General features: G+C 44.2%; 3 protein-coding genes across 7 annotated transcripts; 1 reads left to right on the forward strand and 2 right to left on the reverse strand.

Moving 5' to 3' along the window:
• Positions 1–9,396: 9,396 nt before the first annotated feature.
• Positions 9,397–36,525, reverse strand: LRRC74A (leucine rich repeat containing 74A). 3 transcript variants are annotated; one of them, XR_014156877.1, is made up of 16 exons: positions 36,228–36,525; positions 34,135–34,257; positions 32,850–33,025; positions 31,809–31,916; positions 29,389–29,485; positions 28,188–28,237; positions 26,927–27,008; positions 23,865–23,950; positions 21,707–21,901; positions 20,392–20,487; positions 18,450–18,593; positions 15,923–16,030; positions 14,690–14,775; positions 12,913–12,990; positions 10,864–10,938; positions 9,397–9,602 (listed from the first exon to the last, which is right to left on the reverse strand). XR_014156877.1 is itself a non-coding variant. In XM_081863098.1 (15 exons), the coding sequence occupies exons 1-14, from the start codon at positions 36,262–36,264 to the stop codon at positions 12,930–12,932; spliced, it is 1,449 nt and encodes a 482-aa protein (XP_081719224.1). In that variant the 5' UTR covers positions 36,265–36,525; the 3' UTR covers positions 9,397–9,602; positions 12,913–12,929. The 3 variants fall into 3 exon arrangements, 2 of the variants coding, with proteins under 2 accessions (XP_081719224.1, XP_081719223.1); XM_081863098.1 differs by lacking the exon at positions 10,864–10,938; XM_081863097.1 differs by lacking the exons at positions 9,397–9,602; positions 10,864–10,938 and having other exon boundaries at positions 12,771–12,990.
• A 45-nt stretch (positions 36,526–36,570) lies between these two features.
• ANGEL1 (angel homolog 1) lies at positions 36,571–55,505 on the forward strand. Of its 2 annotated transcripts, none has more exons than XM_081861334.1 (10): positions 36,571–36,689; positions 43,035–43,628; positions 44,812–45,038; positions 45,528–45,597; positions 46,624–47,057; positions 48,606–48,732; positions 49,119–49,229; positions 51,088–51,157; positions 52,835–52,998; positions 54,138–55,505. In XM_081861334.1, the coding sequence occupies exons 1-10, from the start codon at positions 36,674–36,676 to the stop codon at positions 54,296–54,298; spliced, it is 1,974 nt and encodes a 657-aa protein (XP_081717460.1). In that variant the 5' UTR covers positions 36,571–36,673; the 3' UTR covers positions 54,299–55,505. The 2 variants fall into 2 exon arrangements, with proteins under 2 accessions (XP_081717460.1, XP_081717461.1); XM_081861335.1 differs by lacking the exon at positions 36,571–36,689 and adding an exon at positions 39,819–40,117.
• A 4,890-nt stretch (positions 55,506–60,395) lies between these two features.
• On the reverse strand, positions 60,396–76,347 carry VASH1 (vasohibin 1). Of its 2 annotated transcripts, none has more exons than XM_081864331.1 (8): positions 76,286–76,347; positions 75,648–76,011; positions 69,522–69,610; positions 68,661–68,717; positions 67,762–67,836; positions 66,813–67,194; positions 64,650–64,762; positions 60,396–63,192 (listed from the first exon to the last, which is right to left on the reverse strand). In XM_081864331.1, exons 1-8 carry the CDS (start codon positions 76,330–76,332, stop codon positions 63,120–63,122), a joined length of 1,200 nt encoding a protein of 399 aa, XP_081720457.1. In that variant the 5' UTR covers positions 76,333–76,347; the 3' UTR covers positions 60,396–63,119. The 2 variants fall into 2 exon arrangements, with proteins under 2 accessions (XP_081720457.1, XP_081720456.1); XM_081864330.1 differs by having other exon boundaries at positions 75,648–76,014.
• Positions 76,348–119,936: the final 43,589 nt, after the last annotated feature.

Below are 119,936 nucleotides of genomic sequence, written 5' to 3' on the forward strand. Positions count from 1 at the left end.
TCTTGATGTCTTCTGCTTCTGTTAGGTCCTTACCACTTTTGTCCTTTATTATGGTAATCTTTGTACAAAATGTTCCTTTCATATCTCCAATTTTCTTGAACAGATCTCTGGTTCTTCCCATTCTGTTGTTTTCCTCTATTTCTTTGCATTGCTCGTTTAAGAAGGCCTTCTTGTCTCTCCTTGCTATTTTTTGGAAATCTGCATTCAATTTCCTGTATCTTTCACTATCTCCCTCGCATTTTGCTTGCCTTCTCTCCCCTCCTATTTGTAAGGCCTCGTTGGACAGCCACTTTGCTTTCTTGCATTTCCTTTTCATTGGGATGGTTTTCGTTGCTGCCTCCTGTATAATGTTGCGAGCCTCCACCCATAGTTCTTCAGGCACTCTGTCCAGCAAATCTAAATCCTTAAACCTGTTCCTCACTTCCACTGTGCCCAGTGGTTTTTCCTACTTTCTTCAGTTTAAGCTTGAATTTTGCTATAAGAAGCTGATGATCTGAGCCACAGTCAGCTCCAGGTCTTGTTTTTGCTGACTGTATAGAGCTTCTCCATCTTTGGCTGCAGAGAATATAATCAATCTGATTACGATGCTGCCCATCTGGTGATGTTCACGTGTAGAGTCGTCTCTTGTGTTGTTGGAAAAGCGTGTTTGTGATGACCAGCTTGTTCTCTTGACAGAACTCTATTAGCCTTTGCCCTGCTTCGTTTTGAACTCCAAGGCAAAACTTGCCAGTTGTTCCTTTTATCTCTTGATTCCCTACTTTAGCATTCCAATCCCCTATAATGAGAAGAACATCCTTCTTTGGTGTCACTTCTATAAGGTCTTGTAAGTCTTCATAGAATTTGTCAATTTCAGTTTCTTCAGCACCAGTAGTTGGTGCATAAACTTGGATTACTGTGATGTTAAAAGGTCTGCCTTGGATTCGTATCGAGATCATTCTATCATTTTTGAGATTGCATCCCAGTACAGCTTTCGCCACTCTTTTGTTGACTATGAGGGCCACTCCATTTCTTTTACGGGTTTCTTGCCCACAGTAGTAGATATGATGGTCATCCGAACTGAATTCGCCCATTCCCGTCCATTTTAGTTCACTGATGCCCAGGATGTCAATATTTATTCTTGCCATCTCATTTTTGACCACATCCAACTTACCCAGGTTCATGGTTCTTACATTCCAGGTTCCTATGCAATATTTTTTTTTACAGCATTGGACTTGCCTTTCGCTTCTTTACAGCATTGGACTTTCCTTTCCGCATGCATACCCAATTGCAAACACATATGCCAGCATGCGAGCACAAAACAGGCAAGACTTTTCGCGATTCCTAGAAGCCAGAAATTGCCTTAAGCATGGGAAACGTTTACTTCTTGTTCTTTCCGTGTAAATTTCCAATCTTGTCTTGGAATTTGCCTACCTTCTGGACTTAAAGTAGCAAAATGCATTGTCCTTCTTTATGGATTTTCATAGCACAATTGGATGGAAGATACGGCACTTGATAGAACAAGCCAGGAAAGCTCTCTGGCTTCTGGGTGGGTGGGATGTGGGGCAACGAAGATGTAAAGGAAGGCTAAGTAAAACCTGTGGCTGCTGTTATAAAAACAGGAAGGTGTTGGCCTGTTTGTGAGCAGCCAGATATATGGAAGAAGGGAAAGGACGCAGGGTTGTTCTTGGCCCTGGGCTCCTCCAGACGCCTTCATAACTGTGCATTCCTGATGCTTTCCTGAGGGGGAACGTTCAAAGCAAATAGATTCTGAATTGTATCATTCTACTGTTGAAAGTCTGATGTACGTTTCTCAATGGAGTAGGCCAGATATCAGTTATTCTGTTGGGATATTGAGTAGGCTTGAAAGTAATCCTACTGAAGTGGCTTGGAAAGGGTTAAAACATATTTTCGGATATCTACAAGGGACATGTGATTATTGTCTCAAGTTGTCCTCCTCAGGACCAGAAGAACTAAAGTGTTTTGTAGACAGCAATTGGGTAAATTTACCCCACAGGTGAATCTAGAGCTAAGTTGAACATATTTTGTGGGGCTAAGACATTTTAATGCACCCAAGTATTTCAATATTGTTATCTATCTTTCACTCATTCCATGGATGGTTTTGAGCTGCTTGGTGTTTTTAAGGAATCCCTGGTGATAAATTTATGGTGGGAAATGTGTACTTGCAGGAATTTTTGAGTGTGTTCAATTTTATTTATTGTTGTATATTTTTAATATTTATTTCTTTACTATGTAAGTTGTGTTTAGGCCTTTGGGCATAATACGACACATAAATAAAGTTATAACGACAACAACCAGCAAGGAAATTTAAGGATGGTGGAATAATGTGCTAAGGCCTACAAATTAAAACAGCTGGAAGCTTGTTTCCATGGATTCACTCAGCAGGCAATTGCTGGTAACATCATGGGTGAGCTTCTCCTTAGAAAGGTAAGGTGACATGGAGAGACTAGACTTCCTTTAATTTTGGAACTTCGCTGACACCTAGTGGCCAAGTGGTTGCATAAGCAAAATCAAGGTTGCTCATCTATAGCACATATCTGTTGCTTTGAGAAGTTTTTTCTTTTGCCCTGTCGCTTTACCCAGGAACAAACATCAACCAGGTTAACTGTGGAATGACGTTTATTCCAATTAGCAGTAAACCGCAGGTTTTCCTGGGGAACGTGGCGGGACAAAAGAAAAACCTCTTGGGCTCGTGCCTGGAAATCATGGGACAAACAGAATACAGTGGTACCTTGGGTTAAGTACTTAATTCGTTCTGGAGGTCCGTTCTTAACCTGAAACTGTTCTTAACCTGAAGCACCACTTTAGCTAATGGGGCCTCCTGCTGCCGCCGCGCCGCCAGACCACAATTTCTGTTCTTATCCTGAAGCAAAGTTCTTAACCTGAGGTACTATTTCTGGGTTAGCGGAGTCTGTAACCTGAAGCGTATGTAACCTGAAGTGTATGTAACCCAAGGTACCATTGTAAACTGCAAGGATGTATGGATGAGTCCTAGTCTGTTCATTTCTACCACCAGTGTTTTGTTTTTTTCTAAAAATGTTTAGGGGTACTCTCATTTCAACTCAAGAAAACCACCATTTTATAGTTCCAATTGGGAAAAATAAATACAGTAAATGGACCAAAGCAGAAAGATTCACAAAATGTTTAGGGGTATGCATACCCCTGCATACCCCCAGAAAAAGAAAGCACTGTCTACCACATCTGTTGCGTTTAGGGAGCTTCCTCTACTTCTCATACAGTCCACTTCGAAGCCCACATCAGTGGGACATGAGGGCATTAGCTTTCTCCCACTGTCATTCCTAGTTACTGATTTTCAGAGGCCTGCTGCCTCCGATTCTGGCACACAGCCACCATGACCAGTAGCCATTGATAGCCCCGCCCTCCTTGAGTACATCTCGTCTCCTTCGAAAGCCATCTAAGTTAGGTCAGGGGCATCACTGAGCCTTGAGGTGGTCTTTTCATGCTCTGTGTGAAGAGATGCTTGCTTTATCTGCCCTAATCTCCTACTCTTCAGCTTCACTGTATACCCCACGTTGAAGTATTATGAGAGGGAGGAAAACTTTCTACCCACACCCTCCTTTCTCTCTAAACTAAACAGCTCCAATTGTTGCAAGCTTTCCTCATTGCTGTTTGGAAGAAATAAACCACAAGTGCTAGTTTGCCCATCACGGCAAGTCAAGGCTCACAGTTTTTTGTTCCAGCCTCTATTATTATAATTATAATTATTATTAATTATTATAATTATTATAATTTATACCCTGCCCATCTGGCTGGGTTTCCCCAGCCACTCTGGGTGGCTTCCAGCAGAATATAAAAACATAGTCAAACATTAAAAACTTCCTGATACAGGGCTGCCTTCAGATGTCTTCTAAAAATTGTGTGGTTCTTCATCTCCTTGACATCTGATGGTACGGCATTCCACTGAGAGGGCATGACCGAAAAAGAAGGCCCGGTAACTTCACTTTTCGTAGTGAGGGAACTGCCAGAAGACCCTCAGAAGTAGACCTCAGTGTCCAGGCTGAATGATGGGGGTGGAGATACTTCTTCAGGTATACAGGGCTGAGGCCGTTCAGGGCTTTAAAAGTCAGTACCAACACTTTGAATTGGGCTCAGAAACATACTGGGAACCAGTGAAGATTCTTTAGAACCGGTGTTATATGGTCCCGGCGGCCACTCCCAGTCACCGGTCTAGCTGCTGCATTCTGGATTAGGTGTAGTTTCCAGGTCACCTTCAAAGGTAGCCCCACATAGAGCACATTGCAGTAGCCCAAGCGGGAGATAACCAGAGCATGCACCACTCTGGTGAGACAGACTGCAGGCAGGTAGGGTCTCAGCCTGCGTACCAGATGGAGCTGGTAGACAGGAAGGGCAAAACAAAAAGGGAATCATTTGGCAGTGCGCTCTGTATTGCTGCTACTTCATGTTTGGTGAATGAAGCTGATGTGGAAACTTTATCAGTTTTACAAATTCTCTTTATTTTGAGGGCAAACCTTCATGGGAAAACAAAGCTCGTTTCAACATGACAGCTGCAGAATTTTTGGTTTCACTGCTTTGCTACAGGAAGTCTCTCCTTTTCAGTGGAATAGCACAGATGGGTCCCTGACACAAAGTACAACTTAAGTTATTTTATGTATTTGGTTGTGCGGCTCTGATAGCTGTTTCCAGTACATGAGCTTATGTCTTGCACTTGTTTTACGCAGAAATTTTATAGCCTCACTAAAGCAAGATCTCGTAACAAACTGAGGAATGAAGTTCTGTGGCATCAATATTTCATGATAAAGGACTAATCCACTCCAACTTTTAACATTTCCACAGACTTGCTTGGGATTTACTTCCAAGAAATTGTATGCAAGATTGCAGGGTGAAGAACTGAATCCTGACAATCAAGAGATCCAATCATTTCCATCCTGTTGTCAGAATCTTCTCTCATCTTCCCATTTGGGCCCATTGCTGATCATTCTTGACTGCCCGCAACTGGCATTTTTTCTGTTGCTACAAATTTTTAGATTCTGGATGCCACTAGTAAGGCAACTGTCATAAAATATTCCCAATTATTTTCCATTGCTTCCTGAGACATGCCATATAAGCTCAAGAAGCTGCCATATACTGAGTTAAGGCACCCTCCATTTAGCCCCATAGCTGTCAACTTTTCCCTTTTCTTGCGCGGAATCCTATTTGGAATAAGGGAATTTCCCTTAAAAAATGGGAAACGTTGACAGCTATGTTTAGCCCCATACATTCTACATTCGCTAGCAGTCGATTGTCAAGGTCTCCAGTAGAGATCTTTCCCAGTCCTGCTCTCTGATAACTTATTACTCCAGGATTAAACTTGGGCCCATCTTCACACAACACCTGTGCTCTATCACTGAGCTGTGGTCTCCACTCTCTAGCTAAAGGACCCATTTTTTTCAAGCAACCTATCAGGCAGCTCTCCATTAAAAGGCATCCCCATTTCACAATATGACAGACCCTTAAACTGGGGACACACCTGGGTAGGGATGGGCAAATCTGTCAGTTTTTATTTCTCTCAGTTTCTAAGATTTCCAGTCTTAAGTTTGATTATCCACATTTTCACATCAGTTTGTGACCTTTTTTTGAAGTTCTCATGAATATTCAGTAACATTTTAGTGCAGATTTCTCCTAATATCTGCACTTTTGTATGCAATTCTGCCTAGCCCAATGCATTTTTATGTATATTATTTTCACCAACATGTGCATTTTAATGCACATTTTACCCGAGTATATGCATTTTTGCATACATTATTTGGCTAGAGGACTGCATTGCAAAGTTTGAAGTTAGAATTTCGAAGGATGGCTGGATGGCTTCAATTTGCGTATTGTTTCAGAAACTGCAAATTAGGTAGGTTTGCCTTTACACACAAATGGAATCAAAACTCTCTCCCATCCCTAGACCAGGACATTACTGACAAGCTTAGCCACATCCTACACATGATGTATAGAGAAACTTCTTTATAATTTATAAATAGGTATTAAAGCAAGGGGTTTTAACTTCCTCCGGCAGTCTTATTTTCTGTACAAAATGGTCCTGACCTGACACATAGCAATGGCTGCCTCAGCCAATCCTCCTTCAGAGATGCATCCAGATACTTCCGTGGGCTGGATAATTTTCATAACGCTGATGTGGATACGCATCCAGCTCTGCTTCTTCAGCAGCCATGCGTGTGGAAGGCTGCTTCCAAGCACAGATCTCTCTTGCCCAACTCACCAAAGTATCTGATCCCAATGAATTCTCCTTGCCTTCTAGTGAACCTGAGTGATAAGTTTGTGTCTCATTACTCCTCATGCGTTCACAGTGATTTCATCCCATCTTGCTGTGAGACCTGAGAATTTTGGAAGCTGGTTAACTTTCTTAATCATGGAGAAGAAACTTTTCTTTAGTATGTTTAGCGTTGTCGTATTATGATTCCAGTGTATTCTGAGGTAGTAAAATGTCCCCCCCCCCCAAAGCCATGTGCACTGAAGGAAGTTTTTACACTGCACTGTGTTGTAGGGTATGGAAATCAAACCAGACTGATTTGCCCTGTGCTAAATCTCCTTTGGAGATTTCCTGCTCAACGACTGAGGGGACTAGAGTAACTCCCTGCAGACTTAATTATCTGTTCTTCTTTGCAATTTTCAATCTGAGTCTTTGTTGCATCTTGGCAACAGTGTTATGCTCTTGGGCCCATTGGTAGTGGTGTCTGTGGGGAATATGTTTGTTCCCCACAGGCATGACTCTGTAGGACTTAGCCATGGCGCTCGGTTGGATACTGGAATCCACTTCTAGTTCTGAGGTGGCCATGTTGTAATGGGAACGAACGGGGGCTTCCGAGCAACTTAGGTTGGGCACAGAGTAGAATTTCACTTCCAGGTTGGAGGCTGGCATACCCCTTGAGGCAGAATGTGGTTCGCTCTGGGAGAGCGGGTTGCTGGAAGAGGGCGCTTGGCCAGCAGAATGTTGGCTGCTGGTGGACACTCCTGTCGCCGCCGCTGGGTAATACCATGAGCTCAGAGGGGTGGCTGAGGAACGGGTGGGCGGAGGACTATCAGGCTCCGGCTGCGCCACTGACTTCTGGCTGGGAGAGATCACCATCGAGCTGTGCGGTGTGGCCACTTCCACGGCACTCCTGAACGTCTGCAGCACACGCTCATTCTTGTGCTTCTCCTTCTTCTTCTGCGACTCCTCCAGCCTGAGCTGACGCCGCTGGTCACGCACCATCTGATTCCGCGTGTCCACCAGGCCTCTGTGAAGCAACAGGGAGGATAGGTAGGAGAGGATTTTTTTAAAAAGCAGGAATGAGGGAGCTGAAGGTACAATGATTTCCATACACTGCAGGGATGGACAGAAGATAAGCCTCTGGGTAATATGCAGTGCATCGGCAAAGATTTCTGACTCCTCCCATTTGTTTATCAATGGCAACAACAAAGCAACACACACCAATTACACTGCTGAAAGGGAAAAAAGCTGTAAAGCAGGGAAGAGGAATTTTTACTGATCCGAGGGCCAGCCTGAGTTGGATACACACCACAATCACAGCTCAAGGATCTATTCCACCCAGGCAAAAGTACCGGAGGATGTGGGTCAGGGCCCCAGTAAGGGGTGTTGCAAGGGCCAGAGAGGGATGTCTGGAGAGCTGCTTGAGGTTCCCCATTTCTGATACAGAGGGTGGAATAACCAGAGGTATTTTGTGTGTGTGGAAGGAATGTACAATCAGTTCAGTTTTGGTACTTGGACCAAATTCCTGGGCTCAGAATTGTTTTATTCTAATTGTCTGTCTTTCATCGTGGCTCCAGTTGGTGGACCTCAACCTTCCAGTAAAAAATAAAACAGATCCTGCAAGTCTTCCTGTTTCTGTTATACAGAGGAGCCTTGTGTGAGTAAGCTGCAAGGCTGGGTGGATGCAGGGGCAAAGGATGCTTCCAGGTGAGAAGTCCATTCACTGGTGCTCTCAGCAATGTAGCAGAACGACCACCTTGAAGTCCCTGCCTTAGTACGCAGCACATAGCATTGCTTTGCCCTGTTGCATGGGTTTCTTCTCTTTTATTACTTCCTTGAGGGTGCTTTGATCATCACTGTGCTTCAAGTGCTTCTCTTCTGAGTTACCAAACCTGTCTAGTATTTATACTAGGATACTATTTTGCAGTTGGAGGGTTAGTCTGGATGAGCTCACTCCCAGTCCTGTCTATAACTGCAAAACTAAGGTTTGCTCAGGAGAGTGGTGATAGAACCAGCAGGACCGCTGGAGATCATCCTGATGGCACAGGCAAAGGAGTCAACCATACAACTGTTGCGAAGAAGATTTCTATCGATAGATGGGGCCTTCTGGAAGCAGAGAGTCATCTGGTAATCAGGTGTTCACATCCCACCTCCCTGGGAAAAGTGGTATCATTGGTGTGTAAGACTGCAATAGACTGGCAGTCCTGGAAATGAGTGTGAAACAGACACATCATTCTTCCAGGGGACATGTTTATTCAGCATTCTTCTTGATTTGCTTATGTAGCAGCTGGATGATGTGCACTCTTTACTGAACATTTGTTATGATTTGTTTATGGGGTGGTTACATAACAAGGAACATTTATTCTGATTTGCTTGTGGTGTGTCTACACACCCTCCATAGAAATGGGAAGGCCTGGAAAAAAAGAGGATTTTTTTTGGGGGGGGGGACCAGGTATTTCCCCCCATTTTTTCACAATGCTATTTTTTCCAGAAAAATTGAAAAAAACAACCCAGTTTGATATAGTTTTAATATTCCACACACACACACCCCATTTTCCTGGGGAAAAATCAGCTTTGGAAAAACCTGGTTTTTTCCCAATTTTTCCGGGTTTTTCCCCAGGCCTTCCCATCTCTAGCCCTCCCATCAATCATTTGTTCATCTGACACTTTTCAATGCATTTCCCTGTCTCTTTCCAAACTGCAAAAAGTCTGTGCATTGTTTTTAAAGTGGATTTGTTGCACTCAGGCAACAGGGAATTTTGATGCACTTTAACGGTGCAAACCTAAAATACTAGTATGTACTTGAATCTGGAGGGCACAAACAGAGACCTGACTTTCTGTCCTAGCTGGTGGACACCCCTGCTGCTGCTGCTGCTGCTGCGTAAGAACTCTAACTTGGTTGCCTAAGCTTGCATTCCCCTCTTCCCTCCCCATTTATTTTTCTTTAAGTGTGTCATCTCTTTCAGATTGTAAGCCTGAGGGCAGGGTAGGGACTGTCTCCCTACTGAGCTTCTAAGCAGCTCTGAGACCCCTTTTGGCCAAAGTGAAAGCTTTTAGAGAATGCTTTTACATGTGCAAACAAACAGGATGCCAGGCACTGTACAGAACAGAGGAATAATGCAGTCTGCTGCACATAACATTTCGTATTAGGATTTTAAAAGAAGTTCGGTTTCCCAGGAGAGTTAGCCAATGCATCAATTTTATTCCATTCATGCCCTTCTTTCTCTCCATCTACAGAGGCTGCATAAAGCCTTTAAAGAAAGAACAGCCCTTTGATTGGATCGTCATCCTTGAACCCGGGAAACCAAGAGCCAATTCAGATGTTTGAAATAAGTACAATATACAGTCCTCCTGGGCTCGCTTTGTTCTCTGCGATAAAGAAGCCAACCTGCAAACGGAACAGCAACTTCTTTTATAACTATGGAAACTTATTATCTAGTCCTGACAAAGCATTTTTCATCCTCTAGCTAAGTCGGAGTTTTAGCTAAGTCAGCATGCTATTTTGGTGTGTATTTTCTTATATGCCTGAGCTTATTTTGCATTTGCTTCCCCCCAACCCACCAAATAAAGATATTTTCAATGATTTAAGACTCTTCATTTGCCTTAGCTTACTCAAAGACTGTGAACTATCAGTGTGCCACATTTCTTATTATCAAACTTGTATAATATCATATTCCTGAAGAGGGGCAATGGTGAGATTCAAAGTACCCTGTATTAAGAAACAAATGGTTTCACAAATTTCATAGAATCACAGAATCATATATCTGTTACAGACCTGCCTTTTACTGGATTAACTACTGCTATGGAACTTAGTCATTCTGTCAAGAATTACCATATTTTCCCATGTATAAGACGACCCCTATTTTGGGGGACTCCAAATTAAGAAAATGGGGGGAGATTGCCCAGAGTTGTTCAGCTTTTTGTGTGGGTGGGTGGGTGCTTGCCAAAAACCGCTTGCCCAGTTGCCACAGTGGCAGCCAATCATCAACAGGCTTTGTCACAGCCACCAATCACCCACCCACTTGCCACAGCAACAGCCAATCGACATCAGCCCTTGCAACAGCCACCAATCACCCGCTAAATCGCTGCTGACAATCTCCTGCTCACGGCTGCAACCAATCGCCCGGCCCCCCTTCTGTACTATAAGTGTATAAGATGACCCCCAATTTCTAACATTATTTTATAACAAAAAAATTGTCTTATACACGGAAAACTATGGTAAATCTCATCTAAAGGCTGGATCTGCACAAGAAGCATCTTGGGCTCCTCTAAAACAGCCTCACATGAACTCAGGTTAAAGGACCCCTGACCATTGGGTCCAGTTGTGACCGACTCTGGGGTTGCGGCGCTCATCTCACTTTATTGGCCGAGGGAGCCGGCATACAGCTTCCGGGTCATGTGGCCAGCATGACTAAGCCACTTCTGGCGAATCAGAGCAGCACACGTTTACCTTCCCACCAGAGCGGTACCTATTTATCTACTTGCACTTTGACGTGCTTTTGAACTGCTAGGTTTGCAGGAGCAGGGACCGAGCAATAGGAGCTCACCCCGTCGTAGGGATTCGAACCGCCGACCTTCTTATCAGCAAGCCCTAGGCTCTGTGGTTTAACCCACAGCGCCACCCGCATCCCTGAACTCAGTTTACTCACCTTTAAACTTTTGACATGGTGACCCAGCCGCTCAATGGTTCTCTGTATCTCTAGCTAAGGGCTCATCCAGATGACCTGTTTATGCAGCATTTCAACCTGATTTGCTTACACAAAGCTTACAAGGTGGTTAGACTATGTTTGGTCTTTACTGCACATTTCCTCTGCTTTGTTTACAGGGTGGTTATATGACAATGAGCATTCATTCTGCATTCATCCTAATACTGTTGTGGAGTGTTTGTACATCTTGTAATGAACCATTCATTCATTTCAGAGTTTTCCATGTATTTCTCTGTTTCTTTCAAAACTACAAAAAGTCGGTGGTGTGGGTTTTTTTTTTTAAAGAGGGGGATTTGTTGCACATTAACAGAGCACTTTAATCCGCTTTATTTGTGCAAACTTAACATTATGATAATTCCTCCTGCAAAATACTGAGAAGGGAGGCACTGCAGATCACACAGCCCATTGTTGCTACTTTGCAAAACAACAGTGCCTTGCAATTTGCAATACAGCTAATCTCATTTGTCACGCAGTGAAGCAAGAGAAGGATCTCAGCTCTTGAAGAAGAGCAAAATTCCTTAGGAAGCCTCAGCTGTTTTGAGAAATTTGTCCAGATCCCACAGGCATGCCTCAAAATGTGCTGACTGGAGTAATCTGAAGCACAAAAGACAACCTCCAAATCTTTCTTAGGGCTTATCCCCACTTCTGCCTGTCCTGTGTCTAGAAAGCATGGTTCTGAGCATGGGTTTTGCCTTTGCCTCACCACTTCCCACCAGAAACTCCCTCTTTAGTGCTAAATCGGAACAAATGGGCAATCTGCAAAAAACCCGGTTGCCATTTGTTCCGATTCAGCACTAAAGTGTGGGTTTTTCCAGGGGAAAGCGGTGGGACAAACAGCCCATAGTCATGTAGGAGTAGAAATTTATGCAGGTAAAGCAAATATTGTACCTGCTAAAATTCACTCTTCTGAAAGAAACAGGAACTCAGTGTGCAAGGAAGGCAGACTGATTGGAACTTTTACACTTACTCTTCATCCTTAAATCACAGCAATTTGAAGTATCTTAATGTTTTCGCTTTTAGTCTACAATTATGCATACTATCTTAATGAATACAAATATTTAGGAGCATAAGTACATCAGTGCCTGCCTTATGCCAAGTCAGACTATTTGTCTACCAAGCCCAGCATTGCCCATTCTCAGGCCTCAGCTGTATTGTAAAGTGCAGTATACAAATGTGACACTAGATGGTGATGGTGAGCTATGGCAAATTCAATATATTTTTCAAAAAAAAATTAAAAAACATTTCACAGCGGGTTTTTAATGGGTTTGGATTCCATTTGACTGTCAATATGGATTTACTTCCACATCAGAGCTGTATGGCAGAAAAGTGCATGGCTGCTGAAGGGTTGAAATACAAACAAATTACACAATGGGAGAAGTGTGTGTGTTATTCATCACTTGCCAGACTAATTTTTAAAAGAGCTTGCTTCAGAAACAGCAAAAATGTGTCTTTGTTTCAAGCAGAGATGGGGAACCAGCGCACTCCCGATGGACTACAACTCCCACCATCTCTGACCATTGACAATGCTGGCTGGGGCGGATGGGAACTGGAGTCTGTCAACACCTGGAGGCTCTTCATCTCCTGATCTAGAAAGCACTAAAACTGCTTCTGCCACACTATAAATATAAAGCATATTAGATGATGATGTCTGAAACGAAAAGGATTTCGCAAAATGGCATGCATGAGCCTAGGTGGGAGAATCATGACAGGAATGTCTAACTGGTGACCATGACACACACAGTTCCACATGGGAATGTAAAGATAATAATAATCATAAATGCACTGCTTCGGGGGGTTGTACTGTGTTTCCCCTAGAATATTTTAGATTCTGTATTTCTTTCTTTTGGAAATCAGTTGATATTTCAGTATATTTTACAATCTAAAGTCAAGATTTTTGATTATTTCCCCACTTCCAGTACATCTCCCTCAGCCCACAGGACATGTTTCTTAGCTTCCTGACACAACTTATCCTTCCATCCTTCACTGGCTGACCTCACTCTTGGACCTGATTAGCCTTCTTCCTCTTCCACCACCTCAGGCTTCTTTTCTGGCTCCTCAACTTTATAATTACTAATTTGAAAGGCGAAGGAAAAAAACAGTGAGGATTTGTTTTTTGAAAAAAGAAAGTTTACTGAGAGTTCTATCCAGTGTTGCACAAGCAGAATGTTGCACAATGGATCTTTCCTTTCCCTTCCACTCTCTCCACCCCCACCCCATGCTGCTCCCTTTACCCCCTGAAAGGCATCTCAGGAGGCTGGGGGGGGGGGCTACCAAACATGGTGAGCTATGTCATATAGGGCTGCAGTGGGAGGGAGAAATTGCCCAAAATTGGAAAACAGAGCCCTGTACAAGCTATCTTTTGCTCACGCAATATGGGATGCATACCTGATTTTTTCTCCCTCATCCCCCAACAGACCTTTGAAAAGAACTTAGCGCTGGGCACAGAACAAACAAAGCAAGAGTATTTTTGCATGTGCTGCTTTCAAACCCACAGTCAGATCTATCCACCGCATCACATGTAGAAATCGGCTTCGGACACATAATTACCCCCTGTGTGGCTGTGTGCCGAAGGCTCAGGCCTGCACATGATACTGAAGGCACATAACCAGCCTGCCAGAGGCTGGAAGCAATATGCACTGGCCATTACGTTGTGAGCTGTCCAAACAATAAACCCGATAGCAGGGTTCTCCAGCTGTTTTTGGACTACAACTCCTATCATCCCTAGCTAGCAGGACCAGTGTTCAGGAATGATGGGAACTGTAGTCCAAAAACAGCTAGAGGCCCAAGTTTGGGAAACATTAGCATATAGCATTATCACTAAAACAGTTCTATTATCACTTTAGAAATGAATCTACATTCAGGCTCTTAGGAAGTGTTGAGGCCAAAGGCCTGTTTTTAATTCTGACATTTAAAATTGTTGTAACCCATCCTGGGACATGCTACTGAAGAGAAGGTAATAATTTTAACACCACCACCAACAACAACAACGAAGAGACTGAATTTACAAAGGAAAGAACAACGAAGAAGCATACAAGATTGCCCACCCCTTAAAGGTAAAGGTAAAGAGAGCCCTGACTGTAGGTCCAGTCGTGACTGACTCTGGGGTTGCGGCGCTCATCTCGCTTTATTGGCTGAGGGAGCCGGCGTTTGTCCTTAGACAGCTTCCAGGTCATGTGGCCAGCATGACTAAGCCGCTTCTGGCGGACCAGAGCAGCGCACGGAAACGCTGTTTACCTTCCCGCTGGAGCGGTACCTATTTATCTACTTGCACTTTGACATGCTTTCGAAATGCTAGGTTGGCAGGAGCAGGGACCGAGCAACGGTAGCTCACCCCGTCCCGGGGATTCGAACCACCAACCTTCTGATCGGCAAGTCCTAGGCTCTGTGGTTTAACCCACAGCGCCACCCGCATCCCACCCCTTAGAGGCCATCAAAGTCCAAGCCTTAGCACCTTCAGACCTTCTCAGTGGCTGCTCCCAGACTTTGGAATTCCCTCCCTAGAGAAGCTAGACTGGCTCCCTCCTTGTTGTCCTTCCTTGCTGTCCAGACAGAGCCTGCTGACACCTCCTAACTCAAAAGAACGCCATGGAGGTCAGTGTATGCACCCTTTTCCAAGCAGATTTGTAAAAGGTGAACAATTTTGGAAGTCATGCCATAGGAAAATGCAGACCTGTGGCCTGGTTGAGAGATCTATTTGATCTCTTGACGGAAAACCAGAAATTGAGAAGAGAATACAGTAACAGGCCAAATCTGGCTACCGTTTACTCACCTGTAGTCCACGTACCCCGTCCTGCTTTGGTCTAGCTTACGCACCAGCTCCACAACCTGTACCCGGTCCAAGGGGATCTTTTTTTGCTTGTGATACAAGAAGAATAACATTATTGAAATGGAGTACAGTTACATATTCCAGAGATGGGGAACCTGTGACCCTTCAGATGTGGATGGACTACAACTGCCGTCATGCCTGGCCACTGGCTTTGCCAGAGCTGGAGTCGAGTAACATCTGGAGGGACAGAAGTTCCGCCCTCCTGATATATTCCTTCCTCTGTTGGGTGGCTGTAAGGTAATAGTGCCCACCTCCCTCTCTTCCCTATCTTATCTGCTGAGAAAGGGACCCTGCAAGAGACAGAGCCTGCTAACTCCTCCTAACTCAACATCTCTAAACACATCCTGTTTATAATAATACACCTCAAACTGCCAGAAACATAGGTGCTAACTCCCTGGGCCCTGGATGCCCAAGCACCCACAAAATTTCCCATGAAGGGGCTGGGAACCCACAAATTTCGGTGCCATGGCCATGCACACTGCATGGCACCCACGGCCCCGGGAGCCAAGCTGGCACTCCTGGCCTGAAACACAAGGTGGAAAACCCAACTCTCATGACCCTCGCTCACCACTTCCAATATTTATGTCCATTACCAATTCTGAATTTTAATTTCAGCACCCATCCCTGCCCATTGCCAATCTCATATCTAGACTTTGGCCAATAATGTTTCAGCGCATCCACACTGATTTGTTTGAGTTATGTGTTCAGATGGCTCAATCTCTGCAACTCGTCTCGTTCTCTAAACAGCCACGACCCCTGCCAACAAATGTCACAGCTTTTCCTGACTGTTTGATGAGCCAGTTGTCTCTCTTCCCATCTGCTTCTCTGTACCAGCAATACTTACAGGGATGAAAATGAAATATTGTAACAATAAACCACAGGGTTTGTGGTAGGGACTTGGAGTAGCTAGAGATGTACCAATGTGAGAAAATGAGTCTTGTTTTCATCTGTCTACACTAAACGTTTAAATTGCTTCCATACTTGCTTGACTGTTTCACTTTCCAACAATGGAAAACATGGGAACTGCAGTTCCGGGAAAGGGCTGAAGTCCTCCCAGCCAATATTGCAGACACCCCAGTGAACTTGCAAGACCCAGGGGTCTTTGAGAGAATCCGTGATAATTTAAACCAATCAAATCTCTTTAAAATTCTAGTATAGTCAGCCTCTGGGACATACCAGCATCATGGTTCTTCGAAACTCCGCCACAGGAATCTTCATGTTGCCATATTTGTCCATATTCCTAAAGAAGTCCCAGAGCCTCAACTTGTGTTCATCTAAATAGTTCTAGGAATAGAAAATAGAAGAAACCTATGTGAGACCACAAGTCTGATCCCTCTCCCCTGGATAGCATTTACTGTTTTTCTTATATATTCAGATTATATCTACACCTTGGACTTCTGATGCAGAGGCTACATTTTCTGTTGCTCAAAACCACTAGATAGAACCACTCTTGAAGCGATTCTGCTTATTCTTTTGCTTCCTTCCTGTTTATCTTTAAGCATTTACAATACAAATATGTTATTGGGTGCTCTTTATTAACTGAAAATATCATCCATTTACTTAAACCTGCCCATTGCAGGAATATTCAAGGCATTAAACGGTATTTCGGATGGTACGGATGGGCCCTAAGATTAGTACATGATTCTTAGTTGTGCCACTCACTTAATGGAATACCCTCCCCAGAGATGCTCATCAGGCCAGCTCTATTTTCTCTTTTAAGCAGTTAAGAACAGTGTTGATTTTTATAAATATGTCAGTGCTGAGGAAGAAGTTAAGATTATTTTTGCGCTGTTTTATTCTCTTGGATTATTTTATCACCATGGGATTTATTATTGAAATGTTTGCTATCGACTCAAAAGGCCTGGTAATAAATTGCAAAATCAAAAGATACTGGAAGAGGTCTCTCACAACTTGATACACTGCCACATGCAATTTAGCCTGCAGCCCAATACACATTTACTTGGGAGCAAGCACTATCGAAGACAATGCAACTAAGCTGTGAGTAATCTAGTCAAATTTTAGGGTGTTTATATTTCAGAATTGTGGAAAGAAGATTTGGGCTGACTCCAGGCCTGGGTCTTCATATTGCTAGGAGGAGACTCTTATATTGGCTCCTGTGAACCTCTGTCTCAGCACAGCAGTTTATGCCCTCAAAATGTAGGGGAGTGATAGCCAATGTGGTACCCTCCCAAAGCTGATGGACTCCCATCAGGCTCAGCCAGTGTGGTCCAATGATCAGAGATGATGGGAGTTGTAGTCCCTAACACCTGGAGTATGCCACCCTTATGGATTACGGTAGATCAGGTTGGAGAGTAATTGCTTTCCCTCCAGAAGTACTGTAATGTTATTTTCCCATTCAATAGCACCATCTACTGAGTCTTGTAGAGAATGCATGCTTTTGAAAACAGGAGTCGACTAGGAAGCTGGTTTATGTGTAGCATGGCCAGATTATTATTAAAGGTCTCTTGTACCTTTAATAATAGTATTTTTATTATTTGCACTCCACCCATCTGACTGGGTTGCTGCAGCCACTCTGGGCAGTGAAGGGTTATGTCGAAAAGGCATTTTGGTTTTAAACTCTTCTAAAACAAGGCTAAGGGACGCGGGTGGCGCTGTGAGTTAAACCACAAAGCCTAGGACTTGCTGATCAGAAGGTCGGCGGTTCGAATCCCCGGGACGGGGTGAGCTCCCGTTGCTCGGTCCCTGCTCCTGCCAACCTAGCAGTTCGAAAGCATGTCAAAGTGCAAGTAGATAAATAGGTACAGCTCCAGCGGGAAGGTAAACGGCTTTTCCGTGCGCTGCTCTGGTTTGCCAGAAGTGGCTTAGTCATGCTGGCCACATGACCCGGAAGCTGTATGCCAGCTCCCTCGGCCAATAAAGCGAGATGAGCGCTGCAACCCCAGAGTCAGCCACGACTGGACCTAATGGTCAGGGGTCCCTTTACCTTTACCTTTAAACCAAGGCTAGTGTAAGTGTGCTGTTTTCTGACGTTTAACAATATTTTAGTGCTAATTCTCTTTTTTGAGACAATAAGCCGAATCCCTTTTGATGTATCTCTGTTGTCTGTTAATTTTTGGGGTGCCCAACTCTTGAGTACATCCAGGTTCTAACATCAAAAATTCCCTAGAACTGAGAATCAGGTTACATGTCAGAACTGCAAGCTTGCATGCAAACTACACACTTCATAACGTTGCTCCAGAGGAGAGATGAGGGAAGCAAGCTCGGGGTGACAGCAGCCGTGGCTTGCACCCGTGCCAAAAACAAATGAAAACCCCCGTACATTTCCTTTAAAATGTAAAAATTCCCCATGGGTGGGCATGTTGGCCCCCCAAAAGAGAACATGTCCGGGATTTACCAGGCGTATGGCAACCCTAAGTAACCTCATTTTGATGAGCAGCAAAAGCATGGCTTTTAAGGGGTGTGCTCTCTCCGGTAATGCAGTGTTCCTGTAGTACAAGTGCAGCCTTGAGATAAGACGTGCAGACTGTAAATAACCAGTGGTGGAGGCACTGTTTGAAAAGCCTGACTGTGCAGCAAGGCCACTAAGAAAGGAATGGGAAACCTGTGGCCTGTCGGTTACTGAACTCCATTTGATGGGAGCCTAATCATTGTTGGAATGCCATGGGTTCTCCACTGCTACCCAAAGAGAAGTAAACTCTCTCTCTCTCTTTGACATGACAAAAATGCAAGAAGAGGACCTCACCTGAATCAGCTTCATTGCATCTGGCCGTGGTGGAATCTTATGGGCAACGTGGCCTCCAACCCCTCCATAGACAACATCTAGTTCAGGCCGTATGTCACAGACTACATCCAGCAACCTGATGAAGCCTTCATTCACCAGCACATTCTAAAGCAGAGCAGATTGGATTTAGGACAGACAGGCTAGATCCCATTTCCATATACAGTGGAACATTGGAAGCCAAACGTCTCAGAAGCCAAATGTTTCGGCTCCCAAACTCCAACGAACCGAAAGTGAATGGTTCCATTTTTAAACGTGCCTCAGAAGCTGAATGGCTTCTCTTTTTTCTTTTTTCTCAATGGGGCTTGCTGACTGCCCCATTGAGCCTCAGTTTTTGAATGTTTCAGAAGCCAAATAGGCTTCTGGAATGCATTACGTTCGACAACTGAGGTTCCACTGTGATCGGTTACAATGGGATGACAACCCTGGAGCCTGTCTGGTTGGTTTCAATGTCCAGGGGATAGGCTGAGAGTACCTTGTGCAATCCATCTCAATCAAAATTTGGGGCCCAGGCAATCCAAAAATTGAATTCTATGAATAGAACAAATGCTCTCATTTTGCATAATTGATTCTGCTCCCTTCTAACTTTTTGTTTACTTTGCTATTTACACACACACACACACACACACACACACACACACACACACACACTGCTATTTAACCAAAAAGGGGCTCCAGTGTGATTTGCCAATCACTAAAAACAGCCCCTGTCCTCAGGTTTATAATCTAAAAAGATGCAGCACAAATGGAAAATGGATTGAACCCAGGACAACACCATGTGGCTTCTCATTTGTCACTTTTCCAGGATGACAAAGAACCTTAGTGAGCACTCTTTGGGTTTGGTCAGCCAACCAGTTACAAATCCATCTAACAGTTATCTCATCCATCCAATATTGTACCAACTTTCCCAGAAGAATATCATGGGGGACTTGGTTAAAAGCCTTACTGAAATCAAGATACACTATGTCCACAGCATTCCCTTGATCCATCAAGTTGGTAACTCTATCAAAAAGGAAATGAGATTTGTCTTTCATGACTTGTTTTTGAGAAAGCCATGCTGGGTGTTAGTAATCACTGCATCCTTTTCTAAGTGCTCACAAACTGACTGTTTAATTATCTGTTCCAAGACCTTTCCTGGTATTGATGTCAAGCTCACTTGTTGGTAGTCACCTGGGACTTCTTTCCCCTCCTTTGTGAAGATGGGGACAACATTTACCTGCCCTCAGTCTGCAGTGACCTCACCTGTTCTCCAAGAATTCTTAAAGATTATACACAGAGGCTCTGAGATTACATCCACAAGCTCCTTTGGTACTTTTGGGTGCAGCTCACCAGGTCCTGGAGATCTGAATTCTTTTAAAGTAGCTAGGTGTTCCCTTACTACCTCTTTTCCTATCTTGGGCTGCTTCTGCCTCCTTGCATTGTTTATTCTGTTATCACCAGATTGGGCACTTTCCTCTTGGGTGAACATAGAGGCAAAGTAGGTGGTGAGGAGTTCCGCCTTCTCTCTGTCACCTCCTAGCATTTCTCCATCTTCTCCATGCAGAGGGCCTACTACTTGCTTGCTCTTCCTCTTGCTTCAAACATAGCTGAAGAAACCTTTAAAAATTATTTTTAACCTCTCTTGCAAGCCTGAGTTCATTCTGAGCTTTGGCCCACCTGACCGTTTCCCTGCAACTGTCGGCTACTCGTGTATACTCCTCCTCCATGATTTCCCCTTTCTTCCATTTTTTAATAGATGCCCTTCTTAAATCTCAGCTCATCTGTAAGCTCCTTATGCAGCCACACCAGTTTCTTCAGTTGCCTCACACTTTTCTTTCTTGCTGGAATTGTCTGCATTTGTGCCTAGGCAGCATTTCAACATTATGAATTATGAGGCCTACTGAACTCTCCCTTAGCATCCTCTTACCGAAATATTGATTTCTTCCATTTTGGTGCTTGTGTTCTTTCTGACACATGAGATGAGAGCAATGGCGCCTTCTACTGTAATGGGATTGTGGGACATCTATAAGGAAAAGAAATCAGAGATGATCTGAAGACAGGAAATATTTCACTTGCTTGAAAGGAATGGACTACTGATGGAACTGAGTTGAAAGGTCTGGGATTGTTCCAGTTCTGACATGGATATTGTGTGGCAATACATAAACGCTTTACCTCAGTTCTTGATCTGAGAAATGGGAATTATAGTGACAGGACTAAGAGCAGTGGAACGCACTGCTTATCTATGCTATCTATGGTATGCTGACTGGGAGGTGGGAGCAGCAGGGACACACCGGGCTGCCTGAAAATTTTAACAAATCAGTATGTACTGTATTTATATTTATTGATGTTTTGTTGATGTTTTTGTTGATTTTATTCTTATATTTTGCACTTTGCTATATATTTTTATGAAAGTGCATTCATAAATAAATAAATTGTCCCGATTATATCTACTACATCATAACAGTAAATATAAACAGATATTTAAAGTGAACAATAATAATTTAGTCAGGGCAAATCCTAATCACTACCATTATAACATGTGGGGGGGGGGTGTACAGCTTGGTTCTTCAGCCACACTTTCTGTGGAGGAAGAGAGAATTCAAAAACAACAGAAGACATTTGGTAGTGTCTCAGATAGGTTGTGAACTCCCTTTGGCATATACATCATATGTTTGTCTCTACATTTCTCACTTAATCAAAAATCAGTCACTTAATGTAAGTTATAACCTAAGTTTTATGTGGCATCTTGCCCTTCTTAATGGTGTGTGATTTATTAATCATGATATTTCTTCTTTTCCCCCCACTTTTTCCACTGAGTTTCTCATTTTTAATTTCATGTCAGCCTGATTAGAGAACTGTAGATGTAGACATAGCCTTTCAGCTAACAAATAACAACAACAAAAACCTTTCGGTTTAACACGTTCCTCCACTTTGGAATGCCCTTCCTTCAGCTATACCTGAAGCATCATCAATTATTTGCTCCCAACATCTTGTAAAGACGTATCTTTCTTTGCTGGCTTTCTCTGATCAATAGGCTGGACTTTGTACCATTTGACTTCTGCTTTTATGATACTGTTCCCATTTCTTTAAATTCACTTGTAGGGTTGTTGAACACTTAGACTTTTTAAAAAAAAATTAAGTGGTTTAGGAATACTTTTGAATAAACAATTTACAAAAACAAAACCTCATTCATATACCATATGCTGCCAAGCTCCAAACCCGCTCAGAAAATAAAATCCTACCTTCAGGATTCTAAGGGTACCATTAACTTCTAACCCCTTGCACAACTTTAACGTCCCTTCGTTGTTGATATGGTTGCTGCTGATGTCCAACTCATTTAGCACATTGTTGACCTTGAGGGCTTCCCCAAGGGCCAGAGCACCCTCATTCCCAAAACCATTCCATGAAAGGTTCAGTACCTTCAATGCTCCATTGGCCTCCAGAAAGAGAGAGAGAGGGGAGAAATTAACATTTATTTGTGGTTTCATGTTCTTTTTAACCCTGTAAATCACCCTGGAACCAGTTCTGGAGACATAATAGAAATAATAAAAATAGAACTCTTCGGGAGGAGCACAGAGACAAGAAACGCCAAAGGAGAACAAACGGACACCTTCATCTGCCCAGCTGCAACAAACCATGTCTCTCCCATATCACTACCTACAGCCACAGCAGGCGCTGTAACTCCCAAAGGTTTGACTTTACACTCCCCCCCCCCCCCCACAAGGCACACTCCTCCATTGTCTCCTGAGACAGATGGGTACCAACTGAGGGGCTTACTTCCAAGAAGACATGCTGAGGATGGCACTGTAAAGCTCTCTGATGATTAAAGTCCAGTTTATTACAATGTGAATGGCTCTTCCAAAATTCCTTTAGGATCAGCTGCAAGTCACAAAATCCTGTCTGCTCCTTCAGTGCCAGTTTTCACATAATGGTTCTAACTTATACCCATAATAGCACCACCAAACAATAAAGTAGCCCGATTTCCTCTTGGTGCCTGTCCAAACACCAGTGATTTTATTATTATTTTTAATCCTTTTAGCGGAGCCAGGCAATTGTGCCAGCTTATAACCACCAGCCAAAATTTTCCTCACAGGGCTAGTTTATATTCCAAGCTCATAGGTTGTGGTTTCAGTTATGCTTTTAAAAAAGTCACTGCTATACATTGCTTTGAAATCTTCTAAAATATAAACTGGTGGGGTATAAAAGTGTTTGAAAATAATAAATAATAGTCCCCAATTTGGACTTTGGAATGTGGATTGACTTAGAGGGGCCTCACCTGGAGTTTGCAGCAAGGTAGGTACGGCATACCCACAGAGTGACCCAGAAAAAAAAGGGGGTCCTGTTTTTTCAAGCAAGACCACAATGGCCCTTTTGGGTGCCACGATATCACACACTACCTTGTCCCCCCCCCAAAGCTTTTTTGGGGCGAGATAGTGGCACAGGTCACGTAACTTGCCCAGGAGCGTGTCCTGAATGTTGCTCATCCCGGTTTTTTATCTGAAAAAGTTGGATGGTGTGGGTGTGGTACTGCTTTACCAGGTGCTTCCCCCCCCCCCAAAAAATGTTTAAGGGTACCTCATTTTGGCTCAAGTGAATCACTATTTTATAGTTCAAACCGGGGAAAATAAATACAGTACAAAAGTACAAAGAACATGCATTGTCTCATATTACACAGCTGACAGCTCAGTTATTTTCCGACTCGTATTGAAATACAGCCCCTCAGTGAGGCCAATCTTTCATCAGTAAAACACACATCCACATTCCACACTGCTTCACACATTAAACGCTCACTTCCGTCTGAGACTCAGGAAACACTGTGACAGGAAATGAGGCTGCCATAGGAGGTGGTAACAACGAAACTGACGAATCAACGTGCTATTCAACGGAACTGACGATTCACCGTGCTAGAGAAGAAACTAAAAAAATTTAAATTTTGAGTTTCTTCTCCCGTTAGATTCACAAAATGTTTAGGGGTATGTGTACCCCTGCGTACCCCCAGGAAAAATGCACATGTGCCAATTCCCAATGCATGCCCATTTTGCTGCCACACTGAGCATAAGACAAGCCTGCTGGATGAGGCCAATAGTGCATCTACTCCAGCATCCTATTCTCACAGCGGTTAAGCAGATGCCCATGGAAACCAGAAAGAGGGGCCTGAGCGCAACAGCACTCTCCCCGCCACCCCAACCATCTATGAGATGGGGCAGTAAAAGGTACTTTGAGCAGCAAGGGCACCCTGTTTGCTGCTCCCAGTCACCACAGGCCTTTTTCCACCATTGCCTCTTCATCCCCACACTCCGGTCCTGTTCAGGCATTATTCCTGAATTGGTCTCCAGCCTCGCCTTGCTCCCGGGACCCTCTCCCCAGGATCCGCGAGGGCGAGGCCCAACAAAGTCTTACCCTGAGGCCTGCACACAGGGCTACAGCCCCCTTCATGCGCAGGTGATTCCAACTCAGGTTCAGAACCTCCAGCGATTCATTGTTGGCTGAGGAGAAAGAAAAAAAGAAAAGAACTTGCTGAGGATGAAAAGGATTGGGGTGGGTGAAAATAAATGGCTCTTTGGAGGCGGGTCTGTGATGATCCCAGACTCGCATTGACATAATTAGGACGGCCCAGGGATTTTTGTATGTTTCAGGGGTGGTGGGGATCATATTTGGGGGCAGGCTGGTTCTTGCCATTAAATATGAAGTGGCTGAGGCTTTTTCTTTGCTTTTCACCAGAAAGCCTTCCTGCCCCTTCCAACTTCTGCCTTCCCCACTCCCTGGAAATGCCTCAGCAGCAATGATACAGTCATGGCAAACAGTTGTCAACAGTGACGGTTCTTTCCCAGGGATGTGGCCAGACTTCTAAGGGGCAACCAAGTTGCCTTCTGAAGCCAGTACAGTCATACCTCGGGTAGCTTTGGGTTAAGCATTTTCAGGTTGCGCTCCGCGGTGACCCGGAAGTAACGGAGCACGTTACTTCCAGGCTTCGCTGCTCACGCAAGCGCAGATGCTCAAAATGACGTCATGCACATGCGTGGAAGCGGTGAATCACGACCCGCGCATGCACGGGTTGAATTCACTTCAGGATGCAAACGGGGCTCCGGAACGGATCCCGTTCGCATCCAGAGGTACCACTGTATGTGTGTGTGTATATATATATATATATATATATATATATATATATATATATATACACTGTGTGTACACACACACACACGCACACACACACACACACAGGTACACTGAAACATAATCAGTCAAGAGTTTCTAAGGTGATTCTAATTCTGGGACCCAATTGTGCCTCTGCAGAGCTGTGGTGGAAAGAGATCTGAGAAAACAGTTGGATTCCTATACATTCCCAGAAGCTTTCCCTCTTGGTTCATGGAAGTCGCCCATTTGGTGTCCCTCAGATGTCGCTGGATTACAACTCCCACCGTAGTGGCTGGGGCTGCTGGGAGTTGGAATTCAGCAACATGTGGAGGGCACCACATCACAGCTGCTGGGATGGCGCATCCTTTTTTTAGAAGCAAGCCTTTGTTTCCAAGCCAGATTCTGACGGAGGCATAAGCATATCAAGCTATCTATCCACCACCCCCTTTGGTTCTCATCATAATGATGGATTTATCTGCCTCTTGCAGACACCCGCTGACCTTCATGCTGGATTAATAACATTAACAATGCTGAATTGGTTCTGTGAAAATGCTATTTCTGCTAAGGGGGTAAGCTCCAGGCTAATTTCAAGGAAACTTATCTGGTTAGAAATCACATATCTGATATCCATTTTAACACCAAAAAATAATAATGTGTTGTTTGTGTGTAATAGAAATGCTCTAAAAGTTTGGGGTGTTATTCCCAGAAAGAGAAGCTTATTTGTCCAATAAGCGATAAATCAAAATTATGTTGTACAGTGGTACCTCGGGTTAAGAACTTAATTCGTTCTGGAGGTCCGATCTTAACCTGAAACTGATCTTAACCTGAGGTACCACTTTAGCTAATGGGGCCTCCTGCTGCCGCCACACAATTTCTGTTCTCATCCTGAAGTAAAGTTCTTAACCCGAGGTACTATTTCTGGGTTAGCGGAGTCTGTAACCTGAAGCGTCTGTAACCTGAGGTACCACTGTATATCTGATAGAAAGAAGACAAAAGTTGACAAGGCCACCCTTGGAAACTACTGCTTGAATTGTTCATGGTAAGGCCAGCCTTCTTTTCCTTCCACAATAGGGAATGGCAAAGCTACCCACTATTCCAGAAGTAAACTGAATGCCTCAGAGGCACTGACTTGGCCCCCAGGTTATGATGTGACGTTGGGTTGGCAGGTCAGCAGCTCTTCCGAGGCCTCAGAGATTACACCCGAGACCTTGCAAGACCTCCAAAAGGAACTTCCGGTTTCCACCAGAAGGTCTCATGAGGTCTCAGGTAACCGGAAGTCACGTCAGAGCTCACATTGTGGGAGCTAGACTTGGCGCCTATGGAATGCCTCCTGGCCACAACATGGTCTCAAATCCATGAAATGATGAGGCTGCTTATTTATTTTGCATTTCTGTCTCCAGAGCAGGAGTTAGCAGACTTCAGGTTTGTCAGACACACACTCCAATTTTTTTGAAAATTAGAACTCAAAGATTTATCAACCAGAGCCAGTTAACAAATGATGCAGAATGCCTCTGAGCACATTATGAGCTGAGAAATTTGTTTTCAGTACAAGAACTGAAGTGAGCTTGCAGTCTTTACACAAAAAACTCCTTCTGATTAGCTTTCTTTGTTTTGGCAGTCCGCCATACATCTAAAGCACTGAAAGCACATGGCTTCCCACAAGGAATCCCGGGAACTGTAATTTGTAATTTGTTATGGGTGTTGGGAACTAGTTTTGCAAGGGTGAAACTAGGATTACACAGTCAAGAGATATTATAAATTGTCAGGATCATACTGTATTTGGAAGGCAAAGTACCAACATTAAAATACATGCATGGTATATTAGCTTTCCCAAAGTCTTCTTTAATTCTTACATTTTGAACAAATGGTTATGATAAATTTACCAATGCACCGCTTCAGAAGGAGCCATTGCACAATAGGCTTTTTGCAGAATAAATGATGAATGGGTTAGTGGATCTGCTGCCTGCTAAGAATGCTTAATGTGCTAGTTTCCACCTGTGCTATATTTATATATTTGCAAATAAGCCAACTGTTACAAAAGCAGCAGAAGACTCCAGTGATCTCTCCATACCCTCCAACATTTCTCCAATGAAAATAGGGACATCCTAAGGAAAGGCAGGACATTCCTGGATCAAATCAGAAACCGGGACGGCTTCTGTAAATCAGGGACGTCCCTGGAAAATAGGGACACTTGGAGGGTCTGTCTCTCCTCCAAAAGGAAACGAAACAGGTAGTGTTGCCCCTTGGAACTTCTTCCTGCTTGTGGAAGCAGGGAGCACGTAACTCTTTGGTCCCACTGGTAGCCATGTAGAAATAATGAAGGTTACCCAGCATCTGTCCCAGCTGCTCTCCTCCCTTGTCAGCAAACTCATTGTGGCTGAGGTCCAGCTCTATCACTCTGTAATTGACCTGTGGAGAGAAATGGTCACAGACCTACGAGGTCAGTTGCAGCCTTCAGACCAAGCACTGGACTTAGACATCCCGTTTTCCTAATTTGTAGTATCTAATGATCATTGCTTCCTGTGCACATAAACACCCATTTGTGGTGTGCATCAACCTAGTCCAGCAAAATACTGACAATGATGACAAAAGAACCTAAGTAAGAGCCCGATGGATCATGCCACTGTCCCATATAGTTCAGCATCCTGTTCTCAGATGCTTGTGGGAAAGTCACAAGAAGGATTTGAGCGCAAGAACAATCTCCTCCGGTGCTTTCAAGCAACTGGTATTCTGAAGCATCACTGCAAGTATTTTTATAAGCTGGCATACTCTCAGTGTCTGGTTCAATGCACACCTTACCCCAAAGTTCTGCCTCTGATTAAGATTTCAACATTTCAAAATTTCAATACAGTGACCCATAAAGAAACCCAACCCAAAAAACCCAGAAAGTTCAGCAGCAATAATATTTCACCCAAGAGGAAGTCAACAAGCACAAAGGAATTCATTCCCTGTAGTGGAGCATTGGGGGCGGGGAGGATGAAACAAATCGTGCTCAACACAGTGTGCTGCTATTTCTTCCTTTTTACTCACAGTACTGAGTACATTTACTTGAGAAGAACATTGTCAGTATAGCATGAAAGAAAATATCCCCCCTCCTCTTTTCTTCTGGTCTCTTATTCTCTGATTCTCTGATACTCCCTCCCCAGTCCTCCAGTGCATGGAATATGATGGTACCTCTTACCACAGCACCTTCTGGGAAACCCACATTTCCTCTTAGGGCTAAATTAAACATGAGAAGCAGTTCCATTAGGCTCCCTTATGACAATTTTAAAAAGAAAGAAAAGCAGGTGACCACTAGGTGGGCGGAGTGAGAGGCTCTTCCCTTCCTGCCATTCGCCTGTTCGTACTTTCTACAGACAGCAGTTTTTCCTATCTGCAGGGGGAAAGATGTAGGGACTAAACCCCCCCCCCCACTGCATGAATAAACAAAGTTTGGCGAGAACGATTTTGAGCAGACAAGGCATGAAGTAGCTTCTCTTCCCGCTGCCAGAGATCATTGCCATCCCTCACTTTGAAGGGTGCACCATAACCTTTCATTTACGGCCTTTTGCACAGACTCCCAGTTTCCCCAGCTCACAAGTTACTCACCATTAATGATTCCGAAAAATATGGTGCTGTCTCTTCCCTAAAGTTGTTTCCTGAAGAGGAAAAGAGGATGCTAAGAGAGGGCTGTTTCACACGAGTCAAGTACCTGCATTGACCTCACTTCCATGTAGGAAAATCACACAGACAACACATGCAAAGTACATATATCTTTTGTGCATGACTGAAACAGCTGCATTTGGAGCTGGAGTCCTCCTGTTAAATGTACCATGGGCAGTGCCTTTTTCTTTTCTTTTCTAAAAAATGTTGAGGGCTATGCTTACCCCTGTGTACCCCCAGAAAAAAAGCACTGGCCATAGCTTTATGTGAACTTGTTGCTCAGTACAATGCATGCACAGTTTTCCTTTGTAGAGATTGACTTGTGTGATGTGTTCCCCAGACATGGATTGTGTATTACAAACGTCACACGTCAAAACAATGCAGAACAAAGCAGAGGTTTAAGATTGTTTCTCTCATTTCCTCCCCTCCTTTCTCCATCCCTATTCATGGCTCTTTCCAAAGGGCTTACAGACTTCCTACTTTGGAATGACTCAGATGTAATGCATGGTGTTCACATTCACACACACATAATAGAATCAGAACATTAGAAGGTGGAGACAAAAGGGAACTTCTACTGGTATTAACGGCAAAGACCAAAATTCTTCCTCATACACAATTTCAAATATGTGCAGGTCGGGACTACAGTCTAATTGAAATGGGGTAAAAGTGGACTAACAGCTAAATACTGCTGAAATGTGGACAGGCCCTTAGAAAACGGTATGGTTGGTTGGCATCATGAATAGGAAGCACTCCACACTGCAACATTTTGTTGCAGGTCCCACTTGACCCTCACTCATTTATAACAAAAACATGAAAATCTGCAGATTCATTTATTCTTCTAGCCCCAGTATAGCCTGATCTGACTGGAAGTAGCCAGGAATTCAGGCACAGGTCTTCCCAGCCTTGTTGTCTAATATCCCTCCCCAGCTTGGTGCCCTCCAAATGGTTTTGGACTTCAACATTCATCAGCCCCAGCCAGCATGGTCAGTGGTCAATGGTCAGGGAGGGATGAAAGGAGCTTCAGTCCAGAACATCTGAAAGACTCCAGGTTGAGGAAGGCTACTTTCATGTGTTCCTGTGTGCAGTATTCAGAAATATCAGTGTTGCTGCATCATTCCACTTGTGCCTATAGAGGTAGAAACTGTACCTGAAAGCTGAACAGCCCGGATATTCGAAATATTATTGTAGAACATCCTGCAGATAGCTTCAGCTCCTTCTGTGTTGAGATGATTATTGGAAATATTCTGAAATGCATGGGGGGGGGGAGGGATAAGGTGAGGGAAGAGGACGAACATCTTAAAAGGATGAAGCTGTTCTGAATAAAGAGGTGTTTGAGGAATGTGACCAGCCTCCCCCCAACATGGTACTATCCAGATGTCATTGCACTACATCTCTGATAACCCCTTACCACTGGCCACACTGGCTGATTGGCATTGCCATCCAAAACATCTGGAGGGCACCAAATTGAGGAAAGTGGAGTCGAATCTTTGCAAAGATACAAAATGAACTGGTACACACCGCTCAGATTCATGTGAGGATCACAGGCACCAACTCTATGGGGCTGAGGACAGCTTAGCCCCCCCCCCCATATGTGGGGGTAGAGCTGAGCCCCCCCCCTAATCTTGAGGGGCTAGACCATGTCGGGTCTACCCACGGTGGTGGAGGGCCCCGTCAAGCCTACCTGCAGTGACGGAGGGCCTCCATGGGCCTCCCTGCGGTGGCAGCGGGCCTCTCCAGACCTCATGGCCTCCTTCCGATGTGCTTTACATCACAGATGTGTGTCGCTTGTGTGATGACACATGCACACGATGAAGGCCCCCTCCCCCAATGTGGTACAGAACTTGGCACCTCTGGTGAGGATCAAAACTTAGCTGATGTTTCTGTTCTCCAAATGCTGTGATGCACTTCTCCACAGTTTGAACATCTCAAAATATGCATTTAAATGTATTATTAAATAAAATACACAGAGAAAATATAAATATGTATGTCAAACAGTAATTGCACCTAAAATACATATATAATGTGCATATTTTTCATCTGAAGCAGGAGAGAGCAGCATTGAAATAGTAAGATGCATGGAGGGAGATCTTAACCTTTACCCTGAGTCACTGGCCCAGGTGAAAGTCCATCCCCACCTGCTATTTGCAGAAGGAGGGGAGTTTTCATTGTTTATAATGCAAGCTTCTCTCCTGGTACAAGCAGCAGTGAGTACTGTATTTGTTGGGGGCAGCACTTTTGGCGAGACCTTGGCAGAAGGGAAAGGTTTATACTCTCCACACTCTGCAGTTCCCTACTATACTACACCCTCCTTCTAGATCCTATTTGCATTTGAAACAACCTGCATGTTGACTGCATTAATTTATTTAAAGTCATGTGTATTTGGGACCTGACTTCTTGTATTCACAAACAGGATGGCAAGAAAATGTGACATTTTCTCCTCTCCTTACAATTTCAATGCACATCTATGGATAAGCCTCCTTTCAGATTTGTGTGAATATGGGCCCAGAGTATGATGTTATTCTAGGGGCTAATGCAGAATTCAAATGATGAACTTACACATGGAACTCAAGAGATTGTGTGAAGATGCTACTTACGGGCAATACTGATATGGGCAATGATACGTATATTTTAGAAAGCTAAATTTAGCTTTCAAAATAATTTGATGTGGGGCTTAGCTCTGCTGCACATGGCATTTCTGCAGAGGGCCCTGGGATGGTCTCCAGGCTCTCATCACCAGATAGGAAGGTATATCAACAATCTCTTGCTTGGGGACTCCCAAAATCCTGAAGCTGATCTTGTTGGGAAACTGTGTATGTGCAGCTACTCACACAGAGTCAATTAAGGTTTGGCAGACAGCCAGAAGGCAATCTGAAGGAGTAAGTCTGCCTGGTGATAACAGAGACATGGAGACCTCCCCCTGATTGGTCAGGCTCTCTCAAGGGAGTGATAATTAATGGCCTACTAACTGGAATGTGTTAGTTCAGTAGTTCAGAGGTTCAGAGGTTCAGAGTTCTGTGTGTCAGTGTAGGAGTTGTGAGTCGTGTATGAGAGAGCTAGCAAAAGATCTGTGTTCTGTTCCTGTAAATAGTCCACTGTATATAATAAACACCTAACTACAAGTTCCTGGTTCCTGCTTCGTCTATTCTGTCTGCAGCCAAGTTGCCAATTGCTTCCGTGGATTCTGTGTTTACTCTGCTAGGTCTGGCTAAGGTCCTGCAACTAGTCAGAAAGTTGTGAAACACCAAATAGGTTTTGCCAATAGCTCAATCCACTACTATGATTCTGGTGGTTTTCTAGGGTTCCAGACCTAAGTCCTTCCTAGCCCTTGTAAACGAGAACATATAACTGAAGGGTTGTGGGCTGAACATGGGACTTCATGCATTGAAAACATGTAAGTGATTATTGTGAAATGAGAAGGCCAGTGAACAGTTTCCAGAGATAAACAAGCAAAAGGTTGTAAAACACTTTGCACATCAATAATAGCAATAACAATCAATACCAAAAAAAGAATGAACTCGTCAAGTAAGTGAACTCCCTTCACCCTCCATACAGGGAAAGATTGGGTACCATCTCCTGGATGTAGCAGTTCTCCCGCAGCATCTGCACCAGGTATGTGGCTCCTTCGCCCAGAATCCAGTTATCTTCTAGCTCTAAGTGGGTGATGGTTGTGTTGGACTAAAGAATGCAAAGAGGGATAGAGAACTACTGTACAGGAAATCAGCAGAACTGACTGACAGAAAAGGCCTTTTTAAAAGTTCTCTGTTTGCCCAAAATATTAGTTTTCGCAGCTCGACATCACAAAACCACAAAGAACTGTAAGCCCGGACAGTTAACATTGGAGCGAAAGTTAATTCGATGAATGCAGCTAATGGGCTTTTTAAAAAAAGTTTAAGCAGCAGCTAAGCAGAGGAGCAGATTAGGACACCATTGGGATCTTTACTCCTAGATGAAAAACAACTTTGGGATAATTTACAAAGAGGAGACAGATGAATTATATTGGGATAGTTGTGTTTGTTTGTGTGTGTGTATGTGCGCGGAGGGGGATAGTTTCCTGTTTAACCCCGGCTCCCTCGGCCAATAAAGCGAGATGAGCGTTGCAACCCCAGAGTCAGTCACAACTGGACCTAATGGTCAGGGGTCCCTTTACCTTTTTTAATTCTCTGATCAAAATCACACACACACACACCCTGAAGGCAGTATTTACCATGGGAGGAAGACAGGCTGTTTGTTGTTTTTTTGTTTACATCTTGGTTGTAAATAGAACCTCTTCGGTTTACAAAATTAATAATACAGGTACCAACCTTTCCCCTAGCAGGGCTAGTAAGAGCTGGGAAATGTGATTCTGATGGGGAAAACAGTGTGGGACCACATTGCAGAGTGTAAACAAAGGACATCAATACAATTGCAATTCTGGTTAAAGCTCCAAATGTGAAGGGGAAATATGGGGACAGGGAAGTTGCCATTTACGCAGTACGGTTAACAGATCTAGTGATAAGACAGTGTCCTCTTTCTTCCTACATTTAAGAATAATCTTCTTTCTCCCCAAACTGGGAAAAAGCCTATCAACTTGATGTGAAATAGTGTGGACTATTATTCTGAAGTACTTACAACCAGAGCAATGGCAATGGCTTTCGTTCCCTTGGGTCCAAGCCCATGATGGTTAAGGTTCATGATGGGCTCTTCCATGTTACGAATGAAGTACGAGACAGGAACCACTCCTACCAGCTTGCAAGCCTCTATGTAGAGTTCTGCACCCTTTATGGTTGCAAATGATCGGTCAACATCTGGAAAAGCAAACCAGTCTGATTGGCATAGCATTTCCCCTGTGATCACTACAAAGAAAACAGCCGTGTCCTGACCTAGACTTCAGTAGCACAGTCGCTAAGGAAAGGTTTGAATTGATGGCCCCTAAAATATTAGGCAACTGAACACCTCTGAAGTTCTCCCTTATGCCTTGCAAATGTGCAAAACTCACGCTGATTCCAGGAAAGAATCATAAGATCACAAATATCTCTATCCTTCCAGTTATGCTAAGCCTGCACTACAATATGCACTGCATCTATAGTCAAATCAGTCCTATTTATGTTCAATATCAACCAGGTAAACCGATACAACAAAGAAAATCCATTTGCAGGGTTGATGTAGGTGCACATTCTTGTACATGGCTGGTCCACATTTTATTTGATGGCTTCCTGATACAGATGTCTCTGTACATTCACTGGCTGGGCTACTAGTCACGTACAAGTAAGTGCAAATAGAACTAGATTGTGGTTCCTGTGTAACATTTTGAGACTAAGAACATAAGAAGAGCCTACTGGAGCAGGTCAATGGCCCATCTAGTCCAGCATCCTGTTCTCACAGTGGCCAACCAGCTGTCTATGGGAAACCAGCAAGCAGGATCTGAGCAGAAAAACATTCCCCATTCCCCCTTAGGCTTGCAGCAAATGGAATTCAGAAGCATTACTGCTTTTGACTGTGGAGCAAGAGCTTAGCCATTGTGGCTAGCAACTCGCGTTAGCCTTCAGTTAAATAAGATTGACAAGGCCTACTATTATCAAATAACTTCGACACTGATATCTGTGGCTGATCCATGTTTTGTTTTACCTTGATGAACCAGAATGAAGGTTATAGAGGCATTCCTCAGTTTAGCAACAGAACCCATACTTTTAAACGGACAACTACTGACATGGGTGTAGCCAAGATTTATGTTGGGGGGCAGAACCTCAGTTAGTTTATTTTTATCGATTTGCTTGATTTGGGTGGGGCAACTCCCCCTCCCCCAGCTATGGCCATGACTACGGAGTGTCCTTGACAAAGACACTACTATCTTACAAGGTTATTATGAGGCTGAGGGGGAAGGTTTGGCTGGAAGACAAGATACTAAACAGTCCACCTTCTATCTCAAGGTCTGTGTCAGAATTTTCATCCCTTGACTTCTCTTCTGTTTTGTCAGTGGTGTCAGTAACAGACAGGATCTCTGCAGACGTGCTGCCTTCCGACATCTCGCCATACTCATCTGGAATGAGATTAATTGCACACATTCTGCAATAGGAATACAAGCCCCTTGCTATGCCTATTACACTACACAAGAAGCCCTCGTTGCCCATCAGTGAAACCATTCATGAACCCAAGCGCCTTAAAGAGCTTTCTCTCTCCTTCCCCATCCATGGATCTTTGCCCTTCTCTCCAGTGTGCATGACACTCACCCAAAAGCTGTCAGAGGTTGATGGTTGCTTTCTGCTGTGAGATCCAGAAAAGTCCACCACTAGCTGTCTTGTGATGTTCGCCTTGCAGTGGGTGTGTTGTTGCTCATTTCAAATGAGGTTCTCCTCCTTTCTTGGTGTTTGTCATTTCTCACACCTACAATCACTTACTGTGACTGGGCTCCCCACATTTTGTTGACCCCACCACCTAAAATGATGACAACTGCTTTCATCTCTTGCTTGTGTTGCTAACTTGGAAGACACGCAGGCTGTGTTTTGTATCAGGCAGAGAAGGCTTTGGAGGGGGGGGGATTGTGCTGTTCTCTAATAAGATGAAATGGTTTGAATGCCACTGTGCACAGGTACTGGAAGCAAGATTTGTAACTAGATGCTATTAGATGTGATTCCACCTCTCTCACCTCCAATTCATAATTTATTTTACAATTAGGCAGAAACAGCTTTGGAAAACTGCCCCTTAAGACAACTCAAACTGTACAAGGGATTTGTTGCTATACCTCGTCCAGCCAAATGAAGGAAAGGAACAAAAATGTGTTACTCTTTATTTAATCTCTTTTTTTGCACAGGGTGACCAACCTCTTCCTTCCACTTATTGGGTTACTGAGCTGCACTTCTGCAACCTTCTTGAGTGTTATTCAATATTTAAGCTTGACACGAATGATCCCCAGTTCAGCCATTCAGGTATCGATATGGGTGGGAAAAAAGAGTGCTAGTCGAGGCCACTGACAGGTGTGTGTTGGGTCTATTGGTTTGTTTTTCTTTCCTTCTTGTTCTTGTATTATGTATTTTGTTTTCTATCTTGCGTTTTCGAGTTGTGAACTGCCCTGAGGTCTACAGATGGAGGGCACTATACGAATTTAATAAGTAATAATAATAATAATAATAATAATAATAATAAATAACAAAATTGATAGCCACAATTCAGAATGAACTGGGCTTCAAAACTTTCTTGACTTACAATCAAAGATTCTGGTGGGTGTTGGAATGGATGAATGGCTTGTAAATGAAATGAAATAATATAGACTAAAGGATCCAAAAAAGCCATCTAGGGTCAACCCCTTATTTTGAAAAGCGAAATGGACCACCCAAGAAGGGTTGGCCCAATGTTTGCAGCAAAGGATAAGGTAGTGAGCCCCTTCCCTGGTTCCATATTCAGAAGCCAGCTGGATGGGCAGCTGAATGCTGCTTCAACACTAGGGATGTCCCCTCACTGTACCAGATGGCAGCAGGCAAGTGAAGGGATGCAAGACAAGCCATGTGGCAAAACCGAACAGGTAGGAGGCTTAGGTAGAATGACTGAGAAGCTACCACTGTCTCTACATAGCATCTGCTGCCCAAGGCAATTGCTTTATTGTGCCAGCCTTGCACAGATGTTCTTCCCTAATTCTACCTCCCCGCCATCCTACCAGTCCAGACAACCTTTCTGTTGTGGTAGTGTGTAACCCTGTTTGGTGATACTAGTGGTTGGTTCTTCTACCTCAGCCTCACTGTTGTTGCCTGTTTCATCAGCCTGAGATTCTTTATAATTCCTGGCACATGTGAGCATCACTTCCTAGTTTCTTTTTGTGAAAAAGATTGCTGTGGGGGAGAGTTGGTTTCTGGACTCACTTAACCCTGAATACGTCAGAGTTTCATCAAGACACCAATGCCCTGCTTTCCATTTTTGGCTCTTATACATACACAGATAATTGTGATTTCTGCTAAAGCTCTAAGGGCATTCGTTTGGTGATTGCTGTTTTAAACAAAACACATACAACACTCTCACCTTCATCCTCCTCAAAGTCAAAGTTCAAAAAGTCCATGGTGTTGTTAAGGAACCAGGCGGTCTGCTTGTGGATTCTTCCCTTTCTTATAGTGTTATATGTAATTTATTGTGCTCTCTATTTCAGATTTTTTTGAAACAGAATCTTTACTGGAGTTACCCAACCATAACAATTTTTTACATCACAGAAACATTTCCATGACCTAAGGTGTCAGCTGGTGATGTGGAATCTCAGATGGGATTGTTTCTGATTAGGAAGACATTTCCTAGTCACTGGGACTGTCTGAGTGTTGTGCATGCTGTTTGCCTCCTCTTGAGTTCAGGTCACTTTAATTTCATCTCAAGTATTCCATGACCTCATCTAGACATTGTGACTCAAGATATATAGTATCTCCTATGGTCACATAGCTCAGACTTGCATCGGGTCTTCTTTGCTGAGCTGGATCAAAATGGATCAGAATTCAGGTGAGAGATTTTGTTTCAGAAAGTGATGCTGTTGATTGCTTAAGGTAAGGTTACCAGATTTTTTTCAATGGATCCGGGGACACTTTTCAACTTCAATGGATTTTGTATGGGGAATGATGTGTAAATCCGGGGACTGTCCCCGGGAAATGGGGACGTCTGGTAACCTTAGCTTAAGGAGCAGCTAAACCTGTCGAGGTTCTAAGAAATAATGTATGGTTCTGGGTACTAATGTTGCTACTTTTCATAACCCAAGTTCAGCTCCCTCTCTTTAAATGTGGTGATTTTTTTTACAACAGTCAACCTTGGGCGGCCGATTAAGATCAGCATATAGATTTGGCACCCTAAAGCCTATTAAATTAGCCAGATCACAACAATTCATGACACAGGTGAGAATTGTGAGAATTCTTCCCAATCACAACATTTAGACATGTAGCATCTGTATGACACTCCTATCTGACTCCTTCATAAATAGCAGACACCTGAAAGCGAGGTGTAAATTTTTAACCATAATTTTTATTAATATTAACTTTAAAATATTGCATAATACAGTGGTACCTCTGGTTACGTACTTAATTCATTCCGGAGGTCCGTTCTTAACCTGAAACTGTTCTTAACCTGAAGCACCACTTTAGCTAATGGGGCCTCCCACTGCTGCCGCGCTGCCACCGCGCGATTTCTGTTCTTATCCTGAAGCAAAGTTCTTAACCCAAGGTATTATTTCTGGGTTAGCGGAGTCTGTAACCTGAAGCGTATGTAACCCGAGGTACCACTATATAGGCATGAACGCTGGTAAGGTAGTGCTGAGCAAGAGTCTTCATAATAATAACCTTTCTTAACGGACAGCAAAAATGGTAAAATCTGTTGCCATCCAAAAGTAGCATACAATACAGAAGGAAACCAAGCTGAATGTGGTAGTGACATCTTTCCCACCACAAAGTTGTTGAAAAGATGGTTCCTTGGGATCATTATTTATTTATTTATTTGATTTTTTACCTGCCCTTCACCATAAGGTCCTTGGACTGGTTACAGTAATTAATAAATACAATTATTAGGGTGGCTCATAAAAATTATATATTGAATGTCAATGGACAAGGTAAAGAGAACTGATGTTTAGACATGCTTAAATTTGTATAGGATTGGGCCATTAACATCCACTCTTGCTTTCTATTTTGGGTGCCTGTCAAGTCTCTGTTTTCTTGCTGCAAGTTGTGAGCTGCTTACAATTCTAATTAGCGAACAGAGACTGTTTTCTTGTTTTCAGTGACAGCTGCACTAGTCATAACTGTTAGACAAGAAGAAAGGCTTCTAATTATCACCTAATGTGACCTCTGATTTATTCCATGAGCATGTAAATAAATCCAAGACTGGAGCTGGTGATAGGGTTATTTTGGGAGTGATCTTGCAGACAAGTATGGGGTAAATTTAGTAAAACCAACCCACATGGTTCAAGTAAATGGCCCAGGCCTTACGTGACAGGATAAGGCAAAAAAGATAATGAAAAAAGAGAGGAATTAATCAGAGCAGCTGGCAGTACTATTATTATTATTTTTAGGACCTTCTTAAATTAGGTAATTTAAAATAATGGAGTTAAAATCTGATAAACTGTTTTCATTTTCAAAGAAGCCTTTGGATTGTGGGGGGAAATGGAAGCTGACTTTTTAAGTATGAGACACCAGAAGGAAACCCCTTCCCTTCCAAATTATATTTTATTTTTTAAAAACACTAATAAACAAGTCTCATGTTTCTTTAATTCTGGGAAGATGTGATGGCCTGCACTAATTCAGAGTTCCTGAATGCTTCACAAACCACACAGTCCAGTTTTGGATTCATCAATAATAATTATTAATCTTGATTCTGTGCTGCTAATGCTATTATTAAAATCCTCATAAAGCACATAACCAACTGCACAGGAAAAGGTGAGAAGTCTACCACAAGGATGCGCTGAAGTCGGGTGTGTGTGTGATATTCCAGAAGGAGATTTCTAAGGTGCGCACCTGACAGGCTGCTATGCTGATTTGCACAACCACGAAGCAGTGAGATGTGCGCTGAGTGCAGGGCACCTGAATTGCCTCCTAACGCAATTCCGTTGCTTCATTGCAGTACCCACCCCTCCCCGCTTAGAAAATTTGGGAAGCCCCAACGATTTATTTTTTACATCTGTATTGTGCCTTTCCTCTTAAGAAGCCACAGGTAGCTGACATTTGATCACGGCATCATAAGAGTACTAAGGGTCATCTAGTCCAACCCCCTGCAATGCAGAAATCTCAGCTAAAGCATCCATGACAAATGGCCATCCAACCTCTGCTTAAAAACCTCAAAGGAAGGAGAGTCCACAACCTGCTGAGGGAGATGGTTCCACTGTCAAATAGACTCCCCTTCCCCTTTCAACCTCACAATAAACCTCTGGGGCATGGGCACAGCAGGGGGGGGGCAGCTGGTCCCCATAAATCAATCAAAATTAATGCAAATCAGAGGTTCTGTCCCAACAAAAAATCCTGGCTTCGTCCAAGCTCTGAGGTAAAGTTAGGCCTGCGAGAGAGAGCGACCCGCTGAAAGTCACCCTTTATTATTATTATTATTATTTGGATTTATATACCGACCTATACCTAGGGGATCTCAGGGCGGTTCCCAGAATAAAATCGGGATATAAAACCACAAAATACATAATAAAAATAAAAACAACCACCCAATACCCCTCCTCCAAAAAAAGCCTTTTAAAAGGGCAAAGAATGTAAATCAGATCAACAAAAAAGGCCTGGTTATTGGCTCTTATTTAGACAACCTGCCCAGATGTTTAGAAAGCCTGCACGGTTTTAAATTTGGCTTCAGTCTATCCTATAGTAGTGTGTTCATATCTATCCGCATGTTCTTAAATGACGGCTGCAAACTTTTCAGGGATAATTTTATTGTTTTGTCTTTATTTTAGCTTCGAGTGTGCCCCCTCCCCGCTACTAAAACCAAGCGGGTGTATACATTCTATGAACTAAGATCAATAAATGAACATGGGCTGAGGAGGGTGGCTTCCAGAGTTTCCCACAGAAGCGCCTGCTTGGGATATAACCGCATTTAGCAGCAGGCACCGGGGAGATCCAGCAGCTCCGTTCCCCCTCACAGCCTCCGTCAAGACGGAGCCGCGTCCTGCCGAAGCCTCTCGCGCCAGTCCTGGAGCACCAGCCCCGCTCGCTTGGGGAAGCTCCTCCGGGCCCGCCAGCCTTCCCAAAGCAAGGAAGGCCCTCGGGCCGCCGCCGCGACGCCCAACGGCTCATCCCGCCCGCGCGCCGCTCCCAATCAGCCCGCTCGAGCCTCGCTGAGGCGGAGTCGGCCTCGCTCGCGGCCCACAACTGGGAGGGGAGGCGCGGGCGGCATGATCGGGACCGTGCTCTGTTACGTGCTGCTGCCCGTGGCGCGGCTCCTGCGGGCTTTCCGAGGTAAACCCCCCTCCCCGCGCCGCCGGCCCTCCTTTTTCCCCGGCTCCTCCTGTTCCCCTGCTCCCCCCCCCCAAGCCTCCTCAGAAAGAAGAGGCGGCTTCGGCGGCTTCTCACACGACGCGAGGGCTTCTGTCAGCCGAGGCCCAAAGCTGACAGGAATCCCCGCTGCCCCTCCGCGCTTCTCCACCAGGCCTGGCCGGACGACGCTCAGTTGGCGGCCTGGAAGCCTCCCCTTCTCCCCGCCTCAGGGACCCCTTTTTGCGAAGTCCGCCCCCCCCCCCCGAAGGACGTGGTGGTGGTTGTTGTTAACAGTTCTGCCCCTACATTCACGGGGACAACATTATCTGTCGCCGGTGCTTTATTTCAGTGTAATAAAATGCTTAACACCAGTGGGGGGCTGTGTTATTTTAAAACCAGACGGCCACTTTCCCATATGGGCAACTGAGGGGCGAGGGGGGGGGGGAGCAGGACAGGCGTGCCAGTTGTGGGCGGGACCCGACGCAGAAGTGGGCGGGGCAATGAATGCAAAACAGAGCCTTTGTACCGTCGGCTGGTTTCTTCTACCCATGCTGTTTCTCTATCCCGCCGCGAACGGAACGAAAACGCACGCACGCTCAAAGAGGGTGTGTTTTAAGGTGTGCGTGGCTGCATGCGCACGCGTCCGGGGGGGGGGGGAATAACCCAAAAGGCCAGACGAAGAAGACTGGGAAGCTGCGTTTGTCTCCAAACCCCCCCCCCTCCCGCCCCGGGTTTCCCTACCAAATGTTGCTGTACGTAAGATGCAGTAATTATGGTTTGGCTGGATGATGGCAGTGGGGAAAGAGATTAAGGAGGCAGGTGGTTTGGAGCGAAGTGTGAGCGGGGGCGTAGGAAGAGTAGGCAAACGCGTGTATTTGTGGTAATCATAATAAATGAAACATATAGGCCTTTTGAACTGTTCAAAACACTTCAGATTTGTGTTGTAATCCTTTTAAGTTTGGTCGCTGTTACACTGAGCGTGAGTGAGTGAGAATGTATAGTTTCAGTTTTCTAAGTACAGTAGCCTAGCACTACCTTGTCTCCTTGTATGACTCTTTCTAATAACCAGAGTGTTAGGAGCTAGATACATGCCCAATTTTCATTTTCTATGTGGCTTTGGAAGTACCTTTTTGAGGTATGCTTTCAATACATTCTCTCCCCCTCCCCTTTTGAAGATGTCCCATTTCAGAATTATCTAGCAATTCAATGCTTTGAACTGTAAATGTATCAATTTTCAGAGCTCCAGCACATTGGAAAGTACTCTTAAGGGTTAGTCTTTCTCTGCGACCCCTGGCCCTAGTTTCTTGCATAATAAAGTTATCATCCTGCATCACACTCTACCCATCATGATGACAAATATTTTGCTACCATGTAATATCAGGTGACTAAAAGAAAAATGTGAGGGAACAAGGATTAGCATTCTAACCCAGAGAAGATGAGTCATCTAATAGCCAACCTAGATCCTATGCAGAAGATCTGTCTGGCTTGTTTGATTGGGATCATGACTTTGGGGGAGATTTTTAAACCTCTTCCCCTGCCCTGTTTTCTTGCTCCCTTCCAATCTGAAACTACTGTTTCCTAAATACATATACCAGCCAGATAACATAGCTAAAACCTTTACATTCTGTACTACTAGATTCTCTTTTTTTTATAATAATTTTTATTCATTTTCCAAACACATAATAAAGACAAGCGAAACACAAAACAAAAACATACAAAACATTTAAACATGTATAACTTCATAATCTTATTTTCATGCACCTTCTTTCCTTCGACTTCCCCGTACCTCCCCATCACTGCATCCTTGTTTTACGATTCTTTAGCAACCCTTTAGTCAATTTATCTATAATTCCCTTTCATTAAGTTTTCTTTAATTTGTTAATTACAGCTGTAATTCTCTGCTTCTTACCCCTTGACATCTTAACACTCCTCAATTTTACAACAGTTTTTAAGATATATTTTAAATTTCTTTCAGTCCTCTTCCACTGTCTCCTTCCCCTGGTCGCGGATTCTGCCAGTCATCTCAGCCAGTCCCATAAAGTCCGTCACCTTTGTTTGCCATTCTTCCAGAGTAGGTAGTTCTTGCATCTTCCAATACTTTGCCAGAAGAATTCTTGCTGCTGTGGTAGCATACATAAAAAAAATCCTGTCCCTCTTTAACACCAATTGGCCAACCATGCCCAAGAGAAAAGCCTCAGGTTTCTTAGGAAAGGTCCACTTAAGGACTTTCTTAATTTCATTATAGATCATTTTCCAAAAAGCTTTAATCCTCGGGCAGGTCCACCAAAGGTGGTAAAAAGTACCTTCAGTCTCATTACATTTCCAACATTTATTATTGGGCAAATGATAGATTTTTGCAAGCTTGACTGGGGTCATGTACCACCTATAGATCATTTTCATTATGTTTTCTTTCAAAGCATTACATGCGGTAAATCTAACACCAGATTCTGTTCCAGTTCATGAGGTAATCCAATATCACTTGTTTAACTTTTCTATCTGTTTTAAAAATGCCTCCTGATCTGGTAAGAATATTTTGGAAATGAATGTCTGTTAATGGTTACTTCTATTTGCACTCAAATCAATAATAGAAAATCACTGAGATTTTGAGATCAGCCAAAGTGATCAAGGAAGTCTTGATATTGCTAAACCCAAATGTTCAAAATCATGAACCTGCAACAATGTAGGACTGCTTTAGACAGTGGCATGGACTACTTTCCTGCCCACTTTCTCAGGATTAGTAAAAGCAGGTGTGCCCTACTGTGCCAACCTTTTGCTGATCCTTCTGAATTGTCCTCGTATCATAAACTGTTGAGTTCTAATAATTTTGTGGCACCTAATTTTGCTACCCTTTGGAAACGTGTTGTTTTAATCAGCATCTGCTGTTGGCTTATTTTGGCAGATGCTTTCTTTACATGTCGAAAGAACATGCTTCTGGCGAAGAGCACGACCACCCATATAGACGGCCTATCTGCTCCCATCAGTGGGAAGCCTGTCTCAGAGGAGCAGCAAGCCCTGCTGCAGCAGTGGCTGGAGGAAGGTGCTGGTGAGGTCCATGCCAGTGAGAGTGCTTCAAAACCAGAGAAGGTGCCCACAATATCAGATGCTGAGTGGCTGGAAGGCCCAGAGCTACTGATGACAAGCTTAAGCAACCTGAATGTATCACCACAATCTGATGGCCAGGAGCAGCTGCCAAGTCAGGTCCAGATTGAGACGTCTCCTGGACTACAGGAATTAGTAGAAGTGACAGGAAGTTTACCCGCAGAAGAAAGGGAGGCCTTAGGGGACAATGCTATATGGGCAGCAGTAAGGACACAGGCTGATCCTCAGATGGTTGAAGCTGCTCCTCTGTCTACAGAAGTGTGGATTGAAGACCCTGCAGTGTTAGCCTGGAGTCCTGCCCAGGAGACAGATGTGGGACCAACAGAGGGAGCAGTATGGCCTTTTCAGAATGCTGGTCAGTTTCAGCCACTTCCACTAGAGATACCTTACCATGGTGAGTATAATGAATGTGTTTCATCTTCTTATTTTGACTCTGCTTTCATAGAGCAAAACTTTCCAATATAATATGACTGTATGATCTTTGCCATGTGTGAGGCTGCAAAAGAACTGAAAAACACCAGTATTATCTTTCCGCAGACTCCTTCAAAGCTTTGCCTCGGAAGCATAGTCCATTGCTGAACTCCTTTCGTGTTTGGATATGTTATTACTAGTTTAATGTAGTATGACCAAAATTACAGCCCAAAAAGCATAGGCAGAAGGTTTTGTGAACAGCTGCCATCAGAATTGCATGGCAAAGTAATGAAAGGAGAGTTATTCAAGGTGTATTACTATCTGTGAAACAGATGACGTTTCAGAGTACAGTTGCAAGGAAATGAATCTAGTGCTTGTTTGAAACTTGTGAGCATTGCAGAATCTTTCTTCCTCAGTACATTTAAGTCTGGAAGACTAGCTATCTTAGTCTGTTGCTGTAAAAATTCATCTTGTGAAGTAGGCCTATAAAATACCACAATGCATCTGTTAATCTTCAAGACGCCACCATGCTAACTTTGTTGCTTTTAAATACATTTATCCATTGGTCGCCTAGCCATCTCTGCCAGTGGAGTACTTTTACAATCTGAAGAATCTTTCTGAATGATCATATCATAGTTCAAATTCTTCAAGCAATTGATGAATGATAAATCCTTCATTTCCCACATAGCAGAGGTAACTTAGGGCCAAACTGTAAAGATAGTAAATGTGTCTTTGCATTTAACAAGCACTTTTTAAAGTAAGTAGTAGCTTCTAAAAGACTGTAATTATGAGGATCACAGCTAGAGAGGATTTAACCCTTTCATCCCCTGCTTTGGTCCTGGTGAAAATCACTTCTAATTGCATTGTGGGGGAGACAGATTGGTGCCATTTGCAATTCTTAAAACCATGCATGTTAAATGTAAGGGTGCATTTAACATCACATCTGATTTGGTCCATAGGGTCAAACTATTTGTGATGCTGGAGATCTGTGATCAGGATCTCCCACTGTATTTTTAAATTAAAAGCACCTGTTTGAACTTTTGGAATGGATTGGGGTTCTGGAAGGGGGTTTAAGCATTTTCTCTCATGCAGTTTCCTCTGCCTATTCCCTCGTCCCCCACTCCCATATTTCTAACATTTGCCTTCCTTTCTTTGTCATTACACAGAAATTCTGTGGAGGGACTGGGAAGATCTTTCTGCTCAGGCTTGCATCCCAGAGTTGAGCTCAGAGGCTGGGTCTTTATTTGAATTCAGAGTCATGTCGTATAACATTCTGGCCCAGGACCTGATAGAACAGAGCCCTCATCTTTATATGCATTGCCATCCAGACATTATGAACTGGAGCTATCGCTTTACAAATCTCTTACAGGAGATCCAGCACTGGGATCCTGAAGTGAGTGTGATATTTGCATTAGGCACTATATTAGTTAGCAAGGAGAGGGAAATCCTAAGTATATTGTTCTTAGCTAGTGTCTGATAATATGGCCCCCAGAGTCCTCACTTGCAGCAACTGGAATTTGGGTCCTTCTCGCACATAGCTCACGTGACTGTAAACCTGACTCTTAGTTTGGATTGTCTGTAGATTCCTCTCAAGGGTCACTGAGAACTTTCTGGCTTTAGGTAGCACTATTCAGTGGCTGTGAATCTGTAAGCACATTCACTTTCAGTCTCCCACTCTTTGAACTCTTTGCACCTCCTCTCCTTATTTTAAGTAGTTTTTTGAATATGTAATTGCTTGTAGTCCCAAAGGATGCTGCATTTTCCCACTCTGTAGTAGGGGAAATAGGTATAGGGAAGATATTCAGTCAGAACTAGTTATAGTGAGGGAACTTGTGCTGCCTTGGGAGAGCTGCTGCTAAGTATGTTCTCTGTTGCTTTCCAGATTCTTTGTCTCCAAGAAGTTCAGGAGAATCACTATTGGGAACAGCTGGAACCAACACTTACAATGATGGGTATAAGTAGTTTTTGCAATGGAGACTAGCTCAAGAATACTCCTACGGATTCCTCCAAGCACTGCTTTTTCTACACAGTTTTAGTGGCCACAATTTTTCTGGGATGATTTGCTTTACCCCCTGAGTTTGATAGAAGGAATGGTTGTGGGGAAGTTGGAGCTTCTCTGCTATCTTTAATGTCACACTAGGATATCATCATTTAGTAAGAGGCTTGGTCTGTCTCTCCCATGATTTTCGTAGTGGGGTTGTAGCCTCATGCTGGGGATTAAAGTCAACATTCCTTTTAAAATAAAAAATAAAAAATGAGAAACAGCCATGGGAGGCTGCAGTTAGGAACAGGAGGTTGATGCAGGAGGAGCTGCTTAACTTCTCTCCCTCCTGCTGCCTTCTCACTCAAAATCCTGCTCCTACCTGCAAGCTGCTTTTCCTGTGAGTCAGGATATGGATCCCAGCAACCCTTCTCCCCGCTAGTGGAAAAGCAAGTTGGGGAAACTGATTTTGTGCAGGGAAACATCCAGGCTCAAAAAGGGTTCAGCAGTCTTTGACATTCCTTTGCTCAAACTTGGGAGCTCCTGTAGCATCTTTTCAGTTTAACAAGGAAAAATTGTATCAGGAGACAGTTGTATGCATCTCCTCTATAACCTCTAGTTGAGCTTTGTGAATAAAATCATGCCAGGTTTAGAACGTCTGACTTTTAGGTTGGCCCTGACTTTTAGGTTGGCAGGGAACTTTCACCCCAGACATGGTTCCCTGCCTTCCTGAATCTGCTCCAACTCCTGCGACAGTTGGATGTGTTTGGCTTGGCATGGTTTCACAATATGAACAGGAGGAACATTTGTTGGCTGGACACTGTAAAAACAGAAGTATAAGATCTCAATATAATTTCACCTTGCCTACAGAGACTTGCAGCCTAATCCTACTCAGATTTACTTATAGTTCAGTGAGGCTTATGTATGTGTTAGAGTTGCAGCCTTAAGTTCTTGGTTGTTTAAATTGATCTGATGAAGCCTTGTGTTGTTTGGCTAGGCTTCGCCTGCATCTACAAGCGGAGGACAGGCAGGAAGACAGATGGTTGTGCAATCTGCTACAAGCAAAGCAAGTTTCAGTTGATAAGTGCTAGTCCTGTTGAATACTTTCGGCCTGGCTTGGACATCCTCAACAGGGACAATGTGGGTCTGGTATTGTTGTTACAACCTTTACTGCCAGAAAGCTTGGGAGACAAATCAGTCAGCCCCTTGTGTGTGGCAAACACTCATGTGTTGTATAATCCCCGTCGGGGCGATATCAAACTGGCTCAGATGGCTCTGCTCCTAGCCGAGGTAGACAAGACTGCAAAAATGGCTGATGGCAATTACTGCCCTATTGTCTTATGTGGGGACCTGAACTCTGTGCCTGACTCACCGCTATACAAGTTCATTCGGAATGGCCAGTTGTACTACCATGGAATGCCAGCCTGGAAGGTAAGCAGAGAAAGGGGATAGATGGCAACATCTCTTGACTCAGCTTAAAATGCATCATGCCTTTCCTCTGTAGACTTAGCGGCTTCTGAGATTTTCTACCATTGTACCACCTTTTTGTGGCTTTGGTTAGTTCACTAAGAGAAATTGAATGATTTAATTTCTCTTGTGATAAAAAGGCCATTATTGTATTTGGGTCATAGGTGCTACAGGAAGAAGTCCATGCTAGAATCTATGTAAACTTAGGCTATCTGCATGACAGCTTCCTGCATTGCTGCTTTAGTAAAGGTAAAGGTAAAGGGACTCCTGACCATTAGGTCCAATCGTGGCCAACTCTGGGGTTGCAGCACTCATCTCGCTTTATTGACTGAGGGAGCCGGCGTACAGTTTCCGGGTCATGTCGCCAACATGACTAAGCCGCTTCTGGCAAACCAGAGCAGTACATGGAAACGCCGTTTGCCTTCCTGCCGGAGCAGTACCTATTTATCTACTTGCACTTTGATGTGCTTTCGAGCTGCTAGGTTGGCAGGAGCAGGGACCGAGAACGGGAATTCGAACCGCTGACCTTCTGATCGGCAAGTCCTAGGCTCTGTGGTTTAACCCACAGCGCCACCCGCTTCCCGCTGCTTTAGTATATTAGCACAAAACATGAAGCTGGGGCAGTGGACAAAGCAGGCACAGAAATAGGAAGGTTTTGAGAACAAAACTTTTCTATGTTAAATTAAATGTTCAAACAGATATTATGATACATTCAATTTAGAACAGATAGAAACTATTCCCCGTAGCTGCCCCCAATGTATTCTGTTTTATTCATTTGAAAATAATAAACTTTATGAAAAGCAGAAAGTCAAATGGGTGCATTATTCTATACTGAAAATGTGAAATCTGTTATGCAAATGGCACAAACTATGCTGGTTTTGCCGAATGGTCAGATGGGAGCAGAATAAACTGAAGCTACCAGCATGTGCGGGCTGCTAGATAAGGGTGTGCATTGGATGCACATTGAAAACTGTCATGCATATACCAGTTTAAAATTACTGGATTCTAAACCTTTTTCTCTCCTTGAGACAATCACACGTTTGCTGTTGAACCCCCATCTGCTATAGGCTAGATTTCTAACATTCTTGATTACCCGGGAATATTCTAGACTGGGTGCTTCCAAACAGAGGCATAGTATTATAAAAGGGTCCTTAGCAACAGGCTTCCTTTTGCTGTATTCTTTTTGGAAAGCGTAACTTCAGATTAAATTGGGGTGGTGGGAGATACAGGCTGGCACATTCTGATGACAGCAGCACTGTACGGGTGCTTCAAAAACTTGCATGCAACAGCAGTCTTGACCCCATAATACACACCCTTCATTGGGTTTTCTTTCTTTTGACTAAGTGACTAATTCCTTTGCTTGTAAATTCCTAGCATAGTCACAAATCTGTAGATATAGGTGCCAGTTTTTAAGCTTGTGTGTGTGGCTGCACCTACTATAAATTTTGCTGTATTTGAGAAGATTGTGTGTTTCAAAACACTTTTGTGTGTGCTTGTGTTCTGCCCCTGTAGGTGTCTGGACAGGAAGACTTCTGTCAGAACCCACACCAGCGGAAACTGCTGACTCCCCTGTGGCCCAGCTCTCTGGGGATTACGGACAGCTGCCAGTATGTCAGTCTATGCCAAAGCAAGAAGTCAGGTGAGCTTCATGGTGGAAATGAGGACAAGTGTTGCAGAGACTTGTTCTCTGCCATTAATGTACTGTCTGAAAGTTGCTAGTTTTTTACACTCTAAAACCATCAGACTGTCTAGGAGCCTAACCACATATAATGTTACTATCCTATAAGTAATGTTTATTCATAAAAGTGTGTATTCCCGACATCCATAATTATAGGTTAGGGTCCCCCTCCTTCACTTTAACCAGCATTTGAGTTTTGAAATTGCATTTTGATGGTTGTATGGGTGCAGTGTGGACTTGTACCTGCACTTCATTCAAATAACAACACTAGGTTGTGTGGAAATAATCAAAATCAACTTAAATGCTTCCTTTTATTTCCCTCCTTTGATCTGCCTTTCTCCCTGTAGACAGGCGCAAATACAGCCGTGACTTCCTGCTTCAGTTCCGTTATTGTGATGTTGCATGTGAGCGACCTGCAGAGCTGATCCTGTTGGAAGGTGTGACGGATGCCACGCCAGGTATCCAAAATTTCCCACCGCTTCATTCTGCAACTATGCTACACCTAGTTGGAACAGAACTTTTAATACTGAATGGTTTGGACTCACTAGCAGGGTTTGAGTAAACACTTACAATTAAGAAAACAAGTATAAAGGTCAAGATGCAATAATGGGGAAATAACAAAGGGTAAGATTTAATGTGAAAATATGGTACAAAAATTATAAGATTATAACAATATTTAATTAGAAGATTATATAATTATAAAATTAAAGTAGGAAAAAACAGGCAGGAGAAGTAAATAATTAATGAACCAGAAGAGGAAGTTGAGAGATGATGGATTTTATGGAGCTAGCCGATCTAATCGGAAGAGTCTGCGACCAGAAGGAGGAGGAACACCACGAAGAATGGAAGAAATTCAATGATTATTTAGCTAAATTTGTTAAACTAAAATAACAGGAAATAGCGTCCAGATACTTAATGGGCTTAGGATTGTATTTATGTTAACTGATAAAATAATATGTTTAATACAAGAAGGAGAAGATTTATGGATGTTAATGTTTAATTTAAAGGGTATTAAAATTGGGATTTGGAAAACCGTTATAAGGATATGCAGTGAAATTCAACTAAGGGGAAACGAGGAAGTCGTCCTACAAAGTAAATAACTGTTATTTTCAATAAGGTTATGATTTATGTTTGTTATGTTTTGTTTGTCTCATGTTTTTGTTTGTCGTTGATATTGTAAAAACCAATAAATTTTTTTTGGGGGGGAAAGAAGAGGAGGAAGTTGAGGGAAGTCACGGGAGGTGGGGTGGGGGAGGTAGAGATTTATACATTCTTTTTGTGATAATACTAATTGTATTGAATATAAAATTGTAAAACTTGATACAATTTTTTAAATAATAATAATAATAATACTGAATGGTTTGAGGCACTGCTGAACATGGGTGTAGCCAAGATTTTTGTTAGTGGGGCAGGCCTTTTATAAGGGGGTCAGAACCTCAGTTTGCTGTGTATTTTTATTGAATTTTATTGATTGGGCGGGGGCAGCTGCCCACCCCCTTGGCTATGCCCATGCTGCTGAAGGTGTTCATTGGTAGGCTGAAGCATGGCCACATGCTTCTCTTGGTTCCCTGTGACTCTTTTGAGGACTTTGTAGCAAACCTTGCATTCCAAAAAGAGTGTCAAATTTGGAATTTTGATTACGTTTCCTCCACTCTTTGAAATCTGCCTCATGCAATCTCCTGATTAAAATATATTTGTTGATTATTCTCGCCTTTTGCAGTTTGGTAATGATAGTCCACTATGTGCCAACAGCAAGTTAAGTCCAAGGATCACAAAACATAAGCATCGAGGCTTGTGTTTTTCAAATAGCAATCAGCCTTCCATGCCATGTGGCAAATTTACTTTTGAAATTTAGGACTTTTACAAAGGCAGCTTGTGTATGTCATGCAGGTTTGCTGTTTTACGAAAATGTCTACAATTACTCTTGGGCATTCCTAAAGTGGTTCTTTCAACCCTGGGCAAAATCTATTACTTGAAAGAGCAGCACCTTTACTCATCACCTGAGCCTTGTCTTGGTTTTTTATTGTTCCTGTTTGCGTATGAACTGCTTAATCCAGTTCTGGAGGTGAGAAAGCAGGAGGGGCCCATTTCTAACTGTGGTAGATGTTCTCACCTCCCAATCTCTTTATGCACCAATATATTTCATTGAATGCTGAAACCTTTACCTGTTCCCCACTCTCTCCCATTTTGCCACTTGGTCTTGACAATGTCGATTGTTGAAGCAGCAGTTTGGATGGGGTTACTAATTGTGAGTTTAACCCCAAAATTGTATGTTCAGTGGTGTATCTGATCTGGATTTTCTTTGGTGCATTGCAGACCGTCCTGCACATTGGCCTAAGGAGTTCACTGTAGTGAACAACTCTGATCCAGATCTGTGTTACTCAAGGTAACTTGAAGAGGAAGGGTGTTGGGTCCCATGAATGAGACAGTTCCATAGCCAGGATTGTTATCTTGAGAGCATAGTGGAGTCACCTTTGGTTGAAGGGGATTGTATGATCCTTGTCACAAAGCCTATGTCAAGGTTTTCTCCAAGGAAAGGGGGCTGTGTTTGCAAGAGCAAGTTAATCTTCATACTGCAGTTGCTCTCTGGGTCCAGTGGCGTAGCGTGGGGGGTGCCGGGGGGGCCGGCCGCACCGGGCGCAACATCTGGGGGGGGGGGCGAGTCCAGAGGGAAGGGACAAGTTCCTTCCTCCGCCAGGCTCCCCGCCGCCACCGCCAGCCTTGCGCCCTAGCGTGCGCGCGCCCCCCGCCGCCGCGGCTGCACTCCACTCACTGCTCGCAGGAGGAGCAGCCGCTGCAGCAGCGCCGACGCCGCCACCAACGCCTGGCCGGGCACGGGCAGCCTCCGCACCCTGACGCCGCCGCCATCCCCTTGGCTCAGCCACAGGCGGCGGCTGCTTCTGCCGACTGGGAGGGAGGAGAGCTCCGAGGGGCCCTGCGCTTCCCAAAACCCTCCGAGAGGAAGCCGGCGGGCGGGCGAGGGTCTTCCGGCGGAAGGGGGTGCCGCTGGCTCTCAGCGCAAGTCTCAGCCGCGGGGGGGGGGGGTCGGGCGAGGACGGAGCGTGGCTGGAAGCCCCCGGACCAGGCCGGGGGGAGGAGAGGCGCTTGCCAAGCCCGGATCTGGAGCGCCTCGGAGCGTGGGCTCCACCTACAGCCCAAGGAGAGAAGGGGGCGGGGAGGCGCCCGAGGGGAGGGGGCTTCGGCTGCCTCGGCCCGCGGGGGCTCCGCAAATAATAAATTTAATAAATTCCTGCTGAGCCTTCGCTCGCCCCCAGCCCCAGCGGCGTAGCGTGGGGGTGCAGGGGGGCCCCGGCCGCAACATCTGGGGGGGGCGCGCTCGCACTCGAGTGCTAAAATCCAGGGGTTAGGGGGCGCAAATTACTTGCCTTGCCCCGGGTGCTGACAACCCCACGCTACGCCACTGTCTGAGTCACAGGAGGGAGTTTTTCTTTTCATTTGTTACAATGAAATAAATTGAAACCAACCATGGGTGGGCCAAGTGAGAATTTCTCTTGAAACTCAAATTGAGGTACAATGGTACCTTGGGTTAAGAACTTAATTTGTTCCGGAGGTCCGTTCTTAACCTGAAACTGTTCTTAACCTGAAGCACCACTTTAGCTAATGGGGCCTCCTGCTGCCGCCGCATGATTTCTGTTCTCATCCTGAAGCAAAGTTCTTAACCTGAGGTAATATTTCTGGGTTTGCAGAGTCTGTAACCTGAAGCGTATGTAACCTGAAACATATGTAACCTGAGGTACCACTGTATAAGATTAGAGATATGCCAGGATAGTGCAACAGTTATAAAGGCTACACTAGCTTGGTCCAACCTTAGCAAGATTTAGGGCTCTGAGCAGACTCCCCTTGAAAATAGTCATTTATCAAATAGCGTGTTGTAATCAAATTTAAGGGAGTTTCCCCAGGAACAGACAGTAATACCAAAGCAAATGTCTGTGGAAGGCAGAGTTGAGTAGTAGTACTTTTAAAGTGTGCTTTTCTTGCATTAATTGTGTTTCTTCTCCTCTTCCCCATGTTTTGGGGATGAGGAGCTGTTTTTCCTTTACAGGTATCCAGGCAGTATCCAGCATGGCCTCAACCTGACTTCTGCCTACAGCCACTTCCTGCCTGAGAGAGGTTGCCCTGAGATTACAACCATGCCAATGGGTGTGGGGGCCACAGTTGATTACATCTTCTATTCAGCAAAGCCTGTCAAGAGTGATAATGAAGAATGTGAGTGTTACAGAACTTGAATCTCCTGTATGGCTAAACTTTGTGTATTTCATCAGAGCTTTTGTGATGGACTGCCTGTCTATCTCAGCCTCAGCCCTTCAGTGAGCCACTGAGGATGGCAGCTTATGTCATCATAAAATGCATAACTCCCCCTGTTTTTCATCTGGCTATTACTCTGCAGTGAGTTGCAGTGGTGATCATGTAAGTGCTTTGCTTCTTATGGCTGTTCCTTTAATTGTGATCGGAACAGACTAGAGTGCTGACTTCCTGTTGTTTTGCCACAAGTTCTTCCTTCTTATTGTACTTTAGCTCTGACCTATGCCCCTTGCCTCCCACAAACGCTTCTTCAGCAGGATCTATGCTCACATTTCTGATCTGGCTCCTGAAGGCGCTCAAGAAAAGTATCCTAATGTCAATGTCCAGTGCTGTCCACAATTTGTCACAGGGAGATACTGTACTGAACATCTACATTGTGTTGTCCCCCCACTTTGAGGTCCCAAGCCTGAGAGAGTCATTTGAGAGGGTAAAACCTGAAATGAAGCTTATACTTACCAAGCTAGTGATCACTTGCGTGATGACTACAAAATGTATTGGCAACATGTTCTCTCACTGGTAGAGCATGTGCTTTAAAATGCAGGAGGTCTCAGGTACAATCCCTAGAATCTCCAGGTAGGGCTGGGAGAGACCTGTCTATGGAAAGTCCCTGCCGGTGAGTGTAGACATTACTGAGGTAGACATGGTATAAGGCAGCTTCAAAATTGCCGTTTTCCTGTTTCCCTGGTTCATATTTTATTGAATGCTGGAAGATTTGGGAATATGAGTTGAATACACATCTAGGATATTGCAGTCAGGGAGGGATGGTAGTAGAATTAGAAAACTAATTGGTTATGATTTTGAGAGGCTGTATAAGTGTGTCTGAGTTAGTGCATTATTTAGTTATTGAAAACAGTGGTGGTGTTGTGTGTGTGCGCGTGTGCGCGTGTGCGTGCCCCCATGACAGTTGCTAATATCAGTATTTTTACTTTTTGACACTTTCATTGCAGTCTTTCTGTGGTTGAGCTTATGCTTCCGCCACTCCACATAGGGAATGAGTGTGCATGCTCTGTGCTCCTCTTACTGCAACTGTGATTCATTTTCAGGTCGCAGGATGTACCAAGATGGAGCCCTAAAGCTGCTTGGCCACCTCTCCCTCCTCTCTGAAGACATCCTTTGGTCAGCAAATGGCTTGCCAAACCCTTTCTGTTCATCTGATCATCTTTGTCTGCTGGCCAGCTTTGGCCTACAGATCTCTGACTTCTGATCATGTGCCAGATCTCTAGGACTCTCGCAAGAGTTGGTCTGAATGGGAAAAATCATGCCATTGAAGTTTACATTAGCTATCTTTCAAAAAAAAAAAAAAGATAAAAAAAGCAAAAGCTATTTATCTTCCCCACCCTCACCCCTCCCCTTTTTGAGATGTCCTTGTTCGTTTCTCCCACACTTCTTTTTTCATGAGGAAATAACCTGAGTTCACCCAGAATGCTACAGTGCTTCACTGCCAGTTTATGGCTGCTGCACCAGCTTTTTTTTCTCTTTTAACAAAGTGTATCCTGCCAGCAAATTAGCAGATTTCTGTCAGCTTGGCAAGTATGCTTGGCCACCATTGCTTAAAAGTCAGCAGAGCATGTATTTGTGCACCACAAAGACCTTAGCAGGACTAAAGATGATTTGAGCCTGAGTCTAATCTGGGCTTCATTCTTTTTTCTTTTCATCACAAGCAGCAGTTGGCCCATACATTACTGTTTCTGTTGCACCTAGGCCAGAATGCTGCTGATGATTTTTGCAAGTGTGCAAAACATAGGGCTTTTTTGAAGTGCTAGCACTGCTCATAACCTCCAAAAGTGGGTGCTTGTTGACTGAAATGTTGTTTCTCTTATCTGCTTGGAAGTAGCATCAAATCAACCCGTGCCAACTAACCGTACCCTATGGAGGTCACCTTGCCAAAATTCAGCTCTCCTGCATGAACATTTGGAAGCCGCCTGCTCATACTGTAACAGACTTTTATCTCTGCACTAAGAGCCCACTTGGATTTTATGCTCAGGATCTTGAGAAGGCTGTTTTCTCTCTCCCATCAACTTGTGACATTTTTGTTGCCTCTGGTGGCACTTCAGGGAAGAAAAAGACAGACTAAAAGTGGCAAAAACCCAAATGAGCGCTGCTTTGTTCTTTGTTACAGCTTGTAAGCCACAGTACTGGGTACCTCAACTGGTCCTGGCAATTGCTGCTCATTTTTTCCTTTATCACCAATGAATTGTGACAGGAGCACGCAGCTGCAGAGTTAAGGCCAGCCTCTAAATAACCCACATCCTTTCCTTGATACATGGAATCCACAGGATCAACTTCAGCTTTGTGTGGGCCATGGCACAACTTTATTTTGTGGGGGGAGGGGACGCATTCGGAGTTGTCAGTATTTTTAATGTTTTCTTAAAATTTGAAAAAATGAAATAAAGTTTTATAATTTCAGAAAAGTTGTAAATTCAGTTGGTTGGAATGGCGTGGGTGAAAACTGAGCAGGATGCTTTGTGAGAGCACTTTGTGTGTAGCCCTCTGGTGAACAAGGTGGGAACTGCTGCTGAAGATGCACCCTGCTGTGTGGTGCTTGCAAATCCTGAAATCCAGTATAATATTATGCACACTGAGCCTCTCTGGAGTGATTACCTGAGTATAACAGCTCTTCGGAGCTTTCTGTAGAATTTGGCCAATAGGGCTTTTCATTTTATAGAAATGCATCTTTCTAGCTCTTACAGATATGAAAGTAGGCTTGGAAGTGTGTGGGCACTGGGCCATAGCTTGTTGAATGCTCAGTAATAATAACAGTAATAATAATAAATAATAATAATTTATTTATACCCTACCCATCTGGCTGGGTTTCCCCAGCCACTCTGGGTGACTTCCAACAAAATATTAAAAACACATTAAAACATCAGTCATTAAACACTTCCCTAAACAGGGTTGCCTTCAGATGTCTTCTAAAAGTCAGATAGTTGTTTATTTCCTTGACATCTAATGGGAGGGTATTCCAAAGGGTGGGCACCACTACTGAGAAGGCCCTCTGCCTCAGGTGTCAGAATGGAGTGTGGAAGGCCTAGTAAGACTTCAAGGGTGGGGAGAGGGGTATTTCAGCACAGTGTGTCCCTCCCTTGTTGCTCTCCTCTCTTGCACAATTTTCCAGAAGCAAAATTAAGCAAGTGCAAACAAAGTTGCTTAATCTATACAAGTTGCAGAGTTTGGGTTACATTGGGTTAAGGTTTCATTGGGATGCGGTGTGGGTTAAGTATACACATACAGCCCTAGATATGAGTATGAGTATACTCACCTGGGGGACGCGGGTGGCGCTGTGGGTAAAACCTCAGCGCCTAGGACTTGGCAATCGCATGGTCAGTGGTTCGAATCCCTGTGGCGGGGTGCGCTCCCACTGCTCGGTCCCAGCGCCTGCCAACCTAGCAGTTCGAAAGCACCCCCGGGTCCAAGTAGATAAATAGGGACCACTTACTAGCGGGAAGGTAAACGGCGTTCCGTGTGCTGCGCTGGCTCGCCAGAGCAGCTTTGTCACATTGGCCACGTGACCCGGAAGTGTCTTCGGACAGCGCTGGCTCCCAGCCTCTAGAGTGAGATGAGCGCACAACCCTAGAGTCTGTCAAGACTGGCCCGTACGGGCAGAGGTACCTTTACCCTTACCTTTTATACTCACTTTAAAGGCAGAAGAGACTTGGTCTGCAATCCTGTGTCTGCTTACATGGAAGTAACTTCTAGTGAACTTTCTGGGATTTCTGTGAGAAGGGGCACAGGTTGCCCCATTTTTTTACCCCAGCTGGAGAAAAGTTCTGCCTTCATTTATTTAATCTTCCTGCAAAGAAGTGGTGGTGGTCGTTTTTAGGAATGCATGGTGAAAGGCTTCCTGAAGGGGAGGGTGGGTAAAGAATGAGGAAACTTCTTGGACATAGAAGTGACTACTTAATTGCAGTGCAAAGAGCCAGAAACTTGGAGATGCTTATTAAGTTCCAAATGTGGGAATGTTAAGATGGCAAATTTCCATGTTACGTGAGGCATATTGAGTGGCTGTCAAATGTATTATTTTGTTTCCTTTCCCTAATCCATAAAGGCTCCATGTACCTCTTTGATTAGAATACGTGTCATTGCCAAAGCTTATTTGGCTGTCGGCTTGCATGGGAGGGCAAGCAGCCACATCATCACACCAGAAAGTTAGCAGCAGCAACGAAAAGCCGAGTCTTAACTTTACTGGAAAGAACCCTACTTCATGGCAACTTTGGGAAATGACCAGGGCCTCTGGCATTACATTGTACAGCTCATCATAGCTTTACTCTTCTAGATTCTGGAATAATAAGTATTAACTGCACCCAGCAATGATGATTACAGAAATAAAGAAAATTCCTTTGACTAGGGAGTCCTCCTGGTTGCCAGCCTTCTGATTTAATACACCACCTGACTATAGTATCCCTGTCATGCTGATTAGCCCAGAAGTACAATTTTTTATTGGCAGTTGGGTAGAATGGGCAAAGTGCCCACAGAAAGCAGAGCTTAGCTTACTTTTCATGATAAACCCCTTGCAGCACCATTGAACTATGAACATAGGAAGAACCTACTGGATCAGGCCAATGGCCCATCTACTCCATCCTGCTCTCACAGTGGCCTGTGGGAAACCTGCAGACAGCTTTTGTGCATAAAAGTATGCCCCTCTCCTGCAATTTCTAGGATACTGCCTCTGTTGGCATAGCCATCATGGATAGCCTTATCCTCCCATGATTTTGTCCATTCCTCTCTTAAAGCCATCCATGTAGGTGGCCATCACTGCCTGCAAGGCCACACCCACAGCTTATATTTAAAGCACATAGCTTCCGCCACAGAGCCCTGGAGTTTGTAAAGGGGGCTGGGAATTGTAGCTTCATAAGGCTTAAGCAAAAATTGCCAGGATTCTGCAGGGAAGCTATGTGCTTTAAATGTATGAGATGGGAGAGATTTATGCTGTTTTCGTTCCCTTACACAGTGCAAATGGTGGAGAAAAGAACTTTGGGAAGAAATACCAGAACTGAGAGGCAAGACTTAAAGAGGGTATGTGCGATCTACTTAAGATCCAACAAATTGTGTTAGTTTTCCATACCGAGCACACACAATAGTTACGGAAGAAAGCAAACCATCTGCTTCACTTATGCGCTGTTATGACAACAGCTCTGAAAACAAAACCTAGCTGCTAAAACCGGGTAAGTCATACTGATTGTGTCAAAGCAAACCCCCAAGGTGCCATGAACATCATCTTATTTCTGACACACCAGGCTCTGCTCAGCTTACAGGGAGTCACAGTTGTCTGAAGCAGGTGGTCAGCACACCATGTCAAGTGGGAAGAGTGGTTTGGTGAGATGCAGGACATCTGCTACTGACATCATGCGTGGTTTTAGGATTCCCCAAGGAGCCCAGCATATCTGACTTTCTGGCCTGCTAAAAGGGCGGGAACAGCAGTCAATTAACAAGGCACTAAATCACAAGTTCATTTCATACATCTTAGAGAAGGAAAGTGTATTATTTAGTATTAATTAATTACCTATACCGCCCTTCATCCGAGGACCTCAGGGTAGTTTATAATATAAAAACTCAAAATTACCATTGTAACAAACAAACAATACCCCCTCCATAGTTTAAAAGGCTATTGATTAGAATTACACAAAGGCCTGGGGAATATTAACTTTTTTTGCTTGGTGCCTCAAGATATGTAATAAGGGCCTGCCTGGGAAGAACATTCCACAAGCAGAAGACAAGTGTAGACACATAGGTTTGGGTCAGAAGAGATATGCAGTGATTTGTTTACTGGCCATCCTTCAAAGGCAGTTGATTTTGATGCAGTGATGCCAGGAGCCCAAAGGTTAGGCAAAGGTTCCCCAGTGTAAAAATTAGAAATAGCAAACAAGCTTTCCTTCCACTATGCATCATATTCTGCAATAGGCAGCTGGGTGGTGCTTGTTCAGGGGCTCAGGCTCTGTTCATCAAGGGGAACAGCAGCTTCTCAGTTGTACAAACTGGTTCCAGACCTGCTCCAGGGTGCCTGCAACATGCAGAGGTTCTCCAACAGGTGCCTTGTGTTTCCTCCAGGTAGAGAGTTTGATCAGAACTGCTTTAAGTCAACCTGTTGTTCCCCTGAACTGGGGAGCAAGGTAACCCCACAATTAATTGGTAGTTGTTGTAACACTGAGCTCATATATATTTATAATCACTTGCTTTGATATAGGCTAATTGGCTTGCTTTGATGCTACCCTTATCTGTGAGCTTGGGGCGGTGGGCTCTGAGCCCAGAAAGGGAAACTATCTGTAAGACTTGGGCATTTGCCACCTATGCCCTCATCTGGACAGGTGGAGTGATGGGAAGTCCTGGCCAGAGTGACGTATGCAGCTCTGTGTAGAAAGAAGGCATGAAAGTTTGCTTGGGTGTGGGGAAGACATCTCCTTGCTGCAATGTCCGTCCAATGTCTGTAAAGGCAGGGAGACCTAGCAGGCTCAACTGCTATAAGTCAATACCGTTCTTTTACCAAAGCACTAGAAGTGGTCATTCTGACATTTTTGACATCCTGGTTCAAAACACTCGCACCCACGAGTCTGGTGACAACTGATGAGTTCTTTCCTAACCTTCTGTCACAGCCCCCTTTGCTGTAATTATAAAAGCTCAGCAGACACAGCAAACAGCTTCTTCCTCTCAAGATCACCAAAACAGTTTTCCCCTTGTGCCTTTTTGCTGCAAATATACCCAGTTCTCACCTCTGCCACAGCTGAATTGCTGGTTGCAGCTTTCCTCGGAGTCTGTTCCAGCTTGCCAACTAAAGCATTCTCTCTGTTTACAGCCAGTCTTTAAAAAAAATTTAAGAAAACAAAAACAAAAACAGGCAGAGACTGCTACATGGCTTTGCAAAAGAACACTTGTTCCAATTGTGTGTTTACTTTCTCATTAGTTGCAAGTTTCATAAACAATGCAACCCACCAAACTTAGATTGCTTCTTTATAAGGGTCTTCCTGCAGAGATATCACCATCAGTTCAGCTCAAGGACCACATGATGGATGCCAGCCTCCTTTACATCTAATCTTGAAACTTGGCTCAACTTCTCCAGCTCTGGAGGATGTCTAAACATTAAGGCTCATCTCTCAGCCACCAAAGGTTCATGGCCCCAGTAATGAATGTGATCCCTCCCCCCCTTTCATTATGCATTTCTTTTGCAGATAAACTTGGCAGTTAACAAGCTAGGGAAGAGAAAAAACAAGGGATAGTTGGCGTTTGATGACAGGACCCACTATTCTAAAAAGGAATATGTTTCAGACATTTCAACACAGGCAGCTGCTAATGGATTAATACGGGCTTCGTTTTCAGTAGAATTTCACTATTTATTACCTAAAATTAGGCTCGATGTGAACTACAAAAAGAACATCCATCTTTAAATATAAATATGATCCAGTCATATTTAAAATCTTCTTCTTCTTAATTGTAGAGACACAAAAGGAGACAGGCAACAAGCATGTTGGATGGTTCCTTAAACAATGCTCCAAAAGTATTTTTTTTTAAAATCTGTGAACATTTTCTAACATGATATGTTTGCATTTGGCTCATAAGTGTCTGTACACATTCTGTATTGTAGTAAGACATGTTAAATATTCCACGTGTGAACTCCCACGCCCCCCCCCCAATTATGTTAACATACTGTAGATCTCACCTTGTCTTTGGGCCCTACAGCCCCATGCCATATTGCCTCTTCCTCCGTCCACAACTCACAAATAAAATACCGATCACAGACAACACTCCCTGGCCCTATAGCTAGAGACACCCACAGCACACCATCTTCTGAAATGTTTAATTACTTTGCAGCAGCTCACTAGTCAAGAGGAAGACCAGCTCAATCCTGCTACAGAAAGGCAGTTAAGTAAAAAGAGTTGTTGTTTTTCTTTAAGTAAAAATCTGGAAAATACTGTCTGTTAGGGGGGTGGAAGAGTAGTAAAAGGCAATCAGACTTCCTGGAAAAGATGATGGAAAATCCACAGCCAGAACAGATCCTATGGAACAAGAGAACTAGGAAACATGACACTGTGGAGCAAGTGCTTTGCACTCTTGAAGCAGGGATGGGGAATTTGCAACCCTCCAGATGTTATTGGGCTGCAACTCCCATTATCCCTGGCCATTGACCATGCTGGCTAGGAATAGAGGGAGTCAGAAGACCATCTGGAGAGCATCAGGTTTCCCCTCACTGCTTTAAGCTGCGTCGCTTACATAATACATGAGCCCTTTTGTGAACTGTCCCCTCTCTCAGCTACTGACGAGTTCACACTGCTCTGAAAGCCAATTGAGCCCAAGGAGGCCATCAGCTAATCAACAGGGATGAGTGACGAGTGAGTATCATTTGTCGCAGCAGCATCTCAGATTCACTTGCTGCCGGGGAGGGACATCTCAGCCCTGTTTGCAGAGCAGGCTTCTTTTAAGGTTGTGGCCATACTAGTCCTCCCCACATTTCAGTTTATCATCCTTTATCATCCCAGGGCATGTCTTCTGCATACACACTATCTGCAATGACCATTCCAGATGCAGAGATTCCCGCCCCCCCTTTAAGTTAAGTGCTGAAATTGTTCCGACTGCACCCACAGCCACTAGCCCACCTATCCATCCATGTTTTTTGAGAAAGGGACATGGATGGAGCACTGAGACGTGCTACCACATTTAATTAACAAGGTGGCTTAAGGTTTTTTTTAAAGGATTTACAGGTGCACTGGCACAAATTTTCCGCTAAAAACATGGCAGACAGAAGGGCAACACAAGGCTTCAGTCAAGGACAGACATAGAAAACCCCACACTTTTCATTATCTAGAATATGATTGGCAGAGGTGGTGGGCACACGGACGGACCAGAAAAGAGGGCACAAACAGTGACAGATCCACAGGACGTGATGTGGCTGGTACCCCAGTTACATGTTAATATCTGCATAAAAGAAAAGGCATGGGTATACCTTAAGAATAATCAGTGTGTGATCTTTAAATGACAACAAATCAACACCTTGATAAAGAGAACAAGCAAGGGTTGTGTTGCTAAAAGAGAGGGAGCGCAAAACATCCTTTTTTCTTTAAAAGGGAGAAATACTCATGGAGTCAAGTCATATGGATCTGCTCTTTGCATCCACATCACACTCCCAGCTTGAAAGGCTATGATGCTCTGCCAATGCACTCGAGACACCAGAATAGCACCAGAAAGCAAAGAGATGGAAAACTGGTCCCCAACCAATCTCTTGAATGCATCACAGTGGCCGAGGGCCACGATTAGGCCAGTTAAGATGCTACTATCCTTCATTTGGCTTCTGCATGCAAGAAATGTCTCCTGAGCTGCCTGCTATGAAGGCTCACTTCCTGGGACATCAAACCGGCCAGCTTCACCTTGCTGCAGGAACTGCAGGAGAGCATTGTTCTCATCATACAAGGCACTCCATCATTTGAAACAGAAGTACAAGATGGTGGTTTCAGGGCATATGCAAAGACGGTGCTCGCTTTCTCCTCACTCCAACTCGATAAAAATATTAAAATTCTCAGAAGGTACAAATTCAAAAATTCTTCCACAGGATTCAGCTTTTTGTTTCCAGACCCTACTTCTCCTTCTCTGAGGCCTCATACCAGCTTGATTCTTTCAGAAATAAGGGTGCAAAATATGCCCTTCTAAAGGGATTAAAAGAAGTTCAGTTCCCATTGAGCTGGCGGGCACAAGGGTCTCGCCATCAACTCAGCCAAAAAGACGACTTTTCTTACCAATACTGTACAACACTGCAACACTGTCTGGCAGAGTCCACTGCTTGTGCAGTTTGTTTAGCTGCTGGATTACAAAATATATATATAAAGGGGGAGGAAATCACCCCTTTAAAAGTCAGAGAACTCCCAGAATGCCCTGTACCCCACAGAATAGTGCTCTGGGGGGGGTCAGCATTGCAGGAAATACCGCGGAGGAAACCAGCACTTCATGCCCCCTGTGCCCCCTTCCCCACACATTGCGCCCCTTGTGGGCAGACTCGGTCCAAACAAGTGTCCAGAAAACAATCCTTGAATGGTGAGAAGACTTCTTTATACTCTGATTTGGTAACCATTGAGATCCGGCATAGCTTTGGGCTCTGTAGGCTTCTTCTCTCCAGATGGTCTAAAGGGTAGGGGAGAGAAAGGGGGAAAGGGAGGAACACAAGTGAAATGGAATATTGTCATGCAGAACCTTTTCCAACTGTTAAAGAGAGGGTTGAATATGCACCTCTCAATGCCCCACCCAGCTACTACAGTGATGGGAGGGATTTTTAGCCAGCTGGACATGCTGAATGTTCAAAGAGTAAGTTCAGGCAGAGGTCCAAGTCTTGGCTTGGCCAGCCACATTTTCAGTCCCCAACTATCCATCCGCTTTACCCTTGGGGGACCTCGGGAGAGATGGTGGCAGCTTTGGGGAAGGCTGGAAGTAGTGCTAGCTTCTTGCTAAGCTTCCCCATGGTGATCTGGCCAAGCCAGAGGGGAGTGGGTGAGGTTGCAGATGGCATGTATTTATTTTCTGCTGTGCATATCAGGGAGAGAAGACCTCCTTGACTTAGAAGCAGGTGTAGATGTCTGCCCCAACCCTGTGGAACACTGAAGCTGCCATCCTAACACATGCTTGCTAGGGAAGAGGTGGGAATCCTTTGACCTGGCAGATGTTGCTGGACTACAACTCCCATCAGCATCAGCAAGCATGGCCAATAGCCAGGGATGAGCAGAACTATAGTTCAGCAACATCTGGAGGACCAAAGATTCCCCACACCTCCACTGAACATAGTTGGGCTTATGCCTAAATAAACATCTGCAGAATTGCTCTGTAGAACTGAGGGCTCCACTCAGGAGCTGCACTTAAAAGTTCAAAGATAGCAAAGAAATAAATGTAACAGAGTTGCTGGTGGGTGCTATGATCAACTTCACAACATCCAAAGAGATGGAAAGTGAGGTGTTGCTGAAGTAGCAATCAGAGGCTGTATGCACCCAAAAGATGCAAGTAAATTTTTGTGACATGTGCCTCAGCTCACAACCACCTATGAAGTTTCAAAAAGTGCGCACTGCAGATGTGTTTGCATGCTTAAACTACAATAAGTTGTTACAGCTATTGGATTTTAATTAATAGTATGTACAGTGCTACTTCGGGTTACATATGCTTCAGGTTACAGACTCCGCTAACCCAGAAATAGTACCTCAGGTTAAGAACTTTGCTTCAGGATGAGAACAGAAATCATGCTCCGGCGGTGCAGCGGCAGCAGGAGGCCCCATTAGCTAAAGTAGTGCTTCAGGTTAAGAACAGTTTCAGGTTAAGAACGGACCTCTGGAACGAATTAAGTACTTAACCTGAGGTACCACTGTATATGCTATTGTTGTTTCTTATAAATCATTTTCTATATGCAATTGCTTTAACTGTTTTTATATAGGCAACTGTTTCAAATACATTTTTATTATATTGCAAATTGCTGTGGAGTGTCTCAGGGGAAGTGATTCATAAGTGAAATGAATAAGAATAAATGAGGAGAGAGATGGGGACAAAAATCCCACATCAGGACTGGTCATCTACACAGAATCAACATCCTTTGTGCTCACCGCCGTTCTGTCCGGCTATTGCGACGATGTGGACTGGATTGGCTTCGCTGTGGGGATGACACATCCTTCTTCCTATCCTTGGTGGGCGATGGTGGCCCTGTTCCTTTGCTGATCTAGGAGGAGGAAAGTGACAATGAGCAGTAGAAGCCATTATGTTCTTCCCACAGCAGCCATGTAAATTCACATCCGACAAGTGCAGTAAACATTACGAGCAAGGAGAAGGAGGTTGCGGCAGAGAATGCTAACACTAAGCATCTATGTATAGCTCCTTCTGAAATGTTCAAAGCACATAACCAATATGTTGCATTAATCAACCTTCTTCAACTTGCAAATCTCCAGATGTTTGGGACTACAACTCTCACCATCTAGGACCATTGGTCATGTTGGCTGTGGCTGATTGGAGATATAGGCCCAAACAGGAATGCACCAGGATGGGGAGAGCCAAGTTTTACATTCATACCTTGGTTTTCAAACAGCTTAGGTCTCAAATGTTTCGGCTCCCGAATGCCACAAACTTGGAAGTGACTGTTCTGGTTTGCAAACTATTTTTGGAAGCCGAACATCTGATGGGACTTCCGCAGCTGCAGAGCATGGCGGAGTGAGATTTGAATCAGGGATGGCCCAGCTCATATTCTTGGCCATTTTACTGTGCCAACTCTTGGTGGTTCTGCATGCATTTTACTACAGTGTGAGCTGTCTTGCATCATCTAACATCAACACCTTATTAATTTAAAGCATTTTTCCTTGCTTTTCCACTAGAAAGTCTCCCAGAGTGGCTTAGGTATGATCAGTAAAACTGGTCTCTGCCCAGATGCTTACAATCTAAAAAGACACCACACAAAAAGGAGATAGGAAGGAAGGGGGGGGCACGGGAAAGCAAATTACACACCAATTCTTACAGAAATATAGTAGCTATTTTGTAACGACCAACTGGAATATAAAACAGTTCAGGGAGAGGAGGAAGCTAAGCAAGCTGCTCTCTGAGAGAGAGAGGAGCCCTGGTTCCGTCTGCTGCAGCCTGATGGAATCCTAGGTACATCTACAGAATAAACGAGATACTGCGGCTATCAGTTTGTTAATAAAAACACAATATAAAAAATGGAGTAAACAGACAGATCTGAGACCTGGATCAATGGAGAAGCAAACTATTCTCCTCTCCTTTCCATTCCTTAGCCCACTTCTGCCTAGCACTCAAGAGACTCTTAAAGACTTTGCCCTAAAGCATGGCATATAAAATTCATTAACAGGCATCCAAGTAAGAGGATTCAAGGACAGCAAACACGGCGTCCTCCACAAATCCCATCAGACCTTGTCAGCATGGCCAATGGTCAGGCATGATTGGAGCTAATTGTAGGAGGGGAGAGGAGGTTATTGGTTTGGTTTGGTTTGTTCTTTTTCTTATTATGCATTTTGCGTTTTTACCTTGTATTTTTATGCTGTGAACCACCCCTGAGATCTACGGATGAAGAGCAGTATACAAATTTAATGAATAATGATGATAATGGCCATGATAGTAATTGTCCAACAACCTCTGGAAGGAAACATGTTGGTTGGTGGAAGAAGATTGGAAGAAATTTAAAGCTTATTTACAGAAACATTGTAAAATTAAGGAATGTTAGAAGGAGGCTGGAATGAAGTTATGTGGCTTTAGCAGAAATATTATAAAGGACTAAGTAAAAATAGACTGTTAATGGATGAAAGGAGGAAAGGTAAAGTTACATTATATTAAGATAAATTATAGGATAAAAATTGGGAAAGATGGAAAGGAACAGCAAACCGAACTAGAATACAAAAAAGGGAGGTGCGAGGAGGTCAAGGAAACAAGCAAATGAAAGATAAGTTATGGGAAGGCTGGTTGTGTTTTTTTAATTGTTTCTATTTTTCAGTTTTTTATAATTATTATTTTCTTTTTTCTATTCTTTTTTTCTATATTGTGATGTGTTGTTTAGTTTTTGTTTAACTTGGTGTTCTCTCTTTTTCTTTTTGTAACCTTTAAAACTTTAATAAATATTATTTTAAAAAAAAAATGGAGGGAAACATGTTGGCTACCCCTGAACTAGACAAACTCAACCGAGGGCTTTTGGCTTTAAGGCTTGACCCCAGCAAACAGAACTCAGCGTTAATAAACTACTCGCAAGGTAACACCACCTCCCACCCTCTCACCTTCAGCCTCATGTCACGGGAATGCCTCTCGAGCTCCTTGCGGAAGTCCTCACGGCCCAGCTTCTCCACATCCAAGATGGAGTGCTTCCACTCAATCTGCTCCACACTATGTGGGTCATGGGACACACACTGGCCAAGCTTCACCTTTTTTAGGGTGTGCCAACAGCGCCGGTAGGCCTCCTCATAGTCAAAGATCAGTTCGCTCAGCGTGCGGAAGGTGGGCGCTTTGTACATGAGATCCTCACGCCGACTAATGCCCAGGGCACCGTAGCGGCCCCCAAAGTTCACTCCCAGCACAATATGGCGGAAGTAGTTCCCTGAGAAGTAGGTTTTGAAGCTGATGGGGAAACGCTCCAGGGTTGGCATGTTGTTGGTGAGGTAACTGTGAATGGTGAAGTATTCAGGAAACAGGTGGTACAACAGAAAGAAGAATATAGTAAGGGCCCTTCCCCACATCTCCAACAATATCTTAGCCACCTTGGTTGATTATGTCCTACTCTTAGGACTACGCAAATAGGTAGATCTAGATAGCAAACCCCATTGATCTCACCTGAAGACACAAGCTGAACAGACCTGTCTGCTTTGGAGGGACCTTCTCCTCTAAGTGATATCCACATGCAGTCATGTACTTGAGCATAGTCCTGAAGCATCAGCGGACCAAAAGGCTATTTGGTACAAAGCTCATTTGGTTCTTCTTGGTTGAGACACAAGAGAACTCCCTGCCTGAGGAAACTCACCATGCCCTTCCTTGATGTCGGTCTTTTGTCACCTCCTGAATTTTTTTATTATTATTATGGTAAGAATTTGTTCCCCCAAATAGAATGCTTGGTAATACCAGATGTATTTTGCTAGCTGGTTTGGGCTTCAAATGCTACAGTATTAAAGCCATCCTGTTGAAATTACTGTGCTTGAACTGATATGCACACACTCTCCTGAGAGAAAAGGATACATTCCCAGGATCACAGCTTCCAGACACTTGATTGGCAGAGCCTCTTTTGTCATTTCTTTGGCCAGATCCATTAGCCTATGGAACAAGACAACAGGAGGAGCAAGAGAATTAAGAGGGGGGGAGCTAGTGTCAAGCAGAACATAGGTAGAGAGAATGGTTTGGGAGAAGACAGAATGGTCTGGTCACACAAGAACAGAGGGAAAACCCTTTGCTTGGTTCAGACTCAGTTCCTCACCACATCCCTCTCCCTCACTGATGACACACAGTTTCCCTTCAATAATTCAGTGACAATTCATCTTCCAAGCCAGACTGCATCCTGCACATATATTTGGATTAATTTCTATTTTGATCAAACCCGTGGTGTTCCTCTTCTGTTATTCAATGTCCCAAGGTAAGAGGAACAAGTGCAAGGTGGAACAGAAGTCTGCAAAAAGCCATGCGTAATCAGGAATGTGCAGCTCCAGTGTTCGTTAAATGAGTTAAATGTCTTTATGTAAGCAAGACATCAATAATGACAGAGGTTCCGAGATACTATGCTGCATGGAGTTCAGGGATACTGAAGCAGGGAGTATATGGACTGTGTAAGGCTTATAAATCCAGAAAATAAAGACAGAACCTTGCTCTTTACAGACTATTATGCATACTTTCCAGGACCCTGATTAATGGGTCCTCAGCATCTGGAAGAGTACTGTGCTCTTGTACTGTAGTTTGGGCAAGAAGTCAAAACTCCCAGCAGCTGAACTTAAAGAGTTCAGTTTTTGTGCTGTGCCTCCCCTGGGAGGCAAGTCATTGAGACTTCAGGCAACAAAGAGCTCAGCCTGGGCCTTTTGGCCAGCCTCAGTAGTGTCTTCAGAGAAGGTAAGATCCAACAGGGATGACTTCAGAGTGATAGTACTTACCCAGTCAAAGGCCTGCTTTTCTTGATTTCAAAGAACTGTGTCCCAGTGTGATTGTACCTGGGAACAAGGAATTAAGGGCTACACAGCTTGGAAGAGGTGACGGCGGAAGGGGGGGAAAGTTGCTACAATCACAAAACTCCTAGCTAGCAAAGCACCAACAGCACAAAAACAACAAAAAGAGAAACTGGGTGCTCTGGGACAAACTAGATGTAATGCTAAATGCATAATTAGAAACCATGCCAAGGCTGTTGCTTTTATGATTTAATAGCAAGTCCATAGCTCCCAATTTTCATCAGGGCTGCAGTTGTGCGTGGAGAAGTTTAACCCTTCTCCCTCTGGCCACAATACTAATGAAATTCTATCCCCTCTCTGGCCATGCAGCCACAGAAAAGCTCCCACTGGTGCCAGTTGCAGTTATGGGCACCTACACAGTTGGCTTTTAGCATGGCCAAGAGCCTTCAGCAACATGTTAAATCCCTCTTCCTTACCAAAGCTAGGCAGAGGGAGAGCAGCACATTATCTCCTGTCCCTGACCTTCCTCAAAGAATTAAATGCAGAGTTCCTCCTTTTGGATTGCACAATGGGCACCAAGTAAAATGCATTTCTCATACCAGAAGCCTGCAAAGGATTAGCTTCATCTTGCTTACACAGAGGATGCTGAGATGCCAAGGGAACAAACAAAAGGAAGCTAGTTTTAGATGGCAAAACCACAAGCAGCAGTTTCCTTTGGGAGGGGCCTGGGCTTTCCCCAGTTGGTCTAAAGTGCCAAGCAGGCAGAAATTCTTTTTTGTGGTCAAAGCAGGGAACTTGCCCGGCTTCCCTTTTCATTCCTTGGCAATGTGGCAGAGGTTAAAAGGATACTGAAGCTCCCTGATATAACGCTGTACAGCTTCCAGGCGCTCAGGGATAAGAGTGGACGGCTGGAGCGTAGGCACACTTGGTATGGGAATCTGTGCGTAAGAGGGGGAGGGTGGAAGCAAGGTATGAGATCACCAAACAGACATCAACTTACAGACACAGCCCACACCCAGACACAGCACCGAAGGCACATTGAATCATCGTTCCACAGAACCACACGGAATAGCTCATTTTTATTACCGGTCACCTGAGGTTAGTAATGCAGAGCAAGAAAGCAAGAGAGAATTATTCCATTTTCAGATAAGCTAAAAGAGAAGTCTGATTATTTCAAGAAATTCTCCAAAAAGGAAAGAGCTGTGATATGCAGGATGAGCTGAGAGGATACCACAAAGTGATTTGGAAAGCAGTTGCAGCAGAAATAAAAAATGTGCATCACAGACTTAAGGAGTGTTATGCCAACATTAACAAGTAGCAGCAGCAAGTAGATGCAGGTGAAATGGACAGATTATTCCTGTGAATGAGGAACACATTTCACATCTCTTAGGGAACAACAGCGCAGGAGTCCCAGCTAGCTGTATCACACAGTCACTCTTGGCAGAAGGTGATTAAAATGAGGGGTAGGAATTAGAGAACCTACAGCTACTCCTAGTGCTGTAGAGCTTGTTACTATTGAAAATGATGAGTTGTGGTCTGAAAGCTAAGCATGCTAAACGCACCGAGACCAGCCCTTAGGCAGAGCCATTAAAGATCTATGACTTCAGGTGGGTGCAGCATTTAGCAGTTATTAGTTTCTCCAGAAAGGGTGTGCACCGGAGAAAGAGAAAACGGAGAGCTGAAATGTACTTGCCAAGCAAAGTCATAATGCTAGATGGGCTTCCAGAAATGCAGTGCAGGCACTTGGGCATTTTTAAGGTGTAAGAGCTGTACAGGAGAGAACTGCCTGGGAGATTCCAGATTTTTCTCTTTTTTTAAAATCAACAACACACTCCTTAAGCCAAGGAGCTAAGCTACAGATAACAAGTGAATGGTGGAGGCACAAAAACCTAAAAACAAGCAAACCTCCACACACAACCTTCCAAATACTAGAAGAGTTGCTAGTTAACCTAATCCATACAGAAGTTGTGCCTTATCTAAATTGTAGCTATGTTAAAAAGCAGTACTCTTAGTTGCTTCCTCCTCTGCTGGAAGAAGCAGAAGTTGCTGTTGCTGCTTCTCCCCATCTGCTTTACCTCGAGCGCATATGAAATATTCCCAGTGTAACTGAAACCACGTAAAAGTGCAGAAGAATCTCCTAATACCTATAACTAGTCCTTCACTTAAGCAATTAAACTGATGAGGAATCCAGTATACTCTACACAAACCTGGGCCTGGAGCCCAGACTAGGTTAAGGTTTCCTCTTTATCCAGAATCCTAGTCTTCACTTAGTGAAAGGGAGGGAGGGCAGAATGAGAGACAGTAATCTGTCCCTTTTATCTCAGAGCTAACTGATAAGCTGTGTTAATGCTTTGTTGGGACACTGCCCTGCTGCTTTCCACTCAAAATATGTCCAAGCAAAAGCTTTAATTGATCCAAGCAACTGCTAAAAGGAAACATAAATCTGTGGCTGAATCTTTCTGAAATCTTTCTGAAGAGCTTTGAAAAGCAGAGTGTCATGCTTATGGCTACTCAGTGAAGTCAGCAGCACAGCCAAGAAGAGACTGTGCTTGTCCACATCAGAGAAAAATGTGGATTTGCACCTGTCTTTTTCCCCTTTAATGTAGGGGTGTCCACATGATGTCCTCCCCTCCCCCCTTTAAATGCATGGCTGTTTGGTCTTAGACATTTTGGATTTTTTTCAAGGATTGAAAGCCTGTTCTTAAGTTTGATTCCTGAGCCAGTTAACATGTTTAGGAATTGTTTCACCACATTCAGGGGAATATCTGAAAGGAAGCAGAAAAGTTTGCATGTAATAAGATGGTCCCCACGTGGGCTGGCAGTGTGCAATCACTGTAGGATACCAACAGAGATAACTGGGCACCTAATGCAACATTAAAGTGGTCAAGGTTTAGAGGGGCCCCAACAAAGACAATGCTTTACTGGAGAGTCTACATTGTAGAAGATTTGCAAAGCATATATATTTCCTCAGAGGCCAGGACAGTGAACACCATTGTTAGTTTGCAACCGCTCCCACACAAAATACTCTCGTTGCATTTTGCAATACAGACAAAACCATAAAACTAAGTGTGAATTCCTGGCATTGAACTACTAGACTTGCCAGCCAGCCATGTTTGACTCTGAGAACTTGGGACTGGATCTCATCCAGATATGAAGTCTACAGAAAAAAGTATTAAAGAGATGCTTTGGAACTGTGGAGATTTGGCAGGTCTAGTGTGTTCTAGCATTAAATCTCAAAGCATCTATGGAAAACATTTGGCAATAATATACAATGATAAAGTATTATGTACCTTTAATGTGGTCTTAGGTGGTACATAATATAGCCCAGTACTAACTCTGAGATGCACTTTTGTTCATTTCTTTCATAATAAACAAGTCCTTCTGGATCTTCTATAACCATATTCCCAAATCTCCCCTTATGGACCTCTCTGTACCTTAATATAATCAATGGAGGCCCCTTTTTAAAGTGTTCCTTCAAGCTCAAGCACAGAGAGTTACTCCATAGATGCAGCCATGACCCTACTTCATCCCAACTGAGGAACACCTCCATGGCACCTCCTTAATTGGCCTTTCTGCACACCACAACTTTTTGTTCTCCCACAACTATTTAACACTCTCCCATTTTAAAATAACATTTTAATATTAATTACATTGAACAATTTATACTTTTTTTTACCTTTTGCAGCTGGGCTGTTTTTAGCTTTCTGAGATCAAGACCACTTGATACAAGTGGCTGTGGCTGCTATTAGATTTTGCTCTCTGTGCTCATTATGGATGATATGGTGGCATTTGGATGGTTTTTTATCTATTTTGTTCTTCTTCTTCTTTAAAAACTTGTCCAAAAACTTCCTACACATCACCCAGAGAATTGTGTATTGGATTTTTTATAATAAATAAATTATGGAAAGCTACCCAACCTTACTAAAGAGCATGAGGAAGGGAAAGACAGCATTGGGTGCATTGCAATGCCAGATGGCTGAGTTGGGTGAGCCAAGGGAGACAGCAGTCTGGGGAGAGCAAGGACAGATGGAAAGCCAGCACTCTTGAAATGGGGAAGTTGAGTGGACTCCACTTAATACTGCTTGCACTTGCTATTAACAGCTGTTTTGTCTGAGGCAAACATGCTAACCATCTGCCATACATGGTAACTGCAGCCAAGGTCCCACTCATGCATGTAGTCCTCAGCATGGAAACTACTTGAAAATGCAGCCATGTGGCAAACCTTCTGGTTTTGGCACCTTTAACTGCTTGCTACCATTGCAAACCCCTGGAAACTTTTCCCCGCTGTTGGTGCACAACAGGGATCCCGTCACATGCTACTGAGGAATCTCCCTAGATCAAGGGTGTGGAGAACGTAGCTGAAGATGTATGGGTAGCTCTCCAGGTGACTGGCAGTTAGGGATGTACAAAGGCATTGCTTCCCATCCTGCCCCATATCAGTTGCACGCAGCACTGTTTCCATTCCACTGCAGTTTGCCTTCTGCCAAAAACTGCTACATAATTTACACAGTAAATTATTCAAGTTATGTTGTCATTGTGTTATTGCGCCTCATTCATTTCAGTGCAAAGGAAACACAATACATATTGTATGTGGACGAAAAGAAACCACAGCAGTGAATATTGATTGTATTCACTGGATTGATTTCTACTTTGCACATGGGGTGAATAAGTGAACTTTGGCCATTTCTGTTCCTGTTTCTATTTTAGTTGGAATTTGTCAGCATCCCAATTTCCAATAGATCAGCAAGAGCTTCTGACTGCCAACTGTCTAACACTAGGAACACCCTGAAAGCTCTCCTACCTCCAATTTTGTTCTGGTGGTGGTGGGGAGTGGGAATGCTTGAGGTGGGGTTAATGTTCTTGTGAAAGAACTTGTGTGCCAGATTCTGGTACTGGCCACAAATTCCTGGGCAGAGCACGTGCTTAGAGGTATCTGGTCCACCCCGAACCCATTCTCTGCACCTCAGGATTTGGACTGCAGGATTCTATTAAAAACCCCAACTGCCCAAGCCCACTGGACTAAGGGCTGAGACTGTTAAGATTTGTGGCATTCACATTTTGTCTGCCTCCATTAAATGTTACACTACTTGATCTGATACAAGTCGGCACCTACAACTCTTTTGCAATTCCTTTTCCTGAATCTTCCCTATGCACTTAGTGTCTAGATCACTTCAGGCACCTTGACTAAGCTCAGACCACGATAAATGTTGACGGCTACTAGTCATTTTTGCCACAACATAATAAGATGGATGCTCTGATCTGGAATTTGGTTTCTTACATTGGTTCATTTCAGAGACACCTTCAGCACACAGCAAGTAAGAGCAATCCTTAGTCTGTGGGTGTGTACACACATACAACGGTAAAGTGCATTTGCTGCCTTCCCTTCTGCAAATGCATCTTCTGGTCTGTGTACACACTTTGTTGCCTTCATACAGGTGACAAACTGCTCTCTTGGTGTTCTGAAAGCACCTTTTGGTTAGAACCTTTATAAGTAGTCGTACGTTTTACAATGCATTCTGAAGCATTTCTTGTGTGGAAGCTGAGAGAGCCTTCCCTGGGAACCTCCTGTTGGGGAAGGTTTTATGATGTTTTGGGGCTTAACTCGTGTAGCCACTCCTCCACACTTTCATGCAGATTCATCTGAGAAATACCCAACCCATTCGGTGTCCTGGACTACCTCAAAGATCATGCTTTAGCCCCACTCCCCCCAATATATATCAGTATACTGATTCTTCAATCTTTGGAGAGTCACTAAGGTTTCACTAATATTTAATTCTTTAAAAGGAAGGGCAGAAATAGCCTCCAATCAGTGATTGTGCCCTTTAAAAACACAGGTGAAAACAGCAACCAATAACTCTTTCTCCTCTGTACTTGAACACAACTGGAAAGGAGCTGGCTTCCTCCACTGCATTTAAAAATAATAATAATAATCCCCAGAGTTTATCAAAATCCCAAAGCTTTGATCGGCTTAATGTTGCAATGGCTATAAACTTTTCCCACTAAAAGCCGTATTATCTGACGTCTTATGGCGGCAGGTCAACAGATTTGAAGCTTTTCTATTTTGTGCATTGCCCTTTAAGAAAATGTAGTATCTATATGTTGCCCTTTAAAAACCACAATGTCTCCAGTGGAATCAAATGGTGTAACAGGGAGCCTGAAGTGCCTTTTTTTGCACTCCTCTTTCAATAAATGAAACTGTTGTAATGTTGCGTGCCTGGTGGCAGGACAAGGGAGACTTTGAGACCTTTTCATATCATACTGTAAGCATCAAGAGTAGTATACTAGCCTCATCCGTCCAGTATAAAAATTATGGCAAAACTTTTCCTAATACTGTCTCTTCCTCAAAACGGTTCCTTTTCTAGCCCAAATTAGTTGCAGTATGCCTACTCTGTAGCCCTTTTGCAAGTCAGTTCTCAACACACAGTTATACAGTCTTGGATGATGATGTTCATGTTATTCAGTTACTTTACCCCAGCACAGGTCCCAACCTCATATGCTTTCAGCATTAATATTTTAACAAAGTTGTTCAAAAGCCGGATAGTGCTATCAGAGGCTACTTGAGTTACCTCAATCACTCATGCACACAAAGGGCACTTCTGGAGCCAATCTGAGCACACTCCTCATCAAAACAGGGAGGATTCCCAAAGATTGTTCCAATAATTCTGCATTCTCTTGTGCTGCTATGGAAGATCCTGACTCCATTAACAATCAAGAAGTCGCTAATGTAGACGACACAAAAACATCAAAGACCTGTTGATACCATCTCAGGTATGCAAAGGCAGAACCCCAGCAGTTTGCATGCTCACTCTGCAGTTCACCTCCTTCCTCACTATGAACTAGAATCTTGACATTGCCGGATTTCAATCCCAGATTCCCCCTCCCCCTCCATCTTCCCATTTCATTCATTCGCTGGCGTTTAACTCCGAGATTCAGTTCACACCTGCCTTCGTCCTCCACAAAACAGCTCCCTCTCACCTTGGGCAGGTCACTGGCTCCCCGGATCCTCAGGGCCACCCTTTCTCCCTCGGGGTGGATCTTGGCCACGTGCTTCCACATCCTCTCCCAGGTGGCCTCGTTGACGGGCAGCCCGCCTCGGTTGACGAAGAAAGGGACCCCTCCATCTCGGAGATCTTCCTCCGCATCTTCTTCCTGCTCCTCGTCTCTCTGCGCCACCCCTTCGCTGGCCTCGGACCTCCGATGCGCGGCCGCGCCGCTCCCGCCGCCGTCCACTCTGCCGCCCGACATGCCGGCGGCCGCATGCACCGGCTCGGCGTCCCGCTCGCTTAGGGCGCCGCCGCGCCGCCGGGCCTCTGGCGCTTGCTGGGGCCCGAGCTGGCCGCTGCTGGAGACATGGCAGTTAGCGAGCCGAGGCCCTGGAAGACAGACGAGACAAAGAGGGTGTGGCTCATTCACGCCCGGAGCCCGCAGCGCCCAGGGCCAAAGTCGCCCGCCTGCCCGCCCGCCCGCAGCGACTGCACGAAATCGCTCTCCGTTCACATGCAGGGGCGCAGCAACGATGCGGATTTAGGGTTTTTTTTGGGGGGGGGGGAGAAATGCATACTTAAAAAAAAAAATGTCCCTAATTCTTATTCGGTCTGAAATGCCTCACTCACCTAGCAGGGCATCGCCAGCCGGTAGAGCAGCAAGTCCACGAAACCATCCCAAGGGAGCCAACGGAGAGACTCGCCGCCCGCGCGCCCGCCCGGCGGCTGAGAGAAGCTAGACAAAAGGCGGCGGCGGCGGCGGGAGTCAGGCGCAGGCGAGCAGAGGAGCCGCTCTTCTGCCGGCTGCAGAAGGGGAGAGAGGGAGGGAGGGAGGGAGAGGGAGGCGGGGGTGGTTCTCTTCCTCCTCCTCCTCCTCCTCCTCCTCCCGCTCTCGGGGTCCTTCTGAGGCGCAGCCCAAAGCCGGCCGGCTGCGAGGCAGGTGAGCTCAGCTCCTGTCACAATGCCAAGAGCGCGGCTGCGGGGCGAGGCGGGCGCGCGCGGGAGAGAAGCCGGGGAAGGGGCGCGCGCGCGCTTGCTCGCTTCCTCTCGGCCAGACCCGCTATAGCCGTGTGTGCGGCTGAGCCGGAGGGACAAAGGCCCGCCCGCTCTCAGGCAGCGGCTCTCTTTCCCCGCTGGCCAACAAGGAGGAAGGGGAGGAGGAGCCGGCGGGGCAGATGCCGCTGCTGCTGCTGCGGCTGCTCCTCCTGCGCGCAAGGGCCGCGGTCTGCGGAACCTGCAGGCGGCGCCTCGGGCCCAGGCGCTCGCGCAAAAAATAGATAAGAACTAGCTCCAGCGCCCGAGGGCGACACCGGGGGGCGGCCGCCGCTGGGTCTCCCTCCCTCCATCCCACCCACCCCTGAAGCCAAACTGGCCCTGCGCATGCGTTTCTTCCTGGCGGCCGCGGCTAGTTAAAGGGACAGTGACACCCCCCGCCCCAAATAGGCAGGCTGCTGCAAGTTTGGTTGTAGCCAGAGCGGCCGAGGAGAGAGGGAGGGGTGTCTCTCAGCCCAAAGCCCCCTTCTTGCCTTCTCTTTCTAAAGCTGTATGCAAGACGCGCGCTCTGCTGCGTATTCTTAGCCCCGGATTTTGGGAACGGATTGTTGGTACAGTGGCGCTCTGTACATGCTCAGAGGCATGTCTTCAGTTTTTACTTCGCTTGCTCCAGGGCGGAGCTCTCTGGCTTTGAGGACAGGCTTCTGGATTGGGGCGGGCATTGTTTTTGTTCGTTATTGTTCTATATAGAATTGTATTTTTCTATTGTAAACGGTCCTGTGATCTTCCAATGAATGAATGAATGAATTATTCTTTTCTGTATCTGCTTAAAACATTTTAGTTCAGGCACGCCTATCCAGACATGTAGATATTACCGGTAAATGTGTTTTATCTCCTTTTTAGGTAACGTTGGTTTTAACCATCGCTGAAATGTTATAGATACCAGTTTTTAATTGTTTTTATAATCAAAAATTGTAATGTTTTATATTTTTGTTCACTGCTTAGAGTGTTTTCTGACAATTAAGCAGTATATAAATTTTGTTAACTGAAATAAAAGATAAGAGCTACACTATTGTACAAATGCACATTAATGCTTGCATTTCAGTTCAGATTCCCAACCAATAACTGAATGGGTTTTCCCCCACCCAGCTGGAAAATGATACACAACTGCATGTGACTAGTGACCATGCTGCAAGGGTGTGTGTGTAGGGAATTCCCTGGTCCACACAAATAAAGCAATCTGAAGTTGGCTTATCACCCCCAGGCATGGAGTTCAGGACTGGCCTTACAAACAAGGGGCAGCTTGGCCTTGTGCAAGGTTCTTCTGGAGGGGGAAGGGCTGTAGCTCAGGGACACGCAGGAATTCCCAAGTTCAACCCCCAACATCTCCAGGAGGTAGGGCTGAGCGAGGCCTCTGCCTGAAACCCTGCAGAACTGTCACTGATGGTGAATGCAAAAATGACTGAGCTAGATGGACCCAATGCTCCAGTGGTGTAGCATGGGTTGCTAGTGCCCGGGGCTGGGTGAGTGAGAGGGAGGGAAACTGACGCAGTACGCAAGTGCATTCAACTGCCTAATGGTGTTCGTGTCATTGCAGCCACAGAGATAAGAGGAATTTTTTTCCTTCTCTGGAGAGGTTACTTCCTGGTTCACATGGTGAAGCCGTTTTTCTATGGAGCCTAGCATCAGAAGCACACAGCTGCCTTGAGGCAGCACCGGGTGTTGAAATTTTGCACCCCTAACAATTGTGCACCCAAGGCAACCACCCCCTCTGCCCCCCCACTATGCCACTTCAACTCAGTGTATTCCCTTTCCCCATATTGTATGTAAAGTGAAATTTCTGTGGTAGCCTGAACAGGGTTATGAACACGGATGATTAATATGCATTTCTATATGTTCATATTGTTGATGTACTGTAAATGGAAAAGTCAGGATCTGGAAAAGCTGTAGAAAAAAGTAACCAGAATCAGGGGGTTGAAGGATTTCCCCTGTGAGGAAAGGTTACAGTGTTTGAGAGTTTTTTGGTTTAGTAAGAATATATATGGGACAAGACAGAGGTTATTATGTTATGCATTCCTGAGCAAATATGCAATGTAACAAAATCAGTCACAGATTTGCTTGGGCAGAACAGCTGCTTGTCTCCTCACAAAATGGAGCTACAAGCATCCCAGAGAAGAGACTCTGCTTTGTTATTTAATGGGCAGCAGCGGGTTTTTTTAGGCCTGTGAAATAATCTGAGAGTTGCAAATGTCCAAAGGGCATTCTAAAAATTCCTGTACTCTACACAAAAAGCGCTTGTGAGACACTTAAGAAGCAGGGCATGGACTCTTTGCTAATAAAAGTGACGGCACAGTTGTCTAAGAGAAAAACCTTTGGATCCCCTGGACTCTGACATGATTCTCTATCTGCTGGTCTACAGGGCCAGCCCTACCATTAGGTACCCAACAGCTACTTTAGGCAGAGGCAGCTGAATGTGGGTGTCACAAAAGGGCAGCAAATTGTTCAGTTCAATTTATCAATGCATCTTCACAGCCAGGGAGGGAAAGAGGTGCTTGGGGAATTTATTTATTTTGCCTCAGGTGGCAGAAAAAACTTGACCAGCCTTGACCTCAAGGACTACACACCTTCATTTGGTGGCCTTTTAAACTTTGCGGGAGGACGACAACGATGGGGACTATTGTTCTGTTTGTTATTATGTTACAAATATTTATGTTTTTATACTGTAAACTGCCCTATGATGATTGGATGAAGGGTGGTATATAAATTTAATAAATAAATATGTAGATTGAGAGAAGGAGCCATTTGATGCTTGTCCTCAGGCACCATAATGTCTTGTTACAGATAGGTAGCCGTGTTGGTCTGCCATGGTCAAAACAAAATAAAAAAATTCCTTCCAGTAGCACCTTAAAGACCAACTGAGTTAGTTCTAGGTATGAGCTTTCGTGTGCATGCACACTTCTTCAGATATTCTTCAGATAATGTCTTGGTCAGCTCTGCTGGCCCATTTCTAGCTCTGGGTGCAATTCAAAGAGTTGGCCATTCCCTTTAAAATCCTGAGCAGCTTAGGATCAAGTTTTCTAAAGTTGTGGTTCTTTGCCTTTTTGGTTTGGCGACCCACAAGGCCAAATTTACTTGCTTTGGTGACCCATTGATTTATTGTCCCATTAGTTTTGGAGAATAATTATGAAAGCCAGTGTGGTGTAGTGGTTAAGAGCGGTAATCTCGTAATCTGGGGAACCGGGTTCGCATCTCCGCTCCTCCACATGCAGCTGCTGGGTGACCTTGGGCCAGTCACACTTCTTGGAAGTCTCTCAGCCCCACTCACCTCACAGAGTGTTTGTTGTGGGGGAGGAAGGGAAAGGAGAATGTTAGCCGCTTTGAGACTCCTTAAAGGGAGTGAAAGGCGGGATATCAAATCCAAACTACTCTTCTTCTTCTTCTTCTTCTTCTTCTTCTTCTTCTTCTTCTTCTTCTTCTTCTTCTTCGTATTCATTGACAATCAGCTGCTTACTTAACACCGCTGTTAATGTGAATTTGACAACCTGAGTCTACTGAGGAGGCATCTCCAGCAGTTACATCTCAAGAGGGGCTTGCTTTCGACAGAAGCACAACATTGGTTTCAAAGGCAGCTAAATAGCTTCTGTGGGTCTCTTTGAAAAATGGTTTGTCCCAGCTAGCCTGCCAAGACTTCTGCTGGCTCCACCTTCTCCCCTGCTTTTCAAACCTTTTGCAAAATACCACAATTTTCTTTCAGCCTATGTCATCCAAGCTGAAACCCTAAACCTTTTCTTTCCCTGTCCACTACTGCACACTGCTGGAAAAGGAGCCCCACCTTTGCCTGTCTTGCACAGGCTTTGCCCGACTGATGGCTTCCCCAATGAGTTGAATAATAGAGTAATAGAGCTGGATCCTCTAGTCCAGTGTTTCCCAACCTTGGGCCTCCAGCTGTTTTTGAACTACAATTCCCACCATCCCTGACCACTGGTCTTGCTAGCTAGGGATGATGGGAGTTGTAGTCCAAAAACAGCTGGAGGCCCAAGGTTGGGAAACTGCTCTAGTTCAATCCCCCACAATGCAGGAATACCCTTTATGGGGATTGAACCTTTGGCATTATCAGCACCATGCTCTAACCAACTAACCAACATACAACATCACAGGTTGATGACTAGCCTTTGTTCAGAAATGCCCTGGTCCAGAAAAACAAGGTTAGCCTGCCTCTTTACATTGCTGAATCCAACATCTGTCAGCTCATCTTAATTCTCAAAGCACCAATAAAACCCCAGGGTCCAGGAATCCAGAGTGTTTCAGGGCACCCACAAACCTGTAACAATATGTATTCCCATCGAAGAGATTGGGCACAGAGAGGGAAACAAGCGATCGTGTCTGAGTCATTTGTTCACAAGCTTCCCAGAAGGATAGCTTCATTGCCCGTAATTCTCAAACTGCTTATTGGAAGAACTGCCTTCTGGTTTCTGGATTTTAAGCACATTTAGAAAGCAGTTGCCAAAAATGATTGCCATTTAAAAAAATTAATAAACGCCAGAGACGTCCTGATATTCATTCATGGCTGCCTCTGGGGCCATCTTGTGGCTACTGGAGAGATTTTTAAGGAAGAATCAAGACAAGGTTTGAATGCTGCATTTTCTGAGCATGGGGGCACATTTCAGTCATGCAAACTCTTGATATGAAGATGCATTATTATAGCCTGTATTGGATCAATATAGATATTGAATCAGGCCCTGCACCAGACTTCAGGAGACCCCTGGCATGATGTTGCTAATGCACCCTGCAACACATGCACCCAACTGTGGCTACATATTTTTTCTTCTGCTGCCACTGCCCATGTGGAGGCAGCAACACTGCTCGTTGTCTTCCTTACTGGGCCTCTGAGTGGCATTAAAGCAATGTCTGGTTGGCAATGCTGCTCCCACCCACGGTGGATACCCACCATCTTATTTTACACACTATTGTTGTTGTTTAGTTGTTTAGTCATGTCGGACTCTTCGTGACCCCATGGACCAGAGCACGCCAGGCACTCCTGTCTTCCACTGCCTCCCGCAGTTTGGTCAGACTCATGTTTGTGGCTTCGAGAACACTGTCCAACCATCTTGTCCTCTGTCGTCCCCTTCTCCTTGTGCCCTCCATCTTTCCCAACATCAGGGTCTTTTCCAGGGAGTCTTCTCTTCTCATGAGGTGGCCAAAGTATTGGAGCCTCAGCTTCACAATCTGTCCTTCCAGTGAGCACTCAGGGCTGATTTCCTTCAGAATGGAGAGGTTTGATCTTCTTGCAGTCCATGGGACAATACCGTCTACAATACAGTCCCAGCCTACAGTTCTACGAAATCACCCTTGGCAACAAATCACTTGTACTTGGCCAAATATTATACTTAATAGAGTCAGATCTCTTTGTTAGGTTTTGCCATTCAAGTGGTCCTACCATCATGTAGTGCCTAACCTTACTGGGAGGGATCCCAAGAGGACATCCAGCTGAACCCCAATCCCATAACATTATAAAGGACTAGCAAAATATCAGACTTCATTTTCAAAACCATACATTTATTTTAGCCTTTTCCCCCTTTTCACTGTTATAGAGGGCATGACTTAGCTGAAAAGTTCAGAATAATACCATGAAAGTCCATGGTGAGCACTGTGTTAATTACGTACTGTATAGATGACCATGCATAATAGCTGCAGTACATAGTCTCATGAGATGCTTGTCTTGCCCTCCTTGGCACAGATTATATTGTTTCACCTTAACTTAATATAGGCGAGCTCCCATCATCCCTTGCAATCCTGACTGGGGCTCGTGGGAATTAGCTGGAGACACAGAGGCTTTTCTTGCTCTGTGCTGGGCCCTAAGGTATGTATTGGGAATCTGCCTGAGAACCTAATGAAGAAGCAAGATTTGTTGGGGTGTTAATTCTGTGAACCTTTCCATCCTGAGCTCAGGTTGTATATATGTGGAAATAAACCATATATCTGAAAGACACCACAGTCTCCATTGACCTTCATTCTAAGGAAACACAATATACAATAGGCACACAATACACAACAGACCCCCTTTGATTCCCGCACGAATGCTTGCTTGAGCAGAACTCTAACAGAGCTAACTGGAAATGATCCCCATGATAAACTGTATCTGTTCTTATGAAAACAGTCCCACAGAGACTCATTATGGTTATTGCAGCCAGAAAACTTGTGAGTGCGAGTGTAAGATTTGCAGGATTTATATGACAGTGGATGATACTTATCTATTTATTTATGTTACACCCACCAGTTCTTCAACAGAAGTCAAGGTGGCATAAACAGGGTTCCCTGGAGATCTCTCACCCAAGCTGTGAGGATAGGAAGCTGCCTTATACCAGGGCATCTAGCTCAGAGTGGTAGTGACTGGGCTGCTATTTCTCAATTCAGCCCAGACTGGCAACAGCCCAGACTCTAGGAATCTGTCCAACCAAGAGCACCCCGGGGGGGGGGGGCGCAAAGGAAGAGGATTTCGAACCTGGGGATGGGTGGTGGGAAACTGGCCACACCTCAGAGGAGGAGACGAGCTGGGAAGTGCTAGAAGCAGGGCGCTTGAGGGCTAGCAAAGTCACAAGACACAGTAAAGTGGTTTGCAGTCTGGATGCAGCCGTCAACAGTGATGACAGAGGGGAGGTAGACCAAGGGCATATAGCCAGGGGGTGGGTTGGGGCAGCTGCCCCCCCTAAATCAAGTAAATAAATAAAAATACTTAACTAACTGACCAATTACATCACAGATAACTTGGTTCTGCCCCCCCAACAAAAAGCATTCCCAACCCCAACTAAAAGTTTCAAGGCAAAAGCCATTGTTGCACAGATGTTGTCAGTCTTGCCTGACTCAGACTTTGGCTTTCAACCATGCGTGATGAGATCACCTGGTGCTGCTTGCCAAGGGATTTCACTAAGAGTTTCTCCCAGTTAGATTCGGCATGTTCCCAAGTTTGGCTGATACATCTTCTCTTTTAGTGTTTTGTTGGAAGCTGCCCAGAGTGGCTGGGAAAACCCAGCCAGATGGGTGGGGTATAAATCAATTATTATTATTATTATTATTATTATTATTATTATTATTATTATTATTATTATATTACATGCCTTCCAGGGTTCACATCCACACCATACTTTAAAGCACTCTTAAACCGCTTGAACAGTAATGGCTTCCCACAAAGGATCCTGGGAACTGTAGTTTGTTAAGGGTGCTGGGAATTGTAGTTCTATGGTAGGTCTCCTAACAACCCTCAGCACCCTTAACAAACTGCAGTTCCCAGTTACAGATAGGTAGCCGTGTTGGTCTGCCATGGTCAAAACAAAATAAAAAAATTCCTTCCAGTAGCACCTTAAAGACCAACTGAGTTAGTTCTAGGTATGAGCTTTCGTGTGCATGCACACTTCTTCAGATACACACTTCTTCAAATAATCCTGCACACTTCTTCAAATAATCCTGCACACTTCTTCAAATAATCCTGCACACTTCTTCAAATAATCCTGCACACTTCTTCAAATAATCCTGCACACTTCTTCAAATAATCCTGCAGTTCCCAGGATTATTTGGACAAAGCCTTCATTTCCAAAGTGGTATAAGAATGTTTTAAATTTATGGTGTGGATTTGACTGACAAATCAATCTCTTCCCACATCAGTCATGAGAATGAAGAAGAAGAAGAAGAAGAAGAAGAGTTTGGATTTGATATCCCACCTTTCACTCCCTTTTAAGGAGTCTCAAAGCGGCTAACATTCTCCTTTCTCTTCCTCCCCCACAACAAACACTCTGTGAGGTGAGTGGGGCTGCGAGACTTCACAGAAGCGTGACTGGCCCAAGGTCACCCAGCAGCTGCATGTGGAGGAGCGGAGACGCGAACCCGGTTCCCCAGGATTACAAGACTACCGCTCTTGACCACTACACCACACTGGCTGACAATATTAGAGCTCTCTCCATCTTTCCCTACCCTATCCAGTTATCCCGTGGACCAGAGATCTGGCTGGTTACTTCGAGGCTTCTCTGTTGCAGCAGACAGACCAGTCCTCAAGAACAAACTAAAGCTGGACACTTGGAAATTAAGTCTTTTAGGCATAATATGCACAGTTCTTTCCAGACCTGATATTTAGCACTGAGAACAAATCCATTTTTAATAGAATGCAATTGAATAATAGTTAAATGAATCCCTTACGTTGATCTACCCTTTAACTGTCCGTCCTCCCTCAGTCTGTCCTTGTGCTACATAACTTGTTAAGAAAATAAAATAAAATTGCATTTGTGGTTTTAAGAGAAAAGTCTGTGAAAGGCTTTGGGGGCAGCTCAGTCATCTAGAACACCATTTAACTTTTGAAAGGGAAGAAAGCGACTTGTTCATTCCCCCCTTCAAATATATCTTTAAATAATGTGCCTGCTTAGGCTGTAGCAAAGTGCTTCCATTTAATTAGGTGGAGTTCCAATTTACAAAACAGTTTATTGTTCTTGCTTTGCTGGGTCTGCCTAGCTGGTGGCAGTGGCACAGAGCCTCAGCCCTGCGAGTGCGTTTTGTCATTGATTAGAACAGATTGAATAAAATTCGCCAAACAGTCATTGTAATGAATGGGAGTGGATTTGATTCCCACAAATTATTTAATACATCTTATGCCACATTCTCTTGGGCTGTTCTAGAAGCTGCCTGAACTGGCATTAATCAACATTTCCTTTGCCTCCAGTTGTGATTATGTTAACTGCAGGAGATGCCAGTCACTGTGATACCGCTTCCTGATGAAATTCGAACATTTTAAATAATGTCTCGGCACATATTTGTCAAAGTCGCTGAAGAAATAAGATTGTGGAGCCGTTCTGAAACGTCTATGTTTTGGCAGAATTGCTTCTTGAAACACAGAGGTGGATCTTTCTGAGACAGACAAGAGAGACACAAAGTGATCCTGCGATAAGGCCATCGAAACCTGTAGAAGATACAAGTTTAGAATCTTTCAAGGAGAACTGGAAACCTTTTCTAGTCTATTTGAAAAGTAACTTTTCATATGCGAAGTGAACAGTGGGGCTTGAAGTCTAAGAAAACAAAACCAGCAGAGCACCATAAGAAATTTGTTAAAGATGAAACTGGATAGGATGGGATTTTTAAAAATGCAATTGTATGTAATCATAATTATAAACATCGAGGTTGGGTGGGCGGGAAATCATTAGTATTGTAGAATAGGATTATAACTGTTGAGTGATAATGTCTCACTTTGAATCTTGAAATAAATTAAAATATTAAGAGCCAAGATGAAAAAGGAAACCTGTAGAAGATAGTACCGTACAGTGGTACCTCAGGTTAAGTACTTAATTCATTCCGGAGGTCCGTTCTTAACCTGAAACTGTTCTTCACCTGAAGCACCACTTTAGCTAATGGGACCTCCTGCTGCTGCCACACTGCCAGAGCCCGATTTCTGTTCTTATCCTGAAGCAAAGTTCTTAACCTGAAGCACTATTTCTGGGTTAGTGGAGTGTGTAACCTGAAGCGTATGTAACCGGAAGCGTATGTAACCCGAGGTACCACTGTATTTTGTTTATATGATGGTTGGAGGTGGTGATGACTTTGGAGGTGATAGAATGGGAAGCAATTAGTACCAAATGAGTGAAGGGCAAAAAAGTGAAATAGTTTTGTCACAGATTTTACAGCGGCGGTGACTAACCTGGGCTAACCTCCAGATGCTGTTGAATGACGGCTGCCACCAGTCCCAGTCAGTATCTCCAATAGCTAGGGAAAATGGGAGTTAGGGTTTAGCTAGGCTTGCCATATTTCAAAAAGTGAAAATCCGGACACAAACATTGTTGATCTATACTTCCGACATGGGTTGGCATACACCTGGATTTTCCTGGACATTTCAGCGATTTCTTCCCGTGTTTTTGATGGCTAAATCCCAGCTATGTCCAAGAAATTCCGGACATATGGCAGCCCTAGTTTAGCAGCCTTTGGAGGTCCTCGGGTTTGCCACCCCTTTTACAGTATAATGAGCATTGTATGGAATTTAAAAGAACAAAGCTGTGCACAGATGCTTGCATTCTAAAAAATGAAACAAGAGTTTGAAAACATTCTGGGGTTAGGCTAGATGACCCTCAGGGATTCCTTCCAGCTCTGAAATTCTATGATTCTTATTTTCTTATTTGTTTTTTCTTTCTTTCAAGGAGCTGGGCTCTAGTCTAGACACACTTTCACCTGTACCTGATTTATGACGTAGTAACAAGATTTTACTTTGCCACCTAGTGGAAAGCCATAAAATTTTCCCTAGCCTAGCTATTTTGCTAAGATTTCGTTTTAAAGAACATCTCTCCTGATCTGTTGCTGTGAATGTGTGAAAGATAGAAATGTATTTAACAACAACAACAACAACAACAACAACAACAACAACACTTGCATCGGCTTTTATACAGTGGTACCTCTGGATGCGAACGGGATCCGTTCCGGAGCCCTGTTTGCATCCTGAAGCGAACGCAACCCACATCTGTGGGTCACGATTTGCCACTTCCGCGCATGCGCATGACGTCATTTTGAGCGTCTGCACATGCGCAAGTGGCAAAACCCGGAAGTAATGTGCACCGTTACTTTGGGGTCGCCGTAGAGCGCAACCTGAAAATATTCATCCCGAAGCATATTTAACCCGAGGTATGACTGTATTGATTTGTGATTTTGAACTTCTCTCACAGAGGGTCCAGGAAATCTCTACAGTGCCAGGCATCTTGATAGTGCTATACAAATAAGCAATTGTATGACTAGCAGTAAAAGTGACAATAAATATCTGAAGAAATTTGATCCCTTTTCTTCTTTATTACAGTAGGATAGGAACCATCAATTTTCTTCATAAAGAACAAATCCCCCCCAGTTTTTCAAATTTTATTTATACTTTTCAAGTCTATACATTTCACTAATTTTACAATCATTTCAACATTTCAGAATTTGACTTCCTTCCCCCTCTTTCTGAGGTTCCTTAAATTTATTTTTAATATCCTCTGCATATCCAAATTAACTTAATTTGCTCATTTATTCATCTACTTTAAATATATACTCTTATAAAACTGTAGGTTATTACAATAATCCTGCCAATGATCTTATCTGTTTACAATTTATCTGTAAATATTCAATAAACCATTTCCATTTTTTAAAAAGTTGCTTATCTTGATTTCTTATTCTTCCTGTAAGTTTCTCTATTTCTGCGTATTCCATAAGTTTTTGGGTCTATTCTTCCCTTGCTGGGACTTCTGCTTCTTTCCATTTTGGGGCGAGTGACATTCTAGCCGCTCTAGTAGCATACATAATAAGTTTTTATACATTTTAGGTAGTTCTGTCCCTATAGTTCTCAAAAGAAAAGAACAGCTTTTCTTAAAGAACAGATTCAAGCAGGGTTTGCTTTGACTAGTTAGCATTGTTTTCTGCTTCTCACAGAAAATAATTGGCTTCTGAGCTCTCCCCTACATTAGTGTGGGCAGAAGTCAGATAGATCAAGATCTACGGTCAGATATCTGGCTGGTTTGCAGTAAATAGCCAAGGCTTTTTGACTTCCCCCAATTAAATTAGTGACAGGAGCGAGCCAGCAGTAAATCACACCATGCACCCAGCAGCTAGGCGAGGAGGATGGAGGAAAAACCCACCCATTAGCCAGTTAGGTACCATCACCTATTTGTAGCACTCACAACATAGCTCATTCTTTTGGAATGCTGATGAGGACACATCAGTGGCCAGCTAGGGCCGTTGTCTTAGAAAGAAACTTATCTTACCAGTTCAGCAAACTCCTCTGTTAGGTTCTAACCATGCCTAGGTACAGGACCCCAAGAATTGGAAGGAACTCAGAGCATCACTAGACTGAGCCTGTTAAGTATACTTAATTAATTGACACTGAAATGGAGAATGCCGTAATGTGTGTTGCTAAAATAGCGGATTTTCCCAGCCAGCATACTGAGAGCTCTCTAAGCTCTGACTAGTTGATAATTAACTGTGGTGTTCTCTGCTCTTAAACTGAGTGTTTAACTTTAGATCATGTGATGAAAGTATTCAGTTGCAAATTTGTCATTTTGGAAGGGTGGTGGCTGCCTTTCTTTGTTCCCAGGCTCTGTGAGAGAAGGATGTGCAAATGACTCGCTCCAAGGAGCTCCAGTTACAGATAGGTAGCCGTGTTGGTCTGCCATAGTCAAAACAAAACAAATTCCTTCCAGTAGCACCTTAAAGACCAACTAAGTCAGTTCTTGGTATGAGCTTTCGTGTGCATGCACACTTCTTCAGATACACTGAAACAGAAGTTTCCAGTTGTTTTTTTGAAAAAGCAAGTTGTTTAAGACTGGGTGGCTGTCTGTAGGCAATGAAAGGTCTTCCTCCCAGAGCTTGAGAAAGAGAACTGTCATTGTCCAGTCTGATACCCAGAGAGAACTTGCTGCAAGACAGACCCAAAAAAGAAAATAACAGAACACCTCTAGTCATCACATACAGCTCCCAAGTTAAAACAGTACAACGCATCATCAGAGATCTGCAACCTCTCCTGGACAATGACAGTTCTCTTTCTCAAGCTCTGGGAGGAAGACCTTTCATTGCCTACAGACAGCCACCCAGTCTTAAACAACTCCTAACCCACAATAATACTACAACCAGACCTAACACGGACACTGGCACCAGAGCCTGCAATAAACCCAGATGCCAACTTTGCTGCCACATACACCCAGACAACACCATTACTGGCCCCAACAACATCACACATACCATCTCGGGACTATTTAATTGCTCATCGTCTAACATTGTGTATGCCATAAAATGCCAACAGTGTCCTTCAGCTCTCTATATTGGACAAACAGGCCAGACCTTACGCCAAAGAATAAACGGACATAAATCGGACATCAGGAATCACAAGACAGAGAAACCAGTAGGAGAACACTTCAATCTCCCAGGACATTCTATACAAGATCTCAAAGTAGCTGTTTTACTACAAAGGAATTTCAGAAATAGACTGGAAAGAGAAGCTGCTGAATTACAACTTATCAACAAACTTAAAACCATGGAGAAACCTGGTCTGAACAAAGACCTTGGATTCTTATCTCATTATACATGACAAAGCCATTTTTCACCTTTTCACCCCTTGCTTTTTCCTGTAAGACCTATTGCAGTCGTTAAGAGTCGTCAACAGGCTCGTCACAGCTATCTGCCAATCACCCATTCCCACCACCCTTCTGAGTAATACCCCTCCCCACCTTCTCACTATATAGAAGGGTCTGGAAACTTCTGTTTCAGTGTATCTGAAGAAGTGTGCGTGCACACGAAAGCTCATACCAAGAACTGACTTAGTTGGTCTTTAAGGTGCTACTGGAAGGAATTTGTTTTGTTTTGTCCAAGGAGCTCAACATCCTTGGGCTGAAAAGCAGACTAATGGAGCCCATGTATGAGAGAGGTCTGTTTATCAGCTCTGGTTATAAGTTCCTTTATTTCAAAGATGAACCTATGCCTTGGACAGGCAAATGTCATGGAATAATTTGAGTGCCTCTTTGATTACTTTTGCACCTTTTTCCCAAGAAGGTCTGGTTAGTAAGCTTGAACATTGTTTTATTCTAAAGGGAGTCAGTTTTTATGCTTCAAACTGCACAATATTAATATCTGCAATAGACTCCCTCCTACCAACAACAATATGCATTTAGAAACACGCGACTGGAAATGTAGTGAATACACAATAAATGGGCATGTGGACACAGCCTGTAACTCTTTTGCATCTGCCTCTGATTGGGTCAATCAACCAGAGCCAAGAGCAAGAGAAATACTGTCTGGTAAAAGCAAATAAATAGACCTGACAAGCTTGAAGTCTGCACACCCTTGCCCTAGACTAGCCAAACTGTCTTTGGAGCTTTCCCTCTGAGAAGAAAAACATGTTTTTTTGGGGAAATTTCATTCCAAGGATGTGTGTGTAAAGGCATCCCATTGAGCAGAAGGGCTGGAAGGTAAGTATTCTATGTGACAAATGAGGATTAAGGCCTCCAGCATTTCAAAATGGATTCTCTCTGGCAACTCTGTTTTCTAGACTCCAAGCAGACAGAGTTGTGAGAGAGAACTTGATGGGGAGATACATCCGACACCCTGACCTGGGAGTGACAGGAGACGTTTGGCTCAAGTAGGAGTGTCCCTCCAAGTCCCACAGTACCTGCTTCTGAGTTAATGACACCTAACCTTGGTCAGTCCCTGGAAGGACACTTTTTGTTCAAAAAAAGAGAAAAGGTACACAGTGATAAGACCATTTCCTTTCTCACAGCGTCTCCTTTAATGTCAGGCCTGAAATATGAAGTCATTAGGGGATATTAAAACAGTGCTGACAAACTAATTAACAAAAGACATTACGCCGGATGGGCTCAATTTATCCTTTTTAATGGTTCTTATAAATGGGCGCCGCCAATTAAAATTAATAAAGATTTACCAGCGATTGCCTGGCATACACTGCTAAGGAGTTCCACTGAAGGTCGAACTTAAAGTCAGTCTCCTCATAGCTGCAAGTTCAGCTTCCCACCCTGTGCCCAGCAGGGCTGCTCTTGGCTCATTTTTTTCCACGTTGTTATCTGTTTCTAGGTGTTTACCTGGTTCTTGTCTTGGTTGCTTTAGAAATCCATCTGTCTCTGTGTTGAAGCACCCTTCTCACTCCCCAGTTCCTAATGCACATTTGGAATGGGCACAACTTTCTGTTGGCAGAATGACTGGAATAAGGCAGATGGAGTCCAGAGAAAAAAGAAACTGATAATACTTTCCTGAGGTAAACTGAACAAGAACAGGGTATAACTTGAGGAGAAAGGAACAAAGAGCTTTGTCTTTCCCAGGCTTCCTCCCGCTTAATCTGCACTCCCATTGCTGGTTTGGGAAGTGATAAACTCATGATGTTAGCCGCGATCCATATCTAGCCTGGCTTTTCTTATGAAATACTGTGTTTCGATGTGTTTCTTCTCCCAAACCACCTTTGATCCGAATTGTGAAAAAGAACAACCTAGCAGCCTTTTAAGCTGGTAATGTGGACAAGGCCTTAGTTAGGAAAGGTCTATGTAAAAGAAAGAAAAAAACCTTCAGAATCACACAGCCAATCAGAACTTGAGTCACCTCAGAAAGATCATCCCATTTTGAGTGGTTGCTAGGCAACACCTCCACCTTTTGCTGGCTGTCCAAACGGAAGCAGAATTAACCCTTAGGTGACCAACTGGATGATCCCTGCTGTTGCACTTCTGACACCTTCACAGCAGAATTTCAGCCTTTGCAGTTCTGCTGAGAATTTGGTACTCTCTTGATGCTTATCCACACTGACTCTCGTTTTACTGCTTTTCCCTGGGGGAATCCACTCTTTAGTGCTCAATTGGAGCAAACAGCAATTTGGACTTTCTTCAGATTGACGTTTGCTCTGATTTAGAGCTAAAGTATGGGTTTTCCCTGGGAAAATAGTGAGGCAAGGGGGAAACCACTCATTCCTGTGCATAGAAGGCCACTTGGACTCATGCTTTCTAAGCATAATAATAATAATAATAATAATAATAATAATAATAATAATAATTTATACCCTGCCCATTTGGCTTGGTTTCCCCAGCCACTCTGGGCAACTTCTAACAAAAGATTAAAAATACATTAAAACATCAGGCGTTAAAAACTTCCCTAAACAGGGCTGCCTTCAGATGTCTTCATAGGACATTTACAAGCAGAATTGTGGATGAGCCCAAACTTTGATGTATTTGGAATGCATCAACAGATATTGAAAAGTATCTGCTTTCTGAAAATGCTTTGGAGCATTCCATTTACACTAGGACAAGGAGGGCTGAATTGCTTGGTTGAATGGGGCACTCTGGGTGCAGGGGCATAATGGTGGAAGATGACAGTCCTGTTTGAAATATCACAGTGGTGCCCACGGGAGACTACAGTGTATATTGCAGGGTTTTTGCCATTACTACCAGACGTCGAGATTTTACTGCCAGACTTTTCAAGATTTTTCCTTTTGAGGTTTTGTGTGTGCTTTTTAAATGGGTTTAAGATTTTCAACAAAGCTGACGAAAATATCCATGTGCTCCTCTCATGCATCTTCTGCCTGAGCCTTAACTCTGTTAACAAGTTCAAGAGTTGGTTATCGCTTTTCTATTACAATATTTCACTACAAATACGAAAATCAGTCTCTGGTTTGTGTAATGAAGGGCATTTTAGGTCAAGCTCAGAAGAGGGAAATACACAAGCCCCAGAATTTAGTATTACAGAAGCACTATTCCTATGTGTGTGCAGTGAATGTGCACAAGGGGAAGTGGAACTGCCGTCACATTCATTTGCCCATCTGCAATGTGCCTATATGTGTACCAAAAGTTCTGTGAACAGGCTGATATGCTGAGTCAAAAACTCTTCAAATAGCATCGCCACCGACTGCGCTTACGAGCCTACATGCATACAGTCTGGAGGCATGAATATACAGCCATCATGCAGATCTGCCAGTGAGTGTGTATGCTTAGGGAACAAGGTTTATTGTCACGACGTCTCTTCTCCATACACACATTAACATTACCTGTGGGGTAGGAATATCTGAATGGGGCTTGTGTGGGATTTTGCATTTCTCCCTTTTCACTAGCATGCCTGTTGTGAACAAATTGCTTTGCAACAGTCTCACAAGCACCTTGTTTATTTTGTGCCTGTGGCAGTATAGATGCTGCAACACAAATCAGTCCTATTGCATCCTCCCTCCCAGCCCCCATCCACAGACCATTTTAGTTCCCTGCTGTTTTGACAGCTCTTTCCCTCCTTTTCTTTCCCCCAGCTCCACCACCCCACTAGAAGGCAGGTCCCCTTTCACACTGCCGAGGGGGCAGAGCACACAGTTCCTCAGGTAGCTTAACAATTGCAATCACATCACCTATGCCACATCTTACATGGTAAGCTGAATTCACCAATGCTGGTACCCCTCTAGGTGTTTGCAATGCTCAATATTTATGGTTCAGCATAATTTGGTATCTGTATGAAATAATTTTTGTTGTTTAGTCGTTTAGTCGTGTCCAACTCTTCATGACCCCATGGACTCCCGCAGTTTGGTCAGACTCATGTTTGTAGCTTCGAGAACACTGTCCAACCATCTCATCCTCTGTCGTCCCCTTCTCCTTGTGCCCTCCATCTTTCCCAACATCAGGGTCTTTTCCAGGGTGTCTTCTTTTCTCATGAGGTGGCCAAAGTATTGGAGCCTCAGCTTCACGATCTGTCCTTCCAGTGAGCACTCAGGGCTGATTTCCTTAAGAATTGAGAGGTTTGATCTTCTTGCAGTCCATGGGACTCTCAAGAGTCTCCTCCAGCACCATAATTCAAAAGCATCAATTCTTCGGTGATCAGCCTTCTTTGTGGTCCAGCTCTCACTTCCATACATCCCTACTGGGAAAACCATGGCTTTAACTATATGGACCTTTGATGGTAAGGTGATGTCTCTGCTTTTTAAGATGCTGTCTAGGTTTGCCATCGCCTTTCTCCCAAGGAGCAGGAGTCTTTTAATTTCGTGACTGCTGTCACCATCTGCAGTGATCATGGAGCCCAAGAAAGTAAAATCTCTCACTGCCTCCATTTCTTCCACTTCTATTTGCCAGGAGGTGATGGGCCCAGTGGCCACGATCTTCGTTTTTTTGATGTTGAGCTTCAGACCATGTTTTGTGCTCTCCTCTTTCACCCTCATTAAAAGGTTCTTTAATTCCTCCTCACTTTCTGCCATCAAGTTTGTGTCATCTGCATATCTGAGGTTGTTGATATTTCTTCCGGCGATCTTAATTCCGGCTTGGGATTCATCCAGCCCAGCCTTTCGCATGATGAATTCTGCATATAAGTTAAATAAGCAGGGAGACAATATACAGACTTGCCGTACTCCTTTCCCAATTTTGAACCAATCAGTTGTTCCATATCCAGTTCTAACTGTAGCTTCTTGTCCCACATAGAGATTTCTCAGGAGACAGATGAGGTGATCAGGCACTCCCATTTCTTTAAGAACTTGCCATGAAATAATTACAAATGTATTAATTACATACCCTCCAACCTCTGGAGGGAATCCAAATTGGGACACTCGTTTTTTGGTCAACTGCTCTGGCACGAGCCAACTGATTCCCGTCAGAGCATATAACCAAAAAACAAATATCAGTGTGTCAGAACAAAAGGCAGGATATTCAAAGATCTAAACAGAAGCCAGGGTGGCTTCTGTAATTCTGGGGTGTCCTGCTTAAAATGAGGCTGTTGAGCAGTATGTAATTACCAGTCTTGCTCTCTCTCTATAACTGAGATTTCAGAAGCATTCGGGTCTGCCTGATGTAGTTCCATAGTTCCCTCCCTTTCTTTTTGCCTCACTGCTGGAATGAGAAGAAGCGGCTCAATCCATTGAACTTTGGAAGTCTCCAGAGGATGGCTTTATTTGAGGCAGGCCTCCTGCTTAGCCTGAGCTGGAACACATTTCCAATGCTTGGACTTTGCAGAAGAGGACTTTGTGGGATAGGATCAGAGATATGGGAAATAAACAAATTATAATGAAGCGTCTTTCAGCCAAGGATAGGGAAACTGAGAGCTGGAGGTCAAATGTGCCCCTCATGCTAGCAATCTGGCCTCCCCAGACCTGATAAGAAAAGCCTGCTAGATCAGACCAATGGTTTATGTAGCCCACCATCCTGTTCTCACAGTGGTCAGCCTATGGAAAAGGCCTGCTAGCAGGAGCTGACTGCAAGAGCACTCTCCCCATTTGAGATTCCCCAGCAACTAGTACATTGCTTCCAGCAGTAGAAGCAGGAAGCCTCTGTAATAACATAATAAGCTGTTGCAATGTAAGCCACACTGAGAGAGAGCAGATGAATATTTTAAAGTAAAAATGAAATATGTAGAATTAGCAGGTGGTGGGAGGTTCAAGCCCTGTCCTGCATGAATGTCCTTCCCTGCAAATGTCCCCTTCCAGTGTTGCATTTGAGATGCAGGTGGTGCTGTGATCTAAACCACTGAGCCTAGGACTTGCCGATCGGAAGGTCGGCAGTTAGAATCCCCGTGACGGGGTGAGCTCCCGTTGCTCGGTCCCTGCTCCTGCCAACCTAGCAGTTCGAAAGCACGTCAAAGTGCAAGTAGATAAATAGGTACCGCTCCGGCGGGAAGGTAAACGGCGTTTCCTTGTGCTCCTCTGGTTTCGCCAGAAGCAGCTTAGTCATGCTGGCCACATGACCCGGAAAAATGTCTGTGGACAAACGTCGGCTCCCTCGGCCAGTAAAGCAAGATGAGCGCCGCAACCCCAGAGTCGTTCACAATTGGACTTAACTGTCAGGGGTCCTTTACCTTTTTAGTGTTTGCATTAGTTTTAGTGTTTAGTGTTTGCATTAGTGTTTCAATGGAAACAAACATGGGCTTCTAGTTTGGCCCTAAAGTGCATGCAAACACCCCTTCTTTCAAAATATGACTTTCTACAAAAGCATTAGCTCAAGGCATTCAACGCCACGTTACCAAATTTCTCTCTTTCCCCCCTGTAGCTGTGCTCTGTCGGCTCATGTACATTACATTAATCGAGCCCTCCCTAATTCCTGCATCATGATAAATCTCCTACTGTCCTATTATTTGGCTAATTGCTGTGGATTATATGGCAGTCAGGTGCTCCTTGGCAGGAAGAGATAAATGGAGGACATTTCCCTTGTTTTGATTTCATTTACTAATTGCTGTGTGGAGAAGTGGTTATGTTAATTCATCCCCTCTCCCTGTTAGATAACAAGCACTTGTTTTTCACAAGCTGGGGAGGGAGTGGAAGAACAAGAGCCCTGGAAGGATGACATTCATTTTGTGTTCAGAAATTCCCCCGAAGGTAGTGTGTCTTTCCTTTCAGCCTGCTGTGGACAGAAGCCTCCCCTCACCTCAGAATGCCAATATAGGCTCAGGGCAGGGCTCAGGTGCCATCACACGGCACAAAGAGTGGATTGCGATATACAATAGGAGGGATATGGAAGAAAACTTCATTTTAGCCAATGACCGAGGTACCGCTATCCAGGACCAGCACAACCTTCTCAGTTGCCTTGTATCCACACATTAACATGTTCCATCTTAGCTTGTTGAAAGCAGGACTGAGCCTGAAAACCTTAGCAGCCACATTTCCTGTTCTGACATTCCAGCATGGAAAAACACACCATGTAGGAATTAGCTTGCAATGTGCATGCTAGTTAGACTTTAATGGGGATTGTGACATACTGTTATGGGTTTGTGGGGATCAGTCTGGGTGATGCCTATGGATCCCGTTCAAACCTGCAAGCCTGTGCATATGGGGTTAGAATGCATAAGTGGATGCCAGCCAAACCAATTCCTTTATTAAGGTAATGGCCCTAGCCAGCTAAGTACCACTGATTACAGGTACTTGCACCTGTTGCCATAGAGCTTGCCATAGAGACAAATGGGTGAGCGTTTTCCCACTTGACTGGGCTGGATGCCATGGCATCCTAGGAGGAAGAACAATGGGCATGTATGGGCAAATTTGGGGGCTGAGGTATGCCTGCTGCGTGCTGGACCCAAAACTGTGACTTTGGGCTCTCCTGGAAACGTAATGGGGGAGTAAGATCTTTTGAGATTGTATAGTTGTGAGCTCCTCCATCCTCTTCTCAAGTTGTATATCTGTGCCAATAAAACCATATCTTCTTCTTCATTGACCCTCATTCTAAGGAAACTGAATCCCGGGTAAGTGCCAGTGCCCCTGAGGTCTCTCACCACTGAGAAATTAGCATCACATGCAACAATCTGTTATTGTTGTTTTGTGTTTTGGGGTGTGAGCCATGTTGAGTTTCTTTGAAAATTAGATAAGGATGTGCACTATAAAAATTTAAAGAAAGTAAAACACTAAAATGAATTAATCTCATATGTGACAGACCAGATGAGTGGGGTGGATGGGGTTACACTCCTTCTAAAGAAGCAGGTGCAGAGCTTGGGGGTACCAATACTGTCATTTGAAGCTCCATCGGCTTTGTTGGTGCAAAACATCAGCTTCACCCCTCTCTAACAGTGGCAGCCTAACTTCTGCTGCCTGGTGACCTCTAGGTTAGATTACCACCGTGGGTTATATGTAGGGCAGCTTCTGAAGGTAGTTTGGAAGCTGCAACTGGTGCAGAGTTCAGCGGCCAGATTGATGACTAGGGCAAGATGGTCAGTGCATATAAAACCAATTCTGGCATGACCGCACAGGCTGCCAGTTAGTTTCTAGGCTCAATTCAAAATGCTGCTGTGGTCTAAACCACTGAGCCTCTTGGGCTTGCTGATCAGAAGGTCGGCGGTTCGAATCCCTGCGATGGGGTAAGCTCCCATTGCTTGGTCCCAACTCCTGCCGACCTAGCAGTTTGAAAGCACACCCAAAAGTGCAACTAGATAAATAGGTACTGCTCCGGCGGGAAGGTAAACGGCATTTCCATGCGCTGCTCTGTTTTTGGTGTTCCATTGCACCAGAAGTGGCTTGGTCATGCTGGCCACATGACCCGGAAAAACTGTCTGTGGACAAACGCCGGCTCCCTTGGCCTGTAAAGCGAAATGAATGCCGCAACCCCAGAGTCATTTACGACTGGACTTAACTGTCAGGGGTCCTTTACCTTTTACCTTTTTTACTTTTCCCAAGCAACCTTCTTAACAGCAATGGATTGATACAAACTGGGAGAGACTGTGATGAGTTACAAACTCAGTAACATTCATTCCAATGGCTACTCTGAGTATGAGTAATATTGGTTACAACCCATTGCTTTATGACTACAATCCCATAACTTTCTCTCTAGTTAGGTAGCACCTCCTTGGCTGATTTTGCTTGGATTGCCCCAGAAGCTTACCTATGATAATACCAAGGACTGTGACCAGTTAGCTTCTGTTTCCCTTTCATTAGTGATCTTCTTGTTTGCGTTTGTGTTTGGGTGTCCTTCCTTCTGATTTCCCATAACGCTTTTCCAAAATAAAAATCCATGTGCTTTGCTTTGTATTTTATTTTCTTATTTGATGTTTGTAAAATTTAAAAAATAGCTGTCCCACCTGGGGAAAAAATCCATGTTCATTAGGGCAATGCCACCCTTGTTACAAAGCACACAGGCAATACCTTTGCATTTCAGATGGAGTTGTGAGGTTCCCCATGTCTCTGGACGAGGGCCTGGGCTATTTAGCTCTTCGCCAAGCAAAGAGCAACCTGTCCCTCAGGGTGACCTTCCAGATCTCCTGATCTTTTAATTAGTAGGAACTGATAACAGGAAGGTGACTGCCACAGATAGTATAAAAGCAATGACACTGAGCCTTGCATAGAGATTGCAAAAGTTTAGACAGCTGAAGTGGTGGCGATGTATATAGGGACAGATCCAGAGTTCCTGTGTCTGGACACTCCTGCCGGAGCACAGGTGGGTGGGAAGCTGATTTTTGCCAGTTCCTCCTCCCCCCTGAAGACCCCTGCCCTACTCCCAAATCTGCACTTAGGGGGTTGAGGCACTTTCTGGCACAACCTGGGAGATGGTGCAAAAGGGCTGTAGGGGAGGGAGAATTGTTGAAAAGCCTCTCTCTCTTCTTCTGATCTGTCTCTGTCCACATTCACACCATACATTTAAAGCACACTGACACAGGTCCCAGAGTGGTTTAACCATCAATCCCTCGTCTCAGGGAACTCTGGTAATTGTATCTCTGGGAGGGGAACAACTCTAAGCAAACCTGAATAAACTACAGCTCCCAGAATTCCTTGGGGGAAACCATGGCTGTTTAAAGTGGTGTCATAGTGCTTTAACTGTATAGTGTGAATGTGGCGTCTGCTGGATCTCAGTCTTTTCCATAGATGGAAGAGGCCCTTCTATACCCAAAAGGGTGGGCTGTGCACCACATTCTCATATCAGTACAAAACCATTATGAGCACCATACTAGCCAACCCCTAGTGGCCAAGGTCCCTTTGCCTCCCCCCCAATTGATGGGCATTGCCATTCGAATGGTGTGCGCACGCAGCATCATGTGATTCATTGTGCAGGGTGGTGCTTACCTGCCACGCCCTACAATATTTCATTCAAGTTGGTACCTCTGATGAGCACAATGACTCTGGTAAAGCAGTGGTTCTCAAGCTGGTCTTCAGGTGAGGTGATAGAATGCGCATGAGTGGCCACAGGAAAAGCACATTTTGTACAGGGCAATGGAATAAATTAGGGCTTTGTATCTGGCACCTTCCTTATACGGTTTTGTTGAATGCTAACAACGCGCCTCTTCATCCTGAGATCTATATGTTTAGGACCCACTCCAGCTGTGACTGTAATTTGTTTTAAATGGTTTTTAATGTTGTAAAGGTAAAGGTAAAGGGACCCCTGACCATTAGGTCCAGTTGTGACCGACTCTGGGGTTGCGGCGCTCATCTCTCTTTATTGGCCAAGGGAGCCGGCGTACAGCTTCCGGGTCATGTGGCCAGCATGACTAAGCTGCTTCTGGCGAACCAGAGCAGTGCACGGAAACGCCGTTTACCTTCCCGCTGGAGCGGTACCTATTTATCTACTTGCACTTTGACGTGCTTTTGAACTGCTAGGTTGGCAGGAGCAGGGACCGAGCAATGAGAGCTCACCCTGTTGTGGGGATTCGAACTGTCGACCTTCTGATTGGCAAGTCCTAGGCTCTGTGATTTAACCCACAATGCCACCTGCTGTTGTATATGGCTGTAATCTGCCCTAGGGCCTTCTGTTGAAGGGGGAACAGAAGAAGGAGAAAGAGAAGGAGGAAAAGTTGTTGCTAGTCTCATCTTTAGTGCTTTACATCAGTAGCTTTAGAAGAGCGAAAGGCTTGAGAAAGGCAAGAGTTTGCTGGAGCAGAGCTGCGGGCGCCGCAACTACAAATGCCCACGCGACCACAACATTGGCCTACAGCCGCTGCTCCTCATTGGCCCCAATGAAGAGGCCATGGCATGCGCTGCGGAGTGCTCCTTTCCATTTATGAAAAATGGTGAGGTGTGGGAGCACAATGCATGGGGCTTTTAAAATAGTTTTTATTTATTTTTTAAAAGAATCTTGGGTTACAGTGGCACCTCAGGTTACATACGCTTCAGGTTACAGACTCCGCTAACTCAGAAATATTACCTCGGGTTAAGAACTTTGCTTCAGGATGAGAACAGAAATCGTGCTCTGGCAGTGCAGCAGCAGCAGGAGGCCCCATTAGCTAAAGTGGTGCTTCAGGTTAAGAACAGTTTCAGGCTAAGAACAGACCTCCAGAACGAATTAAGTACTTAACCCGAGGTACCACTGTACTGATCTCACAAAGCTGCAGCTACTCACAGCAGCAAAGGTCTGAGCCTACAAGGACGTCAACCAGTTCTCCCTCTGGTCCTGATCTTGTCCCTTTAGCGCTGCAGCTCTCACTGGGGCTGGGTGTCAAGGTTCAGATCTAGTCAAACATTTACTTATATTCATATCTATATATTTAAGTATTTACTGGTATTTCAGGGTTGAAGCAGAATGTAAAAACTATATGAAACATAAAGTACGAGGGATGCAATGGGGAATACAGTCTCCAGCCACGGAAAATCTTTGTTGATAAATATTGAGTCTGAATGTGATAAATGATGAAGAATACAGTCGCTCAACTCCAACTGCTCTCGGGAGAAGCTGACAAAAGCAAACATTTAGCCCATAAGACTGCTCCCCAGAAAATCATTTTAAAAATGGACTTCACTTCACTATGAAATGAAAAATTTAAAACGTAGCATGCAAATAAGTAAATATCCCCAAAGGCCATGAAGGTTGTGGTCATTGATTTTTCGCTCTCGGTGGGACACTGTCTTCCGGGAATACTAAACGGCGTGTCCCAGGCCACATTCAAGAACAAGGAGTTTGCAAATGCACTTAATCAATCTGAAGATATTGATTGTGTTTCACAGGGACAAATAAAGGAAAGCTGGCGATGTAGTGTTGCTACATGTTCCTTCCTTGCTCCCTAAAAGATAGACCCATGGGAGATTCTGAGACTTCATGTATCTGGACAGTCTGCTCCAGGTGGAATTCCTGGAGTGTACATCATAATAAGGGATGGACCTTACATACGTACATGGTTTAAACCAGGGGTGGGGGAACCTGGTTTCTTCCAAACATTGTTGGACTCCAGCTACCATCATCTCTGACCACTGGCAGACCTCCCAAGTGACCCTATTTTCCAAGGACAGTCCCAGATTTACAGAAGCCATCCCAGTTTCTGATTTGATCCTGGAATATCCCACTTCTTCCTGAGGACATCCCTAATTGGAGAAATATTGGTGGGTATAGAGTTATGGTTTTCCCAGTAGTGATGTATGGAAGTGAGAGCTGGACCATCAAGAAGGCTGATCACCGAAGAATTGGTGCTTTTGAATTATGGTGCTGGAGGAGACTCTTGAGAGTCCCATGGACTGCAGGAAGATCAAACCTCTCAATTCTTAAGGAAATCAGCCCTGAGTGCTCACTGGAAGGACAGATCAGGAAGCTGAGGCTCCAATACTTTGGCCACCTCATGAGAAGAGAAGACTCCCTGGAAAAGACCCTGATGTTGGGAAAGATGGAGGGCACAAGGAGAAGGGGACAACAGAGGACTAGATGGTTGGATAGTGTTCTCGAAGCTACCAGCATGAGTTTGACCAAACTGCAGGAGGCAGTGGAAGACAGGAGTGCCTGGCGTGCTCTGGTCCATGGGGTCACGAAGAGCCGGACATGACTCAACATCTAAACAACAACAACAACATAAAGTTATGCAACCCACAAGCCAAGGAGATAAGTAACTATGTAACTTTTAGAAAACATCTGAAGAAAGTTTTTTAATGCTGATTGTTTCATTATTATTTTTATATATATGTTAGAAGCCACCCAGAGTGGCTGGGGAAACCCAGTCAGATGGGTGGGGTATAAATAAGAAAATTATTATTATTATGGAATAGGGTGTCCCTATTTTCGTTGGAGAAATGTTGGACGATATGCACTGGCCGCGGGACTGATGGGACTTGAAAGCCAACAAAATCTGACATTTAGAGGCATGTTCCCTTCGATAGCACCGGGAGAACATAGATATTGTGGCTTGTATCCTTCATTAGACGGATGATTAAGAAGGGGGAATTGAATGGTTGCACAGTACTAAAAAAAAGTCATATTGCAGTTTGATGCATGCTTACTTGGGAATAACTTCCCTTGAACTCCGCCAGTGTCTTACTTCTGAGTACATGTGCCAGTGTCAGTCAGGATGGCAGGGGAAAGGCCTGCATATTGCAAGTACACTAAATATCTGCACCTCCTCCATAGCACCTACTTATTCATTTGAATTCATTTATGAATTGGTTTCCATAAAACATATGGAAGTGGTTTTATAATAAAAACAAAACATTTGTAAAAAAACAATTCCATATGTAAAAGCAATTTCAAATCCAATTCAGATTCAGTTTTCTGCTTAAAAGCCTTGTTGAAAAAGGAAGAGGCACTGAAAATAGAGATGACACCTTTCTGACATGTAATCAAAGTGGGAAGGAGAGGAAAAGTTCCAGAGAGTAGGGGCCATCACTCAAAAGGCCAGTTTTCTAGAGAGATGATTTTTTAAAAAAATAAATAAAATGCAAAAGGTCTCTCTCTCTCTCTCTCTCTCTCTCTCTCTCTCTCTCTCTCTCTCTGTTATTTTCTTGATGAGAACTGGCTCTTGGTCCTTGCTGAACACTGCAGACTGATACATGCCTGATGTATATACCTATCAGCAGATATTTCTCTAAATCAGGTGGCGTTGGTAGGTGGGAATGAGAAAGTTCTAATGCACATACACTGGCTAAACTAAAGGCAAAATCATTTGGCACTGGACCTACAGATCCGCCTTAAATGAGTTCACCTAACTCCCCTAAGACATGTATTATTCAAAGGGAACCATCCCTTAACATCAGCTTGAAGCTTGAATCTTGCTTAACCCCTACAGTCAGTGGCATAGCGTGGGATGCCAGCGCCTGGGGCTGCACAGAGGTGGTGGGTGGGAGAGAGGGAAATGAACAGAGAACGTGTGCGCATTCAACTGCCTAATGGCATCCACATCACCCAGGAGATCACAGCCACAGAGATAAGAAAAGAAGAGTCATTCCATTGTCTGGAGAGGTCACTTCCTGGTTTGCATGGAGAAGCCGTTTTCAATGGAGACCAGCAACAGGAGCATGCAGCTGTATTGAAGCAGGATTGTGTGTTGAAATTTTGTGCCTTCTAACAATTTTGCTCCTGGGGCAATCACCCCTGTGGCTCCCCATGCTGCATCACTGACTGTAGGGATAAGGGATGAGGAAGCTGTGATCCTTCAGATGCTGTTGACCTACAAGTCCTGCCATCCCTGACTATTGGTCATGCCGGCTGGGACTGAGGGGTGTCGGAATCCAACAGCATCTGAAAGGCCACAGGTTCCCTTACCCTGATTTACCTGAACATCTTATAATTCGCCTTAGTGAGATGGTTTGCAAGATCCAATCCCTTATCTTGGGTGGGGGGGGGAGTGGATAAAATACATTCTGATTGTTGCTGTTTTTTTCTTATGTGATTTATGATGCCAAGTGATCAGTAATCAAAGTGGGAGGGTGGGGAATTTGTACGACCTGAGAGGCTGGGATCTCTGCTCTTTGAATTGCATAGAGGATTAATCTAGCTTCCGGAGAGATCAGAAGCTAGAACCCAGTGGCAAATACATCATTTTAAATGGATTTGTAATGTAGTCCATGTTGGCCGCTAAGTGCTCAGAAGCACGGGGCCTCAAGCTAGGATCACAAGGGAAGCTGATCTGGGCTCATAGTTTTAGGATGTCTTAGGAAGAGAAGGGTGTCCACAACACTTTGCCTTTCAAAATATTGATTGCACAGCCTTGCTTTTCTCATTTGTAAAAGTGGTAATATTCTCTGTAAAAGGCCACACACTTCTTGATGGCTCAGAGCAGATCAGCGCCACTCAAAACACAAAAGTGACACTCATGCTTTTGTTGTAGACTGTGTACCTTCCAATGGTGATGGGACTCAAAGCTACAAAGCTTCACTTGTCCATTGTTGCCTTCTGTCTGTCTTGAGAGACGATGGAGTGCTCCTCCAGGGGTGAAGTCCCTGGGGCACAAACTTAGGCAGTGTGTATGGAGGTCCTGGGCTGCCCACCCCACTCTCAGCCTCACAGATGTGGTCCAAAGGTAAGCAGAGCAATGTGTTTGGCACCAGCGTGACTGCAGGAGATGCTGCACATATGGAGTGGCAAATTATGACCACACCTGTGTGGGATTCTGCTTCTCTTTGGGCTCCTCCAGAGGACCTAACGTATGTCTTGCACATTCATCCTGACTTGCTTCCACAAAGCTTGCATGGAGGTTAGATTATACCCAGTCTTTACTGAGCATTGGTTCTGATTAGCTTACAGGGAGATCATATAGTAACGAACATTCATCTTGATTTGCTTGTTATGTCTTCTCATTAGTCATTCATTCATCCCACACTCTCCAAAGCATTTCCCTCAGAAATGTCTGAGCAAGATTGTTTGAGCATATTACACCGATCTTGGCCTGACTGCACTAGATACCAATTAGTTTCCGAGCCCAATTCAAAGTGTTGGCTTTGACTATAAAACCTTAGACGGCTCAGAACCACAATACCTCAAGGACCATCTCTTTCCATAATAACCTATCTGGACCCTGAGATCATCTTCCAAGGCCCTTCTCCATGTGGCTCCTCCATGAGAGGTTTGGAGGGTGGCAACACAAGAATGGGCCTTTTCTGCGGCGGCTCCCTGTCTGTGGAATGCACTCCCCAGGGAGGTTCAGTTGGCGCCTTCATTATACACCTTTCAGTGCCAGGCAAAAACGTTCCTCTTTAACTAGGCCTTTGCCGGATTGACATCCTATGCCCTTAAAAAATGTGTTGGGGGGGCGCGGCACTGTGTTGTTTGTGTTTGTGTTCTTATATTGCGATTTTATCTTGTGACCTGCCCTGAGACCTGTGGGTATATGTCAGGGAACTGCCATCAGAGCCAGAGGTGGAGGGAAGGCTCCAGAGCGATGCCGGAGAGGGTCCCAGCAGGGAGAGAGGCAGCCCAGCTGCTGGGGAAGGAAATCAACGTAACACCAGGAGAGAAGGGGGGGCAGATGGGGGAATCAGAGATAAGGCTCCAGGACTCTTCACCGGAGAGTAGTGGGGAGAGCACGGGTACTCCGCTGCCCACACCCTCCCTGCGCAGAAGACTTCCGCGCAGGGAGAGTAAGAGGAGACTTGGCGTCAAAGAACTTTTTTGCTGGAAGAAGTTTAAGAAACGCCCACTGACGGATTCTGCCAGCGACTGAGACAGCCACGAAGTGAAGAGCTGTCCAGACAGAAAGGGTTCAACCAGGCAACCAAGCCAAGAGTGGCGGCAACTTATGCATGAGCAACCCCCTAGAACCATTACAGTATAGGACAGTATACAAATTTTAACAACAACAACAACAACAACAACAACATCCTGTGTATTTCATCAGCCCTGTTACTGAGGTCACTTCCAGAGGGCCTGATTATTAAACATTAGCAGCTTCGTAGCCAGCATTGTTCAGGAATTCTAAGAAACAGAAAGAAAAAACAGTGCAGTTTTGATATCAGTGATTTTGAAAGGTTCAGTCCACCATCTTGATTCATTATGGCATGCAGTTGTACCCCAAAACAGACAAAAACCTGCTCCTTGAACTCAGGAACCATCATGTAAAATTCATATTATTAAAAACAATAACAATTATTAAGACACCTTAAGAAGTGTCCGAATGATTAACGAGCAGAAAACTTTTCAAAATATACAGTAGATTTTCCCTGATTTGATTGTACGTTTTTTTGCAGGGAGGTTGCTATTTATTGAATAATAATAATAATAAATTTTATTATTTACACCCTGCCTACCTGGCTGGGTTTCCCCAGCCACTCTGGGTGGCCTACAGCACATATAAAAAATTGTAAAACACCAGACATTAAAAATTTCCCAAGGGTTTATTCTGACATGTTTGTGATGATGGAAGATGATGTTGGGTCAAGTTTTCCCACACTTTCCCGTGCTTTTTCAAGTCACTTATTGGGAAAAAGCTGGGATCTGTTTTGGAGGGGGCAGTTTCAAATCAACTTGTGATTGAGTCGCACCCCCAAATAGCAACAACCCAGAAGTGCCCTGAATCCATATTTTAATGCTTTATCCCTATTCTGGCCTGTAAGCTTTATAGCTCTTAGCTATCCTGATTCTTCATATAGGTCTGCATTATGAAATGACTTAGAACGGGATCTTCTACGAACTCAGGTTTTAAAACTGCTTTGCTATCTAACTCCTGAAAGGCAGCCTGGATTATGACCTGAATGCTAAAACTCAACCTCTGCTGGCTGTCTTTTATGCCTAGTTCCTCCACAGCTTTGTCACCCCCCCCCCAAATGAGCTACTCTGTAACCCATTGGCCACGTGGGGGCACCAAATGCCTACTTTTTCAGCCTGAGCCAAGTTTCTATAAATCTTCACTTTGGTTAGTCAACAACAGTACTTAATCCTGAATTACTGCCATTCCTTTGTTCCATGCTCACAGCCCTTATTATCACAGGTTAGACTCCCCACTTCACCATTCAGCATGCATGAAAAAGGAGGAAGCACCTGCTCTTCGTTCATAATAATAATAATAGTGCATTTGTGGTGGATTTATTCTGCTTTATTAGTTGTTCTGCAACATGGCCACATTACTGCTGTCCGGGAGGGCTACAGCACAACGAAAGTGGGACAAAAATAAGCCAGAACAATGGTTGGTGGTACAAAAAGTTAGGGGGTTTCAGAAGTTACAGGACATGCACTGACTGGAAATTAAGCTGTGTGGTTGCCTCAAAACCTTTGCAACTGCAAACAGTACTGGAAGCATCAGGGGCATGAAACATGAATGTGTAATAACAGACCCTCCAAGTGTCCCTGTTTTCCAGGGACGTCCCGGATTTAGAGAAACCGTCCTGGTTTCTGATTTGATCCCAGAATGTCACACTTTTCCTTAGGATGTCCCTATTTTCATTGGAGAAATGTTGGAGGGTGCAGAATTACCCGACTCCTGAGCCGTCTGAAAGCAATCCTGTATAGGCAAGGGGTTGTTGTTTTTTTTTTTTTTAAAAAAAATATGTTTTATTTTTATATGTGTTGCAAGCTGCCCAGAGTGTCTGGGGCAATCCAGTAAGATATGTGGGGTATAAATAGTAAAATTATCAATATGGAATTTGGGACATCCCTATTTTCATTGGGGAAATGTTGGAGGGCATGTAATAAAAAGTAAGTCTGGAGGAACCTGTTTACAGGGAGTATGATGCTATATTTTCTGCTTTCTGGTCTGTATTGGAGAAGATACTCACACCAGACTTCTAATTAATGGACATGTTAGCTATGGAAGCTAAACAATTACAGAGGTAGCTTCAGTACAGAAAATCATTATTTGAGCAACCACTTTATCCCTTACACACAAAGTAGATTGCCACAGTCTGTGTGAGAGTTTCTCCTGCCAGTTCCAAAGATCTCAGAATCCAATCCGCACTAATGGTTTTAGTGTGGCTGCCCCAGTTCTATGGAACTAAATTCCTGTCAAGATATGACAGGGAACTCACTACTGGCACTTTCTGGAAACAAGTGAATATATTTTTGTTCTGACAGGCTTTCCCAGCTGGATAGATAGGTCTTTACCATGAATATCCACTTGTTAATGTTTTAGTCTTGTTTTAAATGTATTTGGGGTTTGGTTTTTTTGTATTTTTATCTGTTCTTAATTATCTTACATGTAAATTGTCTTCAGGCAGTGGTTTAGAAGGTAGTTAATAAATAGTAATAATAAGAATGAGAGACGCAGGTGACGCTGTGGTCTAAACCACAGAGCCTAGGGCTTGCTAATCAGAAGGTCGGTGGTTTGAATCCTGGCGAAGGGGTGAACTCCCATTGCTCAGTCTCTGCTCCTGCCAACCTAGCAGTTCAAAAGCACGTCAAAGTGCAAGTAGATAAATAGGTACTCTGACGGGAAGGTAAACGGTGTTTCCGTGAGCTGCTCTGGTTTGCCAGAAGCGGCTTAGTCATGCTGGCCACATGACCCGGAAGCTGTATGCCGGCTCGCTTGGCCAGTAAAGCGAGATGAGCACCACAACCTCAGAATTGTTCGCGACTGGACCTAACGGTCAGGGGTCCCTTTACCTTTAATAATAAGAATAAGAATTTCATACTCATTATAATCATCCTTTCACAGGTTCAGCAGTTGATTTCCTTCAAATGGAAAGCAACAATCAAGCAATCATCTGGGAAGACTTTATAAGAGTCATTGGGTTCTCTCTTAATAAAGGCCTGTATGAGGGTCATAGAACTTCATTTAGCATAGTTATAATACTTCTGCCATATAATGCAACAGTGAGGGGAAAACACCATCTAAAGACAACTGAATGCCACTGTTTTGATATCACTTCAGTATGTACAAAAAATCTTTATAACATTGTATAATAACAACGAGGGTTGCTTTAAAAAGATGCTTTTTATCTGGTCATAAATGAGGGAGCAGGGCCCCTAATGCACCAGCACGATATGTGAGTTTGTGGAACTCTTAACAGCCAAAAGACTTCACTCTGGAGATCAGTGAGCAGTATCTTTGGAACTCTCTGATACACATTGAGGAACCTCGGAAGAGAAACAGGATAATTAGACTGAACACTAGTGTGTGTGTGTGTGTGTGTGTGTGTGTGTGTGTGTGTTACCTTGGTTGTAATTCTGGAGATTGATCTCATTTTTAAAAATGTTCTATATTCTTGTCTTCTACAAAAATAATAAAAATTATTTATAATGCCTCTCCAAAAATAAATAAGCCAAGCTAATTTACCAACTTAAATTAAACAGAAAAAGGTTAATACCCTCCTCCTCCTCCTCCTCCTCCTCCTCCTCCTTCTTCTTCTTTGGCAATCACTCATAGCTGAGTAAGATTATCTTCCATGAACACGGTCTTAACAGTGAGTCCGTAGGTGACTGTGAAGGCCAATTCTGGATCCAGATGTCCTTCCAGAGTGGAGACATAGGTTTCCAAGCAGGAGTTGATCATGGTGAGGGTTTGCCAAATGTGCCTTTCTCTTAGCACGTTTCAGCCTTTCGTCCTGAGTTTGAGTGTCTTCAGAGTCCATGACACCTGCTAGGTTGGCAGGAGCTGGGACAGAGCAATGGGAGCTCACCCCATCGTGGGGATTCGAACCGCTGACCTCTCAATGGGCAAGACCTAGGCTCAATGGTTTAGACCACAGCGCCACTCGCTTTGAGCCACCTCTTTCCTCTCATTGGCCTCAGCCAATACACCATCAGGGATTCCAGAGCTTCCTCATTGCTGCTTCTTTCTACCTTACATCAGTGCCGAAGGGAGGATGTACAGGTGAGCATCCTCAGCACTGTGCTGTGTGTTTATGCATGTGTGTGTGGTGGCATAGGTGGCATATTTGGCCCAGGGCATTTCAGCTGATATACAGGGCACAGTTGTCCCCCATTAGGCTATCAGCAATGCCTTCTTAGCTGCGGCCTTCCATTCCTATAACAAAGGTTGACCAGCCATTGGCTGGGGTCACTGACCTTGTGACTCCTCTCATGCCCTTTGCCCTTCCCCCTTTTAATAATACTAGTCCCAATTTAATGGCTTGTGTGTGTTTTAAAAAGCTTGCTTTGATCTGTTCCTCAGGCTTCTAAATCTTTAGGACTGGAGGCTGTCAGAACAGCGCATAGGTAGAATGGGCAGGCAAAGTGGTTCAAAATGTTCTGTGGGTGCCATGGCCACATCTAATAATAATAATAATAATAATAATAATAATAATAATAATAATAATAATTTATTATTTATACCCTGCCCATCTGGCTGAGTCTCCCCAGCCGCTCTGGGCTGCTCCCAATCAAATGTTAAAAACAGTACAGCATTAAATATTAAAAACTTCCCTAAACAGGGCTGCCTTCAGATGTCTTTTAAATATAGGATAACTGCTTATTTCCTTCACATCTGAAGGGAGGGTGTTCCACAGGGTGGGCGCCACTACCGAGAAGGCCCTCTGTCTGGTTCCCTGTAACCTCACTTCTCGCAATGAGGGAACCACCAGAAGGCCCTCGGTTCTGGATCTCAGTGTCCGGGCTGAACGATGGAGGTGGAGACGCTCCTTCAGGTATACAGGACCGAGGCTATTTAGGGCTTTAAAGGTCAGCACCAACACTTTGAATTGTGCTCAGAAACATACTGGGAGCCAATGCAGGACCGGTGTTATGTGGTCCCGGCGGCCACTCCCAGTCACCAGTCTAGCTGCCGCATTCTGGATTAATTGCAGTTTCCGGGTCACCTTCAAAGGTAGCCCCACATAGAATGCATTGCAGTAGTCCAAGCAGGAGATAACTAGAGCATGCACCACTCTGGTGAGACAGTCCGGGGGGAGGTAGGGTCTCAGCCTGCGTACCAGGTGGAGCTGGTAGACAGCCGCCCTGGACACAGAATTAACCTGTGCCTCCATGGACAACTGTGAGTCCAGAAAGACTCCAAGGCTGCGCACCTGGTCCTTCAGGGGTACAGTTACCCCATTCAGGACCAGGGAGTCCTCCACACCCGCCCGCCCCCTGTCCCCCAAAAACAGTACTTCTGTCTTGTCAGGATTCAACCTCAATCTGTTAGCCGCCATCCATCCTCTAAGTGCCTCCAGGCAGTTGGAGGATGATCTGGAAGTACAGCTCCATCATTATTTATTCCCCTTAGCTCTGTAGAGGGACCGTCTTGAGCTGCATCCTGCTTAGTATGTTAGCAGAACACCCAAGTGTCTCTACCTTTCATCCTCAGTGAGTCCTCTTGGCTAATCTGGCAGACGCGTCCTTAATGTCTGGCAAATCTAATGCTAGCTTTGCTACTTTATAGCTAATGTACTGATCAGAAGGGGCACGCCTGTCAATTTTGTGCTGAGGTTTACAGCCTTTTTGAATTATTTCCCCCTCCACACACATATTTGATGGGCGGATAAAGCCACATTCACACCATACCGGTCAACTGTCCTTATTTCCTGGGACATTAATGGAATTACAGAAGCCTTCCAGTGCCGCCACTGAAGAGGATGAACACCAGCACTTGTACTGAGCAATGGAACCCTCCTGAAGTGGAACCCTTGTGTGCAGGGAAGGTTGTTCTCTGACAGAGTGGAGGTGGCAGATGTGTGCAACACTCTTGCCAGCCCCTTTCTGCTACCGCCAAAGCCACTGCTGCTGCCTTGATGGCGTGAGGTGCAGTGCAGGTGAAGGAAGCGAGAGAGGAGGGAAGGGAGCCAGCAGCTGCCAGGTAGGGGGAGCAGCAGGGGAGACGGCCAGCTGACTTGCCCATCTTTGGGTGCCATGCTTCACTGTGAGCCGGCTGACTCACGTAGCAGCACAGTTCCAGAAGACACACGTCTCAATTTTCAGATTAAGGGCACTGATAATAAAGCTGAAATGTGACAAATCAACACTATACAGTGGTACCTCGGTTTACAAATTTAATCCGTTCCGGAAGTCTGTTCTTAACGAAAACCGTTCTTAAACCAAGGCGTGCTTTCCCTAATGAGGCCTCCCGCCGCTGGTGCCCTTCATTATTCGGATTCCATTCTTAGACCGAGGCAGAGTTCTCAAACCAAGACACTTTCTGATTTTACGGAGTTTGTAAACCAAATTGTTCTTAAACCGGACTGTTCTTAAACCGAGGTACCACTGTACTGTACGTCGTTTTGGTGGTAACTTTGGGGAGAGGAACCATTCTTGATTCATCTTTGAATGTGCAGAGAAAAGAACCTGGTAATCATGATTCATTATTAGTCAAATAGTTCAGATTTATTATTGCTGTTTCTCCCCCACCAGTGAATGTCTCTTTGCCTGGTCAAAAGGTATGTTTTCAGCTCCTGGACTGAATTTTTATACAGCAGATAATAACACACCCTGAAGGTTCTGCTTTTGATATGGCTCACATAAATATTTTTCACAAATTCTGCTCGTAATGAAGACATTTTAATGATGCTCCCATGAGTATAGTGAAGCAGACTGTAAGAATGTAGTGAACTCCTCTTATGTAGAGCTTATTGGAGAAGATCTATGTTATAATCAGACTCAAGAGATGGAAGAGTCGAAGCAACTGTGGTTATTTCCACTGTCAGTGAAACGTTTCCAAATTTCTGTCCAGTACAAGTCACTTAATATGTGTTTAACTGAGGTTTTAATGACCCACATCAGTCCTACTCCTGAACTTATTTGGGACTAGATCTGGAGCAAGACAGGTTGGTGGTTCCCCAGGAGGGTCAACCCAATTCCCCCATGGATTGGGGCCATAGGGCAGATGGGCTGGGGGCTGTGTACAGTCCTACTAGACAGGAATAAGTTGGCCACAGAGATTCATGCGTTGATAATGTCAGGTGTGGATTCTCATAGGGTGCTTTATTTCGGCCTTCACATGCAGCTGGTTCAGAGGCTGAAGCTGGTGCAGAATGCGGGTGTCAGAGACATGGCCAGCAGAGAGGACTCTGCAGAGGGGGAGGAAGAGGCAGAGGAAAATAGAAACTTGGTTCTTTCACACAACAAAAGTGAGGTAAGCCCTTCTCGCTCTGGAATGCTGCCTGTAAGTTTTCACAGCAGCACAGAGATGAAGGAGCAGGATGCAGGTGGTAGGAGGAAGTTGGATTCAACTCCTGAGGAGGAGGAATTGGCTGCACCTGAGTCTCCAAGAAGTAGGGGGCAGAGCAAGCGATTAGAACAAAGGAGGACCAGCAGGAAGCGGGGGCAGGCCTGGAAGCGGGGGCAGGCCTTGGGAAGGGCAGGAAGCTAGTCGAGTCAACTGACTCCGACAGTGAGGAATGAGTTGCGGGAAGCTTGGATTGCTGGAAGCCTGTTATTTCTAATAAATCTCAACTAGTTAAACTGCCAGGACTTGCTGATTAGAAGGTTGGCGGTTCGAATCCTCGTGATGGGGCGAGCTCCCGTTGCTCAGTCTCTGCTCCTGCCCACCTTGCAGTTTGAAATCATGAAGTGCAAGTAGATAAATACAGTAGGTACCACTCCGGTGGGAAGGTAAACGGTGTTTCTATGTGCTGCTCTGGTTTGCCAGAAGTGGCTTAGTCATGCTGGCCACAAGGCCCGGAAGCTGTCTGCAGAGAAACGCCAGCTCCCTCAGCCACTAAAGCGAGATGAGCGCCGCAACCCCAGAGTCGCCCACGACTGGACTTAACGGTCAGGGGTCCCTTTACCTTTACCTTTGCCAGCATTTTGTGTCTTGTGTGAGAGAAGTGCTAAACCTGACAGCTGGGGACTGAGTGGAGAGTGATGCTCCATACAAGCCACATATCACACCAGCTCCGAAGGATCTACACTGGCTGCCAACTAGCCACTGAGCCACTTTTCAGGTTCTGCTACTAAATAACTCTGGACCAGGTTACCTGAAAAAACACCTTCCCCTTTGCTGCCTGGTAAGGGCAATATGGTCAGCTAACTGAACCCAATTGGTTTTGGCATGGACTGAAAATTATTGGCTTGTGGTAACACATAGGTTGGCTTTTTTAATTTTTTTTTTACTGGTGGCACCAGTTTTGTGGAATTCCCTCCCTGCTTAAATACCCCTCATATAAAGAATTGTATAGAATAAATGATGCCTTGTGGAGGTGATGCTGCAGCAAGGTCTCACCCTCCTTCACAAAGGGGGAGGACATTGTGCAGGCAATGAACATGTTTGCCTGTGAAAGTTGGAGGACCTGCAGGTACGTTCTGCCCTGCTAGACAGAAGATGTATTGGCAAAAGAACTTACCTGAGACACCACAACCTCTTGCCTCACCTGTGCTTAAAACTGGTGAATGTCACAACCCCACCCGCTTACATGGACATTCAGACAATAATGTGCTACTTTACCTCCCCAAAAGCACTCTCTTTCTTTGTCTCCCAAGGTAGATGGATGCCAACCATGCAAGGAGGTGTGGCTTTCAAAATGAGATCTAGTTATGAGGGTGTGTCTCTCTTGGATTGTTTGTTTGTTTGCTTGTTTACTGATAGAGAGTAATCATTTTTTCTCCATTCTTGTTCTCCACATTTCTGCTTCACTTCGTAATTTCTTTTTTAAGTCCTCATGAAATTTCATAAGCATTTCAGTGCAAATTTCTCCTAATATACACAATTTTGCAAGCAATTTGCCCCAATATGATGCACACTTATAAGTTATTTTCACTAATAAATGCATTGTATTTTAATAAATACACATTTTTGTACACATTATTTGGTTGGAGACCTGCACTTCAAAATTTGGAGAAGTGTGAATTTTGATGATTATTGCGGTTTGGTTTGCATATTCTTTTGAAAAATGTGAATTAGGATGGTTCTCATTAAAGTTTGAATCAAACTGAATTTCCCCTCCATTCCTAGTGAAGTACTCCTGGTGATTTTTTTGTCCCCAAACTGTATACTTCAATTCTACCATAGAGCTATCCCCTGAAACAAATTAATGTAGCTTTTGTTAATTGTTAAACTGATGGCCTTTTGGTGACCTGTGCCAGAAATGTCAAATCTGTTTCCCACTTTCTCCTTTAATCAGTGGCCCATAACAAATGAAAGAACCAAATTTCTTGACTGTAGCTCAAAAGGACATTTGAATGATTGAAATCCAATAAGAATGTCTAACCTTTGGTTGACCTCTGATGAAAAGTGCGAGGGTCAGCTTTGGAATATTACCCCTGCCCTCTTATAATGAATGAGGGTATCACATTTTAAGATTGTTGGTCAGTAAGAATTAAATTCCATTATGCTGCATGTGCTATTGAGTTCATTTATGAAATTTCAGACAAGAAACGATGAGAGACTTGCCCAAGTCCACAGAAACATTCAGTGTCAGAGCCAAAGTATAGAACTTTAATTTATAGTCCATTGCTTAGCTAGAAAGGGTTCAAAATTTATTTATCACATTTGTGTCTGATCCCTCTTCTAGTATACATGGAACTATTCTGTTTTGGCTTCACAATAACTCAGTGAGTTAGGTTAGCCTGTGGGACTTGGCACACTCTCTGAGTGTCATGGTTGAGCAAAGATTTGGACACAGGCTCCAATGGCACAATCCTTTATACCACACTGGTTCACTGGACAGTGTGTGTGTGTGTGTGTGTGTGTGTGTGTGTGAGAGAGAGAGAGAGAGAGAGAGAGAGAGAGAGAGAGTGTTTAATCTGAGCCTCTGGAAATTTATATATTTCTTAGACCTACCCAACAGTTGCTATGATATACTTTATTATAAGAACACTATATTCAGTATGACCAAAATTAAAAGGCGTTGGAATGTGGATCTATGGCCAGTGAAGTCAAATTTTGACATGTATCTTAAAAGCCATCATCTTGGTTGGGCCATTTGGAGACATCCTTTTCTAATTTGGTATGATTTATTTAGCAGTATCACAGAAGTATCATCATTCATTAATATTTTGTGCCTTAAGACCTGTTACATGCAGAATTGTGAGCACTAGCCCTTTTCTCAATAAAGGTTTGACATTACCTCTGGAGCACACCAGAGCTGAGTTTTAATGACTCATTGGGTTAAAGTTCTGAAAATGTGGGAGTCAAAAGTGAGAGATTTTTAAAAGTTGGTTTTGCAGAGGTGCAGATATATCTTGTAGGCAGGACTTCCTGTCATGTGATGGTGCATAGCTGTATGAATGGACAAAGCCCTTTGGTGGCCCAGTAGTGATAAGGATGGTAAATTCACAACTGCAAAAGGTCTGTGCAGGAACGCAGCAAAAAGAGAAAGAGAGGAAAAATCCTAAAAGTGACATCCTGCAGTAAGAATATGAGAGGAGCATGCAAAATCAGGCCGAAGGCTCAGTTACCATATTTTTCACTCTATGATACGCACTTTTCCCCTCCTAAAAAGTAAGGGGAAACGTGTGTGCATCTTATGGAGCAAATGCAGGTGGGAGGCTCTGCTCAGCACTCCCTTTGAAGAGCACCCGGAGCACACACACTCCGCACGCTCTTTAAAGGGAGTGCAGCTCTTGGGGGAGCCTTCGTTCCACTGCCCTGAAGAGGCTTCGCCTGACTACCCCAGAAGCCAGAACAGCCAGAGGCTATCCCAGAAGCCAGATCCCTCTTGATGTTCTGGCTTCTGGGATTCAGAATATTTTTTTCTTGTTTTCCTCCTCCAAAAACTAGGTGCGTCTTATGGTCTGGTGCATCTTATAGAGTGAAAAATATGGTAATTCAGCATCCTGTTCTCATGGTGGCCAACCAGATGTCCTTGGGTGTATGAAGAAGGTGGAGAGGAATGAGAAATGAGACAACAGCATTTTATGGATATTATTCAGTATCCTTCACAAAACAGCCTTTCCCAACCTGGTGTCCGCCAGAGGTCTTGGGCTACAACTCCCATCAGTCTCAGCTAGAATGGCAAATGGTCAGGGAGGATGGGATTAGCCTAATCCAAAATAGCTGGAGGGCACCAGGTGGGGAGATACTTGTCTAAAGGGCCACAGGGCCACCATTTAACGTAGTAGCTAGTAACCTGAGCTAAATAGTTCCCAGTTCAAATTTCATCTTGCTGATGCTGAAGTGACCACTCTTGTTAGAAGCTCTGACCTGCAAGCGCTCCAGTTGGAGAATAGCCACCACCAAAGTTGTAATGGGCTTTGGAGACGCCCGAACTCAGCACAAAAGGGAGAAAGTGCTAAGAGGAAGGCACGCTTGGTGAACCCTCACCATGATCAACTCCTGCACAGTAACGTACAGTATGTCCCCACTGTGGAAGGATGTGTGGATCCAGAATTGGCCTCCACAGTCACTTACGGACCCACTGTTTAAACCATGTTTATGGAAGACAATCTTACTTGGCTATGAGTGATCACCAAAGAAGAAGGAAGAAGGAAGAAGGAAGAAGGAAGAAGGAAGAAGGAAGAAGGAGAAGAAGAAGAAGAAAGAAGCTGAATAAACAATCCAAAATAGCAACAAAAAGTGCTTTGAGTACTAGAAATGCACCATCAAAACGGTAAACATGATTATGACAGGACTCTGTGGAATGCTATCCTATTACGGGTTCTTATACAACAGTAATAGCCTGACGAAATTATTCTGGGTGTGTTGGGTGTTTCTTTCTCACGGATAAGGTTGGTTTCCATTGGGCTGATTGTCACATATCATTTGAAAAACTACCACCAACTGCAGCTATTTGTTATCAGCCCCTTTGCCTTTACCACTTCCATTTGTAATTTAAACACCCTAATTTAATAGGTTTGTCTCATTATTTTGATTAATCATATTAACTCATACTAATTAAGAGATGGATTTAGGTAATGACAGAGGTTAATGGGATCAATTTTCACTTTCCCCTGATTTTTCGGGCATGGGGTGCAGGAGCAGAGAGAACTGTGGAAGGGAGGACTGGAATGAAAGAATGGGGGAAATGAAAAGGAGTTGGTGAAAATCACAGTAAGCAATCAGAAATTCTCTGCTAATTGAATGTCTGATTTTATTAATGATGAAATTTATAAAGGTCTTTAAGAAAAGAAAAGAATTTAGCCAGTTCAGCAGTTAAGTGTGAAAATTAACTTACTCAGAGATAAAAGTTAAAATATCCATTTCCTTTTATTTTTCTTCCTTTAAAAGAAAAAAACCCTCTTGGTTGACATTTCACCTCATTACGGTTTTAGTTCTCTTTGCTTTCTGCTCCCAAATGAACAGAAACAGCATCAAAGAATAACATTCTCTGGATTTGTTCTGGAATCTCAGAGAGCAGAAAGGAAGGGAAAACATTAAGTTCATAGAGATGTTTTGTTTTGTTTCTTTGTCATTTTTATCTTCTTTGGGATTTTAACCGAATCATTGCTGGAAGTTTTGCGGAAAATTATTGGACCGACCTGTCAAGTTGAGCAGTAGAGCAGTGATAGGGGACCCATGGCTCTCCAGATGCTGTTGGACTCCAATAAATCATCATCATCATCATCAACACATTTTTAATCCAGAAGCAAAATGAGTATTTCTTGTACAAATGCAGAACAAACAAATGAAAAGGTTCTTCAGTCGTCCATTGAGACACCAACGATTTCAAGCAGTGCACGAGAAACAAGTTTGACAACAGCTCTGACCTGATGGACCTCCAGTCTGATCCAGTAGGAAGACTCCTATGGTCCCATGCTAAACATGTGTGTGTGTGTGTGTTTGTGTTTATGTATTTCCTGGCAGCAGTGCACATCATCCACTTCCCAAACTGGTGTGCATTCATTTTCATAACTTTTTCTTCCATTACAATATTAATGGGACTATCAGTGGCAAAGGACAAGGGAAGCATTTTTAATGTTTATCTGACAGTTGCAAATTTCACTTGAGGTTGTTTACTGGGATCTGATTGTTGGCAAAGAAGAGTAGGAGAGGCAGCAAGATGAATGGGATCACAGCTATATGAGATGTATTTATGGGCCTTCTGAATACCATCTAGGAGTAATAAAAAAAGCGCCCTCCTCTTACTCCTCCTCTAGACAGTCTTCAGAAGTTTTAAGCTCGGTGAGAAATGAGGGATTGTTTTAATTAACTTCCATCTATTCCAGGTGTCCTGTTCAAAGTGAATCATGTTGCATTTATGTCTCAGTCCATTAAAAATTACACCCGGGCTTCTGAATGCAATGTGTACTCCCCATCCTTTCCACTTCTCCCTCCTGCATATTTTGCCTAAGAAAGGATTTTGGAGAGGAAAAAGGGATACAGCCTGCTGCATTAATAACATAAGAGCATGAAGTGAGCCTGTTGGATCAGGCCAACGGCCCACTCAGTATAGCATTCTGTTCTCACAGCAGCCAACCAGATGCGTCTGGGAAGCCTGTGAGCTGAACAGCAGCACAACAGCCCTCTGCCCACCTGAGATTCCCAGCAAGTGTTATTCAGAGGAAAAACAACTGACAGTGGAGGTAGAATGCAGCCTATATTAACATTGGACTCTGTACTTTCACGAATTCGGGGGTTGGACTCTATGGCCCTTGTGGTCTCTTCCAACTCTATGATTCTATGAATACTAACTCTTTTGGCCCTCAATCATGTACAGATTCCCATTCTGCCTTGGAGTCCTATTATAGCCAAATACAGGAAGTGTCCAAAGACAACCCAAGTGCTTTCCCACAGTGGCTCGGGTTCAGGCACTTCGTTCAGGAAGTTCTGCATGGAGATAGTGCTCCCAGCCTCCATAGTCTAGGCCAGGGGTCAGCAAACATTTCCAGCAGAGGGCCGGTCCACTGAGCCTCAGACCTTGTGGGGGGCCGGACTATGTTTTGGAAAAAAATAATGAATGCATTCCTATGCCCCACAAATAACCCAGAAATGCATTTTAAATAAAAGGACACATTATACT

This window comes from Podarcis erhardii (genome assembly GCF_964252035.2).
Source record: "Podarcis erhardii genome assembly, chromosome: 1".
In the NCBI taxonomy this organism is placed as follows: domain Eukaryota; kingdom Metazoa; phylum Chordata; class Lepidosauria; order Squamata; family Lacertidae; genus Podarcis; species Podarcis erhardii.

Excerpts from the sequence above, each read along its gene's own strand:
- ANGEL1 (XM_081861335.1), top strand. The coding sequence starts at position 40,054 with ATGATCGGGACCGTGCTCTGTTACGTGCTGCTGCCCGTGGCGCGGCTC. Across the intron at positions 47,058-48,605 it reads ATGGAATGCCAGCCTGGAAG|GTGTCTGGACAGGAAGACTT; the intron begins GTAAGCAGAGAA and ends CTGCCCCTGTAG. Across the intron at positions 49,230-51,087 it reads TGTGACGGATGCCACGCCAG|ACCGTCCTGCACATTGGCCT; the intron begins GTATCCAAAATT and ends GGTGCATTGCAG.
- LRRC74A (XM_081863098.1), bottom strand. The coding sequence starts at position 36,264 with ATGGACTTTTTGAACTTTGACTTTGAGGAGGATGAAG. Across the intron at positions 34,258-36,227 it reads TGACTTTGAGGAGGATGAAG|ATGAGTATGGCGAGATGTCG; the intron begins GTGAGAGTGTTG and ends ATCTCATTCCAG. Across the intron at positions 20,488-21,706 it reads GTACCCTTAGAATCCTGAAG|ATGTCCCACAATCCCATTAC; the intron begins GTAGGATTTTAT and ends TTTTCCTTATAG.
- VASH1 (XM_081864330.1), bottom strand. The coding sequence starts at position 76,332 with ATGGTTTCGTGGACTTGCTGCTCTACCGGCTGGCGATGCCCTGCTAG. Across the intron at positions 76,015-76,285 it reads GGCTGGCGATGCCCTGCTAG|CAGCGGCCAGCTCGGGCCCC; the intron begins GTGAGTGAGGCA and ends CCATGTCTCCAG. Across the intron at positions 67,837-68,660 it reads AAAAGCAGGCCTTTGACTGG|GCTAATGGATCTGGCCAAAG; the intron begins GTAAGTACTATC and ends CTTGTTCCATAG.